Below are 144,179 nucleotides of genomic sequence, written 5' to 3'. Positions count from 1 at the left end.
ATGAACAAATCTGCAATAAATAAACAAATACAAATCAACAATAATATACTGTAAATAACTGCAGATCAACAACAACATACAGTAAATTCTAACAGAAATACCAACAATAACTATGCAAAATTAACATTAAATAAATATATTTATAGTGCTGAACAAAGTTTAAAACTATTTACTAAATATAAAATTTAGTGATACATAAACTATGCTGCAGAGATGCAGACTAATACCATTATTAGATATTAATTTCATTTTTTGAGAATTGCGAGGGAATGTAGCTGGATAACATGGTGCTAATGTCTGATGTAGGATCAGGACATTATCGAGTGACTTGCAAGGAATAAAAATATTGTTTATTATGATGTTTTTAAATAAATATTTTATATATCATCACGATACATATTTAAAAAATTATGTTAATTAAAAAAATCCAGTATTTTCAATTATTTAAATATTGAACTTTATTTAGTAAAATGTACCAAAATAACTGTATCACATATGTGAAATACAATGTAATTACATTTGTGTTGAGTTATATAAACAGATTATTACAATTTTATTATTTAAGTCAGTCCTTTTCATCACAAAACATCCAGAAACATAAAATTATGAATTCTGATTATTATTAAGAATTTATGCTAAATTCCTTGTTATATTTTAATTCTACTAAAAAACTAAAACCGGTACAAGGAAGAGTTACGTTCAGGGCCAAAAATAGAGGGTAGCAGGTGTGGGGCTTGTGTCAGAGCAGGAAGTTTTTGGAAATAAGGAAAGTTTACTACTGAGTTTTTGTCTAAAAAATGTTTAGACTTTTAATTCGCTTAATTTTAGTTGTACTTTGTTCATGTATAAATACTATGGACATTAATTTTAGGCTATACATATGGCAATGCACTTGTTATTGCTGCTGAGCAGCATTCATTTATCTAATGTTAAAAAAAAATAATAATATTCTGACTGTACTCTTGTTTTTATTTATATCTCTATTATCCATTCTTATTTATGACAAAATAAAAATACTTGTGATTTCAATTTAATTTAGGTGATTTTATTTTAATTTATTTCAGTGTAAGTGATGGTGAAATTCATCTTTATTTTATTAAGTTTAGCCATATGTCATGCAGCCTTAGCTCTATACTGTTTGGGAGAGTAAATTCATGGTGATCTTTGTGACAATCACTTACATTTTAAATAAAACTTGTATTCATAGAGGTTGCATATGAATACTTTAAAAACAACATTTACAAATATGTGATCTGATTATTCTAAATCTAATGAGCCTCCAGTCTGCAATATGGCCTTGGTCTCTTGTCTGACATAACATCTTGCAGATTTTCCCTGGGTTCTGAAGCTACTTTTAATGTACTTCCTCAAGTATCAGAGAGAGCTTATTTCACCATCTGGGGTTTGACAATTAAGAAATGACTCAAATTCTCAAGTTCTTTGATAACTACTTTAGCTCTTTCACACGCATCTGCTATTAGATAGTGTTTATAATCTAAAAATTATTTATATTGTAATTTTTTTAAAACAGTAACAACATTCAGGATGATTTTATGTTTATTATTGATAAAATAACTATGAATAAGGATTTTATAAATTTTATTTGTTGTTTATAAAAATTGTATTGGTTAGAAGCAAAACGGTTTGATTTTGTATTTAGAATAAAGCAGGAGAGAGTAAAACAGAGCATTAAATGTCAAGGACATTTTTTTCCTAGCACTAGCATTGTATGGAAGGAAGCAGTAACCAGATAACATAAGGGTCCCAGCTGATTCTAACCTTCAAAAAGTTTCTCTCTCTTGTGTAAGCCATCCTCAATAGAAACTGGTTGGAAATATTCTATGCAATCTTCAGTCGTATTTTATCTTGGAAACAGTCACTTTGTGTGATATCTACAAGTAAAGAGTAATTTTTTTAGGTTTATAAAGTTTAATTAAATAATTTTCTTACAAAAATAGAATACAAATTTGTACTATTTTGTTCATTTATGTATTTATGTCTTATAAATACATAAATGAATGATTATCAGAATATCAATACTCAACAAAGGATAAAAATGGGGCCTGCCTTAGTCACTGCTGTATAGAAAGACATTACTTGAGAGTAAACAATTAATTGTTTTTACCGGAACTGTTGGTCGTGCTGAAGGCTCAGCTGAACTTCAAGTACTAATGAGTGTACCGGTTGGAATTTGTCCAGAAATCAAGTTGTGATCACTTTCATGGTCCACTGTGTTTAGGAAGAACCACTGGATATTTATATCAGAGTTCTTTAAAATTTTTCTGTGAAATTTGTTTTAGGATTAACAGAAATATGAATCTTTGTAAATATGAGGTTGCACTTGTACTGGGTTTCACTATTCAATACCAGAATGGCATACAAACCTTTGTTTGGTATATAGTAAAACATGTGTTGCCTTTAGTTCAAATACACATCAAAGAATATAACATGTCATTTTGTATGAACTTTTTATTTGAATGTCTAGTAATAAAACACATTTTATTTTAATAAATTTTCATTTTAAATTAACATAAACTATTTGTTATTATTAGTGTTTATTAAACGTTTCTATAAAGATAATATCTAGTTTTATATTAATAATATTAGGTATATATTACGGTGTAGTGAGTGAGGTATAATAATAAATTATTGTTTTATACACTGTTAGAGTTTAAAATTTTGCACTAACAATTTAAGGGTTACTTTTATTAACTACTAGCTGTTACATGCGGCTTCGCATGCAAAGTTCAAAATCAAAGTCCTTATAGTACTCAGTAAACACTTATTATGAAATATCATGACCCTACAAAATTTTTCAAACTTAATCAGACTACATAGATTTAGCTAGCATATAAAGCTGTAACATGACTTTCAGTACTGTCTTTGGTTTCTGCCACAATAAAATGGTTTTGAACATATGAATTTTTTAGTAAATACCAGTTAGAATAACAACAAAATTTATTGTCCAAATTAAGATTCACTCCCTTATTGGTTGCAGTAATTATAAGTAAAAACACTAATTTATAATACATTAGATATAAATAAAACTAGCAGTATGACTTGAAAACAAGGTCTCATTTTATTCAAAGAATGCCGTTCATGTTATCTTTTATGTAATAAGTTTGTAAATTAGCTTTGTCATTGTTTTTTATTCAGTTTTATCTGTTTTGTTCCCAAAATGTTTACAGTGTGCTACTTGATAAGAAGGATACTTGACCGAAAAGAAAATGGAGGGGATTGGTGAAGAGAGGGTAGAGTAGTCTTCAATCTGTAGAGACCTTGAGAAGATATTGGAGATTATTGTATTAAATTACCTCATATGAGTGTGGCCTGCATTCAGCTGTAGCTCAGCTTTTAATACAAGTAAGGTTTGTCACATAACCTAAAATGCACTTGATTAACATGAATTGTCGGATAAAAATACCCAGATAGAAAACATTTTAAAGATAATTTCTGTTATTATTGCTTTTAGTATATATTATATTTAACCTTCTTATAATAAATAATAGCAATCAGGGTTAATGTTATGAATTTACTTTATACAGTAAGAAACAAAAAAATTATTATAGAGATATCATGAATTTTTATTGGAACATACTAAAACACTTTTGTCTTAAACTAAAGATAAAAGTACTACTGAAGTATAATGTATAGACGAATGGAGTTAGGAATTATAATGTTCAATTAAAATTATTGTCTGGATTGTTGTTTTTAACTGCCTTATAAGTTAACCTACCTTTTTGGCTGATTTGTTATGAAAACTTGGTTGTATTAGTAGATTAGAATCCTTCTTGGGAAGAGGTAAGTTGTTTTCCTCAGAACATTTTTTAATAAATAGGCGCAAACAATGTTGTTAAGAGTTCTTTAAAAACAAGTTTTAGTTTTTCACTATTAATAGTAATAGCAAACAGTAGAATGGATTTAAAACTTTTGTAACAACTACTAATTGTTATATAGTTACTGAGATTTATCAACTTTATAGTGTAAAAATAGCAATGGGGGCATAATGGCTCCTTTAGAGAATGAGGATATCAAAGGGAGGTTTAGTTTTTATTTATTTTATCCTGAGAGTAGGCTGGCAAAATGCAATGTTATTTCTGGCTCTTCCTTTTTCTCTTGTTTTTTGTAGGATTTTACCACTCTATAAGTGTACTGTATGGAGAAACTTGTGCCAGTGCTCCATATTTCTGTAATCATCTATAAGTAAGTCCACCCCCTTGAACTCCCATTTCAGTTACAACTTTTATTTGTTTTTAAAATGTTCATTTAAAGTAATCAAACTAAACACAGTTCCAGCATGAATCTGGCTCCTAACATTTTCCTTTCCCTTTCATATTCAGAAAAAATAAAAATGTTTGAAATGAAATAAAAAATATGGTTAGCTGCTGCCTTTTTCAAATTAAATGATATTTTGAAAAATGTAGATACTTGCTGCAAGTCACTGTTTATATATTTTGCCTCTATAAATATTAACTCCAAATTGAACTGGTTGGTTAATGACAAAGAATTAATCAAGATTCAACAGTTGTTGCCTTTGGACATGCTGACATACAAATCAATTGATACAATTTGTGATGACACCACAGCTGTTAATTATCCAGCAGAGTTTTTAAACTCATTCGATTTACCAGGCATGCCACCACATAATTTACAGTTAAAGGTCGGATCTCTAGTTATTTTCCTTCGTAATTTGGACCCACCAGGTTGTGCCACAGCACACGATTAATTATTAAAAAAAGAATGAAAAACATTGTTGAAGCCGTCATTTAAAATGGCAAATTCCAATGTGAAAAAATATTACAACTATGCATCCCTATTGTACCCACTGATGTGTCAAGTCAATTTAAACATTTTCAATTCCCAATAAGATTGGCATATGCAATGACTATCAAAAAATCTCAAGGCCAAACGTTGTCTGTTTGTAGGTTAGGTTTGAGCACACCATGATTTCACTTGGACAATTATACATGGCGTACTCTCGAGTGGGCAAACCATCCAGTTTGTTTGTGTTAGCTAAAGATGGGCTAACAAATAGTATTGTACACTCTATTGCGTTCAGGGATTGATGTAATTAGTAAAATTATCATAAGTATCATATATGAATATAATTATCAATACAGAATAAAATTTAATAAAATGAGAAAATATGAATGCTTAATGTTTTGCTATTTTTATATTCTGTCATCGTTTACAGCACTCCATGCTTCTTCCACTCATACACCACATCCTCGCATACTTACAATAATTTGTTCATTTCTTTCTATTAAAGTAATCTCTAACATGAATTTATATGGTAAAATAACGTTTGCCAGATCAGCTAGTTTATTTATAAACTTTTGAATGGGGAGTAGTTTTTAGCTCCCAAGGGGTAATATTCATTGAAGTTATACAGAAATTTTTGGTAAATGCTACCATTAGGACAACTGCAATAGCTTAATTTTGTATATAAAATCGGCAATGCATATAATGGAATAAAATTATAGTAGATATAGGATTTTAAATGTTTGAAGTCACATGCATAGAAATGTTTGTAATTTATTAATTCTGCATTTATACGTCTATCTTGTCATGTTCAAACTAGGTTGTCCAGGAGACTCTTACTATAGTATTCTTGATTATACTGAAATTGTAGCATATTATTGTATAACATTACAAATACCATATCATCACTCTGTCTATGAAACACAACAATGAAACTATAAATGTACACTCTTCCAAATACATTTAATAATTTTATTTATAAATGATTAAATGAACGTGTATATGAAACCTTTCATAGAATCAGAAAATACTCACATACAATCAACCGTGCAAATTTTGTAAGAAGTAATCATAATGTTCAAAAATACTTTAATGATGTGCACTAAAATGAAAAATGTTTTTTAGGCAGCATTGTAATAGATAGAATAAACCTAGACAAAATGTAATTCAGAGAGACAACATATCATCCTTAAGTAAAATTTAGATAGCTAATTTTAATGTTTTTATTAGGTCATGAAAGGTTCGTTTCTGCTGTCAGTCGTGCTTCTCCAAGCACTGGGCTGTGGTCTTGGGGCAAGGATACTGGTTGTGCTACCGTTTCCTGCCAGGAGTCACTTTTTCTTCTTGTCAGCCATCTTGAAAGCCTTGTCTCAGAGAGGACATCACATTGTTGAATATAGCCCCTTCCCTCCTAGTAAACCTCTTCCTAACTACACCCACGTTGAGGTCCATACATTCCTTGAGGATCTTGTCAGTGAGTGAGAGAATTATGATTTAAATAGTATTAATCACTAGTAATTTATATCTGTGGTATTTATTTCTATATATTCTTTGGCAACTACAAGTGATTTAAGAATGTTTTAACTATAATTGCTAATGTTGTGTTTAATTTTATTCACTTTGTTCACTGATGTTAACCCTAGATTGTGTGATAACCATCTGATAAGGCTCAACATTTTCCATTGTTTTTAAGTTTTCAGATCTTTTAGAAAGTAATTTAATATAATATTAAGTTGAAAGTGAGTTCCTGTTTGCCACATTTTATAAGAGCTCTAAGACGCACTTCTTTGATATTTACAAGTTGTTTTTAACATATTACTGTCCTCCTGTAGGATTTAAATTGTCCAGAGGTTTAGTTTATCAATGTTTTTAAAATTTCAAACACTCTCACCAACTCTTTAGTAGATATTGAGGTTAAAAAGGGGATTTCAGTTTTATGGGGAGTAATTTAAGAAGTAAGGTTAGCCTCAGTGAAGTGTTTAGAAGTTTAAAAAAATTTCAGATCCCCTTGAAGAACATAATCATAAACGTTTTTATTGTTACAGATGATTGGAGTTTTGAAGAATTTGAGGAAATGGCCCAAAAGGACCAGCCGGTTGTTGGTTTAGGATTTATGAGTATATGGAACATTTCAAGTGCAGTGTGTGCAGAAGCATTTCAACATGAAAACTTTAAAAAACTTATCAACTCCAATGAAAAATTTGATCTTGTAATCACAGAATCTTCATTTGGACAAGAATCAATGCTTGTTTTTGGACACAGATTTAGTGCACCAACAGTGACTCTGCAGACATTCTCCTCCTGGAGTGGTATTAACAAGAATGCAGGAAATGCCTTATCAATCGCTTTCATCCCTGATATCATCTCATATATAGCCTCCGATCAAATGTCTTTCCATGAGAGATTCTTGAACTTCATCTCTACTGTGACGACCCTCTTTATGTACTACAATCACCAGCTTCCATTACAAGACAATGTACTGAAAGAGAACTACAAGATGGATGCTCCCCCTGTAGCTGACATGGTTAGCAATGTCTCGCTGTACCTCATCAACACTCATCCTACTGTGGAGTATGCGCAACCTTACACTCCAAATATCATTCCTGTTGGAGGAATTGTAATAGAACCTGACAGAACATCTCTTCCTGAGGTGATTTTCTTTCTGCTTCCTTTATAAATCCTTTGAGAATAAAATGTCTCAACTCACAGCTGCCTCTTTTTTCAGGACATCAAGAAATTCATGGATGGAGCGTCCAAAGAGGGGGTGATTTACTTCAGTTTGGGAACCTTAGTGCCTATTCATCGTATGCCAAAAGAAAAATTGCAAATGTTTGTGAATGTCTTCAGTAAACTAAAACAAAAAGTGCTGTGGAGGATTAATCTTGACACCATACCTGGCCTCTCTGCTAATGTGAAGTTAACAAAATGGGTTCCTCAACCAGGGGTCTTAGGTAAGATGTAACCTGTTTAGACTAAAGTTAGTACAACTTTTGTACACATCTATCTATCTATATATATATATATATATATATATATATAAATGAATGTTTGTGTGTTTGTCCTTTATGGAATCGCAAAATATTAGACAGACCATTATGAAAATTTGTATGTATACATATTTTTCCACGGAGAAGGTTTATAAGCTATGCCCATTGATGTAACTCACCACCAAGCGGCGCTGCAAGAGATGAAAGGTTTAAAAGCGTCTGCACACTATAAACTGCAATTACGAGACAGTTACATATATTACATAGCCAAACACTATTTGAAGGCGCTAAGTTATGATGTATATTTGTCTTGGAGATAAATTTCTGGTTGAACTTAAAGCTTGAGTGTTAAACCACTTTATAATAAAGTACATGTACGTATACAATGGCTATAAACATATACAGATTTTCTTGATCGTGGCAACAAAGCAAACTCTACATCGGCGTTGGAAATATAATTTACTTGAGCCAGAAGTGCACATACACAGGTAACGCTTACGAAAAGCGTGCGAAGCCGCAGGAAACAGCTAGTAAAATATAATTATATCATTATTTACTGGTATCGGGTGACCAACATCAATATATTTTGTGCAAGAATTAATATGTTGTCTCTGGTTAATGATAGGTTAGCATCTCAATTTATCATCCTGAGGGCCAAGTAGGAATGCTGAATAAGGACTGTATACAGGAACGGCAAAACTATCAGACGTTTTTAAATTTATAATATTTTAAATATTTATGAACATTTCTGCATGTTTATTGTTTCTTAAATAGTAAAGGAGATGTAAATTAGTGAAAAATGTAATAAAAAACACAAATGGAATGATTTACAAGTGGAAAATGGCATCAAATTAATGGTTTATTTATTACCGTGTATAATTGTCTCAGTAAAGCTATTAAACACTTTTCAAATCATCTCATTTGGTATTAAAGCAATTACTGTGTGACAGGGTTTATTTGCGTATATTTTTGAAGTCACAAAAGAAAAAAGACACAAATACAGAAATCAGGCTAACATGTGGCTAAAAAAAATACATTACCATTTCAAAAGATGATATGGCCACAAAATCTTCTAAAGTAATCCAAGCAAAATGTGATGTATGGGCAGTTGCTTTGTCTTTCAACCAAATTATTTTAAAGCTATTCATTGTCTTTTCAGTTTATAGGAAAAGCTGGTCCAAAATTCTCAGGTAACGTTCTTGTTTTAACTGTACAGTTTGCCCATTTAATGGAAAAAATTATGCATATCTTGGTTAACCCATACTACTCTATAATTTTGGCACTATGCAGAGGGCGCATGATATTTATGCGAATTTGAATCCAACCAATACCAATCATTGTTTTATTGATGTGCCCATTAAAATAAAAATTAACACCCATTTCAATAATTTTGTCATTACTTAATACTATCCATTCAATCAATCATCATCTGTCCAGAAACTTTCTGATTTACTTTGTAGAATCATCACTTTTAAAATATCCAAACACCTGATGTACACAGGACCTAGGTATTCTGACATCAAAAGTAAGTTTGAAAATGCACTATTCCCCATTATTCTTCTTCACACAACTGCTCAACTGTACCCAGACAAAACTTGTTAGATACTTTAGCAAGTATACTTTTGAATGAAACCACATGCCTCAAAGCAGTTAATAAAACCTTTGCAAATCTGTATTAAATGATAACAATTTTATCAAACAAACATTTTGGTTTGTTTTTTCTTATTTTTCCAGTGTGTTGTGCTCTGTTACATTCTCCAACCCATGTATGATAGATTCTGATGCTTTATTATTTAGTGTAATAGAAGAAGTTGGTTGTAATTTAATTTTTTTGTACATTAGTATTACCCTCTACAATAACGGTTTTTGTTTCAGTTTGGAATCAATGCCCATCAATTTAATAGTGTGTAGATCTCATACTCTTTTTACTCATGTTCAAAATGTAAGAGTTGAGCGAAATGTAAATTTATACCCTCCTATATACAGGGTGATTGAAAAGTAAGATGCACCCCCTCTTTACTTGTTTATTATTTTAGATATGTGAAATCTGTTTGTGGCACTCTTACTACCTACAAAGGGTTACACTAATAATGATAGTTTTCAAAGTTTTGACTGTCAGGGGAAGTGGGGTGGTGGTTAACTAAAAATTTTCAACTACCACTTATAGTCATGTAAAATATAATTTTAAAGGTCTTGGTTAGTCAATATCAAATACACTTAAAGAATTGAAATCGAACCACCCTAAAAAAATGGCAGCCCAAAACGTAACTGAATATTATTGTGATTCATAACGTAGAAACTAATGCCTAATTTAACAAATAATGAAAAATCAAGTAAGACAAAACTTAATTGCAGATAAGTATTGTCTTATTAGAAAGGGAGCAGTTGGGAAAAATAATACCCTCTTGCTTATCTGATTCTTAACTTGTGCAATGCTTTTATCCAATCAGTTTCCCAAAAATCAGTTCGCTTGAAAGGTCTTGCTTATTTTAGTTACCAAATACTGAGTTTCTACTGAGTTTAGTTGTAGTTTTTAATTCACAGTGTGATGTAGCTATATTATTATTACGATAACACCCCAAACTTAATGTTTTAATGTGTAATCCAGTAACTCCTGTTTTGGAACGAATCAAAATAGATATAAAAACAGCTGAGCATTATTGGTCAGCTGAGCATTGTTGGTCAGCTGAGCATTGTTGGCAGAATTGAGATAACTTTTTAAACTTTGAAGAAGTAGTTATGCTTTTTAGTATACATGTTTGGTTTCCCAATGTGTTTTATAACCTATGTTTGGGTTACCTTCATTTATTGAGAACTGAATATAGTAGGCCTGATTACTTATGCTAAAAGGTACCAGGGATACCTCAGATATGGTGATAATCGAATAATACAGAGATTGCAATAAAATATTGTAATTAACAGAAAACCCTAATATTTATTAATAAAACTTGTTAATTTATATAATAAATTACTATATTACTCTCCCTTACACAGAATAAAAATTATAGGAAATGTTACTTGCCAAAGATTTTTGCTATAAGCTCTTGCCTCTTTTCTTGACTGCAATATTGCACCAATGCTGAATGAATATTTCATCTTGCGCAGTGCCCCCCCCCCTCTTGCTGATTGATGTAACCTTTAGCTGCTTCCAAGACCATCAACTATTATATTGTCTCCTTCCTTCATTTTGATGATAGTTGACCACATCGGTCATATCCTTGTTTGTCATTTGGTAATGTTGGTTGTCAGTATGTCACTCTTTGATGTTTCATTGATAATAGTTATTTATTACCCAGCTGTAACCAAAGGCACATTTTAACCCTGTATCCTAATTGCTTGAACTAGCAATGGCCAGTATAGCCATGCAAAACACATAAGGCGCTGTAACGTTCCATACCTTCGCACATCAAAAACAACTTAACAGATTTTCACTAATAATAAGTTTTTTTAATTAAGTTACCTTGCATAATCAGTCTACTGGTTACTGTATAGCTAATACTAGAAATGTAATGTGAACAGGACATAGGAGGTTAAACATAACAAAATTGGCATTTTGAAGAAAACTAGGAAATTACCATTTATATAAATCTAAAACTATAATATACTATTTTAATTTTTTTGTTATTTCAGCTCATCCAAATTGTGTTTTGTTCTTGACACATGGGGGGCTGTTTGGACAACAGGAAGCCATCCATGCAGGAGTACCAACTGTTAATATTCCGTTTTTTGGAGATCAGCCATACAATGCCAAGTTTGCGGAGCATCGTGGCATCGGAGTCAAACTTATGTTTAACGATTTGTCCGATGAAACTATCTCCACTGCTATTAGAACCGTCCTGGACAATCCAAAGTAAGCCGTAGCCATAAAGATAATAGTGGGATACCAAAAATACAATTCAGCCATTTGTAAAGTTATCAAGAATGTACAATTAATTTTATATTAATCAATATTCAAATCAATTCTTAAGTAACATTGTCAGTTCCTTTTACTTATTAAAATACCAATGATATTTTCAATCTAACCCTTATATACAGGGTGAGTCATAAATATGGTAAAATATTTTAAGACGTGATTGTAGAGCTAAAAATAAGAAAAAAATGTTATATAAAGGTAGGTCCGGAAACGCTCCATTCGTGAGTAATGGCTGGCGAAAGATTTTGCTTTGTTTTCAGTTCACCTGGTAAAATTAAGTGATTCTGAAATGTTTTGTTCTTACTTTTTAATTCAAATAAGGTGGATTTATAAAAAAAATCACCTTAAAAATAAAATACAACCACTCTAGAGGTTGTAGTGTGAACAGTTTTTGAGAAAAAGTATGAAATTCGCCAAAAATCTATTAACAAAAATACCGTCTTAAATGTTTGATGTCCAATAACATTGTTAAATGACCAATAAACAAATTGTTTTTCCTAATACAGATTGTAGAGAATTTTATTCTGAAAACAACCATAATAAGCAAAGTTGTAAAATGTGTAAAAAAGCTATGAAATTGACTCCTCATGTATTACACTACACAACAAACTTTTGCTGTTTTATAATAAGGAATTAGTATCTGATTGGTAACAGCTGGTAATAATTAATCATTTAAACAACAGCTGCTTAAACATTTTTAAATAATACATAATCAGCTGGGGATTTATTATTAGATGACATATGTCACCTCATTGTTGAACAAAACAACAAACTTTAAAGATACTGTATGTTTGTGTTAAGTATTCTAACCAGTTATTTTCATCCATTTTATTAGTGATTTTGTGTTGTGTGTTTCATTTATTAAAAATGGAAGGTAATATTCATGTGTATTCAAACTCTGAATTAGCAGACATGCATTTAATGTATGGTTTGGGACGCTGCAATAGTACTGCAGCAAGACGTCTGTATCAAGAGAACTTTCCTAACCGCAGGTGTCCAAGCGCAAAATTCTTTGCCACTATTCATCAACGCCTATCTGAAACAGGATCTTTGAAGTCTTCAGAGCATAGTAATGAAGGCATCGCCCGATCATGTAAGACTGTTGAATTAGAAGAGTTGGTTCTTAATGAAATTTCTGATTATCCTGAAAAGAGCACTAGAGAATTGTTACTACAGTTCAATGTCAGCCAATCTAGTATTCGGAGAATACTACACAAGTACTAGTTACACCCATACCACTTCCAGCATGTCCAAACTCTTTTGCCACAAGACTTAGTTCCCCGTGTTGTTTTTTGTCAATGGCTTCTCGGAAAATGTGCTGATTCAAACTTTTTAAATACAATTTTGTTTACCAACGAGGCTCACTTTACAAGGACAGCTATCATTAACTTCCATAACAACCACACTTGGGCAGACAGAAATACTCATGCTATCAAACCTAATTGCCCACAACATCAGTTTTCAGCAAATGTTTGGGCTAGAATCTTAGCAGATCATTTAGTCGTATTCGTGCTTCCTCCCTGGCTTAATGGCTGGGTGTACTTGAACTTTTTAAGAGACGAGCTACCTAACCTGCTTGATGATGTACCTCTACATTTGCGCCAAAACATGTGGTTTATGCATGACGGGGCACCTGCCCACTACTCTCTGGCTGTTCGTGGACACCTAAATGAGAGTTTCACAAATCAATGGATAGGCCGAGGTGGACCAGTTTCATGGCCAGCAAGATCACCTGACTTAAATCCTTTGGAATTTTACCTTTGGGGACATTTAAAAACATTAGTTTACTCTTCCCTATTAGATACCATTGAAGAACTCCGATTAAACATTTCTAATGGAATAGAAACCGTTAAGCAGACACCTGGAGCTTTTGAACGGGTCCGAAACTCGATGAGAAGACGCCTGAACACGTGCATTTTGAACAACGGAGGTCATTTTGAGCATCATCTTTAATCTTCCTGTAAAACTTAAATCGATTGTAGATATGTGTCGATTATATTTTCATAAGCTTGTGTTTTGTGATATTTCTCGATACAAACGCCAAAGGGAAGCTAAGTATATAGCCTATAGAAACTTTCGAGATTTCGATATGGAGAGTTTTATTGATCTTGCATCAAACACTAACTGAAACGAGATTAAAGATTTAAAGTGTATCAATGAAATGACCGAAAAACTTACAAAAGCTATAATAAATATCTTTGACATATGTGTTCCGTTAGTTAGAAAGCGTGTCACTAAAGATAGAGCACCATGGCGTGACAATTACATAAAAAGACTAACCGTAATGAAAAATAAATTGAGGAACGATGTGTAAAAACAAAATGCCCCACCATTAAGCAATCTTATTGGAAATTGAGAAATAATTTAAACAATGCCATAATGCTTGCAAAGAAAAATTATTTCAAAAAAAATTTAGATCTGAAAAATCCTAAAGCTTTCTGGAAGGCGATGCGAAGAGAAGGAGCGATGAATACTGGTCAAGATAATACGAATACCTGCAAAATAACTCCAGATGTATTGAACACTTACTTTGCTCAAATGGGTGCAGGAAACACCTCAAGTACAGATATGCTTAATTTTTATAAAAATAACTCACACAGTGAAACCAGGAGTGATTTTAAATTTAGGCAAGTGAGTGAGTATGGAATAAGACAAGTAATAAACAGCATTTCTTCATCAGCTTTCGGAGTAGATGGTATATCCATCCATATGGTGAAAGGCTTAAGTCCATACTGTTCTGGAGTAATTACTCACCTTATCAATAAATCACTGATGGATGGTTGTTATCCGACGGCATGGAAGAAAAGCGTCGTGGTTCCAAAGTACGCTCCTCAAAGTACCAAATGCTTCTACTGCCTCTCAGTTTAGACCTATTTCTTTACTCCCAACTATATCAAAGGTGATGGAAAAGGTCGTGACAGAACAAATTATTTCATATATTGAAAATGAGAAAATCGTGTCCGAAACACAGTCAGGATTCAGGAGAGGCTTCAGCACTTGCTCTGCACTTTTAAATATGGTCGATGAAGTCTGCAGGGCCAGAAATAACAAAATGTGCAGTGTCGTAGCTGCCCTGGACTACAGACAAGCCTTTGATTCGGTAAATCATGATGTCTTACTAGCAAAGTTGAAATTTTACGGGTTCGATGATTTGTCTCTGAGGTGGTTTTCATCGTATTTGAGAGGCAGGTCTCAAGTGACAAAGGTTGATGGTCAGTTTTCAGAATGGTTACCTAAAGCTGTAGGAGTTCCCCAGGGGAGTTGTTTGGGGCCAATTCTGTTTATTTTGTATGTTGCAGGTTTGGACAGCCAGTTAAATTTCTGTTCATTGCATGCCTATGCAGATGATTGTCAACTCTTGCTATCTTACCATCCCTCAGAGGCAAACGAGGCTTGTATTCAGCTGAGAAATGATTTGTTAGCAGTTAGTAAATGGTCAGAATATCACGGTCTCAGGCTGAATCCTGAAAAGTGTTCGGTCATGCACTTTGGTAAACAGACCCTAAATGCTGATATGGGAAATATTTCGCTCAATAGTGTTGATTTATTAAGGTGTGATAGGCTGAAGATTCTTGGAGTCAGCATAGACTCGGAGCTTACTTTCAATAGCGAGATTGAGTTGATACATCGTAGAGTTATGTGCAAACTTAGGATGCTTTACAGGCTGAAGAATATTCTTCCCGAGGCTGCAAAGTTGCAACTTGTGCAGGCCTTTATTTTCCCTATAATCGAATATTCACTTCCCGTGTTTGGTTACAGCTTGAGTCAGGAACAACTTACAATTCTTCATAGGCTCCAAAACTGTGCAGTAAGGTTTACTTACAATATTCATAAATTTGACCATATTACAAGTTACCGCCGGAAAGCAAGTGTGTTAACATTACTATTAAGGAGATTTGTAGGAGACAAACTGTCACCATAGTCCACAAGGTTCTTGACACTGGTAGACCTGCGTACCTGAACAAAAGATTGATGTTGCGGTCGGCGGTCAGGGGAACGTCATACTCGGCAGGACGCCATGCTGCAACTGCCGAGGGTTCACCTGGAGAGGGGCAAGAGGGGATTCTCGTACTTTGGACCCAAGGAATACAATGCCCTACCACCTGCTGTTAAAACCCTACCCTTAAGAAGTTTTAAAAGGAAGTTAAAAGAAATTAATTTAAGTTATTAGGTAGCCACTTTTGTATACTTTATTTTATGCTGTTTCAGCTTATTATGTAATTGACCTGAGTTAATTTGAAAAGCAGTTTGTAAATACTGAAATTCGCTTGAAAATAAAGTCATTATTTATTTTTATTTATATGTTTATTGTATTTAAAAATACAATTTCGAACTAAAAAAAATGTTTGTTTTTCACTAGCTGTTACCAATCAGATACTCATTCCTTATTATAAAACAGCAAAAGTTTGCTGTGTAGTGTAATACGTGAAGAGTGAATTTCATAGTTTTTTTACACATTTAGTTAACTTTGCTTATTATGGTTGTTTTCAGAATTAAATTCTCTACAATCTGTAGTAGGAAAAACAATTTGTTTATTGGTTATTTAACAATGTTATTGGACATCAAGCATTTAAGACGTTATTTTTGTTATTAGATTTCTCGAAAATTTCATACTTTTTCTTAAAAACTGTTCACACTACAACCTCTAGAGTGGTTGTATTTGATTTTTCAGATGATTTTCCTTATAAATCCACCTTATTTGAGTTAAAAAGTAAGAACAAAACATTTCAGAATCACTTAATTTCACCAGGTGAACTGAAAACAAAGCAAAATCTTTCGCCAGCCATTACTTACGAATGGAGCGTTTCCGGACCTACCTTTATATAACATCTTTTTCTTATTTTTAGCTCTACAATCACGTCTTGAAATATTTTACCATATTTATGACTCACCCTGTATTTTCACCTGTTATACTAAAAAATATTTTAAAGCTGTTTTTGAGGAAAATTCCTTTAGAGAATTCTATGAGACATCCAAAATCCTATCTCTATTCTTGGTTGGAAAAAATATCCCATAAGTAAGCTTAAGACTTCTTAGAGTGATGTTTCTAATGCTCATAGTTTAGTCCTTAAAAAATAATCCTAGCTGATGTCCTTGATTATTCTGGAAGCTGATCTGTTACTGTAAGATGTGGTATTGAACATGTTATAACACGTCAATACTCTACTTTAGGTACCTATAGAATACAACAGATATTATTTACAACCATTTCTCACTCTTAAATGTCACCCAAACTCAATCTTTGCTCTTGGAAAAGAAACTTAAACCATTAACTCTCATTCTGTCACACCTTCTTCATGTGGGATCCATGTCCTATATGTATGTCCATATGTTGATCTCTACTTTAATTTGATCTGTGGACAGAATTGCTACCATACATGGAAGTATAGATAGTATAGCAAAAATAATTAAATTCCTAGGGTTTTAGTTAAGAAACAGTGTGCACTTTCTGAAGATGTTTGTGGAAAACAGCTTCCACAGTGGGTGGTGGGGGGGGGGAGAATGTTCCATTTTTATCATGAGAGACTTACGGTATGTCTTTATATGTTTATCAGTATTACTCTTCTGCCACATGGTTTTGTTTGCTGTATATGTTTTATTATGAAGAAGGTAGGAGCACATGCACACTACATATCACATAACAGGCTTGAATGAGGTTGCTTGTGAAACTTCAAATCTATAGCTCTTTTCATTCTCGAGATGTCCCAGATAGATGGACATATAATAATTCAGAAGAGAAATTTTGAATTCCCCGACAGACAGAAAGAGAAATTTGTCAGTTACTGAGACATTGGCTTCAATAACACAGCTAAATGCCATGATTGGACACGCACCATTATAGAACTCAATCTTGTCTAATTATAAATGAAGTTTTATGCCAAATTTATAGATAAAACCTTTCTTGAGATATCTCGCCACGTGATACATTAAAATTTGTGTTCGTTGATTTGACCCAATATGTGCATTTTGACTCAATCGGTAATGCACACATCTCTTAATATTTCTATCAAATTAATACAAAGTAGGATAAAATCAGTGTGGCTGTGCATATAATTTGTTTATTGTGCAGGATACTGGCAGTAGTGGGTTAAAAAATCCTTATATTTTGTTCCAGGTACAAAGAGAATGCTCAGCGAATATCTCGTATATTCCGGGACAGACCAATGTCCCCAGCTGACTCAGCAGTGTTCTGGGTGGAGTATGTGCTGAGGCATAGAGGAGCTCATCATCTGAGATCTGCAGCCACACAACTGTCCTGGTACCAGCTGGCTCTCCTGGACATCCTGGCAGTTTTCATGGCTGTCATTGTCATCCTTTGCTTTGTCTTAAGGAGGATATACTCATTATTGTTCGTCTGGAAGAAACAACCTAAAGTGACAAAAAAGAAAAAGGAAAATTAAGATAACACCACCTTATGAAGACTACAAAGTATTCGAGTCTTCTTCCAAATGTGTCCCTTGAAGCTAAACACTCTGAATACAAAATCGAATTTTGAAATAATTAATCATGTAGATTCTTTAATCTAAAGAAGTGTATTATAGTTAGTTTACTGAACTTTCTTATTATGGTAACAATAACCCATAAGGTTGAAGTCAATTATGGCATAAACTTTGGCGAGTGATTTCAATTTTAATGAGGCATGTTCTGATATAGTTCTTTACATTGATTTTAGCTAACACTGTGCTACAAATTACACACAGTGAGTATGGAAAAGATGTTCATTATCAACATTTAAAGTGAAAGCTATATGTTATATTCTTCATAACACATTATTTTATCTTTAACTACTAGATTTTTTAAGAAAATGAGCCTCGCATCCATATGAAGATTGTGTGGCAGAAACATAGTATTTGATTATGTGTGGCATTTGAATGTTTCTGTTGTGTGTCCCTTGATAGCAAAAACAGGATGTTTCAAGTGCCTTCATATTTTAACATTGGATGAGATCTTATAATGAATGTTTTAAAATGTAATGTTGTTGTTGATCTTGGAATGTTGTAAAAATTAAAGGTACCATAATACACAAGAGACCTGTCACAAGACTGAAACAAAATAATTGTTGAATAACACATGAAATCAGGTAGAAAATAATTGTTAGTAATATAAGATGTCCTTATTAGCAATGAGATATTTAGGGAGTTCTTTACTATCTACTTGTTTTAAATTAGTTAAATAATTGTCTTTCCATATAAAGAGGTTTTTTTAAGATAATGAGGTAAATGTGGGAAATGGAGAAGTTATTCAAACCTCTAAAGTACCTCCCAGGTTTAATTCTAGATAACAGTCAAATTGTATACTCTGTATTCTGAAGACATGACTTAAAGAGATTATAATCTAGAAAATTCAATCCAGAGTAGACTTATAATCTGTTTCATTTCCTACTGAGGAATTACCTACAGTAGAGTCCCGTTAATCCGACCTAATTGGGACCGAGCCCTATTCGGATTATGTGATTGTTCGGATTAGCCAGAATTACAGAAAAATACGGTTTTAAACTTGAGAATAGGTCTATTTTGTTATAGAATTATCAACATTGTTTATTAAAACATGTTTTCTGACTGTTGCATTGTATTTCTTGACAAATAAACGTGTTTGCGAATACTAAGCACATTTACCGTATTTAGTGTGAGAGTTCTATTGTTAAGCAATGTGAGCTTGCTGGATATTGTACGGGTCCACGCATCATCCAATAGACTCTCTTCAATGCGACAGAAGACAATAATTGAATTTATGTCTTTTAACAATTAATATTGTAATCAATAATAATATCAGTACTGTACGTCCAATTTTTGTTTGATTTCACTTCTTAATACAGTAATTTAACTCATACTTAACCTATAAGTTTCAATTTGGTACTGTATTTAACTTCATTATTTATGTACTGTACCGTACACAATTTGTCTTAATAAAATACTGTATGTCTATTTAATTAAAGTTTTCTTTGTTTATATACGAAATGGTGCACCCATTTTCATTTTTTAAGTAATTAGTTCCTATAACTGTTCATTATCGTTATAAATAATTCCTCCTGGACCTGTTCGGATTAACCGATGTTCGGATTACACGTGTTCGGATTAGCGGGACTCCACTGTACTTATTAGTAATCCAGCAGTAATGTAAAACTTTAATGTAAGTTGCGCTAGGTCTTCATCGGCTTATTCAGTACAATTTGTTGTTTTTTCTAATAAATATTCTTCTGGATCAGAATGATACTTTATTTACTAACTGTCATGACATTACACAACTTAAATAATAAATAACAAAAATACAAAAGTAACATAATTATAGTACTATATAAAACAATGTGAAAAAATGATTATTAAATATTATTAACCCTTTAAGGAGTATGGATGTCATATGACGTCTTCTTTTGATAGGCTAAAATGAGTAATGGATGAAATCCAAAAAAATTACCAAAAGGAGTAAAAAATTAAAGTTTTTAAAATCTCTTAAAGAATGTTTATTTACATTTGGAAGCTTAATAAAAAATGACTATGTGTTCTACAAATCAATATTTCAGTACTTTTTCAAAATCAAATGTGTTATTTCCTCACTACGGCAGACTTAATCAATGTTGCCTGCCATTTGGACAACAGTAACAAACCAGATGGTTGCTCAACTAATACGTCACTCTCACAAGATAAATACAGCCACAATATGCAGTATACAAGGATTGGCTAGAATAATGTGGTGGCATAATCTGACAGCAAAGCGATGCGCGCGTGACACGACCTTGAGTCAGACTCTTCTCCCAGGTGGCTACTGTGATCTAGTGATAAAATCAGATTACAAGTGAATGTGAGCACAACATGGAAGTTAAGTATGTTTCTGATAGGTGGAACCACTTTACAGACTAATACACTTAAAGGCAATCAGTAATAGCAATGCATTTACGATAATACAAAAATACAGAGGCTAAATGTCATATGACGTCCCTACTCCTTTCGGCCACTATAAGAATATATGTCATATGACGTCCACACTTATTATGTAGAGTTTACATGCACTCCTTAAAGGGTTAAAATTTTAATTTTCTAATTGAAGATACCTTTATAGTTAAATAATCATGGATGGGTCATACAAATTGATTGTTATATAAATGAATTTGGCTCATAGCGATTCAAATTATTTTTATACAAGCAACTCATTAAAATGTTAATATAATACAAATATGCTAAACGGTATGAGACAATTAAAAGAGGAGAATTAAGGAGGGCCATGCTATGACATATGGCTATGACAGCTTCATCCTCATACGGCACAGTACATTACCAGTATGACAGAGTAAACTGCACACAGTATAAAAAGGAAGGGTTGCAACTAGGATGCCCTCTTATCCAACTACGCAACTAAACGAGTCTTCCACCAAACAAGCAAATACAATAAAAAAAGGTTTGGCGGCACAATAAGCTGCAAGCAAACGTGACCTGTGGTGGGAGGAAGGTGGACATAAGACACACACCTCGATAACAACATCGTACTTACTATCCATTACAAAGCTCAGCACAAGAACATAGCCAGGAAAAAGTTTTGCGGGGTCAAGACAACTGATATTTTTCTAAAGTGGTCAGAAAGTAAGGCTTGATTTTGTTCTTTAAAAAGTTCTTAACCCATATCAGTATTGAGACCGATCTTCTAATTGCACATGTCCGTAATATTGAATGATTTAAATAATAATAACTGTTTACTAAGAATGTATATGGAAACAATTGAAAATTTGGGGAATCCAGACGCCTTGGATCCCTTGCTTGTTACATCCTTGGCACAAGAGAGCAGTCTAAGCAAAAAAGGTGGTTGGTAGTAGGGGATGCTATCGGCTACAATACAAAACTGAGGGAGATCGGGCATTATGAAATGAAATAAAAAATGCCTTTATTAAAGAGGTCCCCACAGGCCCCCCAGTAGCAAGCCCCTAACCCTCGCCGCGAAGCGCGCACAATCAATCAATCAAACATCTTTATTTCATAAAAATGTACATATCGTACAAGAAATAGTGTCAACAAAGTAATTGGTTTTAATTTAAACATTTACAATGTCTATGAACAATAAAAACAAATGAGACAAAACAGAAAATAAGAACCTCTTTATACACAAAATTACACATTCTTAACTAGGTTTGTGCAGATTAGTTTAGGGGTTTTCCCCTTCTTCGGGCCAGAACAACATTAGTTCTAAATACAGGTTTTACAAACAATCATACAAACATTGAGCCTACAAATAAAAATATTAAAATTAAGTGTTTTCACCTTCTTTCAACTTTCATACCTGTTCTATTAGAGTAGTCATTAACAATTTTCTTTTGAATAAAACGAAAAGGGGAAAAGCACAATGTATTTCAATGGTTTCTTAGAGTAAGTAGCTCTTCAGTTGAGTAAAATGCAGATTTTATTAAAAAATTTTTTAATGATTTAAGAAATTTGTTCGGATTTTTCTCTTGTTTAATATTTTGCGGTAAACAGTCAAAAAATTTGTTTCCTTTAAAAGAAGTTTTCTTTTCGAAAAAACACAATCTATGTTGTTCAACTTGTCGATGTGATCTAGTATTATATGTATGTACATTTTTCCCTATTGTAGTTTTATTATTTAAAAGTATGAATTTTATTGTCTCAAAAATATATAAGCTATACACTGTAAAAATATTCAATTCTGAAAATATATGTTTAACAGAGTCGGATTGTTTCAAATGGAGAATAATCTTTAAGGCCCGTTTTTGTTGGATTAAGATTCTGTCCATATTTCGTTTTGTTGTTGTGCCATATATACAAATACCATAAGAAATGTGGGAGTGGATTAAGGCGTAGTAAATAGATTTTAATGTTTCTATGTTACATGATAGTGCCATTCTTCTTAGAGCATAAAGGCCACTTGATGTTTTGCGCATAACCAGATTTATATGCTCATCCCACGTTAAGTTTTCATCTATAACTAATCCTAGAAATTTAGTTTCTTGTACTTGGTCCAGTATCTTATTGTCGACAAATATTGTGGGCCGTAATTTATTCTTAGCTTGCTTTGTTCAGAAGGAAATAAAATTAGATTTACTAGAATTCAAAAGGAGATTTTTACTGTCCAAAAAGTCTTTCACCAACGACAAGCCAATGTGAGAGGAAATTTCTATTTGCTCTTCACTTTCCGCAGTTACAATTATGTTTGTGTCATCTGCATAAAGGCAAACTTTATTATCATTGCCCCATACTACTCCAGGTAGACCTTTCAAATAGCATAGGAATAGTAATGGGCCCAATATAGATCCCTGGGGGACACCATAGTGAACAGTTAAAAGACGAGAAGCATATTTTTCCTTATATCTAACTTTTGCATTTTCTTTATAATGATTAATTTCAACAAATTGTTTTCTTTCTGACAGGTATGATTTAAACCATGTCAATTCTGTACTTTTCACTCCAAGAGTATAAAGTACATTCAGTACTTACTGTGTTCAACACTATCAAAGGCCCTTGACAAATCCAGAAAAATGCCAATTATTTTTTGCCCTCTATCAACAGATTCAATTATTGATTCAATAAACTCAACTCCTGCCGTTGTAGTAGACTTACTGGACCTAAAGCCATGTTGTTGTTTATCTAATAGCTCATTAGTTTCGAGATAATTAGAAAATTGACTATATACTACTTTTTCTAAAATTTTTGAGAATACTGGAAGTACCGATACTGGTCTATAGCATTTCACATCCTCTAAATTACCCTTTTTAAATATAGGTATAACTCGGGCTATTTTAAATTTATCTGGAAATATACCTGAGATTAGGGAATGATTGATTACATGAGTTAACGGAATACAAATAAAAGGCAAAGCTGCCTTTATAATTGTAATAGGAATGTCATCGTATCCTGAAGAGTACTTATTATCGAAGGATGTTATTATTTTTGCAATTTCATTTTCTGTTACCATTTTGAATTGAAATTTTGTGTTGACTTGACTAACATTTAATAAAGTAGCTTTTGCCGAGTGCTCAATGTTTGGGATTACTAGATCTTTAACTGCATTCACAAAGAATTCATTAAATGTTTCACATATAACAGATGGATCAGTTATGTAGTGACCCAGATGAAATAATTTAGTGTTTGTGTAGGTTTTTGACAGTTTTCCAGTTTCTAAATTTACTAAGTTCCATGTAGTTTTAATCTTATTTTTTGAATTCATAATTTTTTCCTCAAAGTATAACTGTTTATTACTAATTACATTATTTCGTAGCTCTTGCTTTTTACTTTTGATTAATAATTTTAATTCGTTATCTTTACATATTCTAAATTGAGACTCCAAATAAGTTATTTCAGTTTGCTTTAGTTTTAACTCCTCATTAATCCATTTATTTCTACTATCCAACTTTTCTGTAATATATAATATTGGAAAATTAACATCAAAGTAATACTTGAATATATTGTAAAAACTATCATATTTGAGGGGAATGGTAGATTGAGAGACATATAACCAATGTTCTAAGCTTAATTGTTTGTGAAATATGTCTATGTTACTTTTATCAAATTTTCTTACTTGTTTTCTAACTAGAGTAATATTTTTTGATTCTAAATTTAACAATTCCATTATTTGGCCATCATGATCAGAAATATGAGTGATTGCCCCAATTACATTTAAACTATTGGGTTCTATATTGGTGATGAAGTTATCAATTAATTGCTGTTTTTGAATGTTCTGTTACTCGAGTAGGGAAATTTACCATATACCTCATACCATAACCAGATAAAACATTTACAAATCTAGTATAAGTGTGGTTTTTTACTAAAACATCCACATTAAAATCTCCAGCAAGAACAATTTTTTCAAATTTTTTATATAAAATGTCTAGTAAAATTTCTAAATTTTCAAAAAAGATAAAAAAGAGAAGTTTGAACTATTTGGGGATCTGTAAATACATCCTAATACGAAAGAAAACCCACTATTTATGATTTCTGTCAAGCAACATTCAAATTCTTTTTCTACTAATATTGATTGAAAATAAGGGATTTCTACAGCTTTAAAGTTTACATTTGTATGAGTCAAAATTATGACACCTCCACCCCGTCCTAGGTTTCTTGAAAAATAAGAAGCTGTTACATAATTTGAAATTTTTAGCAAGTCTATTTCTTCTTTTATCATCTTATGCTCGCTTAGTGCAATTATGTCCGGTTTTGATTCAGTGAGAAAAATGTCAAGAAGATCCAGACGAGATGGAAGGTGTTGAACATTGTGATGTAATATTGAAAGGCTTTTATATACTGGATTACTTGAACAACAAGTTTTTTGGATATGGAAAGGTTAGGACTTATTAACAGGGGGGTGTTTGCTGTGGTACTAGGGAGTTTAAATAAGATGAAGGGTTCTTGCCAGATGTCAAGGGAGCTTGCAGTGACTTGGTGGGGACTGTTAATGGCGGGAAGTCTGAACAATGTAAATGAAATGAATTCAAGTTAAAACTAGACTGGGTGGAGACAGGAACACTTTGGGAGGTGCTGAGGTCTTTGGTCGCCGGCGTATCTGCAGATCCTGCCTTTTTAATCTCCTCCTTCAGCTTCCTGACAAATACTGATGTAATACTCTACGAGCAGTATTCTGTTCCTTGGTGACCACCACCACCTTTGCACTTGTGGTCTGATGAAACTCATTGATGTTCTTGGCAAAGTGCTCTATCTTGACATGGTCTCGGACACAACCCAAGGGCGAGCGTATTAACGTAGAAAAAGTTCTACTCTTAAAGTCATGAGTAAGGTCATGGAACGCCTTGTTGTAATCATCCCTTGAAGGCTTGTCATTGAAGTTATCCTTGGTTATCAGGCTGTAGACTCCCGCTGCCCGCGGACCATCCCTCTGGTAAGCCAGATGCTTGGTGAAGCAATCCCTCCATACAGGTTTTCCAAATTGCTTTGCAAACACAACCGCCACCCCTGCAGTCATCCTTCTGTCTTGATGGAAGTCGCCTGAGATTGTATGTGCAAAGGCACAAGACTCGTTGCTTTTCAGGTTCTCAATAATCTCCCACATGTCCCCCTCCAGCACCTGAATTCCTGTTACAGAGTTCATAGACATAGAGTACATAGTTTTTCTTCATGAATTTGTGTTCTTAAGTTGTCTGTATTGATTTTGGTCTCTCCGCAGATACTGTGTTTGATCGTTTTAGACAATTCTTTTTTTCCTGTACGGTTGAAGTGAATCCCTTTTTTTGTGTACATATGCCTAGGTAAGATGTTGACAGGGAGAAAATCTGCATCTAGATGTTGAGAAAGAATTTTTTCCAATTCCATGTTTATGTAGGCTATCCGGTTATTCAACCCGGGGACATCATGTGTGCAGGGTATTGCAGCAATTCGAACTGTGGTATGTGTTGTAAGTTGAATAATATCTTTGAAAATGTTAATAAGTTTGTCTTCCTTACCACAATATCATCATTCGTTCCCCCAATAATTATAACTGAATCATCTTTCGTGAAGTCTTTAGTCAACAGTTTTAAGTCTGTGACGACACTCTTTAGAGTTGCATTGGGTTTGTATATACAAGAAATATTTACATTACTTTTAGGCCAGATTTCAGCAAGGTTTTTATACATCTCTCTCCCGTGGCTGTCAGCAAACATCAGTATATTGGATTTATTTTCAGTTGTTACTTTAGGGTTTGAAGTTGGAGGCACCTGTGATTTTTTATTATGGTATTATTACTTTTATTCTCTCCAGGTTGTCTTATTTTACTAATATTGTTAGTTGTTGGTAAGAGTGCCTCTGTTATTTCTTCATGAATACTCTTTTCAGTAATTTCCAGTAAATCAAAACGGTTGGCCAGGCTGATTGGATCGGAGCAAAACTTTGATCTATCTAGATCCTTAGAAAATTTTTTTGGGAATTTAAAATTATTTTCTTGAAACTGTTTGATGTCATTTTTTAGTTTTTCATTTTGCAAATTGGTACTCTCAAGCTCATTTTGTAGCATACCAATTATTTCCCTGTAGGATTGAAGTTCTTCAATGAATGTGTGTTCCAAGAGCTCAACATGTTCATTCAATCTTTTAATCTCCTTAGTGAGAGTTTCGTCTGGTAAGGGACAGGGCTGAATAGCTTCTGTAAGCTTGAGATTTTCTTTTCTAAGTTCATTTACTTTATTTTCCAATAATTTTATTTGCATGTTGTTAGGTTTACTTTCATTTGAACTCTGAATTGTTTTACAGACTCTGTCACTTGGTGGATGTTCAACATTAACATTAACTTCTACATGTTCAACATATAGCTGATTTTTGAGAATAGAAATTTCTTTGTTTTTGTTTGTTATTTGTTCATCTCTGGATTTTACTTCCTCTTCATAAAACTTATTTTTTTCCGCTAGAGTTTTGACTTCATTTTGTAGGCTATTTATTGTTTCTTCTGCTTCAGATTCCAAAAGTTGAAGAGATAGTTCTGCTTGTTCCTTTTGAAATTTCAACTGAGCCATGTCCTCACTAGCTTGTATTAAGCTCTTGCCTAATTCATTAAAACTGTCATTGCTAGAATTAGTACTACAAAAAATCTCTTCATTTTCTGTACTGTTGAGGGAAGATTGTGGAAGATTCCTACTTTCTACTATGTTGTTTGGTGTACTGGAATGAAGATTTATTTGTGTTTGAGTTTGTGTGTTTGTTAAAGAGCTAATTAGATCCTGAACTGATTGAGAGGGTTGCTCTGGAATATGAGCTGTGGGCTGAACTACTGTTAGGTCAGAATTGTCATTTTTTTGCTTCTGTTTATTTGTTTCAATATGTTTTAGGACACTTTGTTTTGATCTCAACTTTGTTGTTCCATTAGGAGAAAAATAATATATGTCAGTTTTTCCTTTTGAAAGTCCAGTCTTCTTTGCCACTTCTGTTTTTGTCCATCTATCAGGGGTTTTTATATTGTCTTTATTTCCCATATCTATATATATAAAAATGAATGTTTGTATGTTTGTCCTTTATGGAATCGTGAACTATTGGACCGATCATGATGAAAATTTGTACGTATATGTATTTTTCCACGGAGAAGGTTTATAAGCTATGCCCATCCCTTTCCCGATTCAGGATTCCGCCCCACTGGTTACAGAAATACCCATAAGAAATGCATTGCAGCAAACATATGTTAACGTCTTTTCAAATTTTTAATCAGCTGTTCTTTGTAAACATATATTACACTTATAGTTTTAAAGCATAGAGTAAGCTTAAGAGAAACGACAAATTTTGTTTAAACTGTTTTTGCAATCACTGTTAAACATAGACTTTACTATCCAGATAATACAATTCAAATTTGACGTAAAAATTCACCTTTAACTGCAATATTTATTTAATATAAACCATGCTCATGCTTGATCAGAAGAGTAATGCAGATATCATAATTACTATCTTACGTTGGCTACAAATATAAAGAATGTTATAAAATCAACCTTAGTTGTTTTTTTTGACAGAAGTATGGTTCTCAAAACTCTGTGTGTACATATTCTCTCGATCGAGACAACAAAGCAAGCTCAATCGTGGCATCGGAGATATAACTAATTTAATCTAAAATTTATTATAGTAAAAAAAAAATTTACTAAGTAATATAAGGACTTCGGTTCTTAAGATTTGCGTGCGAAGCCGTGGGTAACAGCTAGATAGAGGCAGGAATATGGTACATACCTTCATAATACGCCCAAGAGGCTCACGATGGAACGACTATCAATTATCTCAGCAATGTTTAGAATGTGATAGAAAAAGAATAAGTGAATATAGTGTACTGTTTTCAACGGGAAATTGCGTGCGAAGCCGCGGGCAACTTTTGCAAAAAATTATTGAAATGCGCAGCAAAGCGCGCCGGGCCCGCTAGTTATTAATAAATAAAACTAATAGTGTATGTATAAATATTAAATAAAACAAAAAAAAGTAAAGTAAATGCACAGTCCCCAATACATCTAATATCACTGAGGAGAGCATTCCAAAGACGACAAGCTTCAACAGTAAAGGACCTATTACAAATTGATGATCAATGAATTGGAATTGATAGTAATGTGGCACTCCTTCTTGTAGGTCGTTCACTAATATCAGAGATAAAGTTGAAATGATCAGACAGATAAAAAGGATATTTGGTTTTAATGATGAAATGCAGAATAGAAAGTATGTGGAATTTACGAAGTTGGTGAAGTTTCATGAGTGACAATTGCTGAAAATTTTGTGTAACATGCTCATGACGTCTGAGATTAAAAATAAATCTAATATAGTAGTTCTGAGCACGTTGGAGTCTGTCCGATTGCTCAACGGTCATGTTATTCATCATGGCGTCACAGAAGTCAAAGTATGGTAATATAAGAATCTTAATGAGCATCACCTTAACATTGAATGGCAGGTACAAGGCAAACCACTTCAAACCGTGGATGCTACCAAAGACTCTTCTGCACGTTATTGTCCAGTCCGTAACTTGGTCAGTCCATTTGAGATTTGTGTTCATAGTGGGTCCGAGATTTTTCAGTTTGTTTTGGTAATTTAGATCACAACTGTTAAGTTTAACTTTCGGTGCGGTGTCATGATTAATTCAGTTTATCACTCTCGAATTACCAATGCATTGCTTGCATTTTGTTTTCATTTAGTTTCAGTCCTTCTTGTCTCGCCCAAAAGTTAATGTTTTCTATATCCAAGTTGAGTAGTAACACAAAAGTGGCTAGCTTGTTTGGTAAACAGTGAACATATATTTGCAAATCTTCGGAGTAAAGATGATAATTTGAATGTGTTATAATTGAAGTGACATTGTTTACATAAAGTGAGAATAAAAGGGGCCCAAGTACAGAGCCCTGTGGGACCCCCTGTATAACGGGTTTCCAGTCTGACATTTTACTACCCTCCTTCACACATTGCTGACGTCCAGTAAGGTGAGACTCGACCAAATGAACACAGTTATCGGAGAAACCATACTTCTTTAATTTGATGAGAAATTAAACCAGGTTGGTACAATGCAGTTGAAGGAAGGTCTGGGAGAAGTCAAAAAATATTTAAATGGTCACTAGTCTCTTATCCATTGCCAATCAGATGCCATCAGTAATCTTCAATAAGGCTGTAGGGGTACTATGATGAAACCTGAATCCAGATTGGAATTTGGTCAGAATTTTATTGTTATTAAGGTAAGGAGAAAACTGTTGGTGGACTACTCTTTCGAGATATTTCAAGAGACACGAGAGAATACATATAGGACATAGTTCCGAAGGAGTTTGAGGGTTAATTATCCGGACAAAACATAGGGTGATTTCAGAGATCCAGAGATAAGAGACTAGATCAGGTGATTGGAGTTATGTACAAAATTAAATATTAACATAGGTACACAAATTAATGTTAGAGTGAAAATTACGTTAGGGACAATGTTATACATATTATACATATACAAGCGATTATAATCAGGGTCATACTCAGTTTTGGTGGGCCCTGGAAAAGATATTCAGCCAGCCTCATCATGTACTGTCAGCTACCCCCGTACAATTGTAGCAGGGCCCTGGTAAAAATAGAGCCTGGTTATAATAGAGTACCAAGGATTAACTTCTAAAAGTGCTGTATAGAAATAAAATATTTTTGCTTAACATTTGAAAGGGCTCTTACTTCTTGAGAGCAATTTAAAGCAATTTTTTAATCAAGTAAAATTGGCATCGAGCAGATAATGATCAAGACAGTTGATTAATGAATAAGAACAAAGTATACATGAATCACTTCGAATTACACAGGTACTTATTTTTATAACCAGGGATAATGATTATGTGTTATGAGTAGCAAACTCATCTATATTCTGCTTTTGTGTAGTCAACTTTGTCTAATCTAAAACATTGAACATTTGCTAATAATGAGTGCTAAACTGTCTATGAACTTTTACAACAACCATATGATCATTGTGGGTGTTCATTATGACATTAGCCGATGAAATGTTTCATTTAGTTCAATTGTCTAAATTCCATCTTGTTTGCACATTGAATTACTGGTTTATTTATTTATCTTTACAAGATTTGGGCTAAGTAACTTGAAGGATAAATGTTGTTGTTTTGCACCAGTGTTTGCTTTTATAAGGGATGTACTCACCATCTCAAGAATATTTTTTAAGGATGACCTCATAAGAGTGGAAACTCAAAAATATGTCAGATTCACATTGTGTTTTTAGATGCACAAATGACAGTTTGATTGACTTGGCCATTACAGATGTTTCAACTGTTATAAGTGCCAAATGTCTTGGTCAGAAGTCTTTATAAGAGGAGCTTGATAATGTTTGTATTGGTAATCAAAATATCAATGTGATTGAAGTTGAACTCAATATGAGACAATTTGTCAGTTGAGTCTCAGTTATCTGGGAATAAGGTTACACAGCAAAAGCACCAATCTGCTGTCTATTTGTGTCAGATAAGATAAAGCACTATAGATGTAACTTAAAAGTAGGAGAGTAGTGGGTACACATGATCTGCAGAGAAATTTAAACTTGTTGCAAGAAAAGAGAGCTAGATCACATGTTATTAACACTTTATATGGTGAGTATAATTGGAAGAGAAAAATATAACCTATAAAGGAAAAATTTTCTGAGCCTATCCTTGACTGTTTTCTTGGTAGTAGCCTTTTTGTTATTGGTAACAATGTTTTGGAACATGCTCCGAAAATAATACGTTGGAGGTTGGATAGTTTCAAGATAAATCTTGTACATTATTTTTTTTATCATTATTTGATTAATACAAAACTTGTCCAATGAAGGGTTGAGTTTTTTATTTTCCCATGAACTATCAATGAATTATTATACTTAGTAAAATATAAAAGAATATTAGCAGTTTTTAAAATACGATCATATGCTGAATAATAAAATTGGGCAACAAAATATTGCTAAAGATAAAGATTGTTGCAATAAAGATTTTTAACTCTTAGAACATTTCTCCCAGCTCATTATACTTTGGGAAATGTTTAGTGATCTTGCAAATCCCTATGGGTTTAGGGAGTTACACGGTTCACTTGTTCTCATACCTGATTCAGGCTTGATGCTAGTAATGCATACAAATTTGTTTAAACAAAAAGAAAAGTTGATCTATTTTTTAGTCTTATTCTGCCTGACCTTATAAGCCACAGGCTTGTGCGAGAATCTTATCAAACAGAATAATGGGAAGAGTACAGTATGAGGTGAACATTACTTGTGTTTTTACACAGACAGGACTTCCACCTTCAGCTCAGACCCTAGACAGTGCAGCCACCAGCTCTCAGGGTTCAATGTTTATTGCTATGTCTAAATCTTTTGTGTATTATGGTTTTTAGACGTTCTTTGGTAAACGATCTAATTTTACAGGTAGAAAGAAACCTATTTCAGATTTTGTACATAGTCGACAAATTATGTGTTCAAATTTAATTAATTCACTTGTAAGAGTTAACTGGTCTTATATAATAACCTTTGTTCACAGATAATTAATACATAGTAGAAGAAGTTCAATTTTAAGTGTCCTGTCAAAAACCACAATTCAGTATCTTAGTGACTTATCACTATATTTTAAATATCAAAAAGATCACTCATCACTTGGTATATCAATATAGCTACTCTTTTTATTATTACTTTTTATTATTCTAAATGCATAGAATGGCCAGATAAGAAATTTAAAAATCTATCCAAGAGTGACATTGAATCTTGGCAATGCAGTAAGTCCAAATCTATCGACATTACTATTGAAGCGGTTAAAACATTATGGAGTGAATTCATTATAGCTAGAAAATACTTTAACTCAGATAGAACCCAATTGCAATACAAAGGAGAATCCTCTGAGTTCATATACTATTCAAAATGATTATGACAATTTAAACAAATCAATAAAAATCTTAGAAGATAGTTTGCTTGAAAATGAACTTTTAGTAAAAAATGATAAAAACGAAGATAAATTGGAAATAGCTGCAAAAATTGGCGCTGCTCTATTAGAAAAAAACCAGTTGCTAGAAGGAAAACTTGCACTTCTAGAATCCAAACTCACCAGTGCTGAAGCAAAAATAGAAGAAATGAGTATTGAGGAAGAAAGCTATCTGAGGAAAATTGAAAATCTTCAAAAGATATCTGAACTGGAAGTACAACTTGACAACCAGAAAAAGCTTAATTTAGACATCCAATACACTTTTGAAGAACATGACAGGAAACAAGAGGAGATTATCAATGAGCTAGTACTAAAAAAAAAGGGAGTTAGAGAAATCAATGCTGCTAAAGAGACGGGAAGGTCACTGCAGAGCATCCTCTTCTCAAGAATATGTAGACACTGAGACACAAACAACCCCTATACCTGATCAGCCTCCAACAAATGCTCCACATACTGGCGCACTATTTAGTTCCTCTGCTCTTTTGCTGGACATAGCACAATTAAAAAACAGACAGGAGCAACTGGAGCTTATGGTCAAGGAATGTACTGGAAAAATCTTTGACCAAAGCCAGGCAGCAACTTTGGCAAACAACAAATTTAGAGAAGCTTCTCCTACTTTAGAGCGTGTCCAGATGACACCCTCTAGAAGCCTTACTACCACCAACAAAAAGAATAAACACAAAGTATTAAAGGGGAAAAATCAATTTAGTGTGTCACTGCAAGTTGCAAAAAGTAAAATTAACCATCAAAAACAACATAATTCTAAAATAGAACCTAACCATAAAATTAAGCAGCCGCCTCCTTTGAAGTTGGGATCACTTCATCCCCTTGAAAATTCAAAACCAAGACCACACAATGAAACTATAGAGGAATTCTTTGACAAAAATATTGACTATTATAAGCAAATTATCACCAGTAACCACCAAAGCAGAGAAACAATTACAGATTTTAATAGCAGTGACTAAGAAGAGGCTCTTTTTTTTAATCGGGCATTTCAAGGAAAGGGAGACAAAAAACTCAATAAAAGGAAAACTTGCAGTCCTGCACCAAAATAGAAGAGGGCTAGTAAATAAATCAAATCGCCTCCTTCACTTAGCTGAGTTGAAAAAGCCCGATGTCATCATATTAACAGAGCATGGCCTCAGACAAAATCAGATAGAGTCCATACAATGGTTACCCGGCTATATCCTAGTTACCCACTACAGCCGTGCTAACCACAGGCTTGGAGGAGTAGCTATTTTTGTAGACAATGCACTCCAAAATTACGTTGAAGAAACTGATGTGTCTCAATACTGCCAAGAACTTGTATGTGAGGCCGCACTTATGAAGATCAATCTCAACAATTATATTACTTATATTATGGGTACGTACAGATCGCCAGACAGTAATCTGGATGTTGCAATGGCTACATTATCTCATCTAATAGACGACAAAAAAATTGAGAACAAACCTCTTTTAATAATGGGTGATATAAATGTCGACATACTCAACCCAGACAGAAATACTACAAAATTAAATGAAATGCTAGCTTACCACAATGTTCAGAGCGTCAACTTGCCCGCTACAAGAATCACTCCTATATCGAAGTCATCTATAGACTGGATTGTATCAAATAGCACCACTGTTGCACTTGACACAACAGTTTTTCATAATGGGCTCCCTGACCACACTGCCCAGATGTGCACTATTGCCAACCTGAAGAGAACAAGTTTGCCTAAATCAGTGCATAGAGCTATTGGGAGTAGAAACTTACATGAACTGAAAGGTTTGCTAACAAACGAAAAATTGGAAACTGTGTATACTTCTTTGAACTCAGAAGAAGCCTACAACAACTTTAGAAAGCTATTGACAGCTGCCCTAGATGCTGCATGTCCCCTTATGACAGCTGGTAGCAAAAAGAGAACACTAAAGCACTTCGCTGATGCAGAAGCACTAGTGCTCAAGAATGAATTCCTAACTCACCTTAACGAGTATGAAACTACAGGAAATCTTGAGGATAAAAACAAAGCAATGGATCTCAAAAAAACCTATGACCAAAAACTGAAAACTCTGAGAAGCCAAGCTATTGCTAGTAAAATTTCCAACTCAGAAAACAAATCTAAAACAATCTGGGAAACAATAAATACTGTCTGATCAAAAAAACAAAACTGCTCACCTGAACTAAAACTAACCATTGATGGAGAGCTTATTGAAGATACATCTATAGTCGTTGAAATTCTACGGATTTCAACGACAATAGAATTCAATAACTATTTTGCCAACATGGCAAAAAACACAATTAACCTTAATAAAAACTCTCATAGAAAACCAGTCGAACCAGCTGAACGCATAGGCACTCAAATTAATGAACTTAGTTCATTAAGACCCACAAGTCAAGAGGAATTAAGATTAATTATTAAAAACTTTAAATAAAAAAACTCAGCCGGTATTGATGACGTATCCACAAAAATACTAAAGCACTGTGCAGAAGAACTTATCTATCCCCTTACTGATATCTTCAATAAATCTTTCAACGAAGGACACTTTCCCTCAGCACTGAAAATATCAAAAATCTATCCTAAATTTAAGACTGGCAGTAAATCAGAATTAAGTAATTACAGACCCATTTCATTACTACCAACTGTCTCAAAACTTTGTGAGAAAATTGTTCTTGTCAGGCTATTAGAACATTGCAGGTTGAACAACCTGTTAAGCAGCTCTCAGCATGGCTTTGTCAATGGCAAGTCAACAACTACAGCAATGATTAGCTTGATAGAATCAGTGACTGACAGCATAGAAAAAGGCAACCTGACTACAGCTATCTTCTTGGATTTGAGCAAGGCTTTCGACTGCCTGGGTCATGACCTCATACAGAAGAAACTAAAAGCACTTGGTGTAACGGAAACAGCTCTGAAATGGGTCGAAAGCTATCTCAAAGACAGAAGTCAAATAGTCAAACTAAAGTCTACTGAAAAAGGGTTGACTAAAGCATTCCGATCACAACCCCGTCCTATACATAGAGGTGTCCCACAGGGATCCGTGCTGGGTCCAGTGCTTTTTATTCTTTTTACTAATGACCTTCCAGAATACTTACATGAATATACTAAAACTTTGATGTACGCTGACAATACAACCTTAATCCTTGACAACAATACACCTGAAAACCTTAGTATAAATGCTTTTATTGCGGTCAACATCGCATATCAATATTGTGATGGAAAATGACTTAGTGGTTAACCCCTCTAAAACTACCCAACTAGGGTTTGGGAGAAGAACAGGACAAATTAATTGCTCACCAGAAGTTAACTTGGTTGAACAAACCAAATTCCTCGGAATTACAATTGACTCAAGCTTATCCTGGACACCCCATATTGACCAGCTATGCAATAGACTAAACTCAAGCCTATATGCACTCAAACAGGTTAAAGAAATTGGTGATCTGACTACAGCATGTACTGCCTATTTTGCTCTATTTGAGGCACATATAAGATACGGTCTAGCTGTATGGGGAGGGACATCAAATGCTAACATGACCAGAATTCTAATCCTTCAAAAAAAAAGCTATAAGAATACTTGCAAACCTTCATTTCCGGGAAAGCTGCAGAGAGGTCTTTGCAACATTAAAGATCTTGACCGTGACCGCTCTCTACATACAAGAAGTTATTTTATATGTTGACAGAGAAAACCTATCAAGGCTTGAAGACCTGCACTACTACAACACCTGCAACTCAACTATGTATCCACTACCCATCCACCACTTAGCACAGTATGAAAAAAAACCATCCTACATAGGAAGAAAGCTGAGCAACTGTCTACTGAATCCTCAGAACGAAGAAGGGGAAACAGCTAAAGACTGAACTCCATAAACTGCTCTCACACCAGGCCATCTACACACTTGAAGAATTTTACCAAATGAACAATCATGGACATTAATATTCTACTCTAAATATTTTATGTCACCAATTAGGTTTATTAATTTTTGACACTATATCTGTACTTGATGTATATGAATAAAGAACATTTAGACTTTGACTTTGACTTAGGAAGTTTATTATTAACAATGGAAGGTTTAAAAGGATACAAGGATTTTGTACGTTTGCCATTGTTTTACACTCCAAAATGTATAAAAATATGTTATTAAGATTGAAATCTACTCTCTTCATCAGGTGTAAAATAAAATTAATACATAAGCATGTACTTAAAACCTACATGTAGAAAAGAAATTAATCATACCCCAAAACTGCTAATAGTTCAGACAGGAGAAAATGAATTGACATTTTGTACCATATAGATATAATGATGTTAAATGTCCAAAATCCTTTCAAGTTCGTTCTTATGTTGGTAGCCACATGAGAGTCATGTGAACACTGTACAGTTGTAATGGGAAGAACGGGTCTTTAGAATGATCCGGCTTATTCGGATCAGATCACTGAAATGAACCGGTTCTTCAAATCATTCAGATCACTGACGTCACTCATTCAAACTGTGATGCGCCACCTGCGTGATCAGATCATTGAAGGAACCAATTAAAATTAAACAATTAATTTAGTAAGTTATTTTATCTTGATACAATCAATTATTTTAGTTAAAATTATCAGTATTGATTTTAATATTAAAAATACAATTAAAAAAGTTTATTTCAATGTTATTTCGTCCTATGTACCATGAAATATAATTGATAAAAATCACTGTTATTATTATTTGTACTGTAAAATAAGTTTTAATGGTTCAAACGCTTTGTAAGTAAAATACGATAATTTTCAACGAGGTTTAACTATCGCCCATGATAAATTCAGATTTTAAAGGGTTTTCCTCTATGCCTAGCAGATCACTGAAATAATAAAGAACTATGAGAACCGAAGAATGTAAGACTGGCTGGCAACTTTCAGCTCACGAGTCGTGATGCAATGGTTCATTCAATCAGGTGTCGACTCACCAAATGACCCGGCTCATTTCATCACATGATCTGACGGATCTCAGTGAGCCAGTTTGTTCATGATCTGTGCATCACGACTGTACAGATGGAATATTTTATGGTTTGTGATCGACTAACAACTGTTGCGTTTTAAATTGTTGCCAGTGGGTGTCAGAACTTAAGCCAATGTTCTTTTCTTTTTAAACACAAGATATAGCTCATTTTTTACTGTAATTGTCAGTATTTTAAATCAAAACAATGATATTTATATTATTGAAAAATGACTTATGTTTGTTAACTTAATTATAATAAATGTTTTGGTTGATCTTTGCAAATATTCAAAATTTAACTAAATCACGTCTTTTATTTCTGTTTTGTTAAAACTTCCTTATTTCAGATTTAATGACTATTCTATAGAAACTGATGTATCCTAATTAACCATTATAATCCAGAAGTATTGTATAAACACTCAACCTGGTTTTTCTTGAAATTATAAGAGGACTTTCCACTAAGAAATCATCATCCATACTAAATTTGCTGGGAGTCAAACTGGAAGCGTGTTAAAAGGGTTAAAAATATGAAGTGCAAATGTTTTTCTCAAATCATATTTTTCTTAATTTGATATGCTTAAAATTAAATAACAGATTTGTAAATAAATGCTAAATCAGCATCAGCTAACCATACAGAAACCAAATGATTAGCTAAAAGTCTCAACATTAGTCTCTAAATCTAGTTGTCTTTTGTTAGCTGGTGATGTTTCTGCTCCTTAGAGAATAAACTCAAAAATATAATTATATTCCAAATACATTGGGTTACCATAATACCGGATTTCTCCAGAGATTACTGGATTTTGAGGGAAAATATAACTTGAGAGAATTTTCACAAAAAACTAAAAGATTCCTTTTTAAAAAAATGTTTACATAAACATAGTATGTTACGGAAATTTTATATTAAAATCATATTTCAGAATGAATAATATTAAATATTTGCTTCATCATGTAAACTTCACTACATCAATTAATGATTGCCAAAGCAACACCTGTTCTTCCTTCACAATAATCTGATCAGGTTTCAGAAATAATAAAATCCATGTCTAATCTTCTAACTAAAAGCAATCAAACAGATGTGAGTGCCAGCATTGTTGATATTAAAGGTGAATTATGTGAGACCTGAGACCCATAAAAATTGGTGAATTGAACCTAGACTGAAGACTGCAAAGAGAGATTAGATATTATTGAGAGTAAAACTGATCAATTAAGCAAGCCGTAATACATCATCAGTGAGCTACATGATTGGGAAAAAGGTCAATAATGTACAGTTGTACAATACTCCTGAATTGACAAGTCCTGAAACCAGAACACAAATATCACATGATAGGGCTCTTGTTGATAAGCTAATTCAAATTGGTGCCTTGGATCTTGAACACATAAATGTTAAGATACTGAGACTTAAGAAGCAAAACGGGGATAAACCAAGGCCCATGAAGATTAATTTAGAAAATTCAAATAACACACATCAGTTTTTCAAAAAATGTTCATGTAATTTGGTTGTTGAAGCAGATGTAGCCTTCAGAGATATAACTATTTCTAGAGACATAACTCACAGGCAAAGATAAAACATCAATAATATCCAAGGTGAATTGGATCCTCACAAGTCTCTCATCTGGGACCATTCCTAATCAGCCTATTTGTGAATGACATTAGTATTTTGTTGAATAGTCACTTCCTTCTCTTTGGATGTAGTGATATCTCCTTCTTCAAGATAGTCTATGAGGTATACTCTACTAAACTTACAATAGCAGTTATTGTAGATTTATACTTTATAAAACTATGTTGTCGATCGGTAAGCAGATTGTACTGTACAAGATGATCAACAAGTCTATTTAAGGCCACTTTTTCAAAAACCTTTGAAACTGTGGGTATCAATGCTATCGGGCGATAGTTGTTTGCATTAGAGGTGCTACCCTGCTTGAAAAGGGGTATTACTTTGGCAAATTTCCCATCCCGACTGGTTCAGTAGTTACTTGACAAATAGACAACAGGTGGTTGATTTAAAATATACAGACAAGGGTGTAACTCGCTTAGTACGATATAGTCCACTAATGAGCTCCAAAGGAGTTTCTCAAGGGTCCGTCCTCGGTCCTGTCTTATTTATACTGTTTACAAGCGATCTTCCCACATACCTGGAAGAATATGCATCCACTATTATGTATGCGGATGATACTGTTCTACTGCTTAGTGATAAACATCCAGAATCACTTGAAGTCTCTTCAATGAAGATGGCTACTCAGTACTGCCACATTAATAACCTGGTGCTTAATGAAACTAAAACAAAACAACTAGTCATGGGGAGTAGAAAACATGAAGTAGAACTTTTACCAAATATCGACGAAGCTGAAGAAGCTAAGTATTTGGGAGTTACAATTGACATGGGCCTCACATGGAACTTGCACATTGACAACCTCTGTAAGAAATTGAGTTCAGGACTTTACCTGATTCGAAGAGTGAAATCAATAAGTGACATCAGCACTGCAACTATTGCGTATTTTGCCCTTTTTGAGACTCATCTTCGCTATGGAATCTTGGTCTGGGGTAATTCCAATGCAGCAAACATTCATAGATTGTTAGTCTTACAGAAAAAATGTGTCAGAGTTCTAGCAGAGTTGCAGCCAAGGGAGAGTTGCAAAGCAGCTTTTGCAAGACTTTCAATCCTGACTGTAGTGTCATTATACATCTTTGAGACAATAATGTATGCACATAAGAAGAACTTGTTAAGATGTTATGATTTACACCAATACAACACACGACATGCTGCTGACTTCGCACTATCAGAACATCGTACAGCCCGTTACGAAGAGAAACCATCCTACATGGGGGCGAAGCTGTTTAACTGTCTACCTGCTGATATTAAAACTCAAGAGAAAGAACCTCATGACCAAGCTGAAAAAATGGCTTTTTAAACATTCTTTTCATTCTATTGCCGAATTTTTGAACTGAAGAACTTTGAACCATCATTATAACTAATTTGAACTTACCTGATGAGACCATGTTTTAAAACTGTAATTACGCTATTACGACATTTTTTTATTGACGCTTTTGTATTTCTCTATGAATTGTACAAATAAAGTATACTATTGTCTATTGTCTATTGTCTATTTGCAGATGGTGCCAAGTTGTACAGAGAGATGTTCTCTGTCTTTGAATAGATGGATCTGCAGAGTGTTCTGGAAAAGATTCAAACCAACTGTCTTATTAATGGAAGGAGTCTGATTCAAACTAAATGTTTGGTCACCACCACCAGACCAAGGCAGAGCCATCAGTTCGACTTTAAGCTCCAGGATGTTTTTCTTTTCAGGTCAGTGTTCGCGATCTTGGAGTTCTTTTAACATTCAACTTCGGTTTGTACATTACCAAGTTGGTCAACAAGGCCACGAAAATCCTTGAACTCATTAGTTGGAATTGTTGCTGGGGCTACTCTCTGCCATCTCTCAGAGCTCTCTATAGGTCCCATGTTCGACCTGTAATAGAATACTCCTCTGTGGTCTAGTTACCTTACCAGGTGGGGCAGATCTCATTTCTGGACTCTGCTGAGACAATTCTTCTGGATGGTTAGTGTTAGGTTCAGCTTACATGGATGTAGACCTGCAAGAGGTTCAACACCACTAGCTTCATAACCTGGAGGTCTGCAGAAAATTGATGGACATGGTGTTCCTCTTCAAGATCTTAAATGGTCTGATCGACTGTCCAGAGATATTCCAACTCATCGTTCTTCATATCCCTTGTAGAGCACACCATTGTCAACTATTGACCAAATTCCAAGCTAACTACCAGTACTACAATACCATACCCAGGCTGATAAGGACTGGACATAAAGTGTGCCAACATTGAATTCTACGGCTCGGTCTTCGTAATATTTGAAAAAAATTTCAATGGTTGGATGATCTTTGTTTTCTAAGTGAGCTACTTTATTAGTTTAGATGTGTTGTGCTCTGTTATTTGGTTGGTTGCGTTATACCTAGATTATTGCATTAAAAAAATGTAATATGTTATAACTTATAGAGTTACTGTTTCTCAGTTTGTCATAGTTGCCCAGTCTGTTATATTTGTTATTATTATTGTTCATTGTTGTTATATTATTGTTGTTTTATATATATGTTGTTGTTTAAATTTTATAATTGTTGATCTATTTTGTATGTAGCTAAGTTTCTTAGGTAAATACAATTTAAGGAACACTATCAATTAATTGTCTACCACAATTATTTATGCACAATATTTCATAGTTTCTTTTTTTTTTGCAAATTGTTATCATTTTGCTTTTTGCGTTATCAATCTTTATGAATGTACTGTAACTGTAAAAGGGTGTATTGTCATATGAATAAATAAATTATTATAATGCTGTGGCTTTGTTCCGGTGGGAAACATCTTTCACATATAATGTTGTCAATCTCTGAGGTTGACCAAATAAACTAAATCTTAATATTGATAGATAGCAAAATTTATTGCTACAGATGTATATTATTAGCACATTTTACCACTACTAAAATATTAAATATTATAGCTACTATAATAATAAGGGGATTAAAAATTGCTGAAATAAAAATTATTTTTGAATTTAACATTTCATTTTTACACTTGCTTTTTAAAAGGAAATAAAGTTAATTAGTTAACAGTCAATGTTAGCAATGTGGTTTTTAAAAAGTTTATGCTTTATTTGTAAAAAAGTTGAATTCATTTAGCCAAATAGTCTCTGCTGTTTATTAAATTAAATAACATTCTAAACAGTATACGGTTTATAAATGTTAGTTTCTACTTTATTGTATATGGATTTGGTGTGATATACAATATTCAAATATAAAAACAGTTCCTATAGAATTTTAACTACTGAGAGTTCATTATTTATGCCATATGACACAATGACTCATCATGTTTTATGTAAACAATTAGTCAACAGTTGTTATTGGTATTGTTACTTAGTAAACAACAACCAGCTGATGAGTTTGCAATGGACATCACAGCAAGTCACTAAGGCAGAGATAAAATTGTTCAATATAAATTTAAGAGGTAACAGAAATTCTCCTTCATAGGTTAGAATGAGAGCTTAGTATGATGAATGTATTAGTTCTGGAAGATTATAAAAAAGGTAATGTCACTAGAGTGAGGAAAGAAAAAGTTGAACAAGTCAAACAACTATTTTCTTGACAGCTTAAAGAAATCTTTTGCACATGTTAATATGATGCATTCAACATAGTATAAAGTGCTTACATAAGCCGCAAAGAGATAGCAAGTGCAAGTGAGCACTTCACACTTTACAACTGACTTGGAACTGCCTCAACTTCAATATATTAATAGTGCACAATAATTAATAAAGTATTATTTTTTATTTTTCCATACTCTTAAGAGTATTACTATCTACTGAACTATGTTTTCTTTAATTACATAACTAGTTTAACTGTCACAAGGTTTTGAAAACATACTGGACTATACATTTTAAGTTTATTTAATTGGCTGAGCATTATCAAAGCCTTTCACTTATGGAGCTGGAAAGACTTCATTTCTGTCTGTCTCTTCACACAATGGCTCAAGATCAAACCGACCTATATACTTAAAATTTTGCATAAAACTTCATTTCTATATAAGGAACATTGGGTTCAATGATGGTGCATGTTGGATTTAGCCGAGCGTTAGGAACGTTTTAAAACTGGTCTACTGGTTAACCATGATGGCAACAATAAAATCACAGAAAAAACAAATGAACAAACTGAGTTCAATCACATGACATTTTATATAGCTATAATTTACTGGGTAATGAGCATTCTGTTAACACCCTTGTTAAAACTCTGTAAGAATATGTACACTTGTAATGTATCAAAGACATCTGGGGCTGAAAGGGCTAACATGTGATATTTTATGGATTGGTTGGTAAAACCTTTGTTACATTCTATCAGGTCTTTCAATACATTGTACCAGTTTAATTGTATACAGAAAAAATAGAGCTCCTTTATGCTGAATGAAATTTGGCTGAGCGTTAGCGAAAGGTAACTCAGAGTGGTATCTTGAGAGTGAATTGATCTAAAAACTTGTAATTTTGTATATTTTCTTAGCTTAGCACTAATGGTAATGGCAAAATTCTTCTTTTGTCTGTCTGTCTGTATATCTGCCAGTGTGCCTTTTTTCTGCTGGATGTCTTAAAAACTAATTGAACTACCTAGCTGACTTAAAGATTTTAAATGTGTTATATAATTTACTCCATGTAAACATAACTAGATCATATGTTAATTTAAAGAAGATATTAAGTAATTGTTATACATTCTGATTGAGTTTATACATTGAATATTTAAGGTTATCTAGTTGAATTTTGTTGATTAAAGCCTTAGTTTGTAAAAAGGTTTTCTTAGTTTCATTACAATTTAATCAACATTTTTGCTATACTAACTTCAATACTCTGTAATGGAAAAACTACTGAAACCTGAGAAATTTGCATGCAGCCCTGAAACAACAAATGCTTCTAAACAATGGAAACATTGGTTTCAAACGTTCAACACATTCATAGAAAATGCTGAAGTTAAAGAAGATAAGAAACTTGGAGTACTAGTGAACTTTCTAACCTATGAAAACTATGAATTTATCAGTGAGTGTAAAGATTACAACAATGCTATACAAACTTTAGAAACATTATTCATACCTAAGAAAAATGTACTTTTTGCTAGACACTTGCTTGCTAATCATAAACAACAAGAAGGAGAATCAATAAATCACTATTTGCAAACGCTTAAATCTCTTAGTAAGGAGTGTGATTTCGTAAATGTCGATGCTAAAACCTATAGTGATGAGTCTATCAGAGATGCCTTTATTAGTGGTTTAAATTCTTCTCGAATCAGACAACGTATTCTGGAACATAACGTTTTAACCTTGGAAAAAGTTGAAGAAATAGCTCGTTCCTTAGAGTCAGCTCAGAAACATGCGGACGCTTATTCCATGACTTCAGGTGTACCTCAATCATATTGTCACTACGTTGATACGAGTAGTAATTTAAAGATTCCTTCAGACAAACTAAAAACTCAGGAAGACAATTCTACTGCTGCTGCTGTATCAGCACACAGACTCCGACAGAAATGTTATTTTTGTGGAAGAGCAAGACATATTTCAAGAGATGACTGCCCTGCAAAAGATGCTATTTGTAAAGGTTGCTCGAAAACTGGTCATTTTCTCAGAGTTTGTTTATCTAAGAATCTTAAAAATGGTAAGATAAATTCAGCCTCTTTAACAACATGTCCCATAATAACTTCAGCAGTAACACCCAAAGTATTATCTAAAGCAATTGTATCCGGAAATGTAAACGGAATTTCTGCTAAGTTTTTAGTTGATACTGGAAGTTCTGATAGTTTTATTGATAGTAGTTTTGTAAAGGCTAACAACCTTAAAACATTTCCAGAAGTCAAACAGGTGTCGATGGCATCTACGTCACTCGTTTCACCAATTAAAGGGTATGTTAGGGTAGATCTGTATGTACAAGACAATGCTTACAAACAAATCAAAATGCTTGTAATTGAAAGGTTATGTACTGATGTACTGATAGGACATGATATCATGAAACTACATACAAATGTTACTGTAGACTTTGGGGGACCAAGATCATCTTTCTCTGTTTGTAACGTTGCCTGTGCTAATGTGGAACCACCATCATTATTTCAGCACATGACTAAAGATTGTCGACCTGTTGTGACTAAGACAAGGCGGTTTTTTGGGGAAGATGAAAAATTTATACAATGTGAAATACAGTCTCTTCTGAAAGATGGTGTTATCGAGGAAAGTGTTTCTCCATGGCGAGCTCAAGTGCTCATTACCAAAAATGAAAACCACAAGAAACGACTTGTAATAGATTATTCTCAGACAGTAAATAAATTTACATTATTGGATGCTTATCCTTTGCCCGATATCGAATCACTTGTGTTAAAAATTGCTAAATTTGATACTTTCAGTTCATTGGATTTGTCTAGTGCTTATCATCAGATACCAATTCCAGAGCATGAAAAACAACTTACCGCTTTTGAAGCTAATGGGCAATTGTATCAGTTCAAACGCATTCCTTTTGGAGTAACCAATGGCGTGTCCGCTTTCCAAAGGACTATAAATAAGATTATTTCAGAAGAAGGACTCGAAGGTACTTTCGCATATATTGATGATGTTACAATAGGAGGAATGGGTAAACAAGATCATGATAAAAATTTAGAAAAGTTTATGGCTGTGGCTAAGAAATACAATCTAACATTGAACCTGAAGAAATGTAAATTTGCTCAAGATACTATATCTATCCTTGGTTATCAAATCAAAAATAGAACTATACGTCCCGACCCAGAGAGATTACAACCACTTTTGGACATGCCTCTGCCTCATGATGCTGCTTCTCTTAAACGAACACTTGGATTGTTATCATACTACTCCAAATGGATACCAAGGTTTTCTGACAAAATTAGAAGTTTGGTAAGCTGTAAGAATTTTCCTATTGAACCAACCTCCATTGCCGCTAGTGATTTTCAAAACATTAAGAAGGATATAGAAAGATCATTTCTTGTGACTGTTGAACCGGAAAATCAATTGATAGTCGAAACTGATGCTTCAGGAGTTGCAATAGCTGCTACACTAAGCCAAAATGGACGTCCTGTTGCCTTCTTTTCTAGGACTTTGTCTGGAAGTGAAAAACAACACTCAACAGTAGAAAGAGAAGCACAGGCCATCGTAGAATCTATTAAGAAATGGAGACATTTTTTGTTAGGGAGACAATTTATTCTCTTAACTGATCAAAAAGCTTTGTCATTTATTTTTGACCAAAAACATTCTAGCAGAATTAAAAACGACAAAATCATGCGCTGGCGACTAGAGCTTTCTCCTTTCTCGTACGACATTCAATATCGACCTGGTAAAGAAAACGTTTCTGCAGACGCACTCTCTCGGATCTGTAATGCATCTACGACTGACAACAAACTTTTTGAAATGCACCAGGCTCTTTGTCATCCAGGAATAACGCGTTTCTATCACTGGGTACGCAGCAAGAATTTGCCATATTCTTTGAATGAGATCAAATCAATGACTTTATCTTGTCCTATTTGTTCAGAGGTCAAACCTAGATTCCACAAACAAACAAACACATTGATAAAGGCCACTTCACCTTTTGAAAGACTCAATATTGATTTTAAAGGACCACTACCATCGTCAAGTAGAAATCGATATATGTTAAATATTATTGACGAGTACTCTCGCTTCCCCTTCTCTTACCCCTGCAAAGAGATGACTTCGAGTACTGTGATAGAATGTTTGGAAAACTTGTTCTCTGTTTATGGGATACCAAATTACATCCATTCTGATAGAGGCAAATCATTTTTGTCTGATGAAATAAGGGCATATCTTCATCAAAAGGGGATTGCTACAAGTTTAACCAGTCCATACAATCCTGCAGGAAATGGACAAATTGAGAGGTATAATGGAATTATATGGAAGACCGTTACACTGTCACTAAAATCCAAAGGACTGGACCAACGATACTGGGAGTCTGTACTTCCAGAGTCTCTACATTCGATACGCTCTTTACTATGCACAGCAACAAACTGCACTCCACACGAGAGAATGTTCATACATCCACGCCGATCAACTAAAGGTACTTCACTACCAGCATGGTTACTGCAACCTGGTCCAGTACTAACTAGGCGAAATGTAAGAAGCAGCAAATACGAACCACTAGTTGATGAAGTTGAATTAGTAGAAGCAAATCCACAATACGCTCTAATTCGTTACCCCAATGGAAGAGAATCTACTGTTTCACTAAAACACTTAGCTCCCCGAGGTGATAAAAGTCTAATGGTGACAGACTTATCCAATTGGTCGGAAGTACAGGAGGTGGAGGATGAACATGAAGATGCATCACAAGGAAATAAGAAAGATTTTTCAAAAGACACTGAAGTTGAATCTGAACAGTTCAATCAAGAAAATAAAATAGTTTCTCCTCGAAGAGGATCAAGAATAAGAAGGATCCCTGAACGTTTCAATGACTACCTCTTAAATTCAGTGGGGGAGAATGTTATATAATTTACTCCATGTAAACATAACTAGATCATATGTTAATTTAAAGAAGATATTAAGTAATTGTTATACATTCTGATTGAGTTTATACATTGAATATTTAAGGTTATCTAGTTGAATTTTGTTGATTAAAGCCTTAGTTTGTAAAAAGGTTTTCTTAGTTTCATTACAAAATGTAACATCATTTCTACACAGGCAACGTTGTGTTTGATGATGGCATGTGGCTGAGCATTTACATAACCTATATATCCCTAGAATATCTTGAGAAGGATGTTATCTGTAGAATTTTCAACATTGCATGAAATTTCAATTCTACTTAGACGAGAATGAGTTCTATGAAGGTGCATGTCAATCCATGGGACATGGATCGTTGCCTGTTTATTAAATAGAACGTTGCATACCGGCATTTGTCCATCCCCTGGACGAAAAAACGTCTGGTGGATGGATGTTCTGAAATCGCTGGATGTCTGTGTGGACATTTTCAGCTGCGCACGTGCTCGGTATCACTTCAATAGACACCACTCTGCTAATTCCTGCTGCGTAATTTCTTTATTGGTCACAGTACCTTGTTATCCATGTTATTTGAACCTCAAAAATCAGTTTTTGCTGATTCCTTATTTTAAAGCTTCTTGTCGGATTGTTGACTCTTTTCTTGGTAGTAGCCTTTTTGTTATTGGCAACAATGTTTTGGAACATTAAAAAAATATTTGTAATGTTTAATTTCTTAGCACAAGGTGAAAAAGATATAAGTAATAAAATACCAAAAAATATATGATAATACATTTGTCTTTTTTGTAAAAAAATATACGTTTTGATGAATGCATAAAATTATGTTTTTGCCGGGTACTAACTAAAAAATACCTTTGTGTACCACAATTAAAAAAGCCTACCACAAATAGCTGTTCTCCGCTTGTGATTGATTTCCTGTAATTTGTTTTTTCCTTCTTTATTATCATTCTTTGAATTGAATTTTTTTTAATCGTTCTTTACTTAATCTAAAATACCATCTGAACGGTATAATTACCCTTTCTAAATCAACTATCAAATGGTGGAATTCATTAAACACTTTTCTTATTCTTATAAATAAGGTGCAACAAAAGTTTTCGTTTACTAACTGAATACAGTAGGGCTGTATTTTCGTCATCACTGCTGGAACTGTCAGCAGCAATCCATGGCACACTTCTCACAAAATCACTGCTACACCAAGGTACACTAAATGCCATTATTTCAATGTTTCCCTCATGGAGGTCACAAGTCAAATAAAAGATGAAATGCAAACAAATTTGTCCGTCCATACGCTGGATGGATGTTTGCTGTGTGAGGTAGTACACCGTGGAAGTCCTAGGTAAAAAAATCCATTCAGTGGAGATGGACATTTGGTGTGACGTGGCTACATCAATTTTGCTACAAACTTTCCAAACCGTGCTATATTGTGTTGTATACTTAATTATCGATATTTTAAAACATTTTAAAATAATTACTAAATTTTTATATACTTTTCTATGAACAAATCATAGAATTTGAATTTGACACAAAATAACCATCCTACATTTATATTTTTCTCACAAACAACTTTTTCCATAAAACATGGTCCCACCCCCCCTTAAATTTTATAAATATGTTTTGCAACAGTTACATAACCAATTCAGTACAAGTACAAATGTTTATGCCCTATTTCAAATACAAATACTATTCTATATTTCATTCTGAACAAATATATATATATATATATATATATATATATATATATATATATATATATATATATATATATATATATATATATATTAAATGCCAGTTTAAGAGTTAAACGTCATGAGGAACAAGATGATGTACTTGTGGAAGAAGTTAAATTTACACCTGGAGTGACTAAGCGTCAGATCGTTATATAAGTTGTACTCGTGACCCTCCTCCTTCTCTAGTAATCTCAATGATGATGTAAGTACCTGTAAACTAAAAACTGATTGTCACAAGAGTTACGCCTATACTTATGTGAAGCTTTAGCAATCAAATTGACACAGTAACCCATCAATTGATCATCACATGACCCTCCCTCTCCTATAGTAATCTCATTGATGATGTACTGTAAGTACCTGTAAACTAAAAACTGATTGTCACAAGAGTTACGCCTATACTTATGTGAAGCTTTAGCAATCAAATTGACACAGTAACCCATCAATTGATCATCACATGACCCTCCCTCTCCTATAGTAATCTCATTGATGATGTACTGTAAGTACCTGTAAACTAAAAACTGATTGTCACAAGAGTTACGCCTATACTTATGTGAAGCTTTAGCAATCAAATTGACACAGTAACCCATCAATTGATCATCACATGACCCTCCCTCTCCTATAGTAATCTCATTGGTGATGTACTGTAAGTACCTGTAAACTAAAAACTGATTGTCACAAAAGTTACGCCTATACTAATGTGAAACTTTAGCAATAAAATTGACATAGTAACCCAACAATTGATCTTCACATGACCCTTCTCCCTTTAGTGCTCAAATTGACACTGAGAAATCTAAAATAGATTATTACACAAGGTTATTACTTGCTGCCTAATACTTTTTTCCAAGTAAAAAAGTTATGTTGGGAAGGGTAGATCCTTGTTACTTACAATATCTTTAATAAGAAATAAACATATGGATATTTTCTAGTAATAACTTAGCCTTTTGGAATTACATAGCTCATTTTTGGACTGGTCTCTAATAAGTTTATCACTGATAAGATAATGCAATACATTTTTAGTGGCTACGTTTTTAAAAATTTTAATATCATAGCCTTTTAAGATAACTTCCTCAAGATAGAAAAAATATAAACAATATTTGTTTCATTGCTCCATATGGAATTCTGGCAATAACTTTAGGAACTTAAACACTTTTTTATCCAGACTCAAATAAAACAGTTGAAGATAAAAAAATTTGAAATGTTTACAGTGTGTAGATGAGCTATAGATTCAGAGAGATTTTTCATGATTTATTATTTAAGGGAATTATACATTTTAATAAAATACAGTACAATAAAATAATTACGTATTTTTTATTAAAAGTTTTCTTTTGGATGTAAATTTGTTGCATGTTCTTTTTAAGAAACAAAATTACACTTGCCTTACTTTCTGTCCATTACGGGAAAATATCAGTTGTCCTAATCTCCTCCAAAATTTTATTCTGGTTAAGTTCTTGGCTGTGACCAAACTTTAAAAAATTATTCCAACTGAAAATTCATTTTACTACCTTAAGATAGCTGAAATAATTGGGAATTAAGAACATTGTAAATATTCCATTGCTAAGAATTGTTGTTTCTCATCTGGCAAATACATGAAAAACATAACCTTCTCCTTGTAGGTAAGGTAACACATTAAAATTGACTTCTTATTTCACAACAAATCATAATCTTCCTATTTCCTTTTGTTTTATTTTTCATTTTCTACTATTAGCTTGTAATCCCTCTCTGTGTGTGTATAGTCATGAAGCAAAAATACATTACTTAAATTGAACCACTTTTCATTACTCTATTGAGCTGAAATGTTTTTGAAACAAATCTTATGTTATTTTTTTGTTTAGAAAAATTGTTACGTAGGATTTGTCTGAGAAATAGCAAATATTTTTACATCAGAATTGTGGGTAAGCGTGATCGCAATGAGAAAATAGCAGAATAAATAATTTTGTGAACAAACTGAGTACAAGTATATCAGGTTTTAACTTGTGACATTTTAATTCAAGGGTAAAAGAAAAAATATCAGAGGGATTGCTATGTTAAAAGTCAGCAACCAGATTTGATTTCAGTGCAATCTTGCGTTATCATTGTACTCTCCCTAGATCATTATCATGTGGCAAGATATCTTGAGAAAGACTTTATCTCTAGACTTTAATCTGTGCATAAAACTTTCTACAAAGATAAGAATGAGTTCTATGGGTGTATGTTCAACCATGGAATTTAGCTGAGCATCATTAAAGGCTATATATAACTCATGATACAATTTCTCTTTTGTCTGCAGGAGAATGTAAATATTTCTTTTCTGTATGACTGTCTGTCTGTCTATCTGTCCTTAAGATATCTCAAGAATGAAATGTGCTATGAATTTGAAATTCTGCAAGCAGCCCCAGTGAAGCCTGTTATGTAACAAGTGGTATAGTGTAATTATACCTAGTAATAAAATTATAAATAAAAATCAAAAGCCCCATTGGGAAATATATTTTTTATCAAAATTAATTTATCATATGTTTGTCTGTTTGTGTCTTTCGTTGAAAATTGGATGGCTCAAATGGTTTAATGCATATTAGTGTTGCAATTTGTTATACCTATTTATGATCCCTTGCTCAAAACATCATTTTGTCACCAACACCATAGAAATTATAGTGGCAATAATGCCACTACTATAATAATACTATAATTAGTAATGAATTCTCCCATCTAGCCACACCAAGTTTAGATTTATTTGATAGAATAATGTAAATGCATAGTATGTATATTAGGCTACTGTATGGTAAAGTACCGTAGTTAATGTGAAAAGTTTTGGAAATTAGGGGTTTACTAACAAGTCTACTGGACTTGGGAAAACCTAAATTTGTAAGGAAATGATGTAATTGAACAAACTCTCTCTGTCTGTGCTTATATAATCATGACACAAAAACACATTTCTTAAATTTAACCACTTTTCATTGCTAGATCAAACTGAAATTTTGCATATAAACCCAAATCCTGTGACATGTTATATAAACAAAATAAAGGACTATAACTCAACTACTATTTACTTTTTTGTGAATGTGTGTTAATTTAATGCACTATATTAGTTGGCTCATTGTTAAAATGATATATTCCACAACATTACAATTTTTTTCTACATCATGTGAGCAACAGGTTGATGTCAAAATATCTTCCAACTTGAGTGCCCTCCCCCACCCATACCTAGAGCCAGCCCTAACGTTAAGGAAGAACAGGTGCAGCTCTGAACATGCATTATAGGCTGGAAACTGAAAGGCAGAGACCACAGAGCAATTTGACAGATTGCCTCGGCCCTGATTACTACCCAGGATTTGATAACCTCAATGATACTCAAGGTTAGAGAGGTTCATCAACAGTGGAAGCTTTTTTTGGACAGCAAAAATGTCTGTCAGTTTGTTTATAAATATCCTGGGCTATACTGTTGATTACAGAATACAAATGTGGTGTAATAAAAAAAGGAATAAATATATTTTATACCTTTATGAAATTATTATTAAAATTTCTTGTTATTGCATCACAATAATTGTCACCTCTGGTCTATCTGTTGATTATGTAATATAAACTCAATACAGTTTAAAAATTTAGATAACAACAACTCTTTTTATCAATCAAGTGGTTTATTTCCGGTTGTGATTCAAGTATATTAATGAGTGCTTCAAAGTCTTAATGAGTAGCAAACTTAGTATTCTCTATTCTAGTTTAGTTTTGACAGCTACCACTTTAGCTTCTTCAAGATAAATTATGGCTGTTTGTTAATTAGAAGCAAAATAGACCATTGCTCATTACGTAAACACACTTATTATTTAATATGTAATAGTTGAAAACTTGGACTACCAAGTGATGAAGCATGTGATGTTGGAAGATACAGATTTAAACTGTAATCTTTTGCAGCGAAATTCTACGTGTTATCTTTTTGTTGTATATTGATTATTCCCTATTGAGAGATCATTTTAACTTGAGTATTTATGACTTTTTCCTTTCTTTTCAATTTGCTCATCCAAAAATCTCTCCATGCATTTACTGAGTTGTTTTACATTCGTTTTATTACAATTTTCTTTATTGGTTTCTGCTCTAGCCCATTTTTATACTGTTTCTGAATGTTTTACGTTTGTCTGAATGTCATACTTTGTGATTTTTAATGTCTTGTTCTGTTTCTTTTATCCACCTAAATTTGTTCTTGGTTGAGTTTGTATTCAAAACACACACACACACACACACACACACACACACACACACACACACACACACACACACACACACACATACACACACAAATACACAAACACAAATTAGTTTTTTTGAATAAATAAAAAACCAAATACGGTTTTACTTTTTTTTATATTTTAATAAATTTTTAGTGTATTTCTTCAAACTAAATTTGTGTATAAATATTTTAAAAATGAAGAACTAGAAAAAACACAATTATTGAAAAATAAACATTCTTAATTCTTCACAACTGATGTTTCATCAGAATGCCAAAGAGTAAAAGTAAAAATATACAACATTTTAATGAATGATCAAAGCTTTAAACTGAAAGGAAATTAATTTAGATTTCAATAAAAGTTGATGGGCAGTTTCGCTCCTTTTCAAATTAAATCTATTGACATTTTCATTCATGTGTGATGCGACATTACTTTCATAATTTATAACAATTTTCAATTTTATTTGTATTGTGGTCTCTAGAATCTACAACAAGGAGTTTGCAATGAACAATAGTGAAACAATAACCATGGCCACCTTAAGATTAAAAAAATATGTTTTTATGAAAACATTTTTCAATCTCGGACTGTAAGCTTGGACAAACTAAACTTTGAGAATGAGTCAATTTTTTTCTAAAAATTTTATTTTTTGTTGTATCTAATTCCGTATCACCTCTTATAGTAAAGATAATGGAAAACTTCAACCAAGGTGCCCCCTCTGAAAATTAGTACTGGATCTGCCTTTGAGATGTTTGGCTTATATATTGTTTACTAAAATAATTACAATTTAGGTGATATATTTATTCTACATTTCTAATCTATATATATAAAAGAAAATCGTGTTAGTTACACTATTTATAACTCAAGAACGGCTGAACCGATTTGGCTGAAAATTGGTAGGGAGGTAGCTAAGAACTGGGAGAAGGACATAGGATACTTTTTATCCCGTTCCCGATTCAGGATTCCGCCCCACTGGTCTCTAAAAGTTACAAAAATACCCGTAAGAAATGCATTGCAGCAAACATATGTTATTAAGTGAAAGAGCCTGTTCAAATTTAATCAGCTGTTCTTTGTAAACATATATAATGCGAAAAAAGAAATATATGTTTATATCATTTAATTACTATTTTTAAATTTCTTTACACCTATAGTTTGAAAGCATAGTGTAAAAAAACTGTATCTTGAAAAAACAATTGCCTGAATTCCAAAATGTAAACAAACAACTGTAAATTTGATTGACACTTTGACAGCTGCCTGTGTCATTTTTCTGGGTTACTTAGTCAAACAAAATGAAATCATGGCTACTGACATATAGATTGTCCTTTCAGTTTTACTTAATAATCAGTCAATCATTAAGTGATTTTTTTTTTACCTTTGCAATAATCTGTTGGTTTTTAAAAAAGACAAACAACTTATTACTTCGATTGCTTTCGGTTCGGATAACTTTCTTTCGCACGAAATTAAACGATTTGCGAGTGTTTGTGAACATTGAGAGGATTATTATAAAGATGCCGCGACCCAGAAGATCAAATCTGTCTCAACAAAGCCGTAATGCAAGAAGGCTTCATAACGTTGTGAACAATTCTACTGAAGAACGTGAAATCGGACGACAAGAGCGTCGTGTTGGTATGGCCCGACTTCGTGCTTCTCAATCTCAAGAGCAAAGAGAGGAAGCCCGTGAAACAGCTCGCTTGGCTATGCGAAATCGGCGAGCTAATCGTACTGATCAACAACTAGATCAAGTTCGACACGCAAGAAGGAATACATCAGCTGTTGATTTGAATAGAGCATCATTTAGTTATGATTGCAGTTATGATTACAGTTCGCATGTATCTGTACTTATTGGTCCAATGGATGTTGTTTGTGGGCATTGTAGTGCATTGAAGTTTGTTGGAGAGTCGCTTGGATTGTGTTGTCTTAATGGCAAAAGTAAAATTGCCAATACTGACTCCCCCTCTTGATCCATCACTAATCACAAAAATAACAGTTGGTTGAGTGAGCGAGCAATCTTGGCAGCTAAGAACAAGGATGTGGATGACTTGGACTTTTTAATTCAGAGTCAAATTGATGGTACTCTGCAAACATTCAAATCTATTGATTGCGTAACAAATGAAGATGAGGCCACTAACTATCCAACTGAATTTTTAAACTCTTTGGATGTGCCCGGCTTACCACTCCATAATTTACTTTTGAAGGTTGGTGCAGTAGTCATAATGCTTCGCAATCTAAATCAACCAAAATTATGCAATGGAACGCGTTTGGTTGTAAAAAAATTGATGATAAATGTCATTCACGCGACGATTCTTAAAGGAAAATTTAAAGGTGAGGAAGTTCTTATTCCAAGGATTCCGATGATTCCTACCGATATGCCTTTTGAATTTAAACGAACTCAGTTTCCGATTCGTCTTGCATTTGCCATGACGATCAATAAATCACAAGGCCAATCTTTGAGCGTTTGTGGACTAAATTTAGAAAATCCATGTTTTTCTCATGGACAACTATATGTGGCATGTTCACGTGTCGGCAGACCATCTGCTTTATTCATTCTTGCACCTAATAACAAGACAAAAATGTTGTATATCACAAGGTACTCGACTGAAGAAAGAGAATCAATATTAATAAATTAATGTATCTGTGGCTTTGCTGCTTATTGCGATTTAAATTATTTTAGATAACTTACGAATTGTGTTTTTTATTTTGTTTTTCTATTTAAATTTCAGATTAGTTGTGAAGGAAAAAAAATCACATAGGACCTAATTTGAATTATTTTTTACTTTGTCTTTTATTCTGCACATTTCAAGCACCAATGTGGATGCTGTGGACCCTTTAAGGCGGTACGAAGTTCGCTGGGTCAGCTAGTTGTCAAATAAAGCAAAGTATTTCTTCAATTTGTGGGAAATTCTTATGACTTTCTCTAGAATACAAGAAAGTGTATATTTGATACACTGTAACAGGTCAAATTACGACATTTGAATATTCGCGGGGAATTGGCAGACTGTGACGTCAATGAATCGGCAGACTGTGACATCAGTGAATCACATGTTGTCGGAATTGAGATTTATTTAATAACGAAGACATTTATTGAACTTTATACGGGAAAAGATTTGATTAATTAAAATGAAGTAAACATAACCAAAATTCGTGTTTTACAAAAACATTAAATAGAATTACGCAGAAGAGCCAATTGTGGTATGAATGACTTGTAAATTTATGACGTCATAAAGCACATGTTGCTAAAAATTTAAATAAAAAGCTTTGAAAAATTAATAAAAAGAAAATAGAAATACTTAAATTGATTAATTATAGTAAACGTGATAAATTTCGACAATTATAAGAAAGAATTAAATTAAATTTATTCGTGAAGACGCTGATTTGAACGAGAGAAGTGATGAGTGTTGTTTTGAATCAGTATCCGTCGTATTATATGGAGATTCGTTCTTCTACCATCAGACTCGAAGCAAGGAGGTTGTGTTAGTTCTCCTGGGAAAGTAATGATCTGTTGTATAGTATATTGAAATTTAATCAAGGATGGGATATTGTTTAGACTTTTAAAATTATCAAAGCACTGCAAGGTGAGTGAGTTTATAATATTGTTGAGAGTGTGACATTTGTTGGTATAAACAGTGATCCACTACCTGTGGAATACGGTGTGGTCCAGGGCAGCACTCTTGGTCCAATTTTATTTTTAATTTATATCAACAATATATCAAAATTGAATTTAAATGGTAAATTATTCTTATTTGCTGATGACACCCTTGTTTTTTTAAGAGGAAAGTCTTGGCCAGAAGTACAGGCAAAAGCATCAAGTGATCTTACTCTTTTAAAAACTTGGTTTGACCAAAATGTCCTTTCTCTTAATATAACAAAAACAAAGTTTATGCCGATTTCCCTAAGAAATAGTACAGATTATAATTTACAAAACTTGGTTATTCATAGTTGTGGTAACAACTATCTTATTAATACGTGCACTTGCGAGGAAGTAGAGAAGGTGGATTACTATAAATACCTTGGAGTAATTTTTGATTTTCGGATGACCTGGACCCACCATATAGATATGTTAGTACAAAATATTAAAAAATATGCTTTTGCTTTCAGACAAATTAGTGAAATTTTGATGGAAAAAGAAATTAAGTTAGCTTACTATGCTTACATTCAATCACTTCTTTCTTTCGGAATAATTGCTTGGGGAGGGGCAAGACCATCTATTCTATATCCCCTCTTTGTTTCTCAAAAACGCATACTAAAAATAGGGTTTAACAAAAGTCAACGTTATTCTACTGACACTCTATTTAGAGAATCTGCTATTCTTACTATTCGCCAACTTTTTTTAAAGACTCTCCTGACGTACATTTACCTTAATTTAAACACAATCTTTTCAGAAATTACCCACCATCATGATACTAGATATGCGCATAATGTTAGGACTGTTACTTTACAGTTACGTAAACAGTATTCTACAACAAACCCCTTTTATATATCTAACATTCTATATAGAAATATTCGTGTTCATCATAATAGCTGCACTCTCTTTGAATCACCCTCCTTGCCTGTTTTCAAAAATAGAGTGAAACAATGGCTACTCCAATTAGGTATCACACAAGCAGAGTCCATTATATCTGCAGATTACCGAGCGGCCTGACCTGCAACACCCATCCTCAGGCACTTTATAATATTACACCCGACCACTAGACCACTATACTACTAAACCATACTACTACTAAACCATACTACTACTGCTACTACACTACACTACACTACCATTCATACTAGACGCTACATTAGTACACACCACACTACTACACTATTATTACATAGAACCATGCTGACTTGATCTCCCCTGGGCCAACACAATGATATGACGCCGTTGCATTATCATAGATAAACTAACACTGAATTACTTTTTTACTAAACGTAACAAGCCAGTTCTCATATTAAATCGTGTTCTTTTATTTTATTTTAAATTATAAATTTTATGTTAAAAATTCTAGCACATTCTATTTATTAAATGCTATTAAAGATATCAAGTTAAGATTCATGTTAAGTTATCGTGGCGGACGATCAACTGAAGCCTGCGCACAGGCTGAATGCCCATGCAGGCTTATTCCTTATTAATTATTTAAGTAATATCTTAGCTAGATAACTAGTAAACTATTGTTTTCAAAACAATTCTGTTTAGTTCTTTACTATTGTCATTTGTGTATTTCATGTACAGTTGATGGAATAAACATTCATTCATTCATTCATTTAATAAACTAATCTCGTGGTCACTTGCTTTGACTTTCTTTAAATATCCCTTTTACAAAAAGTGTGGAGTGATGTTAAATTTTGTAATTATTACTTAATATATTTTGGAACCCTGACATACACACAGACTTGTCTCTGGTGATAACACCAGAGACATTCAAATCTAATAATTTTTGAGTAATACGAGGAAATACAGCTAGCATTGGGCAAGATGGCGACCGATACTATGATGAACAACATGGTATAACAACGTGCCACTGGTGACAAGGCGCGTACAACTACATGGTGAGTGAATAATTCTAAAGAACTGACTTTCAGCAAATTATCGTAACCAACGTGGGAGTGACACATAGCAAATTGGTGTTATAACCTGGGACTCTCATCAAATTTACACTCGCATCAAATTTGACCTACATCAATAGGCGCAGCAACGAGCGGTCCTCATCAAAATTGACATCTCATCAAATCTGACATACATCAACACAAAACGTCTTACAAAGTATCTACATGAAATTCCTTGTTAAAGTTTCTACAATTGTTAATAGTCAATTAGTGATATAAACATGGTGTAGTGTATTTACAGTTTAATACAGATAAATGGCACCATTTGTTTTTAAATATCAACCAAAATATAAATCAACTAAAAGAAATTCACAAAGCAATGACTGATGCTTCACAGAGTTTATATCAAATGAATTTTTATTAAATAAAGAAAAAACTCTAAATATACTGTTTAGGACCAGTGGATGTTGATGATTAGGATTTAGTAAGTACATTTTTAGTGGTTTCCCTTGATAATAAATTGAGTTGGGATATACATTTATATACCGTATAGGGTGTCCCGTAACTCTCTGGACAAAGATATACCATGTTAGTGCTAAGGTCAAGACAAACATATTTCACCACATGAACATGGGTCTCGGCTTAGTTTCCCATCTGTCTGTCTGTTTGTGTTTTTTTTGTAAAACAATAATATCTTAAAAATTAATAAATTAAATTGTACAAAATTTGGCTCAAATGTTTATAATAACAAGGCCAGTTACTGAAAAAATATAATGATATTATTGTTAGTATTTTAAAAATGGTGGCCATTAAAACTTTTAAACTTTGAATATCTTAAAAACTAGAATTTTTTTCTCAAGAATTGCAAGAATAGCAGTTTTTAGAGAGGTTCATCACAAAACTAATGACACTAAAATTATTTAAATTGAAGATTCTCAGCAAATAGCAAACAATACAAAACTGAATAAACAGCATCTTACATAAGAGTAGAAAAAGTGTATGTTTTTATGTACCATTTACAGTGACAAAGCATATGGAAAGATATTACTTAAATCCATATTAGTAAAATACCTTTGTAGCATTGAAATACTAATAAATCTATTAATTATAATATATTTGATAAAAATGTTCCATGAATAGAAACGGCTTATGAGTTGAAATTTTTCCATCTTAAAGGTATGCTAAATGCTAATTACATACAACATTCCAGATTTAAATAACTGACACAAATTAAAAAAAAAGATTGAAACATTAACATGGTATTTCCTAGGCCCAGTATCGGTTTAAGTGATATTTCAGTTTACAAACTGTTGATCTAAAATCTTAACTTATCTGAAGTTAGACTCAAACTAAACAACTTTCTTCAAAATCAACTTTCAGAAACCAAAATAGAAGTTTACTAAATATATTTTTGGTATACTTCTATTTTGGTTATTTTGGTTATTTCTGGTATTTTGGTTTTGGTTCTAAATTATTATAAAAATATAATAATTTAGATGGCAGTGCAATGACTAATTACATAATTATTTTTTATACAGTATTTTATATTTTTGTCAGTAATGTGTTAAAGAAGAACAAAAACCATTTAACTGTTCAGTTGTTTGGGTGTTATATAATGGTTATGGCTAGAAAGAGATGGAGAGAAAGAGAGGAGGGATTGTGGAATTGAGAAAGAGGAGGAGGGGAGGAGCAGTAATCATAGGGCCTTGGCCAGCTGAGTTCTCACTCATTCACAGACTGGATGGACTTACTCCAATAGTTGCTCTCAGCTGGAGGATAACAGGTGAGCTTTTATTGTTTCCACACATACTGCCATACTGTTGCATCATTTTGGAACATAACCTAATAATTTTACACTAGACATATTTCTAAAGCTATTTTGACTACATATAAAACTATTTAATTCATTCTTTCTTTCTGTTCAATGAATTGTTGTTTGCAAAACAAGAATAAGCTTATTTAAATTTTTTTCGTGGTATATAAATAAATTATTGTTAATTGATTGGGTTTATTATTTGTTTAATACTGATTTTATTTCTTATTTTCCCACAGTTTAATTGTTATTTTGAATTCAATTAGTTACAAAATTTAATTAGTTTATTACAAATTGAAATAGTGTAATACTATACGAAACTTGTGTTTAAAATAATACAATTTATGATGAGATATACTAATACAGTATTGTGTACTATGTTTTTGGCTTAAATTTGAATTCAATATATTAGTTACTATTTTTCATGTTTTTAAAATGTGCCATATAAAACATGAAACATATTAAATTAAAATATGACAAAATTATGAATTTTATTAGCCCTGGTTTAACCATATTAGTGTAATTTTTTCATTTTAAAATTGTTGGTAAAAGCTTTCTTTCTGAATGTGCTATTAGTATAAAAACATCCTAAAACCATGTCAATAAGTATGTCACTAAGATCTACAATCCACTGCATTCCAAGCATTATTGTATTTGTATAAATAAATTATAATGTATTATTACTGCATTACATATTTATTACTTAAATAATATTTATCTATCTTTTTACAATTTTTATTGGTATTTATTTCTTACACGTGATACAATTTTTCTAAATTACTTCAGAATTCCATTTTCACAAAAACTTTTAAATATACATAAGAGTTTGTACTCTTCAAGTTGTTGCCAAACTACTGAGGAAAACACAAGAGAGAATTTATCAAACTATTTGAGATAGTGAAGTTTTTAAACTAGTGTTATCAGTCAGTATTGTCAGATAGGACAATAATCCTAAAAGATTATAGTAGAAACACTTCTTTCAAAATACAAATTTTTTAATCCCTTATTTTAAATTACTCAGCTATAAAATATGTGTTATAAAAAACAATATTATGTCTCGAAAATACATACAAACATATATATAGCGTTCTTCAATACAGTGGCGTATATAGGATTTGTGTTTGGGGGCTAAAATTATCAATTCATGTTTACTTAACGGGGTCATAGAATAGGTTTACCTTGCCTTTTTGAATATTTCATACACAAGATCAAGTTAGTCTAAACTTAGATTTGATAGAGTTTTATTAACACAAAATTTTACTGAACACAAAAGCTTCTACTATTATATGTCCTCATAACATAGTCTATTAGAAGGACGTAGTCAACAAGAGGGTTCAAGGAGTCCGGACCACCCTCAAATTTTAAAATTTTCAATTACTTTTTTAGTAAACGATTATTATTATTTAAATAATTCAGTATTACTGACATGTACTGCTGAAACAACAGATCTGCTCAACCAAGAAACGGGCCAAGAACTTTTTAAGGAACAAAATTTTTAAGGGCCTTACTCTGTCAACTACGGGAAAATATCAGTTGTCTGGACCCCCCAAATTTTTTTCCTGGCTACGTTCTTGGTCTATTTTTCTTTTTTTGAAATCCATTTAAGATATGGCCTTGCTTTATTGGGTAGTACAATAGCAACAAATTTAAAAAGATAGCGGATCATCCAGAAAAAAAAAAAAAACTCTATCAGAGTCCTAACAGGTCTACATCACCTGGAAATCTGTAAAGATGCTTTCAAATCTTTCAAAATCATGACAGTAGTGACTGTATACAAACTAAAAGTTGTAGTGTATGCTGCTGGAGAAGATCTTCTAAGAAACAGAAATATCTACCATTACAATACCAGAAATGGTGAATTTTATAATCTTCCAGCACGTCTGAAGCTGTATGAATCTAAACCATCCAACATTGGCAGGAAAATCCTATTTAAAACACACTATCACAAGAACTGTAAAACAAGAGAGGGCACTCACTAAAAGTACCGTTGAGAGGGTGGTTAATGGACCGACCCTTTTATTCTCATAAATCATTTCTCCAAAGATCCTTTGAGAACTGACCTGAGTCAACCATTAACATTAGATTTTTAATTTTTATGATGATTATTATGTAATGTTAATAATTATTAGGAAAGATGATTCTGATTATAATTTACATAGTAAATTGTGTGAACCTATTCACTATCAACTACTTTGTGATAGATAACATAAAATAACAAACATATTTATTTTCCCTGATCTTTTATGAGTGAAAATCATTTCTGGGAATACTTCAGAATAGAAGGTCCTAGTTGAAATAATGCCAGGTTTAAATTATAATGTAAATAGTTTTTATTTGTATACACTTCCTATATTCTTAAATATGTTTAAATAAAAAAACATAACTTTTAAACAGTTAAATGTACAAGTAAAAATAATTATGACTAACAGTCTGTGGTGAGATTATTAGAGGAAATCCTTAACCTCAGACTCTGTCACATGTCACTGCAATAAGTCAGGAAATTCATGAACTCCAACATAGATATTATTGAAAGCGTTCTTATAAGTAAAAGGTTTTTTATCTGAGTGCTTAAAAAAACACATTAGGAAAGTTACAAAACCCTATTATTGGTGCACATAACGTAGCTAAGGTAGGAATGATTAATTCAATGTGAATGTTCAGTTTGCTACAGCTCACCTTCCTGCAGCGTCTAAAGTCTGATAGTCTGACGCTGTCACAGATTTGACTCCTGGAATCTGGAGTCATGTTTGTCTGAAGGGATAAAAGAATAGTCAGCGACAAAAGAACTCAAAATGAACTCTTTTCACCGTTTTTATGTCTGAGACATCTAGATTACCAAATATAGTCAATAGTCAAACTACTTTACTCTGTAATATGTACAAGGTACAAAGAATAGCGTCACTACAATAAAACTAAATACTAATATTAATTTTAAAACATAAATTAAAAAAAAGTAACATCTTAACAATTTATCTTCAACTCTTCTTTAAATTAATTAATCGGTTTTTGTATTGAAATATTCCTCAAAAGAATATAGATACAAATTAGTTAAATAATCCTTTACTTCTTTTTTAAATTTTAACAGATCTGTTTCCTTGATAAATTTTGTTGGTATATTAGTTATATAACACCTCTGTAATATGTTTTCTTTTTGTAAAGTTCGAGATTGTGTTGATCGATATGTCTATTAAAACGAGTATTATATGTATGTTTATTGGTTTTTGGATCAAAAAATTGTTTTACATAAATTATTGATTCAAATATGTGTAAACTATATACTGTTAGAATTCCAAGTTCAGAAAAAATATGTTTAACAAAATCTGTATATCTTAAATTTTTCATGATTCTCAAAGATGTTTTTTGTAGTACCAATAGCCTGTCTAAATTGCTTATTGTTGTTGTTCCATAAATGCTTATTCTGTAAGCTAAATGTGAGTGGGTCAATGAGAAATATATTAATTTCAGTGTATGTAAATTACTAATTTTTGCCATTTGTCGCAATGACCAGTAGACATCTTATTAGTAACATGATCTACACGTTTATCCCAAGCTAAATTTTTGTCTATAATAAGTTCTAAAAACTTTGTGTAGTCTACTTGTTTAGGTCTGTCATTGTCTAGAAAAATGTCACAGTTTAAATTTGATCTGAATTGCTTTGTAGAAAAAGAATGAAAGATAATTTTTGTCAAAAAAATTCTTAATCCTACTTAGACCAATATAAATGATGAAATTTCAATATTCTCAAGCTTATGACCAGAAAACAAAACATTTGAATCATCAGCATACAGACGTACGGTACCATCCAACCCCTCCATCATGCCTGGCAAACCTTCTATATAACATAAAAACAATAGGGGTCCCAGGATAGACCCCTGGGGCACACCATGCCACAGTGTCTGCAGCAGTGATCAATCTGTGAACCCTCACATAATGATTTTTATTGTGAAAAATTATTTCTTCTATTTTGACATATTGTTTTCTATTTGTTAAGTAGGAATCAAACCATGTTTGCTCCTTTCCATATATACCTAAGCAGTTTCCTTATTAACTTTACATGACAGACACTATCAAATGCTCTGGTAAGATCTAAAAATATCCCAATTACTTTTTCTCTTTTATTAGCTGAGTCAATAATGGACTGGATAAATTCTATACCGGACGTTATTGTTGATTTTCCACGACGAAAGTCATGTTGTTGTTTGTCCAACAGCTCATTAGACTCTAGGTGTTTTAAAAGCTGATCATAAACCACTTTTTCAAATATTTTAGAAAAAATTGGGAGCAATGACACTATCCTTTAGCATGCTGGATCAGTCACATTACCTTTTTTAAAAAGAGGAATCACTTTGGCAACTTTTAAAATATCAGGAAATATTCCTGAAATTAAAGAAGAATTGATTACATGGACAAGAAGTTTTAAAATAAAGTCAACAGATTTTTTCATAATATCGATTGGTATATCGTCATGCCCCACAGAAAACTTAGTTTTAAATGACAAAACAATTGTTTTTAACTGATTCTCAGATACCGGTTGAAATCTGAAATATGGCTGAGCACAGGTCTGATGCTCACTATTGGTATAAATGGAGTTGAGCTGAGGTATGTTAGGTAATACTAGTAAGTCAACGGCTGTTACAAAAAAAAATCGTTAAAAGTGTTTCCTACAGTAACAGGATTAGTTATTAATTTTCCATTTAAAATAATATTTTAATTATGATTTACATTGGATTGTTTGTTTACCTCATATTTAATTATTTTCCAAGTTGTTTTTGGTCTGTTGTCAGAGTATAGAATTTTATTATCAAGTATTTTTGTTTATTTCTATTCATGCACTCTTTCAATACATTTTTCTTTTCTTTTGTGATTACTTTCAAATTTGTGTTTTTGGAAATTATAAATTTTTTCTCAAGTTCAACTAATTCATTCTTTTTAATTTGCATATCGTCAGTAATCCATTTTTGTCATAAGACATGTTTTTTAACAATTTGACTAATTTTAGGAAAATGTATTTTAAAAATATAACTAAAAATACTATGAAATAGTTGATGTGCTTGATAAACTTCTATCCATGTCTCCTTTGCTACATCTCACAGAAATGTTTCAGTGTTATTCAAAGTAAATCTTCTGCACAGGTTTTTTGCATTCATTTTACTCAAATCAACACAATTTAATTAAAAAATTCTACAAGTTGAGCATCATGATCGGATATTTGAGTTATGATACCTGATATATTTAATGTTTTGACGTCATCTCCAATTTTGAGCAACATAGTTAAAATTTGCTCCTGGATTGTGACTTCCACAGTAAAACTCTCTCCCAGTTCTTCTTCCAGAAATGGTGACATATCCTTCCCATGACTATCTGCCACAAACAACAATCTGGGCTTCTTGGTTTTTTGTTAACCTTAAGTTGGTTGTCTGGTTACATTTTTCCAGTATTCCTGTCATTGTTGCCTGTAATCCTTTTATCTCAGAAGTACTCTCCTCCACTTCCGATTCGCTTAATGCTTGAAATTTGTTTTCACACATTATAGGTTGTTCTGGCTTTAGTAATGGCAAACTTCTACGGACATCTTTATTTTTAGTTTGTACTTTTTCAGTAGTGGAGTAAAGCTCACTTGCATTATTTACATTAATACTTTCTTTTTGTTTTCTATCATTTTGTAATTTAATTATAGCTGGTTATTTGTTTGCAGAGATTCTTTTCTGGACATCTTGATACTTCCAACTGCTTACCCATGTCAGTTAATATCAAATTTACACTCTCTAGTTCATTCCTTAGCTCCTGATTCAGCTGCAATAAATCTTCATAGATGTTGTCTGTGTCATCTAGTGCTGCCTCTTCAATTTCCTGCTCATTATAACTCTTATTGTTTTTATTTTATTTGTTTAAATAGTCTGCTGTTCCGATACTGAGCATCTACTCGTATTACACTTCCACACAATATCTTTCTTTATTTCCTTACACTGCTTAACAGATAAATCAATACAAGTTCTATGAAACCAATTTGCACAAGTAGTACATTCTACACTGTATCCTCGGGTTCCTAGTTTCTTAACAATTGCATTGTTCACAACTGTATATGCTGCTCTTTCTGTATTTTACCATGTTTTAAAATAAAAAGTAAGAAAATATTTTTTTACTATTAATTAATTACTTTTATTAACTGGGAAGTTTATTTGTAAGTTATTTTATGGTTTCTAATAACTTCCTTTCCAAAATGTTATAAATAAATTAAATGTAACTACTTACATATGTCCTGTACTTTATTGAAGTAATTTTTGATAATTTAACAAATTTAAATCAATAAGCAAAAAGAAATACCAGGTGAATGATTTGAACCTCTGATCTATTATTGAACTTTAACTTTACACACTGAGTTATCAGTACTTAATGATAAGAGAACAAGAGTCACTCAGTATCAACTCAAACCTGCTCACTCACAATCAGATAGGGTAATAACCTGTTGTGACATCATTTCTGCACAGTAAAAGTTAAAGTGAAAATAAAAAATATTTTATTGTTACAAATGCCAGTATAGTTTTCAGATTTTTTATACTTGTAAGTATTGATATAAACTTGTAATAAAATCACTGTATTTAACACAATTAAATAAAAATGATTCTATTTAGGTTAGTTAGTAAGTCACCAATATTTGTAAGATTAAAACATTTTTTAAATATCAACTTTATGGATTCAAATATTCACTCTTTAAAACTCTTTCACTTTTGATATGATATAAAACTATTGCTTAAACTTCAAATAGCACTGATATTAAAATGAGCTGTTAAACGACAGTGTGACACTTCCAAAACACATATTCTCAATTATTCTTTATTGAACATATTCTTAGAGAACAGTACAATCGTAAGATTTTATTTTGTTACAGCAGGTTAGAAAGTTCTGTTTAAAAATTCATTTATTGCGTAAAATGGATGGTCTTGAAGCCAGAGTTTTAGTTTGTGTCCAAACTGCAGTCGGTCTCTCCTCTTCAGTTCTAGTGGGAGGGCGTTCCACAGCTTTTCTCCGACATACGTTGGCTTCTTCTCCGTGGACGCTAGGCAGTGAGCTGGAATATGGTAGTTTGCAGCATGCTGAGTGTTGTAGTCATGTTGCTGTGCTCCAGTCATCACTTCATTGGGTGATTTCAGGTGTACGTAGGTCACAGATTCTAGGATATATAGGTTAACTTCAGTGAGAATCTTCAGTTCTTGAAAGGCTTGCCTGCATGATTCTCTTGTGCGTAGGCTTGCAAGGATCCGAATTCCAAGTAACCTCCCCAGACTGCTAGATCGTATCGAAGATGTGATTCGTAGAGAGCATAGTATGCAGTTTTAGCTGTTCCTAGGTCGCTGATATGTTTCATCCTGCGGATCACGTACAGTCCAGCGTTAAGCCTTTTATAGAGGTTGTCAATGTGGTGTGTCCACGTCAGAGAGTCATCTATTGTTACTACTCCGAAATACTTTGTAGTGCTGATTTCCTCCAGTTCAGGCAGTCCTCCTACAGTATCTTTGTGTCTTCCAAAGAATAGCTGTTTTGTTTTTCTAACCTATGTAGTGTAATTCCAGATGATGGGGTACTCTCATTGTCTCATCAGGTACAAAATTGAGTGCATTGCAATTTGTTTGACACTATCCCAAAGCACAGTGGAGCAACCGAGTTCTTTACACATACTTGGCTATGGTAAGAATAATTGATTCACTGTGAATGTGCTCTAATTCACCTCCCTATTAATGCAGCATCTGAATCTGACATTGTCACAGACTTAGAGAATTATGGGGGGGGGAGAGGTTGAACTGGAGCAAACTTAACATTCACATCTAGTATTGGTATTGTTGACTACCATTGGAATTTTTAAAACCCAGTTTTGTCAGAGGCCAAACATGTTACCCAGTGAGCAATTTAATAAAATCCGATTTATGTCTGTCTGTATGCACTTTTATTCTATCAGAGAAATATATTTCTGTATTGTAAGTGATTGTATTTCCCTGTCTGTGGTCTGTTCTCTGTGACTTCTCATGTAATAGATAATTTTATAAACTGTATTATCGTAGACCATTGTTTAAATTTATGGGTTTATATTTTTATTTATATTCTAATGCATGTTTTTAGGCATATTCTATAAAACTATGACTGTCAGTACAATCTATGTAGGATGAAATAAAATATTCACGATTTTTAACTCACTAAAGTGTTAAAAGAGCTAACCTAGAGGTTGATACTCTATCTCTACTACCTTAAATGTACTAAAAGTGATAAAAATAAGTTCTTTGGTATTTTTGATAACTGTTTGTTGAAAAGTGACTCTGGTTACATTACCTTATGTGAAACTGTGTTGGCATAAAAAACGTAAAATTAAAACATTAGTATCCAGAGTACATTGTGGATGTTAATCATATGACTTTTTTCAGTGACTCAACTCGTGATAACATTAAATTTTTAATTGGTTACTTTTAACAAAGCTTGAACATTTTATTTTAAACTGCAAAGTAATTTTCATAATAAGCTAAATAAACTTTGTTTATTTATGAAATATCTCACAAGAGTGGATATTTTTTCCAGGAATCAAACAACATGAAGACAGTTTTCCTGTGGCTACTCCTCCTCAGTGTGGTTCGCTGCAGTTTCAGTGCCAGGATACTGGCCATGGCACCTTTCCCTGGCAAGAGTCACTACATCTTTTTATCTGGGATCTTTAAAGCCTTGCATCAAAGAGGACATCATATAGTCGAATACAGTCCCTTCCCTCCCAGTAAACCGTTGGCTAACTACACCCACGTGGAAGTCCACACGGAATTCGAAAAGCAAACTCGTAAGTTTACCTAAGACAATCTTACAGTGTAAATTTATTGTATTATTTACTTAATTTTTGTACAGAATTACAAATAAAAAAGTAATTTTAAAAATATTAAAAGTTTTCTTAGACTTTACAAAGTATTACTGTGTGAGTATTTATGCGTATGTTTGTTATGAGTGTTATTCAATTTTAAACAAGATTAGGTACATATGGGGCAAGTGAAAAATGGCTTTATATATGAAATAAAAATATTTCTCCTACAGGTTGCTTCGAAAATTAAGAAATTATTAGTATGTATTGCTATGACAGTTTAAAAGCATACAGGGTTTGAAAAGGCTTAATAATTTTTAAATGATTCATTAATTTATACAAACAACTGTACATTCATAGGAAACAACTGTTTAGTCTTATTATGACTCTTAAGTTAGTGTAAGAAAGTATATTTTATATTTAGATATGTGTTTATCCCATTGATGATTTTCCCAGTTATTCTGATAACACTGACTTATGTAGCTTAGTAAATAATATCTGGACTATATTTTATTTATGATCATGTTACTTTTAGCTATGAAAAATGTCATCCAATATCAAATTGTTGCAACTTGAAACATTCTGGTTGTGCATTATGTTATGACAAATAACGGAAACAGGAAAAAATTGCAAAATTAAAGCCAAGAGATTTTCTTGATGACCTATTCATAGCCTTTCTGCTCTTTATTATTCGAATAAAAAAATATTGAGAATACTGTCTTTATAGTTATTACTTGTGTAACAAAAAAAAATCTTGATTATTTGAAATTATTCAAAAATTTTGGCATTTTTTGTTTGTTGTTTGTAGTATGAATTATGTTCTCATTTCAGTATTATCATCTGTTATTTTGTTCTGTATTAATATTGATATTAATAACAATTTGGAGGATATCAAACGGTCAGCTCAGAACCCACTTTCAGATGTTACTGATTAGTTTGGTTCAAATGGTTAAGTATGTGTTTGCAACATGTTTCAAGAACTAGCCGTAGTTTTCTTTTAAATATAGGGTGTTTCATAAAAAATTTTAAAGTGATCTGCCATATTGTAAAATGGTGGCAAAGTTTTGAAATTCTAAATTATTTTGCCTAAATATATTTTGAGATACCAATGGTGGCACAGCTAGATGGATAACGTGTATAGTATAGTCTAAGTGTGTGAGAGATATTGAATAAGTTTTAGAATAGACTAAAGGAGTGGGTATTGTTCTGTGAATAGAGGTTAGTTTAGGATTGATATTGTAATAGACAATAGACAAATTGCTTTATTGATCTATTCTTTGAGAATAGTAATAGAATCACATATTATTACATAAATATATTGTAAAATGAACTATTATACATTTGTATTTTTTATCTGGGTAAATCAAAGTCAAGGTGTATTTTGCAGTCTCCATTCTCCATTGCAGGTGTTAAGGAACTCATCAAGTAAATAAAAAAGGCTGGTTTACAAGGGGTCTTGCAGTCTTCTTTTCAGGACACTCCACATAAATCTTCCTTTTGTTTCTAGAAAAGTGTTCCATAGCTTCCAGCCAATGTAGAATAGTTTTTATTCAAAACTTACTGTGTGTTGTGAGGACAGAAAATAGTTTGTTACATGGCAGTTGTTGTACGAATGAAAGTCTTTCGCTGTTTGAAGATTCAGGTTGTGAATATGTCAAATAACTTCTGACAATAGACAATAGACAATAGACAAAATTCTTTATTAACACGCTCATTGAGAACAGTATTAACGTCATAGTAAACAATACAAGAGTTCTTTTTTACATAATATAAAGTTTTGTAATGATATAAAAGGTTAAATTGTAAAATTTAAATGTCAAATGCTCTTTGAAAGAATTCTTCTATGGAGTAGAAGGGGCGGTCAGCAAGCCATTTGTGTGGTGCTGGTTTGAGTTCATTCTCTCCTTTGTCTCTCAGCTCTGATGGCAGGTGGTTGTGAAGCTTCCTCCCAATGTATGTAGACTTCTTTTCGAACTGTAACAGTCGGTGGGCTGGAAGGTCATACAAAGTAGTGTCTCTGAGGTTGCATTGGTGAACTTCACCCCGCTTTGGTAGGCCCTCTCTTACTGCGTACATCACAGTTTCTTGAATGTATAGTGATACGATAGTGAGGATCTTATGGGTTCTAAAGGCTTCTCTACAGCTGTTTGGTGGTTGCAGTCCTGCAAGTGTTCTGACTGCGGTTTTTTGTTTTTTGAGAACCCTTTGAATCTGACCAGCTGATGTTCCTCCCTATGCTACTAAACCATATCTTATGTGAGCCTCAAACAAAGCGAAATAAGCAGCTCTTGTAGTTGTTTCATCAGTAGAAGCTTTGATGTTTTTAATTGTATAGAATGTACAGAGCAGTAACTGTCATTATGCTGAGGGTTTGGAAGGCTCACCTACTGCTTTGTTGAGGTGAAGGTCAGCGAGGATTTTGATGCTTTCTTCTGCAGAACGAGCATCCTGTTCAGGTTTCCAGCAGAAAATCCACAACACTCAGCCAGCACATACCTTATATGGATTTCTAACAGTAAATGTTTTAAATTTCTAATCCATTTTATGCACCAAACAGCACATATAACCTGCGCTTATATTTTTGCAAAGGATATCCACATGGTCTGTCCAGTTGAGATTCCCATTCAGGATAACTAAAAGGAATTTTTCATGCTTTTAAACTTCTACATCAGGCATTTTCGTTACGTTGCTTGTTGTTTTATTTTGATAAAACTAATCTGTATTGTTTTTATGATTTAGGCAAGTAATTTTTTTCCAGTATGTCAGTGCTTTGTGAAGGGAGTTACAGATGGTTACATACACTCCTTCTGCAGTGGTATCCCTGATCAGGAGTGTTGTGTCATCAGAGTACATTACACAGGTGGTGTTGTGGTATTAGATGTATGCTGGGGAGTCATTGACAAAACAAAGATAACTGGGCTTAGCACTTATCCTTGTGGCAATATGCATGTGGTTGTTTTGGGTTTGACTGATAAGAGATTCTAAGGCCATGTATAAGTGCTCTGTAATTTAACTACCTGTGTTTTTACTGACAGATAACTCACAAACCAGGTGTTTGCTATATCAATAATGCCTAGAGCTTTTACCTTTTCTATATGAAAACTTGAATAGTTATATAAAATCATTGTTGACAATGTACTACTTCATTGTACTACTGTTGTTTCAGAAAATTGGACTTTCGATCAATTTTCACAAATAGCAAAACTTTCCAACAGCATCTGGCCCAACCCTTTTGGATTCATAAATGTTTGGTGGATGACAAACCCAATGTGTAAAGAAATCTTTCAGCAAGAGAGCATAAAGAACCTGATAAACTCTAAGGAGCACTTTGATCTCGTGATAACAGAGTCCACTTTTGGACAAGAATCAATGTTAGTGTTTGGAAGTAGATTTGGAGCACCAACAATCACAGTTCAAGGATTCTCAAGTGTTCCGTCTTTGAATAGAGATGCTGGTAATGCATTGTCTATAGCTACAATTCCTGAGATGGCATCTTTTGTTGCAACAGACAATATGACTTTTGTGCAAAGACTATTCAACTTTGTGTCAGTTATATGCTCTCTGCTACTCTACTACAACTATCAGTTGCCCGCCCAAGACAAAATCCTGCGAGAGTACTATATCCAAGATGCACCCAGCATTGGTGAACTGGTTGGGAATGTCTCTCTTTACCTCGTCAACAGCCATCCTGCTGTAGAGTATCCAAGGCCATACACTCCAAATATCATCCCCATCGCAGGCATCACTATTTCTCCTGACAGGACACCACTTCCCAAGGTAATTTCTCACCTTCATCCATCTGTACATTATAATGGATACATAAATTTCTCCACAATACATCTTATTATTATTTATTATTATTCAACATTGATATAATTGTATTGTGTGTTTTGTTAAATCCTCTTTGATAAATTAAAACAAGAACAGCAAAATAACTAATAACTGGAAAAATCATGTTTGTAACTATAACCGTATCATTAATTGCTATAGCGAGATTGTTATAAAGATTTTTTATAGTTATGTTTAAAACTGATACACAACTATTCTTTATAATTTTGGAATAATAAATATACTCAGTAAAATTCTCTTCATTGTCGTTTAGTAGATGAAGGAATCTAAGAAATCATTAATATTTCTTTCTTTCTAAGTCTCTACACTAAACAATCACATACTAAAATGTGGATTAATGGAACACATTCAGATAATAACAAATAAGTGAATAGACCTGTTTTTAATTACAATTATATGAACTTAACTGTAAACTTTCTTTATAAGATGAGTTTGTTGGATTTAGGATCTCAAGAAATTTATGGATGATGCCAAGGAAGGAGTGGTGTACTTCAGCTTGGGGACGGTTGTGCCAGTTCATATCCTTCCAGAGGAGCTGCTTCAAGCATTTGTCAGTGCTTTCAAGAAACTGCCACAGAAAGTTATCTGGAAAATTGATCTTGAAAGTATTCCAAATCTTTCCAAAAATGTGATGCTCACAAAATGGGTACCTCAACCTGGAGTATTAGGTAAGCTTTACAAAAAATTTTTATTGAGAAAATAAGCCATTATGATCACCTTGTTAGAAAACCTAAATCATTGAATTTGTTTGTTGAGAATTGCACCAAACAAGAATTATCAACATTTATTTTGTTACACTTATTCTATAAATTTTCAGTCTATATTGCTTTTACTCATGATTGTAGAAATTGTGATATGAGACAGACGTACGCCACACCACATGTGACGTAACAGGAATCACTGAGGTTCCTTGCAAGACTATCACTCAGTAGGCTGACATAATTTCTCTTGTGTCTTCTGAGGAGATGTTAAAATTTCTTTACTGTACGATTGTTTGTCTGTCTATCTGTCCGCAGAACATCTTGACAATGAAAGTTGTCTGTATTTTCTTAAATGGTTGTACACTCTAATTTCATTTGTTTTCTTTCTTGCGTAAAAGCTATAAATTATTGAAATCTCATAAAATACAACCCATGAAGTAAATTTATTATAAACTATTTTGTGTTCTGGTAAGAAAAAAACTTGAGAGTAGTGAGAAATATATTTTTCCGTAGAGTTTAATATCTCTAGACAATATTATATTTATTTATTTTCAAGATTAAATAAATCTATATATTATGCTAAAAGCAGAGTATCACAATGCATGAATCACAAGCATAAAATCAAGAATAGACTGTTTACTGTTGACTGCGGAAGATGTATTGCGCAGTAGTTCAGTGTAAACAGTCAAGATCACTATGTATAGAGCTGCAGTACAGTGTTAATTTAGAGTACATTGCTATATTTATTAATTTGAAAATCAGACAAACAATCCAAGAATTAAATTTGATGAAGAATTGCAATCACCATTGTGATGAAATTTTATGGGGAAGTTTTTCTTTTTCCCCGATCTCAAACTCCAGAGTCATAAACCAACATAATCCAAAAGCTTATATTTATGTATGCATGTATGGGTTTATGCAATATAATGCAGGCTTGTAAACATGATAACTGCCATAATTTCGAAAATATTCAGACTAAACCTAGAATAAAGGCAGTACTTGCACGTACATGGTGGCCATTCACATTCATGCAAAAATTTTAACTGGACTAATTCTCACAAGAGACCCACAAAAATTATTTTCTAAATAAACTGGGTAATTATAAACAACTTTTATTCTTATACTTTTTTCAATACACTTAAGGTTTTAAAATGGTGGTAATCAAAATTTTGGAAAAGAATAGGTTATGTTAAAGTTATTATGCACCATAGCGCAAAACAAAAAAGTGTTTTTAGGATTCTCAGGTCATTTAGAATAATAGTTGTCCTCTTTTTTTTATATCTCTTAAGATTTACAGTTAGCGAGCATTCAAAGTTTTATCTAGTATACAACACATTGCGAGAAAAACTGTGAACACATGACTACCGTTCTTAATAGATTCAGACTAAAAGTGGTACAGAGATAGTATTATTTACACATTGCTTGGTTGAGTTTATTAGCCAATCTTATCCAATGAAAAGTTTCAAGATGAGGATCATTGGCGTTTGGGCCTAATTTTTATCTTGGGTGTTTCATAACTTAAATAAAGATTGACACTCTTATTAAAACTGCCAAGCAATTTCGAGTAACATTGTTTCTTACTTATTTTTCGATAACTCTTCAGGTTTGAATATGGTGAAATCTACCTTTCTTCTGACTGAGCCGGAAGAGATATTTTTATTTTCTTGAGACTTTTCACTTTCTAGGAAAGCATTATCCAACCTGCCTAGCTAATTATTGGATTGTTTGATTTTCAAATTAATGAATAATTAAATCCAACAGGTAAGGAAGATCTACTATGTACTTTCTATATATTAAACGATAAAATTATAATGTTAAAATGGGTTTATCTTTTAATAATGTAGGTAGTTCTAAGTAAAATCATGTAAAAATGTAATATTTTGCTGACTGAAAATAAAGTTCTACACATGTTTGGAGACCTTTTCTACTACGAATATTTTATTATTTTATGAAATTTTACTTTAACAGTAACACAAATAATTTTAGAATCAGTTCGGATATACAACTGTAACATTTTCAGACAAAAACTGAGATATTGTGATCATTTCAAACTTGAGTGTTCAAGCTTAAATAACATTTTTAAATTTCAGCTCACCCCAACTGTGTCTTGTTCATGACACATGGAGGAGCATTCAGCCAACAGGAAGCCATCCATGCAGGAGTACCAACTGTTGGTATTGCATTTTTCGGAGATCAGCCCTCCAATGTCAAGTTTGCAGAATACCGCGGTATTGGTATCAGACTAGCTTTTGACAGTATTTCAGAGGAAACTATCTCTACAGCAATTAACACTGTTTTGAAAAATCCCAAGTAAGTAAATAATAATTTATGCATCATAATCTTATTTCTTTGTAGTATAAACAAAATTATTGGAATGAAAAACGGATTAATTGATCTGTTGAATAGTTTTTAAGTAAACGATGAAAAGGAGTAATGTTAAAAATGGCATGAATAGAACTGTCTGTAAGTATCTTTGCATGGCAATGCCTAGAATCTAAATACAGTATAAGGTTAATTAATTTTGAATAAAAAAATCTGTTGATTGTTAAATATATGTATCATCATTTACACGATTATTAGTTTTCATATAAATCAACTACATTTGCTATTGATTGAGTAACTGAAATACTACCACCAAATATATACTAAACTGCTGAGCAATCTCCTTTATTTGATAGAAATGTTCAAAATGGGTCCAGTTCAAACTATAATGTATACTACTTTACAATATTTACAAACAATACTTTTATTAAGTTAGATTCTATACCAAACTCATTTAAAAATGACAGTGAATGTTATACTTATAATTCAGAGATGAATAGTTCATCATGTTGTTGACTACAGTAGAATGGTCTGCTCTCTACTGAAAATAAATGTGCTCACATAATTTGAATCTGGTTTCAAAGCAAAGGCGTAAATAACATTATATAAATATGTATCATCAAAGATACAAGGCGTGTTCATAAATTAATAGGAATTTTAAAGTTTTGCTGGTTTCCAGAGTGTGATTGTCAAGATTTTTTAATTATGTTGGTACTCTTGCTCCTGAAGTATAATACATTTTTAAACTGTATTCATTATTACATTTTTTAATGGCAGCTGCTAAAGTTAGAAATGATTTTGAACTGTTTAACCTATTTTAAAAGAAATGGATCAAATAATTCATATCAAATTTTGAATTAAAAATGAAATAAAGTGTAACAAAGTATGGTAAATGTTAAAAAAGGCCTATGATGAGTGTGCTATGAGTAAAACAAGTGTTTGCGAGTGGCTTAAACGTTTAAATCATGGCCGAGAAGGCATTGAGATAACAAACACTCCGGATGCCCAGCACATCAACAACTAATGAAATTGTGAAAAAAGTGAAAGAAATGGCTAGGAACATTCAGAGAAGCGATTGACAATGTTGGCATATCAATTGACTCATGCCATGAAATTTTAAAATTTTTTAGGTATGAAATGTGTGTCAACGAAATTTGTTTCATAATTGTAGAATTTTGAGCAAAAACAGTGGTAAATGGAAGTTGCTTAGAAGGTACCAAATGAAGTCAACGATGATTCAAAATTACTGAAACATGTCATCATAACATATGACGAAATATGGGTTTATAGATATCACACCATAGCTAAGCTTTAATTATCCTAGTGGAGGCATTCTGGATCGCCAGGACCAAAAAATGCTTGTCAAGTGAATTCACACATGAAGGTTATGTTCAATTTGTTCTTCGATTTCAATGGCATCAAATATTCTTTCCTCAAAGTCAAACGGAATGAAAGAAGAATGACAGTTTCCGTTACTTTTAAACATATCTTGTATAAGACTGACCTTAACCTGCCAGTTTTCAATTTAAAGATAAAGATCTTTATTGCACAAACGTTTGACAGGTTTACAAATAGTGTAAAGCAAAATGATGCATTATCAAAAGTATAAAATTTAGTATGATACTTTTAAAGCATATAAATGGTAGACCAACATTGATGACCTTAATAGGTTATTTGCCATTAGATTGGGCATTAGCATCAACCAGACCGGTTTTTTCGGACAGTTTAAAACATTTTAAACGCCCCTTAGGACGGCCTGGGTTGAGTCTCTCCAAACGTCTATTTGAAGAGACCATGTCAATGGACTATGAGGTTGGCGGGACATGACGGCCTGGCTGAATATCTTTTCTGAGGCACGCCAAGGCCGAGTACATCCTTGCCATTGACAGATTCATGTTCAAAATCTTCTTTGTTGTTATCTAACCTAAAGAGTCTACTCATTGTTTGTGTTTGTACAGGTGAGTCACCTGTAATTTAGTCCATTATTTGTTTATTTTTACTCATCAAATTGAATTTTTGCCTATTCACAAAAGTAAACTTACTTTATTCCTTGTACTATACAAAAAAGACAAAACTATGTGTAGCTTGTAAGAAGCTAGGAAAATGTTTGGTATTAAGATTGTCTTTAAATTATTTGATTTTGCCAGGCATATTGCTAATGTCAAACAGTACAAAACAGGTACTCATTACTCGTGTAAGAAACTTGTCTGTCATGTAATTACTAACTATAGTCGACTGGCCAATTGTGAGCACTCATTATTTTCCTAAATAACATTAAAGAGTACCTTAATGATGAAATGTTTAGTTAGTTTATTTTAACATTATTTATGTATGTCACACTAATTTACTTTGACTATTGCGTAGAGAATTTTGTTGGCAAATAAAAAATCAAAATCTTATCAAGCAAAATCCCAAAAACTTGATATTGTATTGACTGTGTACAAAGTTAGTTAATAAATTTACAGAAATAAGTATTGTTATTATTTTTAACACTAAATACAAACAAATGCTTTAGTACATCACAGTATTGAAAGATTTCAATTCCCTTTTTTCATGGGATACTTATTTTACCTACAATTTATATTACACTACAGTATTATTTAAGAATTACGTTTATGTATTCTTTTGTCATTTATTTGTTTAAATTGGGCCAATAATAAAGCAAAAGAAATCCTTTCATACTATAAACATGCTAACATGGTAATTAAAGTATGGTGTATATACACTTTGGTATTGCTTTAGTTTTATATGTATTTTAAAAGATCACTACGCTTTGTTACAGGTACAAAGAGAACGTTCAGCGACTATCTCGTATATTTCACGATAGACCAATGTCCCCCGCTGACTCAGCAGTGTTCTGGGTGGAGTATGTGCTGAGGCATAGAGGAGCTCATCACCTGAGATCTGCTGCCACACAACTGTCCTGGTACCAGCTGGCTCTCCTGGACATCCTGGCAGTTGTCATGGCTGTCATTGTCATCCTGTGTTTGGTCCTGTGGAAATTATTGTCATTAGTCTTTTGTAGGAAAGGACAGAAAAATGTTTCCATGAGTAAGAAGAAAAACTGATCATCTTGGGTTAATTTGGTGTGGAAGTGTTAAACTTCTTGTCAAATGTAATTATGAGATGGTAGGAATCAGCCTGTTGTATTGGATTTAAATCGGAAGACCCATTAGCAGGGAAATGTAATGTATCAAATGAGACGCCATTCGGAAGTCTCTGTGGAAGAAGTAGACAGTAGACAGTAAAAAAATACTTTACTTCAAGAAAGTTTAAAATACTTTTAAACAAACAGGTCATAGAGCTCAGCTCACTTTTAAATACTATTAACAGAAGAAAAGAAATTACAGCATACATTATTAGTTGTCACCCAGTATTTTTACAATATTATCAGTTCCTCACTACATCATAACTTTCAACATTCCACAAAGTAATAACATGCATTTTCTATGTTTAACAGAGCAAGTATCTGAACAATAAATTCTGTGACAAAATATTTACTGTAACTGTAAATTTTAAATGAAATATCAACAATAAATAAAATACTAATACAAATCAACAATAGTTTTTATGGTACATCTAATGAACAAATCTGCAATAAATAAACAAATACAAATCAACAATAATATACAGTAAATAACTGCAGATCAACAACAACATACAGTAAATTCTAACAGAAATACCAACAATAACTATGCAAAATTAATATTAAATAAATATATTTATAGTGCTGAACAAAGTTTAAAACTATTTACTAAATATAAAATTTAGTGATACATAAACTATGCTGCAGAGATGCAGACTAATACCATTATTAGATATTAATTTCATTTTTTGAGAATTGCGAGGGAATGTAGTCAAGTCAAGTCAAGTCAAAAGTTTCTTTATTCATATACATCAAGTACAGAGATAGTGTCAAAAAGTAAGTTATTACATTTATGTGATAATAATAATCGATAGCATCAAAATTCATGATTTGTCTGATAGTTTGAGACATCCAGATAGAATTCTTGAAGTGTATAGATGGCCCGTTGAGAGAGTAGTTTCCAGAGTGCAGTCTTCAGTTCTTTTCCCTTCTTCGTCCGTATTTCTGTTGGTAGGCAGTTGCTCAGCTTTCTTCCCATGTAGGTCGGTTTCTTCTCATACTGCGTTAAGTGGTGAGTGGGAAGTTGGTACATTGTTGAGTTGCGTGTGTTGTAGTAGTGAATGTCTTCAAGCCTTGTAAGGTTTTCTCCGTCCACGTACATCACGAGTTCTTGGATATAGAGAGCTGTCACAGTCAAGATATTTAGGGTTGGAAAGGCCTCTCTGCAGCTTTCCAGGGGATGAAGGTTTGCAAGGATTCTAATTGCCTTTTTTTGGAGGATTAGAATTCTGTTCATGTTGGTTTTTGAGGTTCCTCCCCATACAGCCAGTCCATATCTTATGTGTGTCTCAAACAGAGCGAAGTAGGCAATACGTGCAGTAGTCAGATCTCCGATAGCTTTGATCTGCTTGAGGGCATACAAGCTTGAGTTCAGTCTGTTACATAGCTGGTCAATATGAGGGGTCCAAGATAAGTTAGAGTCAACTAAAACCCCAAGGAATTTGGTTTGGTCAACTAAGTTCACTTCTGGTAAGGAGTTTATTTGCCCTGATCTTCTTCCAAATCCTAATTGGCTAGTTTTGGAGGGGTTCACCACTAAGTCGTTTCCATCACAATATTGATATGCCATATTGACAGCAATATAAGCATTCAGGCACAGATTTTCAGGAGAATGGTTGTCGAGGATTAAAGTTGTGTCGTCTGCGTACATCAAAGTTTTAGTGTATTCACTTAAGTATTCTGGGAGGTCATTAGTAAAAAGAATGAACAGCACTGGGCCCAGCACAGATCCTTGGGGCACACCTCTTTGGATTGGCAGAGGTTGCGACCGAAATGCCTTGGTGGTTCCTTTTACTGTAGACTTAATTTCAACTACTTGACTACGGTCTTTGAGGTAACTCTCAAACCATTTTAGGGCCGTTGCTGTTACACCCAGTGCATTCAGTTTCTTCAGTATGAGGTCGTGTCCTAAGCAGTCGAACGCTTTGCTGAAATCGAGGAAGATCGCTGTAGTTAGGTTCCCATTTTCTAAGCTGTCAATTACTGATTCTAGTAATTCAATCATTGCTGTGGTAGTTGATTTACCTTTGACAAACCCATGCTGAGAGCTTGTTATCAGGTTGTTGAGTGTACAGTGTTCTAGAAGCCTGGTGAGTACTACTTTTTCACAGAGTTTTGCGACCGTTGGGAGTAAGGATATGGGCCTATAGTTGCTTAATTCTGTTCTACTACCAGTCTTAAATTTTGGATATATTTTGGATATTTTTAAAGCGGAGGGAACGTGGCCTTCATTGAAAGATTTATTGAAGATGTCAGTGAGGGGGCAAATTAGTTCTTCTGCACAGTGCTTTAGTACTTTTGTGGATATGTCGTCAATTCCTGCTGAGTTTTTGGATTTTAAGCTTTTAATAATTGATCTTAACTCCTCTTGGGTTGTGGGTCTTAATGATCTGAGTTCACTGGTGTGAGTCCCTCCAGGGAGTTCAACTGGTCTCCTGGCAGTGCCATTATTACGATCAATGGTGTATTTTGCAATGTTGGCAAAATAATCATTGAACTGTTCAGCTACAGCATATGTGTCTTCAATAAGTTGTCCATTGATGGTCAGTTTGAGCTGAGGTAAGGTGTCTTGTTTTTTTGATCGGACACTATTAATCGTTTCCCAGATTGTTTTTGACTTATTTTGGGAGTTGGTAATTTGATCTGCGATTCTTTGACTTCTTAGGGTCTTCAGTCTTTGGTCATACTTTTTTTTTAAGTCTGTCGCTTTGATTCTGTCAGCAAGATTTCCTGTGGTTTCAAACTGGTTGAGGTAAGCTAGGTAATCATTCTTCAGAATTAATGCTTCTGCATCTGCAAAGTGTTTAGGTTTGGTCTTTTTAGTCCTGGCAGTTTTAAGAGGGCAAGCAGTGTCCAGAGCTATTGTTACCGTGGTTCTGTAGTTGTTGTAAGCTTCCTCTGAGTTTAAAGATGTATACACTTTTTCCCACCTTTCATTTATTAACAACCATTTCAGCTCATCCAAGTTTCTTCCTCCAATTGCTCTGTGCACTGATTTAGGTGTTTTTATTTCCTCTAAGTTGGTGATAGTGCACTTCTGGGCTGTGTGATCAGAGAGTCCAGTGTTAAAGACTGATATGTCAAGTGCTTCAGTGATCATATTGGAAGCAATCCAGTCTATAGATGATTTTGATATAGGAGTAATTCTTGTGGCTGGCAGATCAACTCTTTGAATATTATGGTAAGCGAGCATTTCGTTTAATTTTGCTGTGTTTCTGTCTGGCTCCAGTATATCAACATTTATATCTCCCATGATAATGAGATGTTTATTTTCGACATGAGTGTAATCTATTATACGAGTTAATGTGGCTATTGTATCTTCTAAGTTACTATCAGGTGATCTATATGTGCCTATGATGTAAGTAATGTCTTTCTTAAAAATTATCTTGATCATTGCGACCTCACATGAAAGTTCTTGGCAATATTGTGACACATCAACCTCCTCAACATAAGCTTGTAGAGCATCTTCTACAAAGATAGCTACACCTCCAAGTCTGTGATGGGTGCGGCTGTAGTGGGCTATTAGTTCAAAGCCAGGTAACCATTTAATGGACTCTATCTGGTTTTGTCGGAGTCCATGCTCTGTTAAGATGATGACATTGAGTTTTTCCAGCTCCGCTAAGTGAAGGAGGCGATGGGATTTGCTTTGTAGTCCTCTTATGTTTTGATGCAGGATGGCAAGTCTTCCTTTTTTTGAGATTTTTGTCTGCCTTGCTTTGAAGTGCTCAAGTCTAAAAAAGATGATTCCTTTTGATCACTTCGAGGTTGTGTACTGTTCTCCAGAACCATGGTTGTCGCTCTGCTTGGGTAACTATTAATGATTTGCCTGTAGTGGTCTATGTTTTTGTTGAAGAACTCCTCTATTGTTTCATTGTGTGATCGTAGTCTTGCATTTAGGGGGGGATGGTGTGTTGTGATTTTCCTAAGTGAGGACTGCTTATTTGTGGCCGTGTCAGGTTCTAATCTATTGTTGTCACTCCTGGTCATATCCTGGTTCAGTTTTTTAAAAGGAGTTTGGCTGTCTCTCCTGGTCATTTCCTGGTTCAGTTTTTTAGAAGGAGTTTGGCTGTCTCTCCTGGTCATATCCTGGTTCAGTTTTTCAGAAGGAGTTTGGCTGTCTCTCCTGGTCATGTCCGGGTTCTGTGTTTTGAAAGGAGTTTGGCTGACTTCCCTTGTAGTTTCTTGGGTCATGATTTCAGCATAACCTTTTTGTTTTACACCTACTGCCTGTTTTTCATTTGTAGAACTGATGCCAAGTAGTGAGATGTCAGATGAAAAATTATTTTTCACATTGGTAAGGAAGGTTGATATGCAGGATTTGATTTTTTCCTCTTGATCCTTCAGTTTCCTGCATAAGAGGTCGTACTCCGTCTGTAAGGTCATAAGGTTATCATTCTTGGTTTCAATTTCCTTTTTTAAGTGTTCTTCTGTACAAGATGAACTTTGTATTTGAGTTTTAAGTAAAATAGTGTCTTGTTCGAACTTAAAAGAGTTTTCTTTCAGTTGTCTCTGTAAGTCGTTAATAGTGCTGTTTAACATATGCTTGTCGCTCTCCGCTTGGATAATGATTTCTTCTTTTAGACACATTTCTTGGTTTAATTTTCTGTTTAGATGTTGGGTTTCGAGATGGAGTTCTTGATTTCTATCTTGTAGAGTTGTATTTGTATTTTCAGAGAGTTTCAGAACATCCTCCAGGTCTTCGGCATCTTTCAAAGCAGTTTTCAATCTGCATACTTCAGTTTGCAGATTAGCGTTTTCGGTTCTGCTATTGTGCAGTTCCTGTTTAAGTTCCTCATTTTCCTGAACAAGAAGACTGCCTGCCTCAGCAGCTAGTGCCAGGGAGGTTTCCAAGTCCTGGCCCTCTTGTTCATCAAAAAGTTGAATTTTCTTTTGAATAACAGCTAAGCTTTCAGGGCCTGGGGAAGATTTACTTTGTGGAGATGAGATTTTTTTGTTGGGAGATCTAGCTGGGGTATATACTGTTTTGCAGTCACTGCAAATCCAGGGCTCGACATCTGGCTTTGACATTTTTGTGAGGTTCTTTCTAGAAATATTTACACACTCTGCATGGTACCACATTTGGCAGTGGCCCGTGCACTTTATTCCAGAATACTTGACCCCAATAGTACATGTACCACAAGGATATTTAGTTGGTGGCATTTTATGGTATGTAAATTATAGAAATGTATAAATGAAATATATAATAAAGCTGGTATATAACTATGTCAAATTTCTTGAGGTCATTGAATAATTCTTGAGGCCAGATGATAAAAATTGTAGCAGTTTAAATTCGGTGTTGAATTAGGCTAACGATTCCCCTGTCAACAATGCAGTGCACATTATAGAGTGTTGTTTATGTCTAAGGACAGTGAGTGTGCATTCAGCTGGTGTGTCTATTACTGCACCAAGGTCAGATATTTTCAGTGTTTTGTTGAGATTTGACTGGCTTCTCCGGTTATGTTGGTAAAGTTGTCAATCAGATTAGAATATTAATACAGTTTTTTGGTGGACCTTTGGCTGATTGCTTCAGTCAGAATAAAGTAGTCAATCAGATCAAAATATTAATACAGTTTTTTGGTGAAGCTTTGGCTGGTTGCTTCAGTCAGAATAGAATAGTCAATCAGATTAAAATATTAATACAGTTTTTTTGGTGGAGCTTTGGCTGATTGCTTCAGTCAGAATAAAGTAGTCAATCAGATTAAAATGTTAATACAGTTTTTTGGTGGAGCTTTGGCTGATTGCTTCAGTCAGAATAAAGTAGTCAATCAGATTAAAATATTAATACACTCCAACCAACCAAGTGCTGGCTGGTATTGAGGTGTATAGGATTGAGTATAGGATTTGCTAGAATGAATAATTATCACAGCTAGCAAGGTGGTCGAGGCAGAGCAGTTGTGTGTGGTCAGGTGCTGAGGTTGCACTGTCAGCAGATGCTGGGTCACCGCTCCCGTCTGTGACCTCGCTCTGTAGCTAATGTAGCTGGATAACATGGTGCTAATGTCTGATGTAGGATCAGGACATTATCGAGTGACTTGCAAGGAATAAAAATATTGTTTATTATGACGTTTTTAAATAAATATTTTATATATCATCACGATACATATTTAAAAAACTATGTTAATTAAAAAAATCCAGTATTTTCAATTATTTAAATATTGAACTTTATTTAGTAAAATGTACCAAAATAACTGTATCACATATGTGAAATACAATGTAATTACATTTGTGTTGAGTTATATAAACAGATTATTACAATTTTATTATTTAAGTCAGTCCTTTTCATCACAAAACATCCAGAAACATAAAATTATGAATTCTGATTATTATTAAGAATTTATGCTAAATTCCTTGTTATATTTTAATTCTACTAAAAAACTAAAACCGGTACAAGGAAGAGTTACGTTCAGGGCCAAAAATAGAGGGTAGCAGGTGTGGGGCTTGTGTCAGACCAGGAAGTTTTTGGAAATAAGGAAAGTTTACTACTGAGTTTTTGTCTAAAAAATGTTTAGACTTTTAATTCGCTTAATTTTAGTTGTACTTTGTTCATGTATAAATACTATGGACATTAATTTTAGGCTATACATATGGCAATGCACTTGTTATTGCTGCTGAGCAGCATTCATTTATCTAATGTAAAAAAAAATAATAATATTCTGACTGTACTCTTGTTTTTATTTATATCTCTATTATCCATTCTTATTTATGACAAAATAAAAATACTTGTGATTTCAATTTAATTTAGGTGATTTTATTTTAATTTATTTCAGTGTAAGTGATGGTGAAATTCATCTTTATTTTATTAAGTTTAGCCATATGTCATGCAGCCTTAGCTCTATACTGTTTGGGAAAGTAAATTCATGGTGATCTTTGTGACAATCACTTACATTTTAAATAAAACTTGTATTCATAGAGGTTGCATATGAATTCTTTAAAAACAACATTTACAAATATGTGATCTGATTATTCTAAATCTAATGAGCCTCCAGTCTGCAATATGGCCTTGGTCTCTTGTCTGACATAACATCTTGCAGATTTTCCCTGGGTTCTGAAGCTACTTTTAATGTACTTCCTCAAGTATCAGAGACAGATTATTTCACCATCTGGGGTTTGACAATTAAGAAATGACTCAAATTCTCAAGTTCTTTGATAACTACTTTAGCTCTTTCACACGCATCTGCTATTAGATAGTGTTTATAATCTAAAAATTATTTATATTGTAATTTTTTTTAAACAGTAACAACATTCAGGATGATTTTATGTTTAGTATTAATAAAGTAACTATGAATAAGGATTTTATAAATTTTATTTGTTGTTTATAAAAATTGTATTGGTTAGAAGCAAAGCAGTTTGATTTTGTATTTAGAATAAAGCAGGAGAGAGTAAAACAGAGCATTAAATGTCAAGGACATTTTTTTCCTAGCACTAGCATTGTATGGAAGGAAGCAGTAACCAGATAACCTAAGAGTCCCAGCTGATTCTAACCTTCAAAAAGTTTCTCTCTCTTGTGTAAGCCATCCTCAATAGAAACTGGTTGGAAATATTCTATGCATTCTTCAGTCGTATGGAAACAGTCACTTTGTGTGATATCTACAGGTAAAGAGTAATTTTTTTAGGTTTATAAAGTTTAATTAAATGATTTTCTTACAAAAATACAATACAAATTTGTACTATTTTGTTTATTTATGTATTTATGTCTTATAAAAACATAAATGAATGATTATCAGAATATCAATACTCTCCAAAGGATAAAAATGGGGCCTGCCTTAGTCACTGCTGTATAGAAAGACATTACTTGAGAGTAAACAATTGTTTTTACGGGAACCGTTGGTCGTGCTGAAGGCTCAGCTGAACTTCAAGTACTAATGAGTGTACCGGTTGAAATTTGTCCAGAAATCAAGATGTGATCACTTTCATGGTCTACTGTGTTTAGGAAGAACCACTGGATATTTATATCAGAGTTCTTTAAAATTTTTCTGTGAAATTTGTTTTAGCATTAACACAAATATGAATCTTTGGAAATATGAGGTTGCACTTGTAATGGGTTTCACTATTCAATACCAGAATGGCATACAAACCTTTGTGTGGTATATAGTAAAACATGTGTTGCCTTTAGTTCAAATACACATCAAAGAATATAACATGTCATTTTGTATGAACTTTTTATTTGAATGTCTAGTAATAAAACACATTTTATTTTAATAAATTTTCATTTTAAATTAACACAAACTATTTGTTATTATTAGTGTTTATTAAATGTTTCTATAAAGATAATATCTAGTTTTATATTAATAATATTAGGTATATATTACGGTGTAGTGAGTGAGGTATAATAATAAATTATTGTTTTATACACTGTTAGAGTTTAAATTTTTGCACTAACAATTTAAGGGTTACTTTTATTAACTACTAGCTGTTACTGCGGCTTCGCATGCAAAGTTCAAAATCAAAGTCCTTATAGTACTCAGTAAACACTTATTATGAAATATCATGGCCCTACAAAATTTTTCAAACTTAATCAGACTATGTAGATTTAGCTAGCATATAAAGCTGTAACATGACTTTCAGTACTGTCTTTGGTTTCTGCCACAATAAAATGGTTTTGAACATATGGATTTTTTTGTAAATACCAGCTAGAATAACAACAAAATTTACTGTCTAAATTAAGATTCACTACCTTATTGGTTGCAGTAATTATAAGTAAAAACAGTAATTTATAATACATTAGATATAAATAAAACTAGCAGTATGACTTAATGAAAAAAAGGTCTCATTTTATTCAAAGAATGTCATTCATGTTATCTTTTATGCAATAAGTTTGTAAATTAGCTTTGTCATTGTTTTTATTCAGTTTTATCTGTTTTGTTCCCAAAATGTTTACAGTGTGCTATTTGATAAGAAGGATACTTGACCGAAAAGAAAATGGAGGGGAGTGGAGAAGAGAGGGTAGAGTAGTCTTCAATCTGTAGAGACCTTGAGAAGATATTGGAGATTATTTTATTAAATTACCTCATACGAGGGGGTACCCAAAAAAAAACCGGAATTATTTTATAAAAATTATATATTATCAAATTTTTTTTACAATACGACCTTATCTCCTTCAAAATAATCTCCATTACAACTAATACACTTGTCCCAACGGTATTTCCATTGATCAAAACATTTTTTGCAGTCATCTTTAGAAATGGCTGCAAGCTCGAGCTTCGTTTTTTTCTTAACCTCTTCAACGCTGTCAAATCGTTGACCTTTCAAGCCTCTTTTCATGTGTGGAAATAAAAAAAGTCGCATGGAGCGAGGTCAGGCGAGTAAGGTGCGTGAGGCAGTGGAACCATGCCTTTTTTGGCTAAAAACTGCCTGAGATGGCTGTGTGTGCCGGTGCGTTGTCGTGGTGGAAGAACCAGTCTCCAGTCTGCCACAAATCGGGTCTTTTCTGGCGAACACTGTTGCGCAATCTTCTTAAAATCTCCAAATAAAATGTTTGGTTGACAGTCTGACCTGGAGGAACAAACTCAGAATGAACAATGCCTTTAGCATCAAAAAAGCAAATCAACATGGTTTTGATGTTTGATATGACTTGCCGACATTTTTTTGGACGAGATGAAGATGGCGACTTCCATTGGCTTGACTGTTGCTTCGTTTCTGGGTCATAACCATAGCACCATGACTCATCACCAGTAATTACCTTTTCCAGAAAATCGGGATCATTTTCGAGATGTTCTTTTAGAAGGCGGCAAGTTTCAACTCGATGTGCCTTTTGATGGTCAGTTAGAAGTCGAGGAACAAATTTGGCAGCAACCCTTTTCAGTCCTAAATCTCCTGTTAAAATTCGCTGAACCGAGCTCCAAGTTAACCCACTACTCTCTGACAGTTCCTCAATTGTCTGTCGACGGTCGGTGAGCACAAGTTCACGAATTTTCTCAACATTTTCGTCCGTTTGAGAGGTTGATGGACGTCCAGAACGAGGTTTGTCTTCAATCGACATGTCGCCATTTTTAAATTGAGCGAACCACTCGTAGACCTGAGTTTTCCCCATAGCATCATCTTTGTAAGCTGTATTCAACATTAAAATAGTTTCTGCAGCATTTTTACCAAGTAAAAAACAAAATTTCACAGCTGCACGTTGTTCACTTAAACTTGCCATGACAAAAAACTAAACAAGAACAAAACAGGGTTAGCGAAAACAGTCACTACGAACGAACAGAATGCACTAGAACAACGGAACTGGGGTCACTGAGCTCGCAATGGGTTGCGCGACACACGCCTAGCGGCAGGAATGTGTACTACACGCTGCCGGCTGCCAGCAATACAATTCCGGTTACTTTTGGGTACCCCCTCGTATGAGTGTGGCCTGCATTCAGCTGTAGCTCAGCTTTTAATACAAGTAAGGTTTGTCACATAACCTAAAATGCACTTGATTAACATGAATTGTCAGATAAAAATAACCAGATAGAAAACATATTAAAGATAATTTCTGTTATTATTGCTTTTAGTATATATTATATTTAACCTTCTTATAATAACTAATAGCAATCAGGGTTAATGTTATGAATTTACTTCATACAGTAAGAAGCAAAAAAAATATTATAGAGATATCATGAATTTTTAAATTGGAATTGGCTGATTTGTCATGAAAGATTGGTTGTATTAGTAGATTAGAATCCTTCATGGGAAGAGATAAGTTGTTTCCTCAGAACATTTTTTAATAAATAGGCGCAAAAAATGTTGTTAAGAGTTCTTTAAAAACAAGTTTTAGTCTTTCACTATTAGTAGTAATAGCAAACAGTGAAAATGGAGTAAAAATTTTTGTAACAATAATAATTGTTACAAAATATTCAACTCTAAATATTTAGGTACTGAAATTTATCAACTTTATAGTGTAAAAATAGTAATGGGGGCATATGGCTCCTTTAGAGAATGAGGATATCAAAGGGAGGATTAGTTTTTATTTATTTTATCCTGAAAGTAGACTGGCAAAATACAATGTTATTTCTGGCTCTTCCATTTCCTCTTGTTTTTTGTAGGATTTTACCACTCTATAAGTGTACTGTATGGAGAAACTTGTGCCAGTGCTCCATATTTCTGTAATCATCTATAAGTAAGTCCACCCCCTTGAACTCCCATTTCAGTTACAACTTTTATTTGTTTTTAAAATGTTCATTTAAAGTAATAAAACTAAACACAGTTCCAGCATGAATCTGGCTCCTAACTTTTTCCTTTCCCTTTCATATTCAGAAAAAATAAAAATGTTTGAAATGAAATAAAAAAATATGGTTAGCTGCTGCCTTTTTCAAATTAATTGATATTTTGAAAAATGTAGATACTTGCTGCAAGTCACTGTTTATATAGTTTGCCTCTATAAATATTAACTCCAAATTGAACTGGTTGGTTAATGTCAAAGAATTAATCAAGATTCAACAGTTGTTGCCTTTGGACATGCTGACATACAAATCAATTGATACAATTTGTGATGACACCAAAGCTGTTAATTATCCAGCAGAGTTTTTAAACTCATTCGATTTACCAGGCATGCCACCACATAATTTACAGTTAAGGGTCGGATCTCTAGTTATTTTCCTTCGTAATTTGGACCCACCAGGTTGTGCCACAGCACGCGATTAATTATTAAAAAAAGAATGAAAAACATTGTTGAAGCCGTCATTTAAAATGGCAAATTCCAATGTGAAAAAATATTACAACCATGGATCCCTATAGTACCCACTGATGTGTCAAGTCAATTTAAACATTTTCAATTTCCAATAAGATTGGCATATGCAATGACTATCAAGAAATCTCAGGGCCAAACGTTGTCTGATTGTAGGTTAGGTTTGAGCACACCACGATTTCACTTGGACAATTATACATGGCGTACTCTCGAGTGGGCAAACCATCCAGTTTGTTTGTGTTAGCTAAAGATGGGCTAACAAACAGTATTGTATACTCTATTGCGTTCAGGGATTGATGTAAATTAATAAAATTATCATAAGTATCATATATGAATATAATTATCAATACAGAATAAAATTTAATAAAATGAGAAAATATGAATGTTTAATGTTTTGCTATTTTTGTATTCTGTCATCGTTTACCGCACTCCATGCTTCTTCCACTCATACACCACATCCTCGCATACTTACAATAATTTGTTCATTTCTTTCTATTAAAGTAATCTCTAACATGAATTTATATGGTAAAACAATGTTTGCCGGATCAGCTAGTTTATTTATAAACTTTTGAATGGGGAGTAGTTTTTAGCTCCCAAGGGGTAATATTCATTGAAGTTACACAGAAATTTTTGGTAAATGCTACCATTAGGACAACTGCAATAGCTTAATTTTGTATATAAAATCGGCAATGCATATAATGGAATAAAATTATAGTAGATATAGGATTTTAAATGTTTGAAGTCACATGCATAGAAATGTTTGTAATTTATTAATTCTGCATTTACCAACCAATACGTCTATCTTGTCATGTTCAAACTAGGTTGTCCAGGAGACTCTTACTATAGTATTCTTGATTATACTGAAATTGTAGCATATTATTGTATAACATTACAAATACCATATCATCACTCTGTCTATGAAACACAACAATGAAACTATAAATGTACACTCTTCCAAATACATTTAATAATTTTATTTATAAATGATTAAATGAACGTGTATATGAAACCTTTCATAGAATCAGAAAATACTCACATACAATCAACTGTGCAAATTTTGTAAGAAGTAATCATAATGTTCAAAAATACTTTAATGATGTGCACTAAAATGAAAAATGTTTTTTAGGCAGCATTGTAATAGATAGAATAAACCTAGACAAAATGTAATTCAGAGAGACAACATATCATCCTTAAGTAAAATTTAGATAGCTAATTTTAATGTTTTTATTAGGTCATGAAAGGTTCGTTTCTGCTGTCAGTCGTGCTTCTCCAAGCACTGGGCTGTGGTCTTGGGGCAAGGATACTGGTTGTGCTACCGTTTCCTGCCAGGAGTCACTTTTTCTTCTTGTCAGCCATCTTGAAAGCCTTGTCTCAGAGAGGACATCACATTGTTGAATATAGCCCCTTCCCTCCTAGTAAACCTCTTCCTAACTACACCCACGTTGAGGTCCATACATTCCTTGAGGATCTTGTCAGTGAGTGAGAGAATTATGATTTAAATAGTATTAATCACTAGTAATTTATATCTGTGGTATTTATTTCTATATATTCTTTGGCAACTACAAGTGATTTAAGAATGTTTTAACTATAATTGCTAATGTTGTGTTTAATTTTATTCACTTTGTTCACTGATGTTAACCCTAGATTGTGTGATAACCATCTGATAAGGCTCAACATTTTCCATTGTTTTTAAGTTTTCAGATCTTTTAGAAAGTAATTTAAGCTCAATATAATATTAAGTTGAAAGTGAGTTCCTGTTTGCCACGTTTTATAAGAGCTCTAAGACGCACTTCTTTGATATTTACAAGTTGTTTTTAACATATTACTGTCCTCCTGTAGGATTTAAATTGTCCAGAGGTTTAGTTTATCAATGTTTTTAAAATTTCAAACACTCTCACCAACTCTTTAGTAGATATTGAGGTTAAAAAGGGGATTTCAGTTTTATGGGGAGTAATTTAAGAAGTAAGGTTAGCCTCAGTGAAGTGTTTAGAAGTTTAAAAAAATTTCAGATCCCCTTGGAGAACATAATCATAAAAGTTTTTATTGTTACAGATGATTGGAGTTTTGAAGAATTTGAGGAAATGGCCCAAAAGGACCAGCCGGTTGTTGGTTTAGGATTTATGAGTATATGGAACATTTAAAGTGCAGTGTGTGCAGAAGCATTTCAACATGAAAACTTTAAAAAACTTATCAACTCCAATGAAAAATTTGATCTTGTAATCACAGAATCTTCATTTGGACAAGAATCGATGCTTGTTTTTGGACACAGATTTAGTGCACCAACAGTGACTCTGCAGACATTCTCCTCCTGGAGTGGTATTAACAAGAATGCAGGAAATGCCTTATCAATCGCTTTCATCCCTGATACCATCTCATATATAGCCTCAGATCAAATGTCTTTCCATGAGAGATTCTTGAACTTCATCTCTACTGTGACGACCCTCTTTATGTACTACAATCACCAGCTTCCATTACAAGACAATGTACTGAAAGAGAACTACAAGATGGATGCTCCCCCTGTAGCTGACATGGTTAGCAATGTCTCGCTGTACCTCATCAACACTCATCCTACCGTGGAGTATGCGCAACCTTACACTCCAAATATCATTCCTGTTGGAGGAATTGTAATAGAACCTGACAGAACATCTCTTCCTCAGGTGATTTTCTTTTTGCTTCCTTTATAATTCCTTTGAGAATAAAATGTCTCAACTCACAGCTGCCTCTTTTTTCAGGACATCAAGAAATTCATGGATGGAGCATCCAAAGAGGGGGTGATTTACTTCAGTTTGGGAACCTTAGTGCCTATTCATCGTATGCCAAAAGAAAAGTTGCAAATGTTTGTGAATGTCTTCAGTAAACTAAAACAAAAAGTGCTGTGGAGGATTAATCTTGACACCATACCTGGCCTCTCTGCTAATGTGAAGCTTACAAAATGGGTTCCTCAACCAGGGGTCTTAGGTAAAATGTAACCTGTTTAGACTAAATTTAGTACAACTTTTGTACACATAAAATATAATTATATAATTATTTACTGGTATCAGGGTGACCAACATCAATATATTTTGTGCAAGAATTAATATGTTGTCTCTTGTTAATGATAGGTTAGCATCTCAATTTTCATCCTGAGGGCCAAGTTGTAATAATGCTGAATAAGGACCGTATACAGGAACGGTAAAACTATCAGACGTTTTTAAATTTATAATATTTTTAATATTTATGAACGTTTCTGCATGTTTATTGTTTCTTAAATAGTAAAGGAGATGTAAATTAATGAAAAACATAATAAAAAACACAAATGGAATGATTTACAAGTTGAAAATGGCATCAAATTAATGGTTTATTTATTACCGTGTATAATTGTCTCAGTAAAGCTATTAAACACTTTTCAAATCATCTCATTTGGTATTAAAGCAATTACTGGGTGACAGGGTTTATTTGCGTACATTTTTGAAGTCACAAAAGAAAAAAGACACAAACACAGAAATCAGACTAACATGTGGCTAAAAAAAAATACATTACCATTTCAAAAGATGATATGGCCACAAAATCTTCTAAAGTAATCCAAGCAAAATGTGATGTATGGGCAGTTGCTTTGTCTTTCAACTAAATTATTTTAAAGCTATTTATTGTCTTTTCAGTTTATAGGAAAAGCTGGTCCAAAATTCTCAGGTAACGTTCTTGTTTTAACTGTACAGTTTGCCCATTTAATGGAAAAAATTATGCATATCTTGGTTAACCCATACTACTCTATAATTTTGGCACTATGCAGAGGGCGCATGATATTTATGCGAATTTGAATCCAACCAATACCAATCATTGTTTTATTGATGTGCCCATTAAAATAAAAATTAACACCCATTTCAATAATTTTGTCATTACTTAATACTATCCATTCAATCAATCATCATCTGTCCAGAAACTTTCTGATTTACTTTGTAGAATCATCACTTTTAAAATACATCTTAACAACAAACACCTGATGTACACAGGACCTAGGTATTCTGATATCAAAAGTAAGTTTGAAAATACACTATTCCCCATTATTCTCCTTCACACAACTGCTCAACTGTACACAGACAAAACTTGTCAGATACTTTTGCCATTCCCTGTATAGCAAGTATACTTTTGAATGAAACCACATGCCTCAAAGCAGTTAATAAAACCTTTGCAAATCTGTATTAAATGATAACAATTTTATCAAACAAACATTTTGGTTTGTTTTTTCTTATTTTTCCAGTGTGTTGTGCTCTGTTACATTCTCCAACCCATGTATGATAGATTCTGATGCTTTATTATTTAGTGTAACAGAAGAAGTTGGTTGTAATTTAATGTTTTTGTACATTAGTATTACCCTCTACAATAACGGTTTTTGTTTCAGTTTGGAATCAATGCCCATCAATTTAATAGTGTGTAGCTCCCATACTCTTTTTACTCATGTACAAAATGTAAGAGTTGAGCGAAATGTAAATTTATACCCTCCTATATACAGGGTGATTGAAAAGTAAGATGCACCCCCTCTTTACTTGTTTATTATTTTAGATATGTGAAATCTGTTTGTGGCACTCTTACTACCTACAAAGGGTTACACTAATAATGATAGTTTTAAAAGTTTTGACTGCCAGGGGAAGTGAGGTGGTGGTTAACTAAAAATTTTCAACTAGCACTTATAGTCATGTAAAATATAATTTTAAAGGTCTTGGTTAGTCAATATCAAATACACTTAAAGAATTGAAATCGAACCACCCTAAAAGAAATGGCAGCCCAAAACGTAACTGAGTATTATTGTGATTCATAACGTAGAGACTAATGCCTAATTTAACAAATAATGAAAAATCAAGTAAGACAAAACTTAATTGCAGATAAGTATTGTCTTATTAGGAAGGGAGCAGTTGGGAAAAATAATACCCTCTTGCTTATCTGATTCTTAACTTGTGCAATGCTTTTATCCAATCAGTTTCCCAAAAATCAGTTCGCTTGAAAGGTCTTACTTATTTAGTTACCAAATACTGAGTTTCTACTGAGTTTAGTTGTAGTTTTTAATTCACAGTGTGATGTAGCTATATTATTATTACGATAACACCCCAAACTTAATGTTTTAATGTGTAATCCAGTAACTCCTGTTTTGGAACGAATCAAAATAGATATAAAAACAGCTGAGCATTATTGGTCAGCTGAGCATTGTTGGTCAGCTGAGCATTGTTGGCAGAATTGAGATAACTTTTTAAACTTTGAAGAAGTAGTTATGCTTTTTAGTATACATGTTTGGTTTCCCAATGTGTTTTATAACCTATGTTTGGGTTACCTTCATTTTTTGAGAACTTATTGAGAATATAGTAGATCTGATTACTTATGCTAAAAGGTACCAGGGATACCTCAGATATGGTGATAATCGAATAATACAGAGATTGCAATAAAATATCGTAATTAACAGAAAACCCTAATATTTATTAATAAAACTTGTTAATTTATATAATACATTACTATATTACTCTCCCTTACACAGAATAAAAATTATAGAAAATGTTACTTGCCAAAGATTTTTGCTATAAGCTCTTGCCTCTTTTCTTGACTGCAATATTGCACCAATGCTGAATGAATATTTCATCTTGCGCAGTGCCCCCCCCCCTCTTGCTGATTGTTGTAACCTTTAGCTGCTTCCAAGACCATCAACTATTATATTGTCTCCTCCTTCATTTTGATGATAGTTGACCACATCGGTCATATCCTTGTTTGTCATTTGGTAATGTTGGTTGTCAGTATGTCACTCTTTGATGTTTTCATTGATAATAGTTATTTATTACCCAGCTGTAACCAAAGGCACATTTTAACCTTGCATCCTAATTGCTTGAACTAGCAATGGCCAGTATAGCCATGCAAAACACATAAGGCGCTGTAACGTTCCATACCTTCGCACATCAAAAACAACTTAACAGATTTTCACTAATAATAAGTTTTTTTAATTAAGTTACCTTGCATAACCAATCTACTGGTTACTGTATAGCTAATACTAGAAATGTAATGTGAACAGGACATAGGAGGTTAAACACAACAAAATGGGCATTTTGAAGAAAACTAGGAAATTACCATTTATATAAATCTAAAACTATAATATACTATTTTAATTTTTTTGTTATTTCAGCTCATCCAAATTGTGTTTTGTTCTTGACACATGGGGGGCTGTTTGGACAACAGGAAGCCATGCATGCAGGAGTACCAACTGTTAATATTCCGTTTTTTGGAGATCAGCCATACAATGCCAAGTTTGCGGAGCATCGTGGCATCGGAGTCAAACTTATGTTTAACGATTTGTCCGATGAAACTATCTCCACTGCTATTAGAACTGTCCTGGACAATCCAAAGTAAGCCGTAGCCATAAAGATAATGGTGGGATACCAAAAATACAATTCAGCCATTTGTAAAGTTATCAAGAATGTACAATTAATATTTATATTAATCAATATTCAAATCAATTCTTAAGTAAAATTGTCAGTTCCTTTTACTTACCGTATTAAAATACCAATGATATTTTCAATCTAACCCTTATATACAGGGTGAGTCATAAATATGGTAAAATATTTTAAGACGTGATTGTAGAGCTAAAAATAAGAAAAAAATGTTATATAAAGGTAGGTCCGGAAACGCTCCATTCGTGAGTAATGGCTGGCAAAAGATTTTGCTTTGTTTTCAGTTCACCTGGTGGAATTAAGTGATTCTGAAATGTTTTGTTCTTACTTTTTAACTCAAATAAGGTGGATTTATAAAAAAAAGCACCTTAAAAATAAAATACAACCACTCTAGAGGTTGTAGTGTAAACAGTTTTTGAGAAAAAGTATGAAATTCGCCAAAAATCTATTAAACAAAAATACCGTCTTAAATGTTTGATGTCCAATAACATTGTTAAATGACCAATAAACAAATTGTTTTTCCTAATACAGATTGTAGAGAATTTTATTCTGAAAACAACCATAAGAAGCAAAGTTGTAAAATGTGTAAAAAAGCTATGAAATTGACTCCTCACGTATTACAGTACACAACAAACTTTTGCTGTTTTATGATAAGGAATTAGTATCTGATTGGTAACAGCTGGTAATAATTAATCATTTAAACAACAGCTGCTTAAACATTTTTAAATAATACATAATCAGCTGGGGATTTACATGAACACGTGCATTTTGAACAACGGAGGTCATTTTGAGCATCATCTTTAATCTTCCTGTGAAACTTTAATCGATTGTAGATATGTTTATTGTATTTAAAAATACAATTTCGAACTAAAAAAATGTTTGTTTTTCACTAGCTGTTACCAATCAGATACTCATTCCTTATTATAAAACAGCAAAAGTTTGCTGTGTAGTGTAATACGTGAAGAGTCAATTTCATAGCTTTTTTACACATTTAGTTAACTTTAATTATTATGGTTGTTTTCAGAATTAAATTCTCTACAATCTGTAGTAGGAAAAACAATTTGTTTATTGGTTATTTAACAATGTTATTGGACATCAAGCATTTAAGACGGTATTTTTGTTATTAGATTTCTCGAAAATTTCATACTTTTTCTCAAAACCTGTTCACACTACAACCTCTAGAGTGGTTGTATTTGATTTTTCAGATGATTTTCCTTATAAATCCACCTTAATTGAGTTAAAAAGTAAGAACAAAACATTTCAGAATCACTTAATTTCACCAAGTGAACTGAAAACAAAGCAAAATCTTTCGCCAGCCATTACTTACGAATGGAGCGTTTCCGGACCTACCTTTATATAACATCTTTTTTTTATTTTTAGCTCTACAATCACGTCTTGAAATATTTTACCATATTTCTGACTCACTCTGTATTTTCACCTGTTATACTAAAAACTATTTTAAAGCTGTTTTTGAGCACGGTGGAGTCTGTCCGATTGCTCAACGGTCATGTCATTCATCATGGCGTCACAGAAGTCAAAGTATGGTAATATAAGAATCTTAATGAGCATCACCTTAACATTGAATGGCAGGTACAAGGCAAACTGCTTCAAACTGTGGATGCTACCAAAGACTCTTCTGCACGTTATTGTAACTTGGTCAGTCCATTTGAGATTTGTGTTCATAGTGGGTCCGAGATTTTTCAGTTTGTTTTGGTAATTTAGTTCACAACTGTTAAGTTTAACTTTCGGTGCGGTGTCATGATTAATTCAGTTTATCACTCTCGAGTTACCAATGCATTGCTTGCATTTTGTTTTCATTTAGTTTCAGTCCTTCTTGTGTCGCCCAAAAGTTAATGTTTTCTATATCCAAGTTGAGTAGTAACACAAAAGTGACTAGATTGTTTGGTAAACAGTGAACATATATTTACAAATCTTCGGAGTAAAGATGATAATTTGAATGGGTTATAATTGAAGTGACATTGTTTACATAAAGTGAGAATAAAAGGGGCCCAAGTACAGAGCCCTGTGGGACCCCCTGTGTAACGGGTTTCCAGTCTGACATTTTATTACCCTCCTTCACATATTGCTGACATCCAGTAAGGTAAGACTCGACCAAATGAACACAGTCATCGGAGAAACCATACTTCTTTAATTTGATGAGAAATCAAACCAAGTTGGTACAATGCAGTTGAAGGAAGGTCTGGGAGAAGTCAAATAATATTAAAATGGTTACTAGTCTCTTATCCATTGCCAATCAGATGCCATCAGTAATCTTCAATAAGGCTGTAGTGGTACTATGATTAAATCTGAATCCAGATTGGATTTGGTCAGAATTTTATTGTTATTAAGGTAAGGAGAAAACTGTTGGTGGACTACTCTTTCGAGACATTTCAAGAGACACGAGAGAATACATATCGGACATAGTTCCGAAGGAGTTTGAGGGTTAATTATCAGGACAAAACATAGGGTGATCTCAGACATTCAGAGATGAGAGACTAGATCAGATGATTGGAGTTATGTACAAAATTAAATATTAACATAGGTACATAAATTAATGTTAGAGTTAAAATTACGTTAGGGACAATGTTATACATATTATACATATACAAGCGATTATAATCAGGGTCATACTCAGTTTTGGTGGGCCCTGGAAAAGATATTCAGCCAGCCTCATCATGTACTGCCAGCTACCCCCGTACAATTGTAGCAGGGCCCTGGTAAAAATAGAGCCTGGTTATAATAGAGTACCAAGGATTAACTTCTAAAAGTGCTGTATGGAAATAAAATATTTTTGCTTAAACATTTGAAAGGGCTCTTACTTCTTGAGAGCAATTTAAAGCAATTTTTCTAATCAAGTAAAATTGGCATCGAGCAGGTAATGATCAAGACAGTTGATTAATGAAGAAGAACAAAGTATACATGAATCACTTCGAATTACACAGGTACTTATTTTTATAACTAGGGATAATGATTATGTGTTATGAGTAGCAAACTCATCTGTATTCTGCTTTTGTGTAGTCAACTTTGTCTAATCTAAAACATTGAACATTTGCTAATAATGAGTGCTAAACTGTCTATGAACTTTTACAACAACCACATGATCATTGTGGGTGTTCATTATAACATTAGCTGATGAAATGTTTCATTTAGTTCAATTGTCTAAATTCCATCTTGTTAGCACATTGAATTACTGGTTTATTTATTTATCTTTACAAGATTTGGGCTAAGTAACTTGAAGGATAAATGTTGTTGTTTTGCACCAGTATTTGCTTTTATAAGGGATGTACTCACCATCTCAAGAATATTTTTTAAGGATGACCTCATAAGAGTGGAAACTCAAAAATATGTCAGATTCACATTGTGTTTTTAGATGCACAAATGACAGTTTGAGTGACTTTGCCATTACAGATGTTTCAACTGTTATAAGTGCCAAATGTGTTGGTCAGAAGTCTTTATAAGAGGAGCTTGATAATGTTTGTAGTGGTAATCAAAATATCAATGTGATTGAAGTTGAACTCAATATGAGATAATTTGTCAGTTGAGTCTCAGTTATCTGGGAATAAGGTTACACAGCAAAGGCACCAATCTGCTGTCTATTTGTGTCAGATAAGATAAAGCACTATAGATGTAACTTAAAAGTAGGAGAGTAGTGGGTACACATGATCTGCAGAGAAATTTAAACTTGTTGCAAAAAAAGAGAGCTAGATTACATGTTATTAACACTTTATATGGTGAGTATAATTGGAAGAGAAAAATATAACCTATAAAGGAAAAATTTTCTGAGCCTATCCTTGACTGTTTTCTTGGTAGTAGCCTTTTTGTTATTGGTAACAATGTTTTGGAACATGCTCCGAAAATAATACGTTGGAGGTTGGATAGTTTCAAGATAAATCTTGTACATTATTTTTTTTTATCATTATTTGATTAATACAAAACTTGTCCAATGAAGGGTTGAGTTTTTTATTTTCCCATGAACTATCAATGAATTATTATACTTAGTAAAATATAAAAGAATATTAGCAGTTTTTAAAATACAATCATATGCTGAATAATAAAATTGGGCAACAAAATATTGCTAAAGATAAAGATGGTTGCAATAAAGATTTTTAACTCTTAGAACATTTCTCCCAGCTCATTATACTTTGGGAAATGTTTAGTGATCTTGCAAATCCCTATGGGTTTAGGGAGTTACACGGTTCACTTGTTCTCATACCTGATTCAGGCTTGATGCTAGTAATGCATACAAATTTGTTTAAACAAAAAGAAAAGTTGATCTATTTTTTAGTCTTATTCTGCCTGACCTTATAAGCCACAGGCTTGTGCGAGAATCTTATCAAACAGAATAATGGGAAGAGTACAGTATGAGGTGAACATTACTTGTGCTTTTACACAGACAGGACTTCCACCTTCAGCTCAGACCCTAGACAGTGCAGCCACCAGCTCTCAGGGTTCAATGTTTATTGCTATGTCTAAATCTTTGGTGTATTATGGTTTTTAGACGTTCTTTGGTAAACGATCTAATTTTACAGGTAGAAAGAAACCTATTTCAGATTTTGTACATAGTCGACAAATTATGTGTTCAAATTTAATTAATTCACTTGTAAGAGTTAACTGGTCTTATATAATAACCTTTGTTCACAGATAATTAATACATAGTAGAAGAGGTTCAATTTTAAGTGTCCTGTCAAAAACCACAATTCAGTATCTTAGTGACTTATCACACTATATTTTAAATATCAAAAAGATGACTCATCACTTGGTATATCAATATAGCTACTCTTTTTATTATTACTTTTTATTATTCTAAATGCATAGAATGGCCAGATAAGAAAATTAAAAATCTATCCAAGAGTGACATTGAATCTTGGCAATGCAGTAAGTGCAAATCTATCGACATTACTATTGAAGCGGTAAAACATTATGGAGTGAATTCATTATAGCTAGAAAATACTTTAACTCAGATAGAACCCAATTGCAATACAAAGGAGAATCCTCTGAGTTCATATACTATTCAAAATGATTATGACAATTTAAACAAATCAATAAAAATCTTAGAAGATAGTTTGCTTGAAAATGAACTTTTAGTAAAAAATGATAAAAACGAAGATAAATTGGAAATAGCTGCAAAAATTGGCGCTGCTTTATTAGAAAAAAACCAGTTGCTAGAAGGAAAACTTGCACTTCTAGAATCCAAACTCACCAGTGCTGAAGCAAAAATAGAAGAAATGAGTATTGAGGAAGAAAGCTATCTGAGGAAAATTGAAAATCTTCAAAAGATATCTGAATTGGAAGTACAACTTGACAACCAGAAAAAGCTTAATTTAGACATCCAATACACTTTTGAAGAACATGACAGGAAACAAGAGGAGATTATCAATGAGCTAGTACTAAAAAGAAGGGAGTTAGAGAAATCAATGCTGCTAAAGAGACGGGAAGGTCACTGCAGAGCATCCTCTTCTCAAGAATATGTAGACACTGAGACACAAACAACCCCAATACCTGATCAGCCTCCAACAAATGCTCCACATACTGGCGCACTATTTAGTTCCTCTGCTCTTTTGCTGGACATAGCACAATTAAAGAACAGACAGGAGCAACTGGAGCTTATGGTCAAGGAATTTACTGAAAAAATCTTTGACCAAAGCCAGGCAGCAACTTTGGCAAACAACAAATTTAGAGAAGCTTCTCCTACTTTAGAGCGTGTCCAGATGACACCCTCTAGAAGCCTTACTACCACCAACAAAAAGAATAAACACAAAGTATTAAAGGGGAAAAAATCAATTTAGTGTGTCACTGCAAGTTGCAAAAAGTAAAATTAACCATCAAAAACAACATAATTCTAAAATAGAACCTAACCATAAAAGTAAGCAGCCGCCTCCTTTGAAGTTGGGATCACTTCACCCCCGTGAAAATTCAAAACCAAGACCACACAATGAAACTATAGAGGAATTCTTTGACAAAAATATTGACTATTATAAGCAAATTATCACCAGTAACCACCATAGCAGAGAAACAATTACAGATTTTAATAGCAGTGACTAAGAAGAGGCTCTTTTTTTAGAATCGGGCATTTCAAGGAAAGGGAGACAAAAAACTCAATAAAAGGAAAACTTGCAGTCCTGCACCAAAATATAAGAGGGCTAGTAAATAAATCAAATCGCCTCCTTCACTTAGCTGAGTTGAAAAAGCCCGATGTCATCATCTTAACAGAGCATGGCCTCAGACAAAATCAGATAGAGTCCATACAATGGTTACCCGGCTATATCCTAGTTACCCACTACAGCCGTGCTAACCACAGGCTTGGAGGAGTAGCTATTTTTGTAGGTAGACAATGCACTCCAAAATTACGTTGAAGAAATTGATGTGTCTCAATACTGCCAAGAACTTGTATGTGAGGTCGCACTTATGAAGATCAATCTCAACAATTATATTACTTATATTATGGGTACGTACAGATCGCCAGACAGTAATCTGGATGTTGCAATGGCTACATTATCTCATCTAATAGACGACAAAAAAATTGAGAACAAACCTCTTTTAATAATGGGTGATATAAATGTCGACATACTCAACCCAGACAGAAATACTACAAAATTAAATGAAATGCTTGCTTACCACAATGTTCAGAGAGTCAACTTGTCCGCTACAAGAATCACTCCTACATCGAAGTCATCTATAGACTGGATTGTATCAAATAGCACCACTGATGCACTTGATACAACAGTTTTTCATAATGGGCTCCCTGACCACACTGCCCAGATGTGCACTATTGCCGACCTGAAGAGAACAAGTTTGCCTAAATCAGTGCATAGAGCTATTGGGAGTAGAAACTTACATGAACTGAAAGGTTTGCTAACAAACAAAAAATGGGAAACTGTGTATCCTTCTTTGAACTCAGAAGAAGCCTACAACAACTTTAGAAAGCTAGTGACAGCTGCCCTAGATGCTGCATGGCCCCTTATGACAGCTGGTAGCAAAAAGAGAACACTAAAGCACTTCGCTGATGCAGAAGCACTAGTGCTCAAGAATGAATTCCTAACTCACCTTAATGAGTATGAAACTACAGGAAATCTTGAGGATAAAAACAAAGCAATGGATCTCAAAAAAACCTATGACCAAAAACTGAAAACTCTGAGAAGCCAAGCTATTGCTAGTAAAATTTCCAACTCAGAAAACAAATCTAAAACAATCTGGGAAACAATAAATACTGTCCGATCAAAAAAACAAAACTGCTCACCTGAACTAAAACTAACCATTGATGGAGAGCTTATTGAAGATACATCTACGAATTTCAACGACAATAGAATTCAATAACTATTTTGCCAACATGGCAAAAAACACAATTAACCTTAATAAAAACTCTCATAGAAAACCAGTCGAACCAGCTGAACGCATAGGCACTTAAATTAATGAACTTAGTTCATTAAGACCCACAAGTCAAGAGGAATTAAGATTAATTATTAAAAACTTTAAATAAAAAAACTCAGCCGGTATTGATGACATATCCACAAAAATACTAAAGCACTGTGCAGAAGAACTTATCTATCCCCTTACTGATATCTTCAACAAATCTTTCAACGAAGGACACTTTCCCTCAGCACTGAAAATATCAAAAATCTATCCTAAATTTAAGACTGGCAGTAAATCAGAATTAAGTAATTACAGACCCATTTCATTACTACCAACTGTCTCAAAACTTTGTGAGAAAATTGTTCTCGTCAGGCTATTAGAACATTGCAGGTTGAACAACCTGTTAAGCAGCTCTCAGCATGGCTTCGTCAATGGCAAGTCAACAACTACAGCAATGATTAGCTTGATAGAATCAGTGACTGACAGCATAGAAAAAGGCAACCTGACTACAGCTATCTTCTTGGATTTGAGCAAGGCTTTCGACTGCCTGGGTCATGACCTCATACAGAAGAAACTAAAAGCACTTGGTGTAACAGAAACAGCTCTGAAATGGTTCGAAAGCTACCTCAAAGACAGAAGTCAAATAGTCAAACTAAAGTCTACTGAAAAAGGGTTGACTAAAGCATTCCGATCACAACCCCGTCCTATACATAGAGGTGTCCCACAGGGATCCGTGCTGGGTCCAGTGCTTTTTATTCTTTTTACTAATGACCTTCCAGAATACTTACATGAATATACTAAAACTTTGATGTACGCTGACAATACAACCTTAATCCTTGACAACAATACACCTGAAAACCTTAGTATAAATGCTTTTATTGCGGTCAACATGGCATATCAATATTGTGATGGAAATGACTTAGTGGTTAACCCCTCTAAAACTACCCAACTAGGGTTTGGGAGAAGAACAGGACAAATTAATTGCTCACCAGAAGTTAACTTGGTTGAACAAACCAAATTCCTCGGAATTACAATTGACTCAAGCTTATCCTGGACACCCCATATTGACCAGCTATGCAATAGACTAAACTCAAGCCTATATGCACTCAAACAGGTTAAAGAAATTGGTGATCTGACTACAGCACGTACTGCCTATTTTGCTCTATTTGAGGCACATATAAGATACGGTCTAGATGGGGAGGGACATCAAATGCTAACATGACCAGAATTCTAATCCTTCAAAAAAAAGCAATAAGAATACTTGCAAACCTTCATTTCCGGGAAAGCTGCAGAGAGGTCTTTGCAACATTAAAGATCTTGACCGTGACCGCTCTCTACATACAAGAAGTTATTTTATATGTTGACAGAGAAAACCTATCAAGGCTTGAAGACCTGCACTACTACAACACCCGCAACTCAACTATGTATCCACTACCCATCCACCACTTAGCACGGTATGAAAAAAACCATCCTACATAGGAAGAAAGCTGAGCAACTGTCTACCGATAGAAATAAGAACGAAGAAGGGGAAACAGCTAAAGACTGAACTCCATAAACTGCTCTCACACCAGGCCATCTACACACTTGAAGAATTTTACCAAATGAACAATCATGGACATTAATATTCTACTCTAAATGTTTTATGTCACCAATTAGGTTTATTAATTTTTGACACTATTCTGTACTTGATGTATATGAATAAAGAACATTTTGACTTTGGCTTTGACTTTGACTTAGGAAGTTTATTATTAACAATGGAAGGTTTAAAAGGATACAAGGATTTTGTACGTTTGCCATTGTTTTACACTCCAAAATGTATAAAAATATGTTATTAAGATTGAAATCTACTCTCTTCATCAGGTGTAAAATAAAATTAATACATAAGCATGTACTTAAAACCTACATGTAGAAAAGAAATTAATCATACCCCAAAACTGCTAATAGTTCAGACAGGAGAAAATGAATTGACATTTTGTACCATATAGATATAATGATGTTAAATGTCCAAAATCCTTTCAAGTTCGTTCTTATGTTGGTAGCCACATGAGAGTCATGTGAACACTGTACAGTTGTAATGGGAAGAACGGGTCTTTAGAATGATCCGGCTTATTCGGATCAGATCACTGAAATGAACCGGTTCTTCAAATCATTCAGATCACTGACGTCACTCATTCAAACTGCGATGCGCCATCTGCGTGTTCAGATCATTGAAGGAACCAATTAAAAGTAAACAATTAATTTAGTAAGTTATTTTATCTTGATACAATCAATTATTTTAGTTTAAATTATCAGTATTGATTTTAATATTAAAAATACAATTAAAAAAGTTTATTTCAATGTTATTTCGTCCTATGTAAAATGAAATATAATTGATAAAAAATCACTGTTATTATTATTTGTACTGTAAAATAAGTTTTAATGGTTCAAACGCTTTGTAAGTAAAATACGATAATTTTCAACGAGGTTTAACTATCGCCCATGATAAATTCAGATTTTAAAGGGTTTTCCTCTATGCCTAGCAGATCACTCAAATAATAAAGAACTATGAGAACCGAAGAATGTAAGACTGGCTGGCGACTTTCAGCTCACGAGTCGTGATGCAATGGTTCATTCAATCAGGTGTCGACTCACCAAATGACCCGGCTCATTTCATCACATGATCTGACGGATCTCAGTGAGCCAGTTTGTTCATGATCTGTGCATCACGACTGTACAGATGGAATATTTTATGGTTTGTGATCGACTAACAACTGTTGCGTTTTAAATTGTTGCCAGTGGGTGTCAGAACTTAAGCCAATGTTCTTTTCTTTTTAAACACAAGATATAGCTCATTTTTTACTGTAATTGTCAGTATTTTAAATCAAAACAATGATATTTATATTATTGAAAAATGACTTATGTTTGTTAAATTAATTATAATAAATGTTTTGGTTGATCTTTGCAAATATTCAAAATTTAACTAAATCACGTCTTTTATTTCTGTTTTGTTAAAACTTCCTTATTTCAGATTTAATGACTATTCTATAGAAACTGATGTAACCTAATTAACCATTATAATCCAGAAGTATTGTATAAACACTCAACCTGGTTTTTCTTGAAATTATAAGAGGACTTTCCACTAAGAAATCATCAGCCATACTAAATTTGGTGGGAGTCAAACTGGAAGCGTGTTAAAAGGGTTAAAAATATGAAGTGCAAATGTTTTTCTCAAATCATATTTTTCTTAATTTGATATGCTTCAAATTAAATAACAGATTTGTAAATAAATGCTAAATCAGCATCAGCTAACCATACAGAAACCAATTGATTAACTAAAAGTCTCAACATTAGTCTCTAAATCTAGTTGTCTTTTGTTAGCTGGTGATGTTTTTGCTCCTTAGAGAATAAACTCAAAAATATAATTATATTCCAAATACATAGGGTTACCATAATACCGGATTTCTCCAGAGATTACTGGATTTTGAGGGAAAATATAACTTGAGAGAATTTTCACAAAAAACTAAAAGATTCCTTTTTAAAAAACTGTTTACATAAACATAGTATGTTACGGAAATTTTATATTGAAATCATATTTCAGAATGAATAATATTAAATATTTGCTTCATCATGTAAACTTCACTACATCAATTAATGATTGCCAAAGCAACACCTGTTCTTCCTTTACAATAATCTGATCAGGTTTCAGAAATAATAAAATCCATGTCTAATCTTCTAACTAAAAGCAATCAAACAGATGTGAGTGCCAGCATTGTTGATATTAAAGGTGAATTATGTGAGACCTGAGACCCATAAAAATTGGTGAATTGAACCTAGACTGAAGACTGCAAAGAGAGATTAGATATTATTGAGAGTAAAACTGATCAATTAAGCAAGCCATAATACATCATCAGTGAGCTACATGATTGGGAAAAAGGTCAATAATGTACAGTTGTACAATACTCCTGAATTGACAAGTCCTGAAACCAGAACACAAATATCACATGATAGGGCTCTTGTTGATAAGCTAATTCAAATTGGTGCCTTGGATCTTGAACACATAAATGTTAAGATACTGAGACTTAAGAAGCAAAACCGGGGATAAACCAAGGCCCATGAAGATTAATTTAGAAAATTCAAATAAAACATATCAGTTTTTCAAAAAATGTTTATGTAATTTGGTTGTTGAAGCAGATGTAGCCTTCAGAGATATAACTATTTCTAGAGACATAACTCACAGGGAAAGATAAAACATCAATAATATCCAAGGTGAATTGGATCCTCACAAATCTCTCATCTGGGACCATTCCTAATCAGCCTATTTGTGAATGACATTAATATTTTGTTGAATAGTCACTTCCTTCTCTTTGGATGTAGTGATATCTCCTTCTTCAAGATAGTCTATGAGGTATACTCTACTAGACTTACAATAGCAGTTATTGTAGATTTATCCTTTATAAAACTATGTTGTCGATCGGTAAGCAGATTGTACTGTACAAGATGATCAACAAGTCTATTTAAGGCCACTTTTTCAAAAACCTTTGAAACTGTGGGTATCAATGCTATCGGGCGATAGTTGTTTGCATTAGAGGTGCTACCCTGCTTGAAAAGGGGTATTACTTTGGCAAATTTCCCATCCCGACTGGTTCAGTAGTTACTTGACAAATAGACAACAGGTGATTGATTTAAAATATGCAGACAAGGGTGTAACTCGCTTAGTACAATATAGTCCACTAATGAGCTCCAAAGAAGTTCCTCAAGGGTCCGTCCTTGGTCCTGTCTTATTTATACTGTTTACAAGCGATCTTCCCACATACCTGGAAGAATATGCATCCACTATTATGTATGCGGATGATACTGTTCTACTGCTTAGTCAAGAAGTCAAGAAGTTTATTAGCCATTGGTCACAACAATATGAAATAGGCATCGTCAAAATATACAGCACTGATATTTACAACAACAAAATTAGTTATTACAATATTGTACTAAATTATACTAATTTTATGACCAAGTAACAGGTTTAATATAATCTATGAAGAGTGTGCACATGGTTTTGTTAATTACGTTATAGCTAATACAGTATAGAAAAATCAGAAATCTACAAATCAAACTAGTGATAAACATCCAGAATCACTTGAAGTCTCTTCAATGAACATGGCTACTCAGTACTGCCACATTAATAACCTGGTGCTTAATGAAACTAAAACAAAACAACTAGTCATGGGGAGTAGAAAACATGAAGTAGGACTTTTACCAAATATCGACGCAGTTGAAGAAGCTAAGTATTTGGGAGTTGCAATTGACATGGGCCTCACATGGAACTTGCACATTGACAACCTCTGTAAGAAATTGAGTTCAGGACTTTACCTGTTTCGAAGAGTGAAATCAATAAGTGACGTCAGCACTGCAACTATTGCGTATTTTGCCCTTTTTGAGATTCATCTTCGCTATGGAATCTTGGTCTGGGGTAATTCCAGTGCAGCAAACATTCATAGATTGTTAGTCTTACAGAAAAAATGTGTCAGAGTTCTAGCAGAGTTGCAGCCAAGGGAGAGTTGCAGAGCAGCTTTTGCAAGACTTTCAATCCTGACTGTAGTGTCATTATACATCTTTGAGACAATAATGTATGCACATAAGAAGAACTTGTTAAGATGTCATGATTTACACCAATACAACACACGACATGCTGCTGACTTCGCACTACCAGAACTTCGTACAGCCCGTTACGAAGAGAAACCATCCTACATGGGGGCGAAGCTGTTTAACTGTCTACCTGCTGATATTAAAACACAAGAGAACCTCATGACCAAGCTGAAAAAATGGCTTTTTAAACATTCTTTTTATTCTATTGACGAATTTTTGAACTGAAGAACTTTGAACCATCATTATGACTAATTTGAACTTACCTGATGAGACCATGTTTTAAAACTGTAATTACACTATTACAACATTTTTTTATTGACGCTTTTGTAATTCTCTATGAATTGTACAAATAAAGTATATTATTGTCTATTGTCTATCGTCTATTTGCAGATGGTGCCAAGTTGTACAGAGAGATGTTCTCTGTCTCTGAATAGATGGATCTGCAGAGTGTTCTGGAAAAGATTCAAACCTACTGTCTTATTAATGGAAGGAGTCTGATTCAAACTAAATGTTTGGTCACCACCACCAGACCAAGGCAGAGCCATCAGTTCGACTTTAAGCTCCAGGATGTTGTTCTTTTCAGGTCAGTGTTCGCGATCTTGGAGTTCTTTTAACATTCGACTTCGGTTTGTACATTACCAAGTTGGTCAACAAGGCCACGAAAATCCTTGAACTCATTAGTTGGAATTGTTGCTGGGGCTACTCTCTGCCATTTCTCAAAGCTCTCTATAGTTAACATGTTTGACCTATAATGGAATACTCCTCTGTGGTCTAGTTACCTTACCAAGTGGGGCAGATCTCATTTCTGGACTCTGCTGAGACAATTCTTCTGGATGGTTAGTGTTAGGTTCAGCTTACATGGATGTAGACCTGCAAGAGGTTCAACACCACTAGCTTCATAACCTGGAGGTCTGCAGAAAATTGATGGACATGGTGTTCCTCTTCAAGATCTTAAACGGTCTGATCGACTGTCCAGAGATATTCCAACTCATCGTTCTTCATATCCCTTGTAGAGCACACCATTGTCAACTATTGATCAAATTCCAAACTAACTACCAGTACTACAATACCATACCCAGGCTGATAAGGACTGGACATAAAGTGTGCCAACATTAAATTCTACGGCTCAGTCTTCGTAATATTTGAAAAAAATTTCAATGGTTGGATGATCTTTGTTTTCTAAGTGAGCTACTTTATTAGTTTAGATGTGTTGTGCTCTGTTATTTGGTTGGTTGCGTTATACCTAGATTATTGCATTAAAAAAATGTAATATGTTATAACTTATAAAGTTACTGTTTCTCAGTTTGTCATAGTTGCCCAGTCTGTTATATTTGTTATTATTATTGTTCATTGTTGTTATATTATTGTTGTTTTATATATTTGTTGTTGTTTAAATTTTATAATTGTTGATCTATTTTGTATGTAGCTAAGTTTCTTAGGTAAATACAATTTAAGGAACACTATCAATTAATTGTCTACCACAATTATTTATGCACAATATTTCATAGTTTCTTTTTTTTTTGCAAATTGTTATTATTTTGCTTTTTGCATTATCAATCTTTATGAATGTACTGTAACTGTAAAAGGGTGTATTGTCATATGAATAAATAAATTATTATAATGCTGTGGCTTTGTTCCGGTGGGAAACATCTTTCACATATAATGTTGTCAATCTCTGAGGATGACCAAATAAACTAAATCTTAATATTGATAGATAGCAAAATTTATTGCTACAGATGTATATTATTAGCACATTTTACCACTACTAAAATATTAAATATTATAGCTACTATAATAATAAGGTGATTAAAAATTGCTGAAATAAAAATTATTTTTGAATTTAACATTTCATTTCTACACTTGCTTTTTAAAAGGAAATAAAGTTAATTAGTTAACAGTCAATGTTAGCAATGTGGTTTTTAAAAAGTTTATGCTTTATTTGTAAAAAAGTTGAATTCATTTAGCCAAATAGTCTCTGCTGTTTATTAAATTAAATAACATTCTAAACAGAATACGGTTTATAAATGTTAGTTTCTACTTTATTGTATATGGATTTGGTGTGATATACAATATTCAAGTATAAAAACAGTTCCTACAGAATTTTAACTACTGAGAGTTCATTATTTATGCCATATGACACAATGACTCATCATGTTTTATGTAAAAAATTAGTCAACAGTTTGTTGTTATTGGTATTGTTACTTAGTAAACAACAACCAGCTGATGAGTTTGCAATGGACATCACAGCAAGTCACTAAGGCAGAGATAAAATTGTTCAATATAAATTTAAGAGGTAACAGAAATTCTCCTTCATAGGTTAGAATGAGAGCTTAGTATGATGAATGTATTAGTTCTGGAAGATTATAAAAAAGGTAATGTCACTAGAGTGAGGAAAGAAAAAGTTGAACAAGTCAAACAACTATTTTCTTGACAGCTTAAAGAAATCTTTTGCACATGTTAATATGATGCATTCAACATAGTATAAAGTGCTTACATAAGCCGCAAAGAGATAGCAAGTGCAAGTGAGCACTTCACACTTTACAACTGACTTGGAACTGCCTCAACTTCAATTTATTAATAGTGCACAATAATTAATAAAGTATTATTTTTTATTTTTCCATACTCTTAAGAGTATTATCTACTGAACTATGTTTTCTTTAATTACATAACTAGTTTAACTGTCACAAGGTTTTGAAAACATACTGGACTATACATTTTAAGTTTATTTAATTGGCTGAGCATTTTTAAAGCCTTTCACTTATGGAGCTGGAAAGACTTCATTTCTGTCTGTCTCTTCACACAATGGCTCAAGATCAAACCGACCTATATACTTAAAATTTTGCATAAAACTTCATTTCTATATAAGGAACATTGGGTTCAATGATGGTGCATGTTGGATTTAGCCGAGCATTAGGAACTTTTAAAACTGGTCTACTGGTTAACCATGATGGCAAAAATAAAATTACAGAAAAAACAAATGAACAAACTGAGTTCAATCACATGACATTTTATATAGCTATAATTTACTGGGTAATGAGCATTTTGTTAACACCCTTGTTAAAACTCTGTAAGAATATGTACACTTGTACTGTATCAAAGACATCTGCGGCTGAAAGGGCTAACATGTGATATTTTATGGATTGGTTGGTAAAACTTTTGTTACATTCTATCAGGTCTTTCAATACATTGTACCAGTTTAATTGTATACAGAAAAAATAGAGCTCCTTTATGCTGAATGAAATTTGGCTGAGCGTTAGCGAAAGGTAACTCAGAGTGATATCTTGAGAGTGAATTGACCTAAAAACTTGTAATTTTGTATATTTTCTTAGGTTAGCACTAATGGTAATGGTAAAATTCTTCTTTTGTCTGTCTGTCTGTATATCTGCCAGTGTGCCTGTTTTCCGCTGGATGTCTTAAAAACTAATTGAACTACCTAGCTGGCTTAAAGATTTTAAATGTAACATCATTTCTACACAGGCAACGTTGTGTTTGATGATGGCATGTGCTGAGCATTTACATAACCTATATATCCCTAGAATATCTTGAGAACGATGTTATCTGTAGAATTTTCAACATTGCATGAAATTTCAATTCTACTTAGACGAGAATGAGTTCTATGAAGGTGCATGTCAATCCATGGGACATGGATCGTTGCCTGTTTATTAAATTGAACGTTGCATACCGCCATTCGTCCATCCCCTGGACGAAAAAGCGTCTGGTGGATGGATGTTCTGAAATCGCTGGATGTCTGTGTGGACATTTTCAGCTACGCACGTGCTCGGTATCACTTCAATAGACACCACTCTGCTAATTCCTGCTGCGTAATTTCTTTAATTTAAAGATTTCTTTAATTCCTTATTTTAAAGCTTCTTGTCGGATTGTTGACTTTTTTCTTGGTAGTAGCCTTTTTGTTATTGGCAACAATGTTTTGGAACATTAAAAAAATATTTGTAATGTTTAATTTCTTAGCACAAGGTGAAAAAGATATAAGTAATAAAATACCAAAAAATATACGATAATACATTTGTCTTTTTTGTAAAAAAAATATACGTTTTGATGAATGCATAAAATTATGTTTTTGCCGGTACTAACTAAAAAATACCTTTGTGTACCACAATTAAAAAAGCCTACCACAAATAGCTGTTCTCCGCTTGTGATTGATTTCCTGTAATTTGTTTTTTCCTTCTTTATTATCATTCTTTGAATTGAATTTTTTTTAAATCGTTCTTTACTTAATCTAAAATACCATCTGAACGGTATAATTACCCTTTCTAAATCAACTATCAAATGGTGGAATTCATTAAACACTTTTCTTATTCTTATAAATAAGGTGCAACAAAAGTTTTCGTTTACTAACTGAATACAGTAGGGCTGTATTTTTGTCATCACTGCTGGAACTGTCAGCAGCAATCCATGGCACACTTCCCACAAAATCACTGCTACACCAAGGTACACTAAATGCCATTATTTCAATGTTTCCCTCATGGAGGTCACAAGTCAAATAAAAGATGAAATGCAAACAAATTTGTCCGTCCATACGCTGGATGGATGTTTGCTGTGTGAGGTAGTACACCCTGGAAGTCCAAGCTAAAACAATCTATCCAGTGGAGATGGACATTTGGTGTGACGTGGCTACATCAATTTTGCTACAAACTTTCCAAACCGTGCTATATTGTGTTGTATACTTAATTATCGATATTTTAAAACATTTAAAAATAATTACCAAATTTTTATATACTTTTCTATGAACAAATCATAGAATTTGAATTTGACACAAAATAGCCATCCTACATTTATATTTTTCTCACAAACAACTTTTTCCATAAAACATGGTCCCACCCCCCCTTAAATTTTATAAATATGTTTTGCAACAGTTACATAACCAATTCAGTACAAGTACAAATGTTTATGCTCTATTTCAAATACAAATACTATTCTATATTTCATTCTGAACAAAAATATATATATATTAAATGCCAGTTTAAGAGTTAAACGTCATGAGGAACAAGATGATGTACTTGTGGAAGAAGTTAAATTTACACCTGGAGTGACTAAGCGTCAGATCGTTATATAAGTTGTACTCATGACCCTCCTCCTTCTCTAGTAATCTCAATGATGATGTAAGTACCTGTAAACTAAAAACTGATTGTCACAAGAGTTACGCCTATACTTATGTGAAGCTTTAGCAATCAAATTGACACAGTAACCCATCAATTGATCATCACATGACCCTCCCTCTCCTATAGTAATCTCATTGATGATGTACTGTAAGTACCTGTAAACTAAAAACTGATTGTCACAAGAGTTACGCCTATACTTATGTGAAGCTTTAGCAATCAAATTGACACAGTAACCCATCAATTGATCATCACATGACCCTCCCTCTCCTATAGTAATCTCATTGGTGATGTACTGTAAGTACCTGTAAACTAAAAACTGATTGTCACAAAAGTTACGCCTATACTAATGTGAAACTTTAGCAATAAAATTGACATAGTAACCCAACAATTGATCTTCACATGACCCTTCTCCCTTTAGTGCTCAAATTGACACTGAGAAATCTAAAATAGATTATTACACAAGGTTATTACTTGCTGCCTAATACTTTTTTCCAAGTAAAAAAGTTATGTTGGGAAGGGTAGATCCTTGTTACTTGCAATATCTTTATAAGAAATAAACATATGGATATTTTCTAGTAATAACTTAGCCTTTTGGAATTACATAGCTCATTTTTGAACTGGTCTCTAATAAGTTTATCACTGATAAGATAATGCAATACATTTTTAGTGGCTATGTTTTTAAAAATTTTAATATCATAGCCTTTTAAGATAACTTCCTGAAGATTGAAAAAATATAAACAATATTTGTTTCATTGCTCCATATGGAATTCAGGCAATAACTTTAGGAACTTAAACACTTTTTTATCCAGACTCAAATAAAACAGTTGAAGATAAAAAAATGTGAAATGTATACAGTGTGTAGATGAGCTATAGATTCAGAGAGATTTTTCATGATTTATTATTTAAGGGAATTATACATTTTAATAAAATATAGTACAATAAAATAATTACGTATTTTTTATTAAAAGTTTTCTTTTGGATGTAAATTTGTTGCATGTTCTTTTTAAGAAACAAAATTACACTTGCCTTACTTTCTGTCCATTACGGGAAAATATCAGTTGTCCTAATCTCCTCCAAAATTTTATTCTGGTTAAGTTCTTGGCTGTGACCAAACTTTAAAAAATTATTCCAACTGAAAATTCATTTTACTACCTTAAGATAGCTGAAATAATTGGGAATTAAGAACATTGTAAATATTCCATTGCTAAGAATTATTGTTTCTCATCTGGCAAATACATGAAAAACATAACCTTCTCCTTGTAGGTAAGGTAACACATTAAAATTGACTTCTTATTTCACAACAAATCATAATCTTCCTATTTCCTTTTGTTTTATTTTTCATTTTCTACTATTAGCTTGTAATCCCTCTCTGTGTGTGTATAGTCATGAAGCAAAAATACATTACTTAAATTGAACCACTTTTCATTACTCTATTGAGCTGAAATGTTTTTGAAACAAATCCTATGTTATTTTTTTGTTTGGAAAAAATGTTACGTAGGATTTGTCTGAGAAATAGCAAATATTTTTACCTCAGAATTGTGGGTAAGCGTGATCGCAATGAGAAAATAGCAGAATAAATAATTTTGTGAACAAACTGAGTACAAGTATATCAGGTTTTAACTTGTGACATTTTAATTCAAGGGTAAAAGAAAAAATATCAGAGGGATTGCTATGTTAAAAGTCAGCAACCAGATTTGATTTCAGTGCAATCTTGCGTTATCATTGTTCTATCCCTAGATCATTATCATGTGGCAAGATATCTTGAGAAAGACTTTATCTCTAGACTTTAATCTGTGCATAAAACTTTCTACAAAGATAAGAATGAGTTCTATGGGTGTATGTTCAACCATGGAATTTAGCTGAGCATCATTAAAGGCTATATATAACTCATGATACAATTTCTCTTTTGTCTGCAGGAGAATGTAAATATTTCTTTTCTGTATGACTGCCTGTCTGTCTATCTGTCCATAAGATATCTCAAGAATGAAATGTGCTATGAATTTGAAATTCTGCAAGCAGCCCCAGTGAAGCCTGTTATGTAACAAGTGGTATAGTGTAATCATACCTAGTAATAAAATTATAAATAAAAATCAAAAGCCCCATTGGGAAATATATTTTTTATCAAAATTAATTTATCGTATGTTTGTCTGTTTGTGTCTTTCGTTGAAAATTGGATGGCTCAAATGGTTTAATGCATATTAGTGTTGCAATTTGTTATACCTATTTATTATCCCTTGCTCAAAACATCATTTTGTCACCAACACCATAGATTTTATAGTGGCAATAATGCCACTACTATAATAATACTATACATATGTAATGAATTCTCCCATCTAGCCACACCAAGTTTAGATTTATTTGATAGAATAATGTAAATGCATAGTATGTATATTACTGTATGGTAAAGTACCGTAGTTAATGTGAAAAGTTTTGGAAATTAGGGGTTTACTAACAAGTCTACTGGACTTGGGAAAACCTAAATTTGTAAGGAAATGATGTAATTGAACAAACTCTCTCTGTCTGTGCTTATATAATCATGACACAAAAATACATTTCTTAAATTTAACCACTTTTCATTGCTAGATCAAACTGAAATTTTGCATATAAACCCAAATCCTGTGACATGTTATATAAACAAAATAAAGGACTATAACTCAACTACTATTTACTTTTTTGTGAATGTGTGTTAATTTAATGCACTATATTAGTTGGCCCATTGTTAAAATGATATATTCCACAACATTACAATTTTTTTCTACATCATGTGAGCAACAGGTTGATGTCAAAATATCTTCCAACTTGAGTGCCCTCCCCCACCCATACCTAGAGCCAGCCCTAACGTTAAGGAAGAACAGGTGCAGCTCTGAACATGCATTATAGGCTGGAAACTGAAAGGCAGAGACCACAGAGCAATTTGACAGATTGCCTCGGCCCTGATTACTACCCAGGATTTGATAACCTCAATGATACTCAAGGTTAGAGAGGTTCATCAACAGTGGAAGCTTTTTTTGGACAGCAAAAATGTCTGTCAGTTTGTTTATAAATATCCTGGGCTATACTGTTGATTACAGAATACAAATGTGGTGTAATAAAAAAAGGAATAACTGTATTACGAGTATATCTTTATGAAATTAGTATTAAAATTTCTTGTCATTGCATCACAATAATTGACACCTCTGGTCTATCTGATGCTTATACAACATAAACTTAAGATAGTTTAAAAATTAAGATAACAACTCAACTCTTTTTATCAATCAAGTGGTTTATTTCCTGTTGTGATTCAAGTATATTAATGAGTGCTTCAAAGTCTTAATGAGTAGCAAACTTAGTATTCTCTATTCTAGTTTAGTTTTGACAGCTACCACTTTAGCTTCTTCAAGATAAATTATGGCTGTTTGTTAATTAGAAGCAAAATAGACCATTGCTCATTACGTAAACACACTTATTATTTAATATGTAATAGTTGAAAACTTGGACTACCAAGTGATGAAGCATGTGATGTTGGAAGATTATTCCCTATTGAGAGATCATTTTAACTTGAGTATTTATGACTTTTTCCTTTCTTTTCAATTTGCTCATCCAAAAATCTCTCCATGCATTTACTGAGTTGTTTTACATTCGTTTTATTACAATTTTCTTTATTGGTTTCTGCTCTAGCCCATTTTTATACTGTTTCTGAATGTTTTACGTTTGTCTGAATGTGATACTTTGTGATTTTTAATGTCTTGTTCTGTTTCTTTTATCCACCTAAATTTGTTCTTGGTTGAGTTTGTATTCAAAACACACACACACACACACACACACACACACACACACAAATACACAAACACAAATTAGTTTTTTTGAATAAATAAAAAACCAAATACGGTTTAACTTTTTTTTATATTTTAATAAATTTTTAATGTATTTCTTCAAACTAAATTTGTGTATAAATATTTTAAAAATGAAGAACTAGAAAAAACACAATTATTGAAAAATAAACATTCTTAATTCTTCACAACTGATGTTTCATCAGAATGCCAAAGAGTAAAAGTAAAAATATACAACATTTTAATGAATGATGAAAGCTTTAAACTGAAAGGAAATTAATTTAGATTTCAATAAAAGTTGATGGGCAGTTTCGCTCCTTTTCAAATTAAATCTATTGACATTTTCATTCATGTGTGATGCGACATTACTTTCATAATTTATAACAATTTTCAATTTTATTTGTATTGTGGTCTCTAGAATCTACAACAAGGAGTTTGTAATGAACAATAGTGAAACAATAACCATGGCCACCTTAAGATTAAAAAAATATGTTTTTATGAAAACATTTTTCAATCTCGGACTGTAAGCTTGGACAAACTAAACTTTGAGAATGAGTCGATTTTTTTCTAAAAATTTTATTTTTTGTTGTATCTAATTCCGTATCACCTCTTATAGTAAAGATAATGGAAAACTTCAACCAAGGTGCCCCCTCTGAAAATTAGTACTGGATCTGCCTTTGAGATGTTTGGCTTATATATTGTTTACTAAAATAATTACAATTTAGGTGATATATTTATTCTACATTTCTAATCTATATATATAAAAGAAAATCGTGTTAGTTACACTATTTATAACTCAAGAACGGCTGAACCGATTTGGCTGAAAATTGGTAGGGAGGTAGCTAAGAACTGGGAGAAGGACAAAGGATACTTTTTATCCCGTTCCCGATTCAGGATTCCGCCCCACTGGTCTCTAAAAGTTACAAAAATACCCGTAAGAAATGCATTGCAGCAAACATATGTTATTAAGTGAAAGAGCCTGTTCAAATTTAATCAGCTGTTCTTTGTAAACATATATAATGCGAGAAAAGAAATATATGTTTATATCATTTAATTACTATTTTTAAATTTCTTTACACCTATAGTTTGAAAGCATAGTGTAAAAAAACTGTATCTTGAAAAAACAATTGCCTGAATTCCAAAATGTAAACAAACAACTGTAAATTTGATTGACACTTTGACAGCTGCCTGTGTCATTTTTCTGGGTTACTCAGTCAAACAAAATGAAATCATGGCTACTGACATATAGATTGTCCTTTCAGTTTTACTTAATAATCAGTCAATCATTAAGTGATTTTTTTTTTACCTTTGCAATAATCTGTTGGTTTTTAAAAAAGACAAACAACTTATTACTTCGATTGCTTTCGGTTCGGATAACTTTCTTTCGCACGAAATTAAACGATTTGCGAGTGTTTGTGAACATTGAGAGGATTATTATAAAGATGCCGCGACCCAGAAGATCAAATCTGTCTCAACAAAGCCGTAATGCAAGAAGGCTTCGTAACGTTGTGAACAATTCTACTGAAGAACGTGAAATCGGACGACAAGAGCGTCGTGTTGGTATGGCCCGACTTCGTGCTTCTCAATCTCAAGAGCAAAGAGAGGAAGCCCGTGAAACAGCTCGCTTGGCTATGCGAAATCGGCGAGCTAATCGTACTGATCAACAACTAGATCAAGTTCGACACGCAAGAAGGAATACATCAGCTGTTGATTTGAATAGAGCATCATTTAGTTATGATTGCAGTTATGATTACAGTTCGCATGTATCTGTACTTATTGGTCCAATGGATGTTGTTTGTGGGCATTGTAGTGCATTGAAGTTTGTTGGAGAGTCGCTTGGATTGTGTTGTCTTAATGGCAAAAGTAAGATTGCCAATACTGACTCCCCCTCTTGATCCATCACTAATCACAAAAATAACAATTGGTTGAGTGAGCGAGCAATCTTGGCAGCTAAGAACAAGGATGTGGATGACTTGGACTTTTTAATTCAGAGTCAAATTGATGGTACTCTGCAAACATTCAAATCTATTGATTGCGTAACAAATGAAGATGAGGCCACTAACTATCCAACTGAATTTTTAAACTCTTTGGATGTGCCCGGCTTACCACTCCATAATTTACTTTTGAAGGTTGGTGCAGTAGTCATAATGCTTCGCAATCTAAATCAACCAAAATTATGCAATGGAACGCGTTTGGTTGTAAAAAAATTGATGATAAATGTCATTCACGCCGCGACGATTCTTAAAGGAAAATTTAAAGGTGAGGAAGTTCTTATTCCAAGGATTCCGATGATTCCTACCGATATGCCTTTTGAATTTAAACGAACTCAGTTTCCGATTCGTCTTGCATTTGCCATGACGATCAATAAATCACAAGGCCAATCTTTGAGCGTTTGTGGACTAAATTTAGAAAATCCATGTTTTTCTCATGGACAACTATATGTGGCATGTTCACGTGTCGGCAGACCATCTGCTTTATTCATTCTTGCACCTAATAACAAGACAAAAATGTTGTATATCACAAGGTACTCGACTGAAGAAAGAGAATCAATATTAATAAATTAATGTATCTGTGGCTTTGCTGCTTATTGCGATTTAAATTATTTTAGATAACTTACGAATTGTGTTTTTTATTTTGTTTTTCTATTTAAATTTCAGATTAGTTGTGAAGGAAAAAAAAAAAATCACATAGGACCTAATTTGAATTATGTTTTACTTTGTCTTTTATTCTGCACATTTCAAGCACCAATGTGGATGCTGTGGACCCTTTAAGGCGGTACGAAGTTCGCTGGGTCAGCTAGTTGTCAAATAAAGCAAAGTATTTCTTCAATTTGTGGGAAATTCTTATGACTTTCTCTAGAATACAAGAAAGTGTATATTTGATACACTGTAACAGGTCAAATTACGACATTTGAATATTCGCGGGGAATTGGCAGACTGTGACGTCAATGAATCGGCAGACTGTGACATCAGTGAATCACATGTTGTCGGAATTGAGATTTATTTAATAACGAAGACATTTATTGAACTTTATACGGGAAAAGATTTGATTAATTAAAATGAAGTAAACATAACCAAAATTCGTGTTTTACAAAAACAATAAATAGAATTACGCAGAAGAGCCAATTGTGGTATGAATGACTTGTAAATTTATGACGTCATAAAGCACATGTTGCTAAAAATTTAAATAAAAAGCTTTGAAAAATTAATAAAAAGAAAAAATAGAAATACTTAAATTGATTAATTATAGTAAACGTGATAAATTTCGACAATTATAAGAAAGAATTAAATTAAATTTATTCGTGAAGACGCTGATTTGAACGAGAGAAGTGATGAGTGTTGTTTTGAATCAGTATCCGTCGTATTATACGGAGATTCGTTCTTCTACCATCAGACTCGAAGCAAGGAGGTTGTGTTAGTTCTCCTGGGAAAGTAATGATCTGTTGTATAATATATTGAAATTTAATCAAGGATGGGATATTGTTTAGACTTTTAAAATTATCAAAGCACTGCAAGGTGAGTGAGTTTATAATATTGTTGAGAGTGTGACATTTGTTGGTATAAACAGTGATCCACTACCTGTGGAATATGGTGTGGTCCAGGGCAGCACTCTTGGTCCAATTTTATTTTTAATTTATATCAACAATATATCAAAATTGAATTTAAATGGTAAATTATTCTTATTTGCTGATGACACCCTTGTTTTTTTAAGAGGAAAGTCTTGGCCAGAAGTACAGGCAAAAGCATCAAGTGATCTTACTCTTTTAAAAACTTGGTTTGACCAAAATGTCCTTTCTCTTAATATAACAAAAACAAAGTTTATGCCGATTTCCCTAAGAAATAGTACAGATTATAATTTACAAAACTTGGTTATTCATAGTTGTGGTAACAACTATCTTATCAATACGTGCACTTGCGAGGAAGTAGAGAAGGTGGATTACTATAAATACCTTGGAGTAATTTTTGATTTTCGGATGACCTGGACCCACCATATAGATATGTTAGTACAAAATATTAAAAAATATGCTTTTGCTTTCAGACAAATTAGTGAAATTTTGATGGAAAAAGAAATTAAGTTAGCTTACTATGCTTACATTCAATCACTTCTTTCTTTCGGAATAATTGCTTGGGGAGGGGCAAGACCATCTATTCTATATCCCCTCTTTGTTTCTCAAAAACGCATACTAAAAATAGGGTTTAACAAAAGTCAACGTTATTCTACTGACACTCTATTTAGAGAATCTGCTATTCTTACTATTCGCCAACTTTTTTTAAAGACTCTCCTGACGTACATTTACCTTAATTTAAACACAATCTTTTCAGAAATTACCCACCATCATGATACTAGATATGCGCATAATGTTAGGACTGTTACTTTACAGTTACGTAAAGAGTATTCTACAACAAACCCCTTTTATATATCTAACATTCTATATAGAAATATTCGTGTTCATCATAATAGCTGCACTCTCTTTGAATCACCCTCCTTGCCTGTTTTCAAAAATAGAGTGAAACAATGGCTACTCCAATTAGGTATCACACAAGCAGAGTCCATTATATCTGCAGATTACCGAGCGGCCTGACCTGCAACACCCATCCTCAGGCACTTTATAATATTACACCCGACCACTAGACCACTATACTACTAAACCATACTACTACTGCTACTACACTACACTACACTACCATTCATACTAGACGCTACATTAGTACACACCACACTACTACACTATTATTACATAGAACCATGCTGACTTGATCTCCCCTGGGCCAACACAATGATATGACGCTGTTGCATTATCATAGATAAACTAACACTGAATTACTTTTTTACTAAACGTAACAAGCCAGTTCTCATATTAAATCGTGTTCTTTTATTTTATTTTAAATTATAAATTTTATGTTAAAAATTCTAGCACATTCTATTTATTAAATGCTATTAAAGATATCAAGTTAAGATTCATGTTAAGTTATCGTGGCGGACGATCAACTGAAGCCTGCGCACAGGCTGAATGCCCATGCAGGCTTATTCCTTATTAATTATTTAAGTAATATCTTAGCTAGATAACTAGTAAACTATTGTTTTCAAAACAATTCTGTTTAGTTCTTTACTATTGTCATTTGTGTATTTCATGTACAGTTGATGGAATAAACATTCATTCATTCATTCATTTAATAAACTAATCTCGTGGTCACTTGCTTTGACTTTCTTTAAATATCCCTTTTACAAAAAGTGTGGAGTGATGTTAAATTTTGTAATTATTACTTAATATATTTTGGAACCCTGACATACACACAGACTTGTCTCTGGTGATAACACCAGAGACATTCAAATCTAATAATTTTTGAGTAATACGAGGAAATACAGCTAGCATTGGGCAAGATGGCGACCGATACTATGATGAACAACATGGTATAACAACGTGCCACTGGTGACAAGGCGCGTACAACTACATGGTGAGTGAATAATTCTAAAGAACTGACTTTCAGCAAATTATCGTAACCAACGTGGGAGTGACACATAGCAAATTGGTGTTATAACCTGGGACTCTCATCAAATTTACACTCGCATCAAATTTGACCTACATCAATAGGCGCAGCAACGAGCGGTCCTCATCAAAATTGACATCTCATCAAATCTGACATACATCAACACAAAACGTCTTACAAAGTATCTACATGAAATTCCTTGTTAAAGTTTCTACAATTATTAATAGTCAATTAGTGATATAAACATGGTGTAGTGTATTTACAGTTTAATACAGATAAATGGCACCATTTGTTTTTAAGGGGACTTGGACAAAAAAAAATTATTTTTTAACATATATTTTTTTTATTTTTTTTATTGTAGTTTGAAATTTTCGGAATACAATGATATTAATATTATCAGTCACAAACATTTCTAAATGCTTCAAATAAATTTTTGAAGTTGCCTCTGCAACGCCATTGACGGCTGTATCCAGTGTTGAACTTTCTTATAGTGCTGGTTTTACTGATTTATTATTTACTTACTCTTAGGTTTTGTTTCTCTATGACCTTAGCAGTTTTGACAGATGTCTGCTTGTTTTGTTATTGTCAATTGTTTGTAACCTAGCAACTTTGTTGTTCTGACAATATTTTGTTATTATTGGAAGTTGACTCAGTGTTTATAGACTTTTATTTCAAAGTGATCTTTGATAATATAATGACTAGACCTAAAGGAATCTTTAAAAAACGTACCAATAAAGGTAATAGGTTTTATAAAAGGTTACCTTCAGTTTCACCAGATGAAGACTCAACAGTTAGGCCTCGGCCTACTACTACTCCAAAAGTTGTAGTGCCACCCAGTTCTTCTGAGAAGAAATTAGGTAGTAGTGATGACCAAGGAAAGTCGAGTGAAGAAAAGAAGGAGAGCTCTTGGAGAGGAAGAGGAGAATGATGAACATTATGTTCCTGGAGGGTTTTAGAGCTCAAGTATTGTGAAAAATATACTTTTTATCTAAATTTTTTTGTTTTTTGCGTTTTCCCGAAAATTTTGATTTTTCACACAAATGACCCGTTTTCTCTGAAAGTACTAAAAATAACAAGCTGAAATTTTTACAGGATGTTTAGTACTTATCCATGATGCTACTGCTCTACAAAGAAACAATTATAACAAGTATTGACTTATTAGGCCTCATTTTACTGAAAAATAGTCTATATTTCAGGGTTATTTTGAACTCGCTAGATAAAAAAAATCATAACTTGGCCAAACAGAGTTATAAGTTCACAAAAATAGATCAGTAGCTTTGTATAGGACCACATAGTAAGTGATACAAATATCAGGTTGGTATCTTTATTACTTTCTAAGATAATGGGACACAAAAGTACCTAATTTAACATGGGTTTATATGGAGCGTTCAAGTCCCCTTAAATATCAACCAAAATATAAATCAACTAAAAGAAATTCACAAAGCAATGACTGATGCTTCACAGAGTTTATATCAAATGAATTTTTATTAAATAAAGAAAAAACTCTAAATATACTGTTTAGGACCAGTGGATGTTGATGATTAGGATTTAGTAAGTAAATTTTTAGTGGTTTCCCTTGATAATAAATTGAGTTGGGATATACATTTATATACCGTATAGGGTGTCCCGTAACTCTCTGGACAAAGATATACCATGTTAGTGCTAAGGTCAAGACAAACCTGGGAGTTGGCCCAGATGAAATCCAGACAAGATAGTTTGGAGACCACAATTACACGCCTTAATGATCAGCTTAACTCCCAGCCCAATGTTTCACAATGACCTGTTCTTCATGAACAGAGTACTCAAACTGCAAAAATTCCAACACAGACAACTTCAAGGTACCCAAAATCCACTCCAAAAACATTTGTTAACAGCTCACTTCATAGTACAAGGAAAATTCAACAAAAACAAATTAACCACATGACTATCTCACTTCAAACAACAAAATATGCTGCCAGCCAAATAAAAAAACCATCCCATTCCTTGTAATAACTTCCAGACACTGGACACACTTAAGTTCGACACAGCAAACCTACAACCAAGAACTGTTGAAGATAACCTCTTACCTTTAAGTAAAGAGACACCACCCTTGGAGAAAAGACCACCTTACACTGCAACCAAACTTGGGCCCAAAGAAACAATAGAAGAATTTTACAACACAAACATTGAGCAATTTAAAGCTAACTATCTAATAAACCACTCCAATAACAACTCTTCTCCTTCTTTTTTATTGAATGGCAGCCACAGAAAGGAGAGAACTTGACCCCCAACGCAGTAAAGAAGAAGTCATTTAAAAGGGAACTGCTAATACTACATCAAAATGTGCAAGAGGTAAGGAACAAAGTAGACAGATTATCTCATCTACTTCAAGACATTCAACCTGACATAGTCATCTTGAGTGAGCATGGTCTGAAGTCTGAACTCTTAGAGAATACTAAACTCCCAGAATACTCCCTCAAAGCACACTTTTGCAGGAAAGAAACCAGAAAAGGAGGGGTTGCAATATATGTGAAAGACTCACTACAACAAAAAACAGAGTCACTGGAGATATCGCATCATTGCAAGGAACTCGTATGTGAGGTGGCAATGCTCAGAATAGCGGTCGGAAAACAACACCTTTACGTCTCTGGCATATATAGATCTCCAAGCGAAAAGTTGAATGAAGCCTTAGACATTCTTTCTAACATCATCGAAGAAACTAAGGCTGAAAACCACTCAATAATCATTATGGGTGATATAAACGTAAACAGCCTCGTGCCAAATAATGAATCACGAAAACTTGAAGAAACACTGGCCAGCCATAACATGATGAGATTGCCTCTACCCCCAACCAGAATCACTTACAACTCCACCTCCTCCATAGACTGTATATGCTCAAACCTATCTGCATCCAACATCAATGCCACAGTAATACACACAGGCTTGTCAGACCACACCGCACAATTGAGTAAAATATCTCTTGAAGCACAGAAAACAGAAACCTCTAGTCTTATTCAACGACAAATGAAAAAGGACAATCTTGACACTCTTAAAACTTTACTGCACAATGAGGATTGGGCTGGAGTATTTGGAGCCCAAAATGCTGAAGACGCATACAATGCCTTCTTAAATACTCTGGCAATATACATTGATGCAGCTTGCCCTAAAAAGAAAACCAGAAATAAAAAGAAAACAAATTTTAACCATAAAGACGGTGAAGCTCTTACACTGAAAGAAACTTATCTTCAATGCCTTAGAAAGTACCAGACTACAGGAAGTGACCTGCTTAAAACAGACACAGCCCTTGCTAAGAAAAACTATGACCTTAGACTAAAAATGCTAAAACGCCAGGCATCATCTAACTGTATAAACAGAGCTGACAATAAATCAAAAGCAATCTGGCAAATAGTAAACAGTGAAAGGAAGAGTGCAGAACAAGGCAAAGAGCAGCTGAAACTGAAGATAAATGGAAAAGAAACAACCAATCCAAATGAAATCGCTGAACATTTCAATGAATTCTTCACCAAAGCTGCACAGCAAACGTTGGACATCAATAATGAGCACCAAAAAGGTCAACAGCTAACACTCCATGTAGCAAATTGTAGGCTCAGCCAACTTCACAACACCACTACAGAAGAAGTACAAATTATGATTAAAAGCATGAAGTCTAAAACCTCAGCAGGGCTTGATGAAGTATCATCAAAGTTACTTAAACACTGCAGTGAAGCCCTTACAACCCCCTTGGTCAGCATCATAAATAAGTCACTATCATCGGGACTCTTTCCATCCGCCTTGAAAGTTGCAAAAGTATATCCTAAGCATAAAAGTAACTGCCAAAAGACACCTAGCAACTATAGACCAATTTCACTGATCTCCACCTTTTCCAAAGTAATAGAAAAAGTTGTATTAAAGAGACTGATGGACTACCTTAAACAACAGAATTTGCTAACTAATAGTCAGCATGGGTTTGTGAAAGGCAGATCCACAACAACTGCAATTGCTGAGCTGGCAGAGTTCATTTGCGATCAACTGGAAGCAGGAAAGCTTGTGACTGGCATAATGCTTGACTTCAGCAAAGCCTTTGATTGCCTGGGACACAACCTCATCCTGCAAAAACTTCAAAGCCTGGGTATTAGTGGCTCTGCTTACAGGTGGTTTAAAAGCTATTTGGAAGAACGCACCCAAGTGGTGGAGATAAGACATCATAGCAAAGGGATAATACAAAACATCAGATCCAAACCGTTACCTGTAAGCCGAGGAGTTCCACAAGGATCAGTCCTAGGCCCTGTACTGTTTATCTTATTTACCAATGACATGCCTCATCTTTTAAATGCCTACTGTTCTACTTTAATGTACGCCGACGATACTACTCTTCTGCTCACTGGGAGCTCTGTAGAAGAGCTAGCAATTGACTCATATACTGCACTAAATATGGCATACCAGTACTGCCACTCAAACGACCTAGTAGTCAATATGACAAAGACCAAACAACTAGCATTCGGTAGAAGACGAGATGAAATTGCAGCCCTACCAGAAGTTGACATGCAACCCAAGGCAACATTTCTTGGCGTAACAATTGACGAAACTCTTTCATGGACTCAGCATGTTGACAACCTTTGCAGGAAACTAAACACCAGCCTCTTTGTTATCAAAAGAATTTACCACATTAGTGATTTAATCACTGCAAAGACTACTTATTATGCCCTTTTTGAACCACATCTGAGGTACAGCATTGCTATATGGGGAGGCACCACAGTCACTAACCTACAGAGACTTCTCCTGATACAGAAGAAAGTAATAAGAACTCTTAAAGGCCTAGGACCCAAGGAAAGCTGTCGTGAAGGTTTCAAGGATCTTCGCATCTTGACAGTTGTGGCCCTCTACATCCAGGAAGTGATTATGTTTGCCGACATGAATGAACTCCCTCGGGGAACAGATGTACACCAGTACAACACTCGACATGCTGACAACTACATCCTGCCAGCACACCATTTATCACTGTACGGGAGGAAGCCATCGTACATGGGACGCAAGCTCTACAACCTGCTGCCAACCGAGATAAAGGCTCAGAAGGGCAAGAAACTGAAGATGGCACTGAATAGATGGCTGGTGACCAGGCCATTCTACACGCTGGAAGAATATCTACAAGACACATGATCATCTTAGACATCAAGACTGCTCAATTCAACTTATTTATTTTGTAAATTTTAAACTTTAACATTGTATTATTGACGCCAATACATTTCTCTATGAAATTTTGTAAATAAAGAGATTTTGACTTTGACTTTGACTTTGAAACATATTTCACCACATGAACATGGGTCTCGGCTTAGTTTCCCATCTGTCTGTCTGTTTGTGTTTTTTTTTGTAAAACAATAATATCTTAAAAATTAATAAATTAAATTGTACAAAATTTGGCTCAAATGTTTATAATAACAAGGCCAGTTACTGAAAAAATATAATGATATTATTGTTAGTATTTTAAAAATGGTGGCCATTAAAACTTTTAAACTTTGAATATCTTAAAAACTAGAATTTTTTTCTCAAGAATTGCAAGAATAGCAGTTTTTAGAGAGTTTCATCACAAAACTAATGACACTAAAATTATTTAAATTGAAGATTCTCAGCAAACAGCAAACAATACAAAACTGAATAAACAGCATCTTACATAAGAGTAGAAAAAGTGTATGTTTTTATGTACCATTTACAGTGACAAAGCATATGGAAAGATATTACTTAAATCCATATTAGTAAAATACCTTTGTAGCATTGAAATACTAATAAATCTATTAATTATAATATATTTGATAAAAATGTTTCATGAATAGAAACGGCTTATGAGTTGAAATTTTTCCATCTTAAAGGTATGCTAAATGCTAATTACATACAACATTCCAGATTTAAATAACTGACACAAATTAAAAAAAAAGATTGAAACATTAACATGGTATTTCCTAGGCCCAGTATCGGTTTAAGTGATATTTCAGTCTACAAACTGTTGATCTAAAATCTTAACTTATCTGAAGTTAGACTCAAACTAAACAACTTTCTTCAAAATCAACTTTCACAAACCAAAATAGAAGTTTACTAAATATATTTTTGGTATACTTCTATTTTGGTTATTTTGGTTATTTCTGGTATTTTGGTTTTGGTTCTAAATTATTATAAAAATATAATAATTTAGATGGCAGTGCAATGACTAATTACATAATTATTTTTTATACAGTATTTTATATTTTTGTCAGTAATGTGTTAAAGAAGAACAAAAACCATTTAACTGTTCAGTTGTTTGGGTGTTATATAATGGTTATGGCTAGAAAGAGATGGAGAGAAAGAGAGGAGGGATTGTGGAATTGAGAAAGAGGAGGAGGGGAGGAGCAGTAATCATAGGGCCTTGGCCAGCTGAGTTCTCACTCATTCACAGACTGGATGGACTTACTCCAATAGTTGCTCTCAGCTGGAAGATAACAGGTGAGCTTTTATTGTTTCCACACATACTGCCATACTGTTGCATCATTTTGGAACATAACCTAATAATTTTACACTAGACATATTTCTAAAGCTATTTTGACTACATATAAAACTATTTAATTCATTCTTTCTTTCTGTTCAATGAATTGTTGTTTGCAAAACAAGAATAAGCTTATTTAAATTTTTTTCGTGGTATATAAATAAATTATTGTTAATTGATTGGGTTTATTATTTGTTTAATACTGATTTTATTTCTTATTTTCCCACAGTTTAATTGTTATTTTGAATTCAATTAGTTACAAAATTTAATTAGTTTATTACAAATTGAAATAGTGTAATACTATACGAAACTTGTGTTTAAAATAATACAATTTATGATGAGATATACTAATACAGTATTGTGTACTATGTTTTTGGCTTAAATTTGAATTCAATATATTAGTTACTATTTTTCATGTTTTTAAAATGTGCCATATAAAACATGAAACATATTAAATTAAAATATTACAAAATTATGAATTTTATTAGCCCTGGTTTAACCATATTAGTGTAATTTTTTCATTTTAAAATTGTTGGTAAAAGCTTTCTTTCTGAATGTGCTATTAGTATAAAAACATCCTAAAACCATGTCAATAAGTATGTCACTAAGATCTACAATCCACTGCATTCCAAGCATTATTGGATTTGTATAAATAAATTATAATGTATTATTACTGCATTACATATTTACTTAAATAATATTTATCTATCTTTTTACAATTTTTATTGGTATTTATTTCTTACACGTGATACAATTTTTCTAAATTACTTCAGAATTCCATTTTCACAAAAACTTTTAAATATACATAAGAGTTTGTACTCTTCAAGTTGTTGCCAAACTACTGAGGAAAACACACGAGAGAATTTATCAAACTATTTGAGATAGTGAAGTTTTTAAACTAGTGTTATCAGTCAGTATTGTCAGATAGGACAATAATCCTAAAAGATTATAGTAGAAACACTTCTTTCAAAATACAAATTTTTTAATCCCTTATTTTAAATTACTCAGCTATAAAATATGTGTTATAAAAAACAATATTATGTCTCGAAAATACATACAAACATATATATAGTGTTCTTCAATACAGTGGCGTATATAGGATTTGTGTTTGGGGGCTAAAATTATCAATTCATGTTTACTTAACGGGGGTCATAGAATAGGTTTACCTTGCCTTTTTGAATATTTCATACACAAGATCAAGTTAGTCTAAACTTAGATTTGATAGAGTTTTATTAACACAAAATTTTACTGAACACAAAAGCTTCTACTATTATATGTCCTCATAACATAGTCTATTAGAAGGACGTAGTCAACAAGAGGGTTCAAGGAGTCCGGACCACCCTCAAATTTTAAAATTTTCAATTACTTTTTTAGTAAACGATTATTATTATTTAAATAATTCAGTATTACTGACATGTACTGCTGAAACAACAGATCTGCTCAACCAAGAAACGGGCCAAGAACTTTTTAAGGAACAAAATTTTTAAGGGCCTTACTCTGTCAACTACGGGAAAATATCAGTTGTCTGGACCCCCCAAATTTTTTTCCTGGCTACGTTCTTGGTCTATTTTTCTTTTTTTGAAATCCATTTAAGATATGGCCTTGCTTTATTGGGTAGTACAATAGCAACAAATTTAAAAAGACAGCGGATCATCCAGAAAAAAAAAAAAAAAACTCTATCAGAGTCCTAACAGGTCTACATCACCTGGAAATCTGTAAAGATGCTTTCAAATCTTTCAAAATCATGACAGTAGTGACTGTATACAAACTAAAAGTTGTAGTGTATGCTGCTGGAGAAGATCTTCTAAGAAACAGAAATATCTACCATTACAATACCAGAAATGGTGAATTTTATAATCTTCCAGCACGTCTGAAGCTGTATGAATCTAAACCATCCAACATTGGCAGGAAAATCCTATTTAAAACACACTATCACAAGAACTGTAAAACAAGAGAGGGCACTCACTAAAAGTACCGTTGAGAGGGTGGTTAATGGACCGACCCTTTTATTCTCATAAATCATTTCTCCAAAGATCCTTTGAGAACTGACCTGAGTCAACCATTAACATTAGATTTTTAATTTTTATGATGATTATTATGTAATGTTAATAATTATTAGGAAAGATGATTCTGTAAATTGTGTGAACCTATTCACTATCAACTACTTTGTGATAGATAACATAAAATAACAAACATATTTATTTTCCCTGATCTTTTATGAGTGAAAATCATTTCTGGGAATACTTCAGAATAGAAGGTCCTAGTTGAAATAATGCCAGGTTTAAATTATAATGTAAATAGTTTTTATTTGTATACACTTCCTATATTCTTAAATATGTTTAAATAAAAAAACATAACTTTTAAACAGTTAAATGTACAAGTAAAAATAATTATGACTAACAGTCTGTGGTGAGATTATTAGAGGAAATCCTTAACCTCAGACTCTGTCACATGTCACTGCAATAAGTCAGGAAATTCATGAACTCCAACATAGATATTATTGAAAGCGTTCTTATAAGTAAAAGATTTTTTATCTGAGTGCTTAAAGAAACACATTAGGAAAGTTACAAAACCCTATTATTGGTGCACATAATGTAGCTAAGGTAGGAATGATTAATTCAATGTGAATGTTCAGTTTGCTACAGCTCACCTTCCTGCAGCGTCTAAAGTCTGATAGTCTGACGCTGTCACAGATTTGACTCCTGGAATCTGGAGTCATGTTTGTCTGAAGGGATAAAAGAATAGTCAGCGACAAAAGAACTCAAAATGAACTCTTTTCACCGTTTTTATGTCTGAGACATCTAGATTACCAAATATAGTCAATAGTCAAACTACTTTACTCTGTAATATGTACAAGGTACAAAGAATAGCGTCACTACAATAAAACTAAATACTAATATTAATTTTAAAACATAAATTAAAAAAAAAAGTAACATCTTAACAATTTATCTTCAACTCTTCTTTAAATTAATTAATCGGTTTTTGTATTGAAATATTCCTCAAAAGAATATAGATACAAATTAGTTAAATAATCCTTTACTTCTTTTTTAAATTTTAACAGATCTGTTTCCTTGATAAATTTTGTTGGTATATTAGTTATATAACACCTCTGTAATATGTTTTCTTTTTGTAAAGTTCGAGATTGTGTTGATCGATATGTCTATTAAAACGAGTATTATATGTATGTTTATTGGTTTTTGGATCAAAAAATTGTTTTACATAAATTATTGATTCAAATATGTGTAAACTATATACTGTTAGAATTCCAAGTTCAGAAAAAATATGTTTAACAAAATCTGTACAGTATATCTTAAATTTTTCATGATTCTCAAAGATGTTTTTTGTAGTACCAATAGCCTGTCTAAATTGCTTATTGTTGTTGTTCCATAAATGCTTATTCTGTAAGCTAAATGTGAGTGGGTCAATGAGAAATATATTAATTTCAGTGTATGTAAATTACTAATTTTTGCCATTTGTCGCAATGACCAGTAGACATCTTATTAGTAACATGATCTACACGTTTATCCCAAGCTAAATTTTTGTCTATAATAAGTTCTAAAAACTTTGTGTAGTCTACTTGTTTAGGTCTGTCATTGTCTAGAAAAATGTCACAGTTTAAATTTAGATCTGAATTGCTTTGTAGAAAAAGAATGAAAGATAATTTTTGTCAAAAAAATTCTTAATCCTACTTAGACCAATATAAATGATGAAATTTCAATATTCTCAAGCTTATGACCAGAAAACAAAACATTTGAATCATCAGCATACAGACGTACGGTACCATCCAACCCCTCCATCATGCCTGGCAAACCTTCTATATAACATAAAAACAATAGGGGTCCCAGGATAGACCCCTGGGGCACACCATGCCACAGTGTCTGCAGCAGTGATCGATCTGTGAACCCTCACATAATGTTTTTTATTGTGAAAAATTGTTTCTTCTATTTTGACATATTGTTTTCTATTTGTTAAGTAGGAATCAAACCATGTTTGCTCCTTTCCATATATACCTAAGCAGTTTCCTTATTAACTTTACATGACAGACACTATCAAATGCTCTGGTAAGATCTAAAAATATCCCAATTACTTTTTCTCTTTTTTTAGCTGAGTCAATAATGGACTGGATAAATTCTATACCGGACGTTATTGTTGATTTTCCACGACGAAAGTCATGTTGTTGTTTGTCCAACAGCTCATTAGACTCTAGGTGTTTTAAAAGCTGATCATAAACCACTTTTTCAAATATTTTAGAAAAAATTGGGAGCAATGACACTATCCTTTAGCATGCTGGATCAGTCACATTACCTTTTTTAAAAAGAGGAATCACTTTGGCAACTTTTAAAATATCAGGAAATATTCCTGAAATTAAAGAAGAATTGATTACATGGACAAGAAGTTTTAAAATAAAGTCAACAGATTTTTTCATAATATCGATTGGTATATCGTCATGCCCCACAGAAAACTTAGTTTTAAATGACAAAACAATTGTTTTTAACTGATTCTCAGATACCGGTTGAAATCTGAAATATGGCTGAGCACAGGTCTGATGCTCACTATTGGTATAAATGGAGTTGAGCTGAGGTATGTTAGGTAATACTAGTAAGTCAACGGCTGTTACAAAAAAAATCGTTAAAAGTGTTTCCTACAGTAACAGGATTAGTTATTAATTTTCCATTTAAAATAATATTTTAATTATGATTTACATTGGATTGTTTGTTTACCTCATATTTAATTATTTTCCAAGTTGTTTTTGGTCTGTTGTCAGAGTATAGAATTTTATTATCAAGTATTTTTGTTTATTTCTATTCATGCACTCTTTCAATACATTTTTCTTTTCTTTTGTGATTACTTTCAAATTTGTGTTTTTGGAAATTATAAATTTTTTCTCAAGTTCAACTAATTCATTCTTTTTAATTTGCATATCGTCAGTAATCCATTTTTGTCCTAAGACATGTTTTTTAACAATTTGACTAATTTTAGGAAAATGTATTTTAAAAATATAACTAAAAATACTATGAAATAATTGATGTGCTTGATAAACTTCTATCCATGTCTCCTTTGCTACATCTCACAGAAATGTTTTCAGTGTTATTCAAAGTAAATCTTCTGCACAGGTTTTTTGCATTCATTTTACTCAAATCAACACAATTTAATTAAAAAATTCTACAAGTTGAGCATCATGATCGGATATTTGAGTTATGATACCTGATATATTTAATTTTTTGACGTCATCTCCAATTTTGAGCAACATAGTTAAAATTTGCTCCTGGATTGTGACTTCCACAGTAAAACTCTCTCCCAGTTCTTCTTCCAGAAATGGTGACATATCCTTCCCATGACTATCTGCCACAAACAACAATCTGGGCTTCTTGGTATTTTGTTAACCTTAAGTTTGTTGTCTGGTTACATTTTTCCAGTATTCCTGTCATTGTTGCCTGTAATCCTTTAATCTCAGAAGTACTCTTCTCCACTTCCGATTCGCTTAATGCTTGAAATTTGTTTTCACACATTATAGGTTGTTCTGGCTTTAGTAATGGCAAACTTCTACGGACATCTTTATTTTTAGTTTGTACTTTTACAGTAGTGGAGTAAAGCTCACTTGCATTATTTACATTAATACTTTCTTTTTGTTTTCTATCATTTTGTAATTTAATTATAGCTGGTTATTTGTTTGCAGAGATTCTTTTCTGGACATCTTGATACTTCCAACTGCTTACCCATGTCAGTTAATATCAAATTTACACTCTCTAGTTCATTCCTTAGCTCCTGATTCAGCTGCAATAAATCTTCATAGATGTTGTCTGTGTCATCTAGTGCTGCCTCTTCAATTTCCTGCTCATTATAACTCTTATTGTTTTTATTTTATTTGTTTAAATAGTCTGCTGTTCCGATACTGAGCATCTACTCGTATTACACTTCCACACAATATCTTTCTTTATTTCCTTACACTGCTTAACAGATAAATCAATACAAGTTCTATGAAACCAATTTGCACAAGTAGTACATTCTACACTGTATCCTCGGGTTCCTAGTTTCTTAACAATTGCATTGTTCACAACTGTATATGCTGCTCTTTCTGTATTTTACCATGTTTTAAAATAAAAAGTAAGAAAATATTTTTTTATTATTAATTAATTACCTTTATTAACTGGGAAGTTTATTTGTAAGTTATTTTATGGTTTCTAATAACTTCCTTTCCAAAATGTTATAAATAAATTAAATGTAACTACTTACATATGTCCTGTACTTTATTGAAGTAATTTTTGATAATTTAACAAATTTAAATCAATAAGCAAAAAGAAATACCAGGTGAATGATTTGAACCTCTGATCTATTATTGAACTTTAACTTTACACACTGAGTTATCATTACTTAATGATAAGAGAACAAGAGTCACTCAGTATCAACTCAAACCTGCTCACTCACAATCAGATAGGGTAATAACCTGTTGTGACATCATTTCTGCACAGTAAAAGTTAAAGTGAAAATAAAAAATATTTTATTGTTACAAATGCCAGTATAGTTTTCAGATTTTTTATACTTGTAAGTATTGATATAAACTTGTAATAAAATCACTGTATTTAACACAATTAAATAAAAATGATTCTATTTAGGTTAGTTAGTAAGTCACCAATATTTGTAAGATTAAAACATTTTTTAAATATCAACTTTATGGATTAAAATATTCACTCTTTAAAACTCTTTCACTTTTGATATGATATAAAACTATTGCTTAAACTTCAAATAGCACTGATATTAAAATGAGCTGTTAAACGACAGTGTGACACTTCCAAAACACATATTCTCAATTATTCTTTATTGAACATATTCTTAGAGAACAGTACAATCGTAAGATTTTATTTTGTTACAGCAGGTTAGAAAGTTCTGTTTAAAAAATTCATTTATTGCGTAAAATGGATGGTCTTGAAGCCAGAGTTTTAGTTTGTGTCCAAACTGCAGTCGGTCTCTCCTCTTCAGTTCTAGTGGGAGGGCGTTCCACAGCTTTGCTCCGACATACGTTGGCTTCTTCTCCGTGGACGCTAGGCAGTGAGCTGGAATATGGTAGTTTGCAGCATGCTGAGTGTTGTAGTCATGTTGCTGTGCTCCAGTCATCACTTCATTGGGTGATTTCAGGTGTACGTAGGTCACAGCTTCTAGGATATATAGGTTAACTTCAGTGAGAATCTTCAGTTCTTGAAAGGCTTGCCTGCATGATTCTCTTGTGCGTAGGCTTGCAAGGATCCGAATTCCAAGTAACCTCCCCAGACTGCTAGACCGTATCGAAGATGTGATTCGTAGAGAGCATAGTATGCAGTTTTAGCTGTTCCTAGGTCGCTGATATGTTTTCATCCTGCGGATCACGTACAGTCCAGCGTTAAGCCTTTTATAGAGGTTGTCAATGTGGTGTGTCCACGTCAGAGAGCCATCTATTGTTACTCCGAAATACTTTGTAGTGCTGATTTCCTCCAGTTCAGGCAGTCCTCCTACAGTATCTTTGTGTCTTCCAAAGAATAGCTGTTTTGTTTTTCTAACCTATGTAGTGTAATTCCAGATGATGGGGTACTCTCATTGTCTCATCAGGTACAAAATTGAGTGCATTGCAATTTGTTTGACACTATCCCAAAGCACAGTGGAGCAACCGAGTTTCTTTACACATACTTGGCTATGGTAAGAATAATTGATTCACTGTGAATGTGCTCTAATTCACCTCCCTATTAATGCAGCATCTGAATCTGACGTTGTCACAGACTTAGAGAATTATGGGGGGGGGGAGAGGATGAACTGGAGCAAACTTAACATTCACATCTAGTATTGGTATTGTTGACTACCATTGGAATTTTTAAAACCCAGTTTTGTCAGAGGCCAAACATGTTACCCAGTGAGCAATTTAATAAAATCCGATTTATGTCTGTCTGTATGCACTTTTATTCTATCAGAGAAATATATTTCTGTATTGTAAGTGATTGTATTTCCCTGTAATCTGTGGTCTGTTCTCTGTGACTTCTTATGTAATAGATAATTTTATAAACTGTATTATCGTAGACCATTGTTTAAATTTATGGGTTTATATTTTTATTTATATTCTAATGCATGTTTTTAGGCATATTCTATAAAACTATGACTGTCAGTACAATCTATGTAGGATGAAATAAAATATTCACGATTTTTAATTCACTAAAGTGTTAAAAGAGCTAACCTAGAGGTTGATACTCTATCTCTACTACCTTAAATGTACTAAAAGTGATAAAAATAAGTTCTTTGGTATTTTTGATAACTGTTTGTTGAAAAGTGACTCTGGTTACATTACCTTATGTGAAACTGTGTTGGCATAAAAAACGTAAAATTAAAACATTAGTATCCAGAGTACATTGTGGATGTTAATCATATGACTTTTTTCAGTGACTCAACTCGTGATAACATTAAATTTTTAATTGGTTACTTTTAACAAAGCTTGAACATTTTATTTTAAACTGCAAAGTAATTTTCATAATAAGCTAAATAAACTTTGTTTATTTATGAAATATCTCACAAGAGTGGATATTTTTTCCAGGAATCAAACAACATGAAGACAGTTTTCCTGTGGCTACTCCTCCTCAGTGTGGTTCGCTGCAGTTTCAGTGCCAGGATACTGGCCATGGCACCTTTCCCTGGCAAGAGTCACTACATCTTTTTATCTGGGATCTTTAAAGCCTTGCATCAAAGAGGACATCATATAGTCGAGTACAGTCCCTTCCCTCCCAGTAAACCGTTGGCTAACTACACCCACGTGGAAGTCCACACGGAATTCGAAAAGCAAACTCGTAAGTTTACCTAAGACAATCTTACAGTGTAAATTTATTGTATTATTTACTTAATTTTTGTACAGAATTACAAATAAAAAAGTAATTTTAAAAATATTAAAAGTTTTCTTAGACTTTACAAAGTATTACTGTGTGAGTGTTTATGTGTATGTTTGTTATGAGTGTTATTCAATTTTAAACAAGATTAGGTACATATGGGGCAAGTGAAAAATGGCTTTATATATGAAATAAAAATATTTCTCCTACAGGTTGCTTCGAAAATTAAGAAATTATTAGTATGTATTGCTATGACAGTTTAAAAGCATACAGGGTTTGAAAAGGCTTAATAATTTTTAAATGATTCATTAATTTATACAAACAACTGTACATTCATAGGAAACAACTGTTTAGTCTTATTATGACTCTTAAGTTAGTGAATAGAATAGAATAGAATAGAATAGAATCTTTATTCACCACAAGATATTCCATAGAATACATAGGCAAGTCATGTAACTATGAGATTAATATTTCTACACACAAGCCATTGTTTACATAAATATAACCTAAGCCAATGGACTATTTTAAGACTACAGTAGGCCCTATAATATAAATAACAGCAATATAGTATTACAATACTAGTAAATATTTTAATCAAAATAGCATTTTATAAATTACAACAGGCCTAACTTAAACATTATAATAAACAACACATTGGACATTACAATAAATAGATATTATTTTACTTAAACATATATTTGTTTAGCACAAAGTGACAAAAGATTCTTTGAAAGCGTCAGGTCAGGCTAAAATCCAATTCGGACCAACTCTCAGAAAGAAATTCTTCCACTTTATAAAACGGATTTTTTAATAAAAAATTTATGATACAGATTTTAAATTTATCATTTTCTAAATTCTTGACTGGGTCGGGTAACTTATTCATTAATCGGCTTGATATAACTATGGGATTTCTTTCACTTTTTAATAGCCTATTTTGTGGTAAATTAATTAAATTTGCAGATCTAGTATTGTGGGAATGAATGGAGCTTCTTGTATGTACCTTGTCTAAATTAGCTCTCAAGTACATGAGACACTGAAATATGTATAGGGAATGTAAAGTCAATATTCTTAATTCAATAAATAATTGTTTACAATGGGCTAATCTATGGGAACCAGTAATTACTCTTATAGCTTTTTTTTTGTGCAACAAATATATCTTCTGACTTGGGAGCACCACCCCATACTATTAAACCATAAGACATATGGGCATGAAATAAACCAAAATAGGCCTGCCTTAGGCCTTCCCCTTCCAACTCACCACTTAACCTTTTTAAAGCGTAAATGCTTTTACTAAGCCTACTTTTGAGGACAGATATGTGTTGGTGCCAATTAAGGGTTGGGTCTAAAGTTAATCCTAAGAACATTGGACTATCTAAGTTCATATTTTTTTCTTTTAAGAGAAAAAAGTACAGTTTTGGTTTTTTCCTTGTTTAACACTAGTTCGTTAGCAGCCAACCAATTCTCAATGAGGGTTTGATTATATTTAGCATTTTCTAATGCCAGACTTTCACTATCATGCCTATTTAAGACAGTAGTGTCATCTGCATAGAGAATAATCTCCGCAGGAATATTACTACTGAGGTCGTTAACCATAATAATAAATAATAAAGGACCCAAAACAGATCCCTGCGGAACACCGCACGTGACAGGCAAGAGACATGAGGATTCATTACTGTCTTGTACATATTGTACTCTGTTCTCAAGGTAGGATTGAAAGATTTGAAGAGCCACACCCTTTACCCTAAAATACTCAAGCTTAGAAACTATAAGATCGTGTGAAACACAATCAAAGGCCTTGCTGAGGTCACAGAACGTGACCGCAGCAAGGTCCTTACCCTCAAAACAATCATGTATACCCTCAACTAGCTTTATAAGGGCATGTGTGGTAGATAACCCATTTCTATAGCCAAACTGATTGTTACATATTAGCCTATTCAATTCAAAATAAAAACATTAATTGTTTGCCTATGATTAACTCTAAGACCTTAGAAAAGACAGGAACTACCGTTATAGGCCTATAATTATTCAAGTCATCTTTTTTACCTTTCTTAAATACAGGAATGACCTTGCTTATTTTTAAACAATCTGGGAAAATTCCTTGGGCCAAACATAAATTGATTAGCCTTGTCAAAGGATTCAAAATACAATCTATTATTTTTTTCAGTAAAACGTTACTCAAGCCATAATGGTCCTTACTATACTTACTAGACAAATGACTAACTGCATCCAAGACAATTTTTTCAGTTACATAGCTAAAACTTAACCCTACCATATGCTCAGGTACCTTGCAATTATTTACATACTGCATTGCTTTAAGCCCATTAGCTGCTACACTGTTTAATTTCGGCTTTACATTACTGGCAATGTTAATAAAAAACCTGTTATATTCATCTGATGAAAAAATATTTGGGTCTTTTGTTTTAGTTTCACCTTTCCTACTTTTATTTACAATCTGCCAAAGGGTTTTGCTCTGATTTCCTGACTCCTTTACTAGTTTAGAATTATATTGTTTTTTTGTGTGTTTAATTTGCTTGCGATAATCTTTTTTTTTCAGATTTGTACAATACATTATACATTTCAAACTCATGCCCTTTTGAAGATTTTAAATGTTCATAAAGTAAGTGAAGCCTATCCTTTTTAGCACACAGCTCATCAGTGTACCACTCTACATTAGCCTTAGAACCAATATTTACTGTATTTTTCCTTTTAATCTTAACCTGTTTATTAAAACTTAAATTAAAGTAATACCGAACTGTGAGCATAAAAGCATTGAACATTTCATTCACACTAGTTTTAGGAAATAAAATATCACTCCATTTTTCTTTGGCAAGGTAAAATCTGAATACATTGATGTTAGAGTCACTTAGAATAGGAACAGTCTTTAAGCTAGGACCCATATATGACAGTTCTTTTTTAGCAAGATAAGAGCTATTTTCCTTATAAGTATTGTTAACAATTAATAGCTGTCCCAAATGGTCACTCACATGACAGTTAATAACTGTAGCAGTACAATTTTGTAAGGTCAAAGAAGTAAAAAAATTATCTAAGCAGTTTTTACCTCGAGTAGGTTCGTGAATGGTCAGTAGTGTAAGAAAGTATATTTTATATTTAGATATGTGTTTATCCCATTGATGATTTTCCCAGTTATTCTGATAACACTGACTTATGTAGCTTAGTAAATAATATCTGGACTATATTTTATTTATGATCATGTTACTTTTAGCTATGAAAAATGTCATCCAATATCAAATTGTTGCAACTTGAAACATTCTGGTTGTGCATTATGTTATGACAAATAATGGAAACAGGAAATAATTGCAAAATTAAAGCCAAGAGATTTTCTTGATGACCTATTCACATAGCCTTTCTGCTCTTTATTATTCGAATAAAAAAATATTGAGAATACTGTCTTTATAGTTATTACTTGTGTAACAAAAAAAATCTTGATTATTTGAAATTATTCAAAAATTTTGGCATTTTTTGTTTGTTGTTTGTAGTCATTTCAGTATTATCATCTGTTATTTTGTTCTGTATTAATATTGATATTAATAACAATTTGGAGGATATCAAACGGTCAGCTCAGAACCCACTTTCAGATGTTACTGATTAGTTTGGTTCAAATGGTTAAGTATGTGTTTTGCAACATGTTTCAAGAACTAGCCGTAGTTTTCTTTTAAATATAGGGTGTTTCATAAAAAATTTTAAAGTGATCTGCCATATTGTAAAATGGTGGCAAAGTTTTGAAATTCTAAATTATTTTGCCTAAATATATTTTGAGATACCAATGGTGGCACAGCTAGATGGATAACGTGTATAGTATAGTCTAAGTGTGTGAG

At 33.0% G+C, this 144,179-nt stretch overlaps 5 protein-coding genes and 1 pseudogene across 11 annotated transcripts in view; 4 read left to right on the top strand and 2 right to left on the bottom strand.

Annotated features, from left to right (window-relative positions):
- Positions 1-19,015, top strand: part of LOC124370566 (UDP-glycosyltransferase UGT5-like) — a 40,985-nt gene extending 21,970 nt beyond the window's left edge. The window contains exons 1-6 of one of the 3 annotated variants that reach the window (XM_046828858.1): positions 1,587-3,363; positions 5,992-6,235; positions 6,807-7,411; positions 7,487-7,712; positions 11,379-11,598; positions 17,777-19,015. In XM_046828858.1, the coding sequence (XP_046684814.1) occupies positions 5,995-6,235; positions 6,807-7,411; positions 7,487-7,712; positions 11,379-11,598; positions 17,777-18,062 (1,578 nt within the window). In that variant the 5' untranslated portion in view covers positions 1,587-3,363; positions 5,992-5,994 and the 3' untranslated portion in view covers positions 18,063-19,015. Of the gene's footprint in view, positions 1-1,586; positions 3,364-5,991; positions 6,236-6,806; positions 7,412-7,486; positions 7,713-11,378; positions 11,599-17,776 lie in introns of those variants that run through there. The other 2 variants (XM_046828859.1, XM_046828860.1) reach the window with 2 other exon arrangements.
- A 41,517-nt stretch (positions 19,016-60,532) lies between these two features.
- On the top strand, positions 60,533-80,274 carry LOC124370564 (UDP-glycosyltransferase UGT5-like). 4 transcript variants are annotated; one of them, XM_046828854.1, is made up of 7 exons: positions 60,635-60,689; positions 66,415-66,458; positions 69,285-69,534; positions 72,716-73,326; positions 73,844-74,066; positions 76,190-76,409; positions 79,204-80,274. In XM_046828854.1, the coding sequence occupies exons 3-7, from the start codon at positions 69,297-69,299 to the stop codon at positions 79,487-79,489; spliced, it is 1,578 nt and encodes a 525-aa protein (XP_046684810.1). In that variant the 5' UTR covers positions 60,635-60,689; positions 66,415-66,458; positions 69,285-69,296; the 3' UTR covers positions 79,490-80,274. The 4 variants fall into 4 exon arrangements, with proteins under 4 accessions (XP_046684807.1, XP_046684811.1, XP_046684810.1 ...); XM_046828851.1 differs by lacking the exon at positions 66,415-66,458 and having other exon boundaries at positions 60,533-60,689; XM_046828855.1 differs by lacking the exons at positions 66,415-66,458; positions 79,204-80,274 and adding an exon at positions 78,172-78,347 and having other exon boundaries at positions 60,533-60,689.
- Positions 80,275-80,383: 109 nt separating this feature from the next.
- LOC124370562 lies at positions 80,384-82,819 on the bottom strand. The gene has a single exon (XM_046828850.1). The coding sequence runs from the start codon at positions 82,817-82,819 to the stop codon at positions 80,384-80,386; it is 2,436 nt and encodes an 811-aa protein (XP_046684806.1).
- Positions 82,820-83,223: 404 nt separating this feature from the next.
- LOC124370561 (BICD family-like cargo adapter 2) lies at positions 83,224-84,594 on the bottom strand. The gene has a single exon (XM_046828849.1). The coding sequence runs from the start codon at positions 84,592-84,594 to the stop codon at positions 83,224-83,226; it is 1,371 nt and encodes a 456-aa protein (XP_046684805.1).
- A 1,672-nt stretch (positions 84,595-86,266) lies between these two features.
- On the top strand, positions 86,267-111,958 carry LOC124370565 (UDP-glycosyltransferase UGT5-like). 2 transcript variants are annotated; one of them, XM_046828857.1, is made up of 6 exons: positions 86,267-87,159; positions 92,457-92,700; positions 93,278-93,882; positions 93,958-94,183; positions 97,365-97,584; positions 110,989-111,958. In XM_046828857.1, the coding sequence occupies exons 3-6, from the start codon at positions 93,475-93,477 to the stop codon at positions 111,026-111,028; spliced, it is 894 nt and encodes a 297-aa protein (XP_046684813.1). In that variant the 5' UTR covers positions 86,267-87,159; positions 92,457-92,700; positions 93,278-93,474; the 3' UTR covers positions 111,029-111,958. The 2 variants fall into 2 exon arrangements, with proteins under 2 accessions (XP_046684813.1, XP_046684812.1); XM_046828856.1 differs by lacking the exon at positions 86,267-87,159 and adding an exon at positions 89,816-89,944.
- A 25,955-nt stretch (positions 111,959-137,913) lies between these two features.
- The window catches only part of LOC124370563, a 16,112-nt pseudogene continuing 9,846 nt past the window's right edge, over positions 137,914-144,179 (top strand).

This window comes from Homalodisca vitripennis, unplaced genomic scaffold, assembly GCF_021130785.1.
Source record: "Homalodisca vitripennis isolate AUS2020 unplaced genomic scaffold, UT_GWSS_2.1 ScUCBcl_297;HRSCAF=1987, whole genome shotgun sequence".
NCBI lineage: Eukaryota > Metazoa > Arthropoda > Insecta > Hemiptera > Cicadellidae > Homalodisca > Homalodisca vitripennis.
This window is presented reverse-complemented; position numbering and strand designations above follow the sequence as displayed.

Excerpts from the sequence above, each read along its gene's own strand:
- LOC124370564 (XM_046828851.1), top strand. The coding sequence starts at position 69,297 with ATGAAGACAGTTTTCCTGTGGCTACTCCTCCTCAGTGTGGTTCGCTGC. Across the intron at positions 73,327-73,843 it reads ACAGGACACCACTTCCCAAG|GATCTCAAGAAATTTATGGA; the intron begins GTAATTTCTCAC and ends TGTTGGATTTAG. Across the intron at positions 76,410-79,203 it reads ACTGTTTTGAAAAATCCCAA|GTACAAAGAGAACGTTCAGC; the intron begins GTAAGTAAATAA and ends GCTTTGTTACAG.
- LOC124370562 (XM_046828850.1), bottom strand. The coding sequence starts at position 82,819 with ATGGGAGATATAAATGTTGATATACTGGAGCCAGACAGAAACACAGCA.
- LOC124370561 (XM_046828849.1), bottom strand. The coding sequence starts at position 84,594 with ATGTCAAAGCCAGATGTCGAGCCCTGGATTTGCAGTGACTGCAAAACA.
- LOC124370565 (XM_046828857.1), top strand. The coding sequence starts at position 93,475 with ATGCTTGTTTTTGGACACAGATTTAGTGCACCAACAGTGACTCTGCAG. Across the intron at positions 93,883-93,957 it reads ACAGAACATCTCTTCCTCAG|GACATCAAGAAATTCATGGA; the intron begins GTGATTTTCTTT and ends CTCTTTTTTCAG. Across the intron at positions 97,585-110,988 it reads ACTGTCCTGGACAATCCAAA|ATGGTGCCAAGTTGTACAGA; the intron begins GTAAGCCGTAGC and ends GTCTATTTGCAG.